Source organism: Apium graveolens, chromosome 5 (assembly GCF_009905375.1).
Source record: "Apium graveolens cultivar Ventura chromosome 5, ASM990537v1, whole genome shotgun sequence".
Classification (NCBI taxonomy): domain Eukaryota; kingdom Viridiplantae; phylum Streptophyta; class Magnoliopsida; order Apiales; family Apiaceae; genus Apium; species Apium graveolens.
Genome location: NC_133651.1, coordinates 111,718,534 through 111,862,712, shown reverse-complemented (window position 1 = coordinate 111,862,712; position 144,179 = coordinate 111,718,534).

The window sequence follows — 144,179 nt, the reverse complement described above, 5'->3', positions numbered from 1 at the left end:
ATATAGTAAAGATCCAAACAATCATGTTTGAAGAAACACAAACCCCAACTAAGCCCACCAAAACTCAAGAAACTCAAGACACTCAAACCCACAGTTGATATGAGACTATTAGGGTTCCCATACTGAGACCTTCTGAGTATCCCATATGGAAAATGAAGATGGCTATGTTTCTGGAAGCTACAGATCCAGAATACCTTGACAGAATTAATGAAGGACCATATAAGCCTACCAAGCTCTCTGTTGCAGTTGCTGATCAACCAGCAAAGTCCATACCAAAGGAGAAAGGTGATTACACAGCTGAAGACATCTCATCTATTGCCAAGGATGCAAGCGAAAGACATTTGTTGCATAGTGCCATTGATAATGTCATGTCAAACAGGGTAATTGGATGCAAGACTGCAAAGGAGATATGTGATGCTTTGGAGACAAGATGCCAAGGAACTGATGCAATCAAAAAGAACAGGAGGACTATACTCACTCAAGAGTATGAACACTTTGACTCAAAAGTTGATGAGTCATTAACTGACTTATATGACAGGTTTGTCAAACTCTTGAATGATCTGTCACTGGTGGACAAGGAATATGATCTTGAAGATTCAAATCTAAAATTCCTTTTAGCTCTTCCTAAAAATTGGGATTTGAAGTCTACTACCATAAGAGACAATTATGACCTTACTGAAATTACTCTTGATGAAATTTATGGTATGTTCAAGACTTATGAACTTGAGATGGATCAAAGGAGCAAGAGGAATGGAAGAAAGTAAAGGACAGTTGCTCTTAAAGCTGAGGAGAAATCTCCTAAAGTGGTTGCATCAAAGAGGGGCAAAGGAAAGGCTCTCATCATAAAGTCTGATTCAGAGTCATAATATTCTGATGATGATGATTCAGAAACTGAAAGTTTACCTGAAATGGATGTTGATGCAGAGATGATGCAACTGTGTGCTCTTATGGTGAAGGGTATCACAAAGATAGCCTATAGGAAATTCAGAAAGGGAAAGAAGTTTTCCAGGAAAGGTGGAAGTTCTGATAAGAAAGGATTTAGAAAGTCTGAAGTCAAAGGAGGAAAGTCTGACTGAGGAGACAACTCAAATGTCAAATGCTAAAATTGTGGTGAAAGAGGCCACATATCCCCTGACTGCAAGAAAGGAAAAAGTGACAAAGGCAAGGCACTTATCACAAAAAAGAAAAGCTGGACATACACTTCAGATTCTGAATATGAGGTGAGCTATGCCTTGATGGCAAATGCTGATAGCAGTACTGAAACTGCTGAATTGAAGGTACCTCAAACAACTTATGCTTTTCATACTGATGATATTACTGAGTTGAGATTATATCTTAAAACCATGTTCATTAGTTTTAGAGATCAGACTTTAACATGTGAAAGATTAACATCTGAAAATATTGCTTTTAAAAACAGAAATGACTATTTAGAAAATGATTTAGTTTTTCTTCATCAAACTATGAAAGAAAGAGATGATGCTTTGTATGTTAGAGATGAAGTACTAAAATTAAATGAATCTCTAAAAACTAATTTAGAAAAGGAAAGAGAGATCATCAAAACTTGAACTAACTCTGGCAAAACAACTCAGGATATACTAAGTAGTAGGAACTGGAAAGAGGGCTTAGGGTATGGAGATGATAAAAGTGAGAAAGGAACTGTGAAAATTGAGCCAACTGTTGTTAAACAGACTGCTAAGACAAAGGTAAATCCTGTTAAGTTTGTAGCAAAAACTGTAAAGTCTGATTCTGAAAAGATGAAAGAGTCTAGGACAGAAGTCAAGGAAAAGTCAACTTCTGACAAATTAAAACATGATAAACCAGCTGAAGTAAACATATGCTTAATGACAAAGAAGCAGCTTAAGCATAAGCTGAAAGAGATTAGAATTGTGAACAAGGTAAAAGAAGCTAGGAAAAATAGGAATGGAAAGGAAGGTGTGAACAAAAGCAATAATTATATGTCTGTTCCTAATGCTCCTAGAAAGAAATGTTATAACTATGGAAACTCTAACCATCTTGCTTCTTTTTGCAGGAAAAATAAAGATATAAACTCTTTACCTCCTAAATCAGGAGTTAAAAGTCAGTCTGTTAGGTTTAAACCACAAAATCCTTGTTTTCATTGTGGTAGTTTATGACATTCCATTTATACTTGTAAGGAATATCATAGTTTGTACTATGATTATTATCAAATAAAACTTTCTTTGAAGAAAGTTAGTATTATTCCTTCTAGTGTAAAGTCTGATGCAAAGTCTGATATAAATTCTGATAAACAACATGTTAGCATAAACTCTAAAATTAAATCCGCTGCAAATGCTAACAAACTTAAAAAGGCCAAAGGATCCAAGCAAGTCTGGATCCTTAAAACTAACCAATAGTGGTCTTTGTGATTGCAGGGCAACATGAAAAACATCCTAGTTCTGGACAGTGGATGTTCAGGACATATGACTGGAAATAAAGCCCTGCTATCAGACTTTATGGAGAAAGCTGGCCTAGGAGTCTCTTATGGAGATGGCAACATGGGAAAAACTCCGGGATATGGTAATATCAATCTTGGGAATGTCATCATTGAAACAGTAGCTCTTGTCTCAGGACTTAAACACAATCTGCTAAGTGCGAGTCAAATTTGTGACATAGGTTATCATGTGGATTTCTTTGAAGAACACTGTGAAGTTGTAAGTAATTTTACAGGCAAAGTGGTTCTGAAAGGTTACATGCATAGTAACATATATGAAGCCAGGCTTTCAACACATCCTGATGGTTCTGTAATCTGTTTGTTGAGTAGAGCATCAATTGAAGAAAGCTGGAATTGGCACAAAAGACTCTCTCATTTAAATTTCAACAACATAAATGAGCTATTAAAGAAAGATCTTGTGAGAGGACTGCCAAAATCAGTATTTGCTTCTGATGGCCTTTGTGATTCATGTCAAAAGGCAAAACAAAGAAAATCTTCATTCAAGAGCAAAACTGAATCCTCAATTCTTGAGCCTTATCACTTACAACATGTTGATCTATTTGGTCCAGTAAATTTCATGTCAATTGCAAAGAAGAAGTATGCTATGGTTATAGTGGATGAGTTCAAAAGATATTCTTGGGTGTATTTCTTGCACAAGAAGAATGAAACTACATCTACTCTAACTGATCATGTCAGACAGCTGGATAAGTTGGTCAAAGATTCTGTTAAAATAATATGATGTGATAATGGCACTGAGTTCAAGAATTCAATCATGGAAGAGTTCTGCAAAGAACATGGAATTATGCAGGAATTTTCTGCACCTGGAACTCCACAGCAAAATGGAGTTGTAGAAAGAAAGAACATGACTCTCATTGAAGCTGCACGAACTATGCTTGATGAAGCAAAGCTTCCAACCTACTTTTGGGCTGAAGCCGTGCAGACTGCTTGTTTCACACAAAATGCTACACTCATAAATAAGCATGGAAAAACACCATATGAGATAGTGAAGAAAAAGAAGCCAAATCTGAAATACTTTCATGTATTTGGATGCAAGTGTTTTGTTCTAAAGACTCATCCTGAACATCTGTCAAAATTTGATCTAAAAGCTGATGAAGGAATTTTTGTCGGATATTCACTTTCCATAAAAGCCTTCAGAGTCTACAATTTAAGAACAAGGGTTGTCATAGAATCTATCAATGTATCTTTTAATGATAAAAAGATTACTGGAATTGAAGATTTCAATGATCATGATCAGCTGAGATTTGAAAATGAAGATTTAAATTCAAATTCTGTAAATTCTGATGGCTTAAATCATGATCCTGTAAGTTCTGACGGGCTAAATTCTGATGTCATTGAAATCGTGGTAACTACTCCAAGGAAAAATGCACCTGTTCAGGGGGAGCAAGCCGAAGATCCTACCACAACTCAAGACTCTCAAGAAGCATCAGAACCTGTCACTGGCTCATCAAGTTCTGATTCATCAAGTTCTGATGAGCCAAATTCTGATAATTCTGTAAACTCTGATTCTTCAAATCCTAAAGGATCCAACTCAAATTCTGAAGTCTTAGAGAGCATATCTACATGGGGAGCATTAGAACATATCAGTTGTTGGTACAAAATGGGTGTTCAGAAACAAAACTGATAGTGATGGCATAATTACAAGAAACAAAGCAAGGCTGGTTGCTAAAGGCTACTCTCAACAGGAGGGTATTGATTATGATGAAACATTTGCACCAGTTGCTAGATTGGAAGCCATAAGAATCTTTTTGGCTTATGCTGCTCACAAAAAGTTTAAAGTTTTTCAAATGGATGTGAAAAGTGCTTTTCTCAATGGAAAATTGGAAGAAGAGGTATATGTTGAACAATCTCCAGGATTTGTAGATCCAAAATTTCCAAATCATGTCTACAGACTTGATAAAGCACTTTATGGCCTTAAGCAAGCTCCAAGAGCATGGTATGAGACTTTAGCTCAATTCCTTCTGGAAAGTGGATTTCACAAAGGTACAATTGATAAAATATTGTTCTACCTCAACCATGGAAAGGACTTACTTTTGATACAGATATATGTTGATGATATCATATTTGGTTCTACAAATGCCAAACTCTGTGAAAGGTTTGCAAAGCTAATGCAGTCAAGATATCAAATGATATGATGGGAGAACTTAGCTATTTTCCGGGACTTCAAGTCAAGCAAAATGAAGAAGGTACTTTCATCTGTCAATTTAAGTACACTGGAAATTTACTCAAGAAATTTAGAATGCAAGATTGTTCAACTGCATCCATTCCCATGGCCACTGTAACCAAGTTAGATAAAGATACTGGTTCATCAATAGATATTACTAACTACAGAGGTATGATTGGCTCTTTACTCTATTTAACTGCAAGCAGACCTGATATCATGTGTGCTACCTGTCTTTGTGCAAGATTTCAGGCTGATCCAAGAGAACCTCATCTAATAGTTGTGAAAAGAATTTTCAAGTACCTCAAGGGTACAGCTGATCTAGGATTGTGGTATCCTAGAGAATCAGATTTTAAGCTAATAGGTTACTCAGATGCAGACTTTGCAGGATACAAAATAGACAGGAAAAGCACTAGTGGAAGCTGCCAATTTCTTGGAGGCAGATTGGTTTCTTGGTTTAGCAAGAAACATAAATCAATTTCCACATCAACTACAGAAGCATAATATATTACGGCAGGAAGCTGTTGTGTACAGATTCTTTGGATGAAGAACAGTTACTGGACTATGGGTTAGAATTTTCTAAAATACCTATTTACTGTGATAATCAAAGTGCTATTTCTATGACAGGTAATCCAGTTCAACACTTAATGACAAAGCACATCAGGATTATGTACCATTTTATAAGGGAACATGTGATGGAAGGTACAGTGGAATTGCATTTTGTTCCAACAGATCAACAACTAGTAGATATCTTCACAAAACCACTATGTGAAGCTACTTTTACAAGACTGGTAAATGAACTTGGAATGGTTTCAGGTTTTTTCTCAAAATCTGCTTAGTTTTTGTTCTCATGCATCAGACTTTATGATCAGTGTTTACAAATTGTCTTATCTTTATGTAATCTGTGCTTAAATTGTAATATATTAAATACTGATTGTTATCTGATGTGATTCTATATACTCTGATAGTGTTTTGAATGTTCAGTGACTATTCAATCCAATGAGGATTAATGTGCTAGATGCTGACCTAGTAGTCTTTAACATACCAGAAATCCCATGTTTGAATTAGTTGTTTATGTGGAAATTCATTAACACAAGCAAATTCTGATTTTGAGCTTAGTCAAATTTACTTTTTGTATCTTATTACTAAGTCACAAACTAGATTCTTGCTTCTTAACTGTGAAATTCTGATGTCAGTAAATCTTAAGGATGAACCACATGCTTGATAAGCCTCACTTATCTAAAGGATCCAAGCAAGTCCGGGTCCTTAAAACTAATCATTAGTGGACTTTGTGATTGCAGGGCAACAGGAAGAACATCCTAGTTCTTGATAGTGGATGTTCTAGACATATGACTGGAAATAAAGCCCTGCTATCAGACTTTGTGGAGAAAGCTGGCCCAGGAGTTTCTTATGGAGATGGAAACATGGGAAAAACTCTGGGATATGGCAATATCAATCTTGGGAATGTCATCATTGAACAAGTAGCTCTAGTCTCAGGACTTCAACACAATCTGCTAAGTGTTAGTCAAATATGTGACAGAGGTTATCATATGGATTTATTTGAAGAACACTGTGAAGTTGTAAGCAAATCTACAGGAAAAGTTGTTCTAAAGGGATACAGGCATGGTAACATTTATGAAGCCAAGCTTTCAACAAGTTCTGATGGTTCTGTAATCTGTCTGTTAAGTAGAGCATCAATTGAAGAAAGCTGGGATTGGCACAAGAAACTCTCTCATTTAAATTTCAGCAATATAAATGAACTGGTCAAGAAAGATCTTGTGAGATGACTGCCAAAATCAATATTTGCTCCTGATGGCCTTTGTGATTCATGTCAAAAGGAAAAACAAAGAAAATCTTCATTCAAGATCAAGACTGAATCTTCAATTCTTGAGCCTTATCACCTACTACATGTTGATCTATTTGGTCCAGTGAATGTCATGTCTATTGCAAAGAAGAAATATGCTATGGTCATAGTAGATGAGTTTACCAGATACACATGGGTGTATTTCTTGCACACAAAAAGTGAAACAACATCTATCTTGATTGATCATGTCAAAAAACTGGATAAGTTGGTCAAAGACTCTGTGAAAATCATAAGAAGTGATAATGACACTGAGTTCAACAATTTGATCATGGAAGAGTTCTGCAAAGACCATGGAATAAAGCAGGAATTCTCTGCTCCTGGAACTCCACAGTAAAATGAAGTTGTTGAAAGAAAGAATAGAACTCTTATTGAAGCTGCACGAACTATGCTTGATGAAGCAAAGTTACCAACCTACTTTTGGGCTGAAGCTGTGCAGACTGCTTGTTTTACTCAGAATGCAACACTTATCAACAAGCATGAAAAGACACCATATGAGATGGTGAAGAAAAAGAAGCCAAATCTGAAGTACTTTCATGTATTTGGATGCAAGTGTTTTATTCTTAAGACTTATCCTGAACAGCTATCTAAATTTGATCTAAAAGCTGATTAAGGAATTTTTGTTGGATATCCACTTTCCACAAAAGCGTTCAGAGTCTACAAGAACAAGGGTTGTCATGGAATCTATCAATGTCTCTTTTGATGATAAGAAGATTACTGGACTTGAAGATTTTCATGATCATGATCGGCTGAGATTTGAGAATGAAGCTTTAAATTCTGATTCTGCAAATTCTGATAGTCTAAATCCTGATACTGCAAACTCTGATGGGTTAAACTCTGACGTTATTGAAACTGTGGTGACTACGCCAAAGGAAAATGCACCTGTGCAGGGGGGGCATATTGAAGATCCAACCACATCTCAAGAAGCATCAGAACCTAGAACAGGCTCTTCAAGTTTTGATTCATCAAGTTCTGATGGGCCAAGTTCTGATAATTCTGGAAACTCAAATTCTGATTCATCAAGTTCTGATGGGCCAAGTTCTGACAATTCTGGAAACTCAAATTCTGAAGGATCCAACTCAGAGAGCATAATTTCAGGGGGAGCATCAGAAAATGTTGATGGAGACAGTATGGATCATGGGGGAGCATCCAGTTCTAGAGAAAACCTTCCATCTGTAAGGAAGTGGACTAAAGTACATACACCTGACTTGATTATTGGAGATCCTGAAGCAGGTATTAGAACTAGAACAGCAACATCAAATGAATCTCTTTATCATTCTTTTCTTTCTCAGTCTGAACCAAAGAAAGTGGAAGAAGCTCTTCAAGATGCTGATTGGGTGCAAGCAATGCAGGAAGAGTTAAATGAATTTGAAAGAAATAAAGTATGGACCCTAGTGCCAAGACCAAAGAACATATCAGTTGTTGGTACAAAATGGGTGTTCAGAAATAAAACTGATAGTGATTGCATAATTACAAGGAATAAAGCAAGACTGGTTACAAAAGGATATTCTCAACATGAGGGAATTGATTATGATGAAACATTTGCATCAGTTGCTAGACTGGAAGCCATAAGGATATTTTTGGCTTATGCTGCTCACAAAAAGTTTACAGTCTTTCAAATGGATGTAAAAAGTGTTTTTCTTACTGGAGAATTGGAAGAAGAAGTATATGTTGAACATCCTCCCGGTTTTGTAGATTAAAAATTTCCTCATCATGTCTACAGACTTGATAAAGCACTTTATGGCCTTAAGCAAGCTCCAAGAGCATGGTATAAGACATTAGCTCAGTTTCTTCTGGAAAGTGGATTTAACAGAGGACCAATTGACAAAACTTTATTCTATCTCAACCATGGAAAGGACTTACTTTTGGTACAGATATATGTTGATGATATCATTTTTGATTATACAAATGACAGACTTTGTAAAAGGTTTGCCAAGCTAATGCAGTCAAGATATCAAATGTGTATGATGGGAGAACTTAGCTATTTTCTGGGCCTTCAAGTCAAGAAGAATGAAGAAGGCACTTTTATTTGTCAATCTAAGTACACCAGAAATTTGTTGAAGAAATTTAGAATGTAAGACTGTTCAAGTGCATCCACTCCTATGGCCACAGCAACAAAATTGGATAAGGATACTGGTACATCAGTAGATATTACTGATTACAAAGGTATGATTGGCTCACTACTCTATCTAACTGCAAGTAGACTTGATATCATGTATGCTACCTGTCTTTGTGCAAGATTTCAAGCAGATCCAAGAGAACCTCACTTAATAGCTGTGAAAAGAATTTTCAAGTACCTTAAGGGTACAGCTGATCAGGGATTGTGGTATCCTAGGGAATCAGACTTTAATCTAATAGGTTACTCAGATGCAGATTTTGCAGGGTGCAAAATTGACTGGAAAAGCACAAGTGGAAGCTGCCAATTTCTTGGAGGAAGATTGGTTTCTTGGTTTAGCAAGAAACAAAAGTCAATTTTCACATCAACTGCAGAAGCAGAGTACATTACTGCAGGAAGCTGTTGTGCACAGATTCTTTGGATGAAGAATCAATTATTGGATTATGGGTTAGAATTTTCTAAAATTCCTATTTACTGTGATAATCAAAATGCTATTGCTATGACAGGTAATCCAGTTCAACACTCAATGACAAAGCACATCAGCATAAGGTATCATTTCATAAGGGAACATGTGATGGAAGGTACAGTGAAATTGCATTTTGTTCCAACAGATCAACAACTAGCAGATATCTTCACAAAACCACTGTGTGAAGCTACTTTTACAAGATTGGTAAATGAACTTGGAATGGTTTCAGGTTCTTTCTCTAAATCTGTTTAGTTTATGTTCTGATATATCAGACTTTATGATCAATATTTACAGATATTACTCTCTTTATGTAATCTGTGCTTAAATTAAAACTTACTTAAATGTTGATTGTTGTCTGATGTGAATTTCTAAACTCTGATAGTGATATGAATGTTTCCGTGACTATTCAATCCAATGAGGATAATTGTGCTAGATGCTAACCTAGTAATCTCTAATATACTAATGATCTTATATTTGAAGTAATTGTTTATGTGGAAATCTTTTAACACAAGCAAATTCTGATATTGAGCTTGGTTAGGTTTACTTTGTGTATCTTATTACTAAGTCAAAAACTAGAATAGTGCTTCTTATCTGTTAATTTCTGATGTTGGTAAATCTTATGGATGTACTAAGTGTTGATAAGCCTCACTTATCAAAAGAAAAAGAAAAGAAAAAGAAATAAAAATCAGGTACTCCTTTGAGATCTAGAGAAAAAAATATGTGGAAAGGAAGACCCAAGTGCATTGCTGGTATTAAGTTATATGCATTAGAAAAGCAAATAAATTTTTCTTGGTGACTTTTCACATTCTCTGATTATTGGAGAAATACTCTGATAATAGCATAAATTCTGATAGCAGTTGTGACTCACTTACACTGAGAAGCCACTGTAAAAAGGAATTTCAAAAGATGCATAAAATGAGCACAAACAGTTGAGGTGGACTCTTGCATAAATATGTTCTATAGTAGACTTCAAAATTAAAGACAGATTTTAAGCACCTTTCTTAGTTATGCCTTATTTCTAAGATGTACTGAAGTTTATCAGACTTTAATATTTATTTGATATTTTGCTAATACATACACTCTCACTCCATGTGAATGATGAAAATAATTGTGGTGATTAAGTTGTTTCAGATAAACAGTTAAGTGTCATTTGCATAAATTCCGAGGACAAGTTCTGATGATTAAACTCTGAAGAAACAAGTCGATTTTTGTATGAAGAATCACATAAACAAACATTTACTTTCTGAAAACAGAAGCCATGTTCTGATGACTGTTAAAATCTGATAATAGTCAAGTTCTGATATTAAATCCTGATGGAAATTCTGATGCTTACGTGACATTATTTATTTACTTGGCTTATTTGTGGTAATACTGAACGGTCATATTTTATCAGAATATATTTAAGTGAGATAAAAACAGTCATAATCATTTGTTTAGTAGGAAACGTGTTTGTCTTGAAAAACTGTATGTGCACAATAATTACTGCTTATTTCTTGTGCCCGCTAATTACTACTTTAACTATTTACTGACTGTTCACAAGTTGCCAGGTGTAAATTGTCTGCCATATTTCACAAATATAGTTTTTGTCACGTGGGCTGTATACATAAGAAAGTTAAAAGATTTTCTAATCTTTTACCTACTTTTCTCATTCTCTCATCTCTCTTATTTTCTCTCACCCACTAATATTCTCTGAAGCTCTAATTTCTCACAGACATTTTATCAAACACTTTGTGTACACACTATTCTCACTTGATTTTTAATAGAAATGGCACCAAAAGACATCATTTTCAATGGAGCTAAGTTTGTTCCTAACAACTACTTAGCTATTCTTAGCAAGGATGAAGCCCCATCAGATCTTCACTTTGTTCAGGACTTCCTTGCTAACAACGAGATTGGGTATGCATTAACCCAACCTCAATCACTCTCAGGAACTCAGATACTGGAGTTTTGGAGGAGTGGGGTTTATGATGATGGTGGCAGAGATGGGTCCCCTAGTATTATTTTCACAACAGGGGAGGATGAACATGTGGTGACCGTGTCTACAGTTCGCCAAGCTCTACATCTACCGGAAGACTGCACTTTTTCAACAGTTGAGGAGCCAGCTCTTTAACAGATGATGGCTAATCTGGGTTATGAAAAATCATTGTCCAAGATGGGACAATTGAAGAGGCCATACATAAGGAAGATATGGAGTTTCTTCTTTGACTGCATCACCAGAACTTTTGCAAACAAATGTTCAAAATTTGATGCAATTTCAATCCTAAGTCAGTGGATTGGGTATGCTCTAATTACTCAATCTCATTTTGATTATGCTAATGCTGTACTAGGTTTCATTGGTGATAGAATGATAGAAGATAGAAATACAGTTTATTTTGCTTGATTCTGTCAGCTTTTATACAGTTTTTGTAGCTCTGATGCACCCCAACTAGTGAGTTGATTCCACCATTTAAACTTGCTAAAATAGCTTTTATTGACTTATTATCCACTGATAATACGAAGGCTGTACTAAGACCCCTTCAAATTCCACAATCAGTAAAACAAGTTTTAGTAAACTCTGACCCAAACACCTATACTACCATATATCCTGATGTCTAACCATCCCAACCTCCATCATCACCTCCAACCACTACACAACCAACCACCTCTCAACCTCAACCAACTCAACCTACCATCAGAATATACTTCCAACTAGCTCAATCCTCACAACAACAATTAGCACCTACCATCAGACCTTCATCCTCTAGGCCCAAAAGAGCAAAATCTGTTCCTCAATCTCCACCAAGGAGAAGAAGGATGATTCCAAGGGATGAATCAGATGATGAAGAAGCACAGGGTCATGCATCAGAACTTGTGCCTGAGGAAGCTGAAAATATGGTTTTTCAGAAAGAAAAAGAAGCTGAAGGGTCAACCCATTAGATAAATACTGAAGCTGAGGGTTCTGGTAATTTGAAGAGAAAAAGAGCTGTAAGTTCTGATGCTGCTCAAGCAACTCCTTCCCTATCAAGGAGATCAAATGAACAGAGGGCAGGGAGGTATATGGCTAAGCCTCCATCAGAAGATACTGAAGAAGCTGAGGAAGGGGATCAGGAATCTCTGATCTCAAAGCCAATCATAATTGAAGCTTTGCCATCCCCAATTCAAGCTCAAGACACTGTTCAGGAAATAGTGATCACACCTCCTGTCTCTCCATTCAAAGCTACAATAGTTGAAGATTCAGGATTAAGTCCTGAAATTGACATCCATAGGCTGCACATTCCAACTGTACTTTATATGGAAGCTCCATCAGCAGCTCAACCATCTACAGTAAATTCTCCAATCTTACAGGCTGAGATGCCATCTACACCAATTCTGGAGATAAATTCTGATGATCAGAATTTAGATGAAGTAGTTCCAGAATCTCCTATAGCCTCACACACTCTTGTGTTGTCAGAGGATAATGAGTCTTCTTCAAGTTCTGGAGACAGTGTTTCAGTAGATACTCCAGCTCCTATTCTTGGAAAGGAGGCACTCATTGAGAAATTTGTTGAACATGATGCCCCTATTCCTTGGGAAGATACTCACAGAGGAGTGGAGTGGACCAAGAAGTGGAATGAAACTGATTTCATTCCAAGCTCTAAAGTTCTGACAGAGCATATTGCTAAGGCTGATGAGCTGATGACAAGTTCTAATTTCAAGACTCAGCTCAAAGTTACAGCTCTATCTACTAAAAATGTTCAAGGTCTACACTCTCAAACTCATGCCAAGGTTGATAAACTTCTGGAGTCAGCTGAAAAGCTAGATATGACTCTCAAGTTAGACAAGTCAAGACTTATCAGACCTATACATGAGAAAGTTGAAGCTATTGAGAAGGTACAGGAAAAGCAACAGGCCCAAATTACCGAGGTCCTGGAAAATCAAGCCTCTCAACAAGCTCAACTTAATGAAATTCAATCTTCAGTAGAACTTCTTCTCTCTCTCCTACTACCCGATGATGCCAAAAAGGGGGAGAAGGTAGTTAAGTCCAAATGCTCTAATACTCAGATACTGAAGAAAGGGATAATAATAAAGATGACCAGGGAAACCCTAGCAAGAGTCAAGGTCAAGGGCAAAGCAGCAAGGTTTCTTTTAGGAAACTAATTTCTGATGCAAGCAAATCTTCTACTCAAAAGAAGACAAGTTCTGAAGCTGCTCAAACTCAAAATCTGATAGCAAGTGCTAATAATCAAAATCTGATATCAAGTTCTGATGACCAAAGTCTGATGACAAAGCCTGATGTTCTGATTCAAGGTGGAAGTCAAGACTCTCAAAAGTTTCTACAAACTCTGAAGCTCAAGGGAAAGCAGACTACTGTCTACTACAAAAATCCCAAGATTCAGACACTTGATGAAGAGATTCCTAGAAGATTATTTCTGAAGCATAATCCTTGAATGGATTTAGAAAATCTCAAGGAGGAAGAAGCTAGATTTAAAGCTGAGAAGACAAATCTAAAGTCAAAAGGTTCTGTTGCAAAGAAACCTCCAAGGCCTAAGGAAAAAGGCATTATGATCAAGGAGAAATCAAATACTGAGGCATCTAAGCCCAATACTAGATCACAAACTGAGATTGATCCCAACGATAAAGGGAAAGGAAAAGTTGATGAACCAATAAAGCCACAGGAGATGAAAATTCCTCAAATCCTGATGAAACCTGTGTGCAAACTGGTTCAAGTTCATGATGATACTCTTGTTGAAGATGAAGATGTTCAAACTCTGAAAAGAAGGAAGATAACTGAAAAATCCAAGATAACCTCTGACATAGCTCAAGTTGTTCGGAGTGAAAAATAGCAAGTTACAAAAGAAACAACAACATCTGATAAAGTCATCAAGAAATCAACCTCTGACAGTGCTCAAGTTGATTTAGACAAGATAAAAGTAGCTGATAAAAAGAAACTTCTACGGAAAAATGTCAAACCATCAGATCCAAAGAAAATCCAATTGCTATCTGATTTCATGACTATTGGGTTAAATGCTAGAGAACCAAGAGACAGAGCAGGGCTAGGTTCTGATGAAGCTAAGATCAAGACAGGAGTTGAAGTAGCTACTAGAGATCCATTTTTATTGATTAACAGACCTCTTGAAGATGTTACACAGAAACACCTTGATAAGATTATCTCTGTTCAAGTGGTACTGGATGCTCATGAAAAGCATAATGTCAAAGAAAATCTGATTCTATTTCTTGAAGATGGAAGGACATATCAGATGTTAGAATCAGATGTACTGAACAAATCTTTGAAAGAACTTCAATTATTTTATTATCTTTTAGAGATAAAGTATGATATTACCAGGATATGGTCAAATTTCATTATGAATACCATAAGAGATAAATCAAGAATTTCTGGTTCAAGGGTTACATAATTCATTCCTAACATAGTTGAAGATGATGGAAGTGAAATTCCAATGAAGAAGGATTCTGCTAAACTTGAAGTTATTTTGAAAGAGAAATGTCTGTGCTACAATGAAGACTCTTCTCATCCAAGGGTGATCAGACTTGTTAATGGTTTAGAAAGAAACCATATCTCTGCACTAAGGACTGCAATCTACAAGATTGGAAGTTAGAATGAAGAAATGAAGCAAGTCAAATCTACACTATCTCAAGTCCTGAGGAATAAAGAAGAAAAGCTGATATCAAACTTTGTCAAGAATCACTTTGGATTCAGATTGACTCAGTGAGATTGGTAAAAGTTATAAGGACTGTAAGTTGTAGTTAGTTGTCTTATTAAACTCTTATTGCATTTGTACTTAAAAATATTTTTGACATCATCAAATCTATTAACTTGTATATTTTGCATAAATTACAAGTTGGGGGAGATTGTTAGATATATTTGTAATGTCATGTCTAATATGATTTATGTTTAGTTTTCAGAACATAATAACATGACATATCAGGACTTATTGAAATCAGAACTTACTGAAGTCAGAACTTAATATCAGAACTTAAAGTGTCAGAAGATACATATCAGGAATTAAGTGCGGGAGGACTTTCAGATAAGGAATGCGGCTAATTTACAGGAGAAGATCGAGACTAAAATAATAGAAGATATGCATCGAAAGAGTTAGAGGACTAGAAGACTTGTAGAAGATATCTGATTGATATATTTTAGGAGACAAAATTATATATCATATCAATTAGAATATATCTTGTAACTGTGTACTATATAAACACAGCTTAGGGTTTACACTATTTGTGTTATCATTATCGAGAAGATTATACATTGAAACCTAGCAACTCTTAGTGATATTTGTTCATCACTGAGAGAGAACAACAACTCATATTGTAACAGAATTTATTGAATATACTAGATCTTTGTTATATACTCCCTCCGTCCCGGCCAATTCTTTACGTTTGGTTTGGGCACGGGGACTAAGAAATATGTATAAAGTAGTGAAAAAGAGAAAGAAAAGTGAGTGAAGTGGTGGAACCTATTGATTTTTAATATATAAAAGGGAGATAATGGAGTAAAAGTAGTGTGAAAAGGGAAAAAATGTGGGAAAATGGTGGGACCCATTAACTATTTTTGGTAAGTTTTGAAATATAAAAAATTGGATGGGACATCCCAAAAAGGAAAGTGTAAAGAAATGGTTGGGACAGAGGGAGTACTTGTGTTGAAATCGATTTGATTGTATAAACATTGTATTCAACCCCCTTCTATAGTGGTGTGTGACCTAACACCTAACTAAATGCGCTAGGAATATAGTGGGCCCACACACAAATAAGCAAAAGAGATTTACAAGCATACTTTGCACACATAACTAATACTACTTGGCAAACAAACATTTAATAAACATTAATTGATACTACTAATTCAGTATTTATATTAATGTCATTTTAATCTACACTAATTAATACTCCTACTAATACCATGTTAATGACAAAAGTTATAGGCCATAAAAGTATTAGTAAATAAATAAGCTAGTAACTACACTCGGGGAAGGAAAGAAGTTGGGCTAAAAAAAATGAAAATGGACCGACAACAACACATTGGGCCGAGTATAAAAACTAGATGTAAATGAAAGTTAAACTCTTATGAGAATAAATGGCTGGCTAATGAAATAAATTAATAGATTATGTTACTAAAAATTAGAATATAAAAATATAATAATTTAGTGTGAGAGCACAGTAGCTAACCGGAGAGGACCATGATAAAATAAGAGAAAGTAAAGTGAGTATCGGAGAAGAACTATAAAATGAAGTACCAGATGCAAGAAAACAAAATTAAAAGTGGATAAATATATGGAGTGAGAGAGGAAAAACAAATCCCAACACAAACTCAAGTTGTGCCGTGTATTGTTTTCGCCGAGAAAGTAAATAAGTGACCGGAAAATTAAAATGACATAAACAAGACCTAAAAATAGATCTAGAAATTTGAACTACTCTTAAGCTAAATTTAGAGGGCTCCTTTCATTTCTCCAAGTATAAAACTTGTAAGATTCTAGAAGATATCATAACCCAAATGAAAGTGACAAGAACTAAGAACATTAAAGTAGAGAATGAGATGCAATAAAAAGACTTCAATAATATTAATTAAAAAAGATGTTTACAAAAATCTTGAGAGCTACTACAATGAAAATGAAAACTAGATCTAGAAAATTGAAAAGAGAGGGTACTACTAAAATTAGGGTAAACTAAGGTAAAACTAGGTTATGAATACAAGGGGGAAGGGGGGTATTTATAGCTAAAAAGTAGGGTTTAGGGTAGAGTTGGGTGAATCTTGGCCATCCAAGTGAAAGTTGTGTTTTGTTGATCTTGACCCTTGATTTCCACCAACTCTTTCTTTTGACTTTTTCTTCAAGTTGCTTGGTGACATTATATTTCTTCCATTTTTGCCATTTTCTCCTTTTTTCTTCACATTTCTCATTTTTCCGAATATCTACAATATGATGAGAATGCAATAAATTAATTTATTAAAAATACGAAAACAAGCAAGAAATAGGTATAAAATTATGAAATAATATGTGATCTTCAAATGCCCCCATACCTATCTTTTGCTCGTCCTCCAGTAAAATCAAAAAAATGCTAACTAAAAAAAATCTTATGCTCCTTTTCGTAGGCGTGACGAGAAATTTTAGGTTTACCGACCCGTTAAACCCATAGACGATCTCCATAGGAGGAGTGTTGTCTCCTAAGCATTTACAGAAGATATACCCATAAAATCTTTGAGACAAAATAACAAGAATCTACCTCAATTTTACTCTAATGTACATTGGTGTCAACAAATAGATTTTATAAGGAAAATATGTGCTTTAAAGACTCTTCTAGTAATAGCCAAGATGTAGGTGACTCAAATCTGCTTATGTCGACTTAAATTTTTTACAAAAGATCCCAAGGTGTGTAGTGAATTTAAGGCCTTTGATGGATTTAAATATCTAAGAACATTTTCTCTTTTTCAACTAATATTGCACTGACCCATTGTCTATCAAAACAAGTATCTAGCCAAACTTCACAAAATAATTCTTTTCTTTTTTCTTTTTTTTCTTCTTTTTTTGTTTCAATTGACTTTATGATATCTGTTTTCTTAGGCTTTCTATGTTACCCATGTAGAGAGCTTTAGGTCAGTGACTCCCAAACCAGATGGTTTTAGGGCACTAGGTTTTAAAATCCCCCGACGAACTTAATAACTCGAGTAACAAAGGCCACAAAACAAGACTAGTAAATTCTACTTGTGCCCATTATCTAAAGATTTTTGTTTATAAGAACAATGGGTATTGAAGTAGTTTATTCATCAATTTTTTTTTCTTTTTGCATTTTTCTATATTTTTTTCTCAAAAATTTGATTCGGCATTGTTTCAACATGTGGGTTCTCTCTCAAGTATCAAATAACATTCCTAGACAATCTCTCCAACAAAGGTCTTGTGGAAAAAGTGCCGTCTTGGAATCTAGAGTGAAAACCGTTCAACACAAGTTTCAAAAAGACACCTTACTTAACTACGTTTAAATAATCTAAAAGGAACTATATATATAAGTTTTTGAAAACATGTTAGCACCAACTACTATTAAAGTTCAAGAGAGAGTAAGACAACTCAACTAAAAATATCTCTATTTTTTTGAATTTTTTGATTTTTTCAAATTTTTTTTTGGATTTTCTGTTTTTTAAGAATTACACTAAAACCCTCCCCCATACCTAAATCATGCACTGTCCTCAATGTATGTAAAGAGAGAAATATGTAACGGAGAACGGTGAGAAAATACCTGATAAGGGATGAAAGAGAAGTGACATGCTGGAAAACTAATAACTAACACAACTAACACACATTTACTTCCCCATACCCGAACGTCACGAGGGGAGGTGACAAACCGAGACTAATTAACCAATACCAGAAGGAAATATGGGATGAAGCTTCGAGAAAGAGTCAAGACATTTTTGAAAATTTTGATTAGAAAAACTTTCTCTAGCAAAGTGCAATCATTCAACCCTATAGGGCAAGTATCACTAATGTTTTTCCTAAACCAACTTATGACTTCTTCATTTTATTTAAGAAAATTAGAGATATTTGATAGTTGATCATGGTTCAAAACACTATGAGTGACATAAGAATTGGGTCCAAACTCTCTTAGTGCACATTGGTCAAAATTGGAGTGAGGCAACATCGAGTCAAGTGTATGTGGTTCACCTACGGGACTCCTTAAAACGTGCCTAGGTTCAACACTAACATCCTCGGGTGGAGTTTCCCATTTGGAACAGATATTGTTTAACTCACCTAACAACTCTTCCGACGTCAAGTCCTTACACCTCGATTAGACTCATAGTTGACCTTGACATCTTCCCTAAGAAGGGATTCCATTTCGCTATCCTCAAGGCTAGACCATGTGACAAACTTGTTGACCACATTAACCCCTATTAGTTGTTCATAAAGTTCATTGGGCTCTTTTCCTACATTAAAAATGTTAAGGTCAATGGTCATATTTCCAAAGGTGAGTTTCATAGAACCATTTTTACAATTGATTAAGGCATCAGATATAGCAAGAAATGGTCTTCCTAAAATAATAGGAATTTGGTTCTTAGAATTTATGATGGGCTGAGTTTCGAGGACCACAAAATCAACGGGAAAAAAAATCACCAACCTTAATCAATGTCTTCAATTATTACCTTAGGAATTTTGATAGAACGGTCGGCTAATTGAAGTGTGACATTGGTCTTTTGAAGTTCACCTAGACCGAGTTCTTGGTAGACAGAATATGGAAGAAGATTCACACTAGCACCTAAGTCAAGTAATGCTTTGTTAACAAAAGTGTTGCCTATGATATAAGAAATAGTAGGACAACCGGGGTCCTTATATTTCACGGGAATTTCATTCGAGAGAATCGAACTAACTTGAGAGGTCAAAAAGGCTTATTTAGGAATATGGGTGGATCTCTTGTGAGTACATAAATCTTTTAGACACTTGGCGTACGAGGGAATTTGTTGAATGGAATCTAAAAGAGGAATGTTTATCTTGACTTGTTTAAAAACTTCTAAAATTTGGTCCAATTGAGCCGATTGTTTGTTTGAAACTAGTCTTTGAGGAGAAGGAGCTTTTGGCTTAAAGACTATTTCACTGGACAAATCAGAGATAGGTTTTGAAGGTGGCTTGCTAGAAGATGAAGGTTCTCTAAGTGAAGGCGTTTTGCTAGATGAAGCAAATGACTCGGAAGTCTCACCTTTCTTATAATGATCAGGAATTGAGGTACAAAGAGAACGATTAGGTTCAGAAATTGAATCTTCTTCGTAAGAGTCCATACCTACTCGAGTATTAACTTTATTTCCCGACCTTAAAGAAATTATGCATTAACATTTTCATGAGGTCTTTGGTTGAGAGGGAATTTAGAATTAACCTCGGGTTGACTAGGAAGTCGATTTTTCTCTCTCTCACAAATGGCGTTGGCTAATTGACTCACTTGAACCTCTAACTTAGATATGGCTTGAGTATTAGAGTTTAATAATTTCCTATCTTGGGTCATGGTTTGCATGAAGGACTGTTGAGATTGAGTCAAATTAGTTTGAGACTTAAGCAAAGCCTCAATACTCTTTTATAAGGAATTAAGTCTCTTATCCGAATCATGAAACCCAGGAGGATTCAAGGGTGCTTGAATTGGGTTTAGATAAGGATTTTGACTAGAACTAGGGTAAGAGTTAGGATTGGGACTTTGAAAAGTAGGTTGCGGAGCTTGACAAGTTTGACCTTGGATCCATGAGAAATTCAGGTGATTCTTCCACCCGGGATTGTAAGTGGGTGCAAAAGGGTCATTCCTAGAGGTTGGTTGAAATATCGCATTGACTTGTTCAACCTCATGATAAGTCGGAACCCTATTATTAGAATAATTATAGTTTGCACACATAGACACTTGTGAGGGGCCACTAGTGGTTTCTAAAGCTTCTAGCCTTCTAGTGAGAGTAGCTAACTTAACTTCGATTGTTATAGAATTACCAACTAAATGTAAGCCTTTATTAGCTAATGAACTGAGTGTTTCATTTTGCTTGTCGGGCTCCCTAGTAAACTCCCACAACATGGTCTTTTCCGCTAACTCCTCGAAAAACTCCCAATCTTGATCCTCATCCTTTTTCATGAATTTACCTTGGCACATAAGCTCTAACAACGCGGTTGTTGAACTATCTAAGGCCTCGTAAACAATCTTACAAAGTCTCAACTTTTCTATTCCGTAGTGGGGATATTGGGACAAAAGATTTTTTAATCTATCAAAATATTTCTAAAAAGTCTCGTTTTCCTTTTGATGAAATTGATTAATCTCATTTGTAAGTCTCGTAGTCTTATGATTTGGAAAATATTTTTTTAGAAAAATGACTACAAATCCCTCCCAAGTTGAAATAGAATTAACCGGTAGGCTATATAACCATTTTTTAGCATTTTCTTTAAGAGCGAAATTGATTAGTCTAAGCCTAATGGAGTACTCGGTCAATTGCTGGAGTTTTTGTAAGGCACAAACCTCCTCGAATTCATGAATAAAAAGATACGGATCCTCACCTTCACTCCCAGGAAATTTAGGTAACATGCTAATATGATGACCTTTAATTTCAAAATTATTACCATTAACCGGTGGAAGAGTAATACAAGAAGGTTGGGCTGAACGCGCGGGGTAACAACGATCCTTAATAAAAACTGCCATGTTTACTACGGGTTCAAGAATTTTTATGGGTTCGGATTCTGATGAACAAGTACGCTCAATTGGTCTCACTATCCTAGAGGAATTATCTCTAATCCACGTAGTTGCATAAACATGATAGGAATCAAGTCGCAAATAAGTGCAAGAATTTAAAACACGCAAAAGAAAGGGTGAAAAATTGAAAGAAATTTTTTAAATCTATAGTTCCCTAAAAAACTCTAGACTTGCTCCTCACAAAAAGATATAACTAAAACCCACAAAACTGAAAGTATTCTTTCTGATTGGCCAGGTAGGTGCAAACATTGCCAAGAGGGTAAACACCAGTCTAGTCACCAATCTAAATGGCCAGGTAAGCTTTCGCTAGCCTAGACACCAAAGAATGAATACTTAAAGATTTGATCGTTTCAGATTTTCTTCCTAGTTGAGCGCGAAGTCCTAGGGGCTAATGTCTACTTAATTTTATTAAAAAGGCTATGGTATGCAAAATGATGGATTTAATGGTTGTGGGCAAAGGAAAGAGTGATAAAATCCCTACCCTTATCTTGTGATGTGGTTTTGCCCTTAAAGGTTATTTAAATGATGCAACACGCAACGAGATATAAAAGCGATAAACAATTATGGATGCTCTAAACTACGTGTCCTAACTAAGGAAAAGAAGAAATTTAACGTACCTTGGGTCCTCCAGCAATCACCACAATTTATAAGGTACAAAAAATTAAAAATAAGAAAATAAAATCTAAGATGTTGTGCTCCTAGGTGAACAAATGCATGATGCAACAATTATGTATTTACCTAACTATTTTTTTAGAATCTATAATTTTTTGTGAATTTTTTTTACTAGTGAAAAAAAGAGAGAGATATGGGTTACCCAAACAAGCTTCCAAAAATTCCTTCGAGCCTTGGCAATTTTCGGAGTTCCAACGAGTTTTCCGAATCTTCAATTTTCTAAAAAAAAAATTAAACAAAGAGAGCAAGTAAAGCTAATTCGAAAAATTAAAAATTAAGGCGCGAAAATTAATTATAGTCCCTGGCAGCGGCGCCAAAAATATATATTTTAAATTGCAAGCGCACAATTTTCATTTTAATATTTTAAGATTCGTTCCACAAGGACTATAAACTTTTCATAACTCCGTAATTTTTAATTTAGACGAAGTAAAACAAGTTTTTTTAGAGGAAGGATACTTAGCTAAATTAATTACTAAGGTAAGAGAAAATTATGAGAATATACGTTTTAATTTAACTAACTTAATTTTAGAAGACATATATTAGCAAGATTCTATAAAATTGGTAACTAATAAGTAATGCAAATTGGATAGGACAAAGACACAGTAAGATAAAAACATGCACAGTTAACAAAACTAAAATGTGACAAAATAAAAATAAATGACAATGGGCCAAATATAAAATAAAATGAAGCTAAGCAAGGAAGTAAGTTGGGCCGGAAGTTTGACATGAATTCCTAACTAAATGGGCTAGGAACATAGTGGGCCCACACGCAAACAAGCAAAAGAGATTTAAAAGCCTACTTTGCACACGTAACTAATACTACTTGGCAAACAAATATTTAATAAACATTAATTGATACTACTAATTCAATATTTATATTAATGTCATTTTAATCTACACTAATTAATACTCCTACTAATACCATGTTAATGACAAAAGTTATAGGCCATAAATGTATTAGTAAATAAATAAGCTAGTAACTACAGTTGGGGAAGGAAAGAAGTTGGGCTAAAAAAAATAGAAATGGACCGACAACACATTGGGCTGAGTATAAAAACTAGATGTAAATGAAATTAAACTCGTATGAGAATAAATGGCTAGCTAATGAAATAATTAATATATTATGTTACTAAAAATAAGAATATAAAAATATAATAAATTAGTGTGAGAGCACACCAGCTAACCGGAGAGGACCATAATAAAATAAGAGAAAGTAAAGTGAGTACCGGAGAATAACTATAAAATGAAGTACCTGATGCAAGAAAACAAAATTAAAAGTTGATAAATATATGAAGTGAGAGAGGAAAAACAAACCCCAACACAAACTCAAGTTGTGCCGTGTATTGTTTTCGCCGAGAAAGTAAAGAAGTGACCGGAAAATAAAATGACATAAACAAGACCTAAAAATAGATCTAGAAATTTGAACTACTTCTAAGCTAAATGAAAGTGACAAGAACTAAGAACATTAAAGTAGAGAATGAGAAGAGAAGGAGGCGGAGTAGGAATAAGAATTTAGAATATACTTTTTGAAAGAACGACGTAACCGGCAGCTATTGAATAAGCCTTCCCTTCTTCCTTGACTGGTTATATGGAATAACCGGTGTGCAGATGAATTAATTACCGAAAAACTTTCAATCTCATAAGAGAATAAAGAAAGTAGCCTAGCAGCCCCGATACGCCGAAACCTCTTATTCCGGCTAACTTACTGCCGGAGATGCAATAAAAAGACTTGAATAATATTAATTAAAAAGGATGTTTACAAAAACCTTGAGAGCTACTACAATGAAAATGAAAACTAGATCTAGAAAATTGAAAAGAGAGGCTACTACTAAAATTAGGGTAAACTAAGGTAAAACTAGGTTATGAATACAAGGGGGAAGAGGGGGTATTTATAGCTAAATAGTAGGGTTTAGGGTAGAGTTGGGTGAATCTTAACCATCCAAGTAAGAGGTGTGTTTTGTTGATCTTGACCCTTGATTTCCACCAACTCTTTCTTTTTGGCTTTTTCTTCAAGTTGCTTGGTGACATTATATTTCTTCCATTTTTGCCATTTTCTCCTTTTTTCTTCACATTTATTATTTTTCCTAATATCTACAAAATAATGAGAATCCAACAAATTAATTTATTAAAAATACGAAAGGAAGCAATAAATAGGTATAAAATTATGCAATAATATGTGATTATCAGTAATAATAAGGATACAAGGCATACCTCATCGTCGGTGGGATCACCCTCCTCGGTTGAAGAATCAGGTGGCTGGTAAATAGTGCTTGCTCCAAATACAGGCCAATCAACCTCGACACCAGTGGCTCTTAAAGCAGTACTCAAAGCCTGTGTCAAATCCTGAGCAAAATGGCTGTGAATATCATGCATGGCATCCATACACCTAGTCAATCTCCAATACTGAGAATCTCCAAGTCCAGTCCTATCCCTTGTCTGCTGTGCACGAGAAGATCTAGCGGCTGCATGAGTGGATCTAGTAGCTTCATGCCGTGCTTGAGAAGAACCCCCTATATAAATCTGGTCAGCTGGCTGGCCACCCATTAGATGATCATATGTATAACCCAATCCCTTCTCATCGGCTTTACAGTCATACCACTCCTGCATCACCGAAATCGTCGAGCTAACAATTAGAGCACTCGACATCTGCTCATTCTCGGGCCACCTAACACCAACCGAAGTACACAACTTCGTAACAATGGAGGCATGAGTAATTGCCCCCGTGGTTCCCCCTCACAGAAAACGCAGCATATTCTGATGAATCACATAGCCGAGATCAACATATTCTTCATTCAAAATCCCCCATAGCAGAATAGCCCGATCCAAAGTAACCTCATGTGAATGCGAAGATGGCATGATATTAGCACACACAAACAGGTTCCAAGCCCTATCATACTTGTTCATACAAGAAGCAGGAAAAGTAAGCGGCACAGTGGTGCCTCCTTTGTACTTCCACACTGTGCCTGGAACACACAACTCTGCCAAAATATAATTTAAGTCCAAATCCTCCCTAGTCTTCTGTGTTAGGACGAAAACACACACTAATATTACACGCAAGTATACGCATTCACAAGTAATATATAATTATTTCTAGTTCATTCCCACATAGACTCTTTTAGGTTAATTTCAAATTATGCACTTTTGCAACAATAATATGGTTATTATTCAATGCTAAGATGATAACAAGTTGAGATTGCTTTTAACTACGAGATTATACTAACTAATATTAACTGAGAGAATTAAGGATGATTTACTTATATAACACAAACATGGAATTCTAACTTCATTAAATACTTTATTTAATAGTCTTTTTTTTCTTAACCTTAGCATGTAATGATGATGACAACTAATCAGATAACACGAAACTAGTAAACGCCAACTTTCGTTGTACGAATATCCTACTACCAAACATCCACAAAAGAGATGGAAGCTGAATAGACACCAATTATATTGAGACCCTATATGTCTATAGAATTTGACAACATAACGTTTTAATGTGCAAGTTATCTATCATGATTACACAGGGCAAGTAAGATGGTTAAAATTACCTACAAATTATGCATATCAAATACATGAACCTATGTTAGCATGGCAAGTTCTAAATCCCTATATTCACTTTCTCTTCAATAGAGATTAACACACTATCTTTTAAGTTCGAGACGCTCATAAGACGAATAAGCACAACCAATACTAGGATATCATACAATCACCACACACTAAGATATCGGAACAATTTAACTATTGAAATTGTAAAGCATAATGTAATGTAACATCTAATTGAGGATTTATAACTCAACATGAAAACAGAAACAGATAAACAATATTAAACTGTGAAGCACAGGAACTCTACAGATGAAGACAGGATAAACACAAAGAACTAAATAATGTGATTGACTCATTAAGTCCTCCAACAGATCATGGGAAGAAGTTCATTGTCATGTTCAAGCAGCCATGAAGAATAAGACATCAAGGGACTTTAAGCATCAGTTGCATTTATTGATTTCAAGTGTTACAGATCAAGGGTTCAGTGAGAGAAGCAATGGATAAACATCAGTCTGTATCAACTCAGAAACACAAGTCAAATTAAATTAGGATCCTCTCAATGCTAGCTGTTTGTGAACCAGACCAGTGCACCAAACATCAGTATTCAAGAAAGTATTTTGATTCAATTACAGAAGAAAAATGATTGATACATTGAAGAATGATTTGACAAAGAGCTAAAATACTCTAAGTCATGACAACTCTCCGTATCTAGTCTCCACAGGAGTACTTGTCGCCATAGAGCTGTTATCATAGAAATGCACAAGACATCTGTCGCCATAGAGCTGTGGCCATAGAGCTGTGGCCACATAGTTATGCACAGGACAACTCTGTCGCCATAGAGCTGTCGCCACAGAGCTATCACCACAGAGTTGTGCACAAGACAACTTTGTCGCCATAGAGCTGTCACTACAGAGCTGTCACCACGAAGATATGCACAAGAAAACTCTGTCGCCATAGAGCTGTCCCCACAGAGAAGGCACAGGGGATGCTGTCGCTACAGAGCTGTCGCCATAGATGTGTTGTTCACTGATTTGAAGTGCAACAAATTTAATGAAATGAGTGGACAAGAATTGGCCACCTGTCCATTGAATTTGAAAAGACTATCGAAGTAAATTGAATGAATCTTTCATTCAGTTAGTTATCTTCTTCAGCAAACACATAAAGCTTACGAGAGCTCCATTAAAGATTCACATTTATTACTCTTGTAAACATACTGTTATGCTGCTGAATTTATTGTAGCTAATCAATACTTTGATTAGATTGTAGCAACCTCAAGGTTTATATTAATAAAACAATATATTCCTCAAATTATTTTGTGTTATTTTGATTCCGTACTTTTAACGAATAACTTGAAATGAATCGAAAAAGATTGTAGGTATCGTATTCAACCCCCCTTCTACGATACTTTGGGACTAATAATTGGTATCAGAGCTTGTTGATTGATATACAAATCAAGATCCGGAGAAAGAAACAAGTTCCTGAAAAATTTCTTGAATTTTTTAATTTTCAAAAATTCTCATTTCTTGAAATTTTTGAACTTTAAATATTTAATTCCGCCAAGATGATGAACAACCAAAGAATTGGAAGTATAAAGGTTCCCCCATTCGATAGAGATAATTATAACCTATGGAAGAAAAAGATGATGCTGTTTATGAAAGCTTCAAATCCACTTTACATTGAGATATTACTGAATGGACCTTATGTTCCGATGGAAGTAGTTGCTGAATCCACAACCACAGCTGGTGTAAGAATTCCTTCCTCATCCACTCCTAGGGATCCGTCTAGATATACAGAAACTGACAAGGAGTTGATAAATCTGGACACAAGCCTTCAACTCATAATTGTGGAATCGACCGATAAAGATATGAGTCATCAATTTCTAGGAATTAACAATGCGAAAGATATGTGGGAAACCATTGAGCTTTTAATGGAAGGTACATAAGAAGTCAAAGAAAACATGATGGATATTCTGACGACTCAGTATGAGGTATTCAAACTTTTACCCGGAGAAGCACTGTCTTCACTCTTTGAGAGATATACAAGACTGTTAAGTGAATTAAAGCTTCAAGGGAAAATTTATCCTATACGTGAGTCCAACAGAAAGTTTTTGCTAACGCTCCCAGTTCACCTGGAACAAAAGAACACATCAATCAGAGAAAGAGCAGATTTTATCACTATATCTCTAGATGTGTTTTATAGAAAGCTGAGAACACATGAGCTTGAGCAAGAGCAGAGAGCTATTATGTATGGACCTAGTTCTCTTGACAGTAAGAGTACAACACTTGCAAAAACCACTGCACTTGTAGTTCGTGAACCTGAAGCTCAAGAAAATAAGGTTGCACCCTCCTCAACAATCAAAGAAATTGTCGTAGCTGAAATTGCTCATGGTGAGCCAGAGGATGAAAGTGAGTTCTATACTCAAGAAGAACTTGAATAGTTGGAGGACAAATCTATGGCCTACATGGTTGCAAAATTTAGTCATGTTAGATTCAGATGAAAGCCCAACTATAAACCAAGGGGTTCATCAGGGAGATTTCAGAAAAGAAGCTACTCATCAGGTTCAAGCTCCAGAGGAGGCTACAAGTCAAGCTGGATAGACATGAGCAAAACAAGATGCTAGAACTGTAATGAGTTAGGGCACTTTGCATCTGATTGCAGAAAACCCAAGGCAGCAAAGTCAAATGATTCTTATGAAAAGAAGGAAACTTATGAAGATCTGAAAAGGAAGAATTAAAAGCTGAAACAGAAGCTGAATGCTTATATGGTAAAGGAAAAGGGAAGAGCATACATTGCTGAAGGAAAAAGCTGGGATGATACTGATTCGGATGAAGAGGAAGAGTATGTAAATCTGGCTCTTATGGCAGACTCTGCAGAGGAATCACCGCAATCATCTCAGGTTCCTGAACTTACCACTATAAATATGTTTGTATCTGAATACAAATCTACTATGCATGAACTTACTTTAGAATTGTATAATGTTCATACTAGCATGCTTGCATATAAAATGGAAAATGATAAGTTAGTTCTTAAATCTGAGAGTTTAACCTCTAGAAATGAAGAACTAGAATTGCTGGTAGTTGGACTAGAAGATCTTAAGCAAAAGAATGAATATCTAGCGAATAAGGTTATTTGCATTGCAGACATAGAAGCCATTCTTAGAACCCAAAATTACTGACCTAGAGAAGAAGTTACAGGCGTTTAAGAATGCAGCTTTGACTCAAAGGAGATATTAGATAGTCAAAGATTTAAATCTAAGACTTCAATAGGACTTGACTATTCTAAGCTGAACAATAAGAAACATAGTGGTACATCTGAGATAAACATGTTTGTCTCTAGAAAAGGTTCCATATGTTATTAAGGATGCTGTATCTCCATTATTCACTGAGTCTGTTTCCGAACCTTTGGATGAAGTAAGTTTGCTAATCAATGAGGAATTGATTGCTGAAGATAGAGAGAAGGTATAGGAATCCCCTAAGACTCTCCAGTTAGTAAAGCCAAACCCATAACTGACCTACGTGCTAAGGTGGATAGAAAGGAACCTGATACACTTAAGAAACCAGAACCAATAGTCAACCCTAAGACTGGTGAGAGTGCTAAGGTTAAGACTAAGAAGAACAGGAATGGCAAGGTAGGTGTTAATAAGAAATCTGATTTTGCATCTTCCTTATCTGCATCTAGGAAGCTTTGTAATAATTGCAATTCTGCTGCACACCTTACACATGCATGCCCTAAAGATAAAGTAGAATCTATTGCAACTTCCAATATGCCTGCCATGCCTAACATGCCTAGTTTTCATGAAACCTGTGGTGTAGTTGGATGTATGACATGTGAATTTGTTACCATGTCTGAATATTTTAAAGCTTATCATGCAACTGCTAGCACTTGCACTGACACTAAGACAAGCATGGGTAATGAGCACACACAGGCTAAGACTGTAGCACCTTCTATCTCTAAGTCTAACATCTCTGATAAGATTAGCACTGAGAAGGAGTCAGTCAAAGTGAAAACTAATCCTGTTAAGGTTTCATTTATTGATACTGTTTCTACTCCAAAACCTTCAGGACCCAAGAAAGCTTGGGTACCAAAGTCTTCTTAATCAATCTGTGTTTGCAGGGTAAGGTGAGAAAGAAAAAGATCATGTGGATTCTGGACAGTGGATGTTCTAGGCACATAACAGGAGAAAAGTCCCTGCTCACAGGTGTGGTTGAGAAAGCTGGCCCTATAGTTACCTTTGGAGATGACAACAAAGGATTTACTAAGGGATATGGCAATTTGAAAATTGTCAATTTCATCATTGAAAACATCTCTCTTGTGGAAGGGTTAAAGCATAATCTTCTGAGCGTAAGTCAGTTTTGTGACAGAGGATACAATGTTGATTTCAGAACAAAAAGATGTTTGATCACTCACAGGAAAGATGAGAAACTTGCTTAATAGGGAGTAAGGAAAGGTAATCTGTACATAGCTGACTTAAAGTCTACCTGTGATGGAGTTAGCAGATGTTTCTACAGCAAAGCTTCATCAGAACTAAGTTGGTTATGGCACAAGAAGCTCTCACACTTGAACTTCAAGAAAATGAACTCTCTGATCAAGAGAGAACTAGTGAGAGGATTACCACAGATGGAATTTTGTCAAGAAGGACTCTGTAAAGCATGTGAAAAAGGGAAATCAAAGAAAGCATCACACATAAGCAAGGAAATGACAAGTATAACTGAACCTCTTCAGTTGATTCACACGGATTTATTTGGTCCAGTGAACGTATTGTCTCTATCAAGGAAAAAATATGCTTTAGTGATGGTCGATGACTTCCCCAAGTACACATGGGTGTTATTTTTACAATCCAAGGATGAAACACCTCAGCTGATAGTGGATCATATAAAGAAGATTGAGTTGGAAGCGAAATTACCTGTTAGAAAGATCAGATTAGATAATGGGACAAAATTCAAGAATGCATTTCTAAATGAATTTTGCACAGAGAAAGGTATTTCGAGACAGTATTCAGCTCCAAGGACTCCACAACAAAATGAGGTAGTAGAAAGGAAGAATCATACCTTGGTTGAAGCAGCAAGGACTATGCTAAGTGAATCAAGACTTCCTACCTACTTCTGGGCTGAAGCTGTCAACACAACATGTTATACTCAAAATCGTACCCTGATTAATAAAGATCATGACAATACTCCTTATGAGACAATGGCTAACAAGAAACCTACACTGAAATACTTTCATGTGTTTGGTGCTAAATGCTATGTGCTGAAGGAAGGAAATGAGCATCTAGGAAAGTTTGATGCTAAAGCAGAAGAAGGCATATTTCTTGGCTATTCTCTGGAATCTAAAGCTTATAGGATTTATATGATTACTAATCAGAAGGTGATTGAAAGCCTTAATGTAACATTCGACGACACCAAGTTGGCAAGCCTGCAAAGAGAAAAGGATTCTGAATCTCTGGAATTTGAAAATTTATCAGATGATCCTTTGGATATAATAGAACCTGAGATTGCTAGATCTGTGCCTATAGTACATGGCAATGCTGATTTAGGAGCAATAGGTGATAATGGTGGAAACAATGATCATGATAATCATTCAGGAACCCCATTAAGAACCACTACAAAAAAATCAGAATTATCCAGTCATGGTGACAACAACTCAGGGGGAGCAGAAAGAGGATCTATAGTTCACACTCAACATCAGACTGAACAAGGGGAAACATCAAGATCATATATGCCTCGTCAAAGAGTTTGGAACAGAGACCATCCCTTTGAGTTGATTATTGGTGATCCTGACACAAGAGTAAGAACTAGACATGCCACTCAGAATGAATGTCACTTTTCAGGGTTTCTGTCAGAAATGGAACCTAAGAAAGTGGATGAGGCACTGGAAGATCTAGATTGGGTTATTTCTATGCAAGAAGAACTCAACCAGTTTGAGAGGCAGAAGGTATGGAAGCTGGTACCCCGACCAAAGGACAAGTCAGTGATAGACACTAAATGGGTATTTAGAAACAAGCTAGATGAATATGGCATTGTAACGAGAAACAAATCCAGACTGGTAGCTAAAGGTTACTCTCAAGACGAGGGTATTGATTATGATGAAACCTATGCACCAGTGGCTAGACTTGAGGCAATCAGGATGTTTCTGGCATTCGCAGCACATTCAAAATTCAAAGTTTATCAAATGGACGTGAAGAGTGCATTCCTGAATGGGGAGCTAGAAGAAGAAGTGTATGTGGAACAACCACCAGGTTTTGAAGATCCAAATCTGGCTGATTTTGTATACTTTCTATTCAAAGCTCTCTATGGTCTTAAAAAAGCTCCAAGGACATGGTATGACACTCTCTCTGAGTTTTTACTTGAAAATGATTTTACTAGAGGTGTCATAGATAAAACTCTGTTTCATAAAATGCATAAATCTGATATGATATTAGTTCAAGTATATGTTGATGATATTATATTTGGTTCTACTAATGATGATCTTTGCAAGAGATTCTCTAAGCTAATGCAGAGTAAGTACGAAATGAGTATGATGAGAGAGTTGAACTACTTTCCTGGTTTACAAGGGAGTCAAAGGAAAGATGGAATATTCATTTGTCAATCCAAGTATATCAGAGAACTTCTCAAGAAGTATAATCTGGAAGATTCAACTCCAGCAAAGACTCACATGCCAACAACCTCCAAGCTTGTTCAGGACAAAACTGGTAAGAAAATTGACATCACAAGCTACATAGGTATGATAGGCTCATTACTATATCTCACAGCAAGTAGACCAGATACTATGTTTGCAACATGCTTATGTGCTAGATTTCAAGCTGAACCAAAAGAATCTCATCTTATAGTTGTTAAAAGAATTTTTAGGTACCTTAAGGGAACTTCAAATCTTGGAATTTGGTACCCTAAATGTAACACCCCCAGATCCGGGGTCGGGGATCCGGGTCGTCACGGTCTTTCTTTCCACAATATCACTTAACTTAATTAATAATAAATAACCTCATTCTATGACCCCACACTGACACACACCACAACACTTTATAGTCTCAGAGATGAAATTGAAATAAGTACAAGTCCTTGACTCCATAATTTAAAAGTTATTACAATCCAAAATGATTACTTGATAAGTTTACAGTTAATTTCCATTATCTGCCATAAGTTATAATTATACATAATTGATTCCCAAAAGTAGAATGCCTGATCTACAAATAGATCTACCTCTGCAGCTATAGCAGCTACAATATCAACGGGAAGACGCGGGACGCTTCCCACACGCTTGCGCTGGATCTACTTGAGTCTGGCCATCTTTCCTAACTATTGTTGTGTGATGAAGAAATGAAGCAAGAGTGAGCATTACAGCTCACAAGATAATATATAGTATAAACAATAATGCAAGTATCTAAATGGATAACTTACTAGAACCCTTTATCAAGTGTAAGGTAATTACTTAATGGATATAAGCTTAAAGGAAGATGAAGTTACCAATTACTTCACTATACTTATACCATTTTAGAAAACTACTTGAACTACCACTGTTCAAAGTATAATAGGTTTCAAAAGTTCATCCCATAGATGAGACCACAAGTTAAGACTTGAATAGATTAAATCTTTGAAATATTATTGAATGAAATGAAGTTATGAGGTACTTCCTTAATTCCCGATATATATATCCACACATATATCTCTTATACATTTCCTGGAGACCTCTGTCATGTAAAGTATGAACAGAGTTTGTAATATCCAATGAATTTTGGAAAGAAAAGAATTTTGGCATAAACCCGATATCTTGCTGATCAGGCAAAGATACCAATAAGTAACCTTTTCTACTAGTAGATGGATGAATCCCCCACCGGTCATCACCCTGGCCTCATTAGGACCTTGTGCTGGACCGCCACCCGGCCTTTTACGCGTTGATGGTGAAAGGAATATGTCCTAAGTCCAATCATGTATTAGGATTTAGGAATAACTTTTTATGTAATCTGTTTTGATTTCATTGATATTAATAAAAGACTTGTTTTGTTTTTATTACGGGCTTTATCTATTTAAGTGTTTAAATAAGATATACCATAGTTTAGAGTAAAGCTTTTTATGGATTATGATGAGATCATAATAGTGAGACCTAAAAAGATGATAACTCTAAACTTAAATAGTTCCTGGTCATAGGATTACTAACTGGTAATTAATAATCCGCAAAGATCGGTACATACTATGCTTGCTTCATTATGAAGGATGTATGTTCTCATAGACATTTGTGTGGTGACACTATAGCTAGTATGTAGGTGCTTATTATGGAATAAGTTCACTGAACATGACTCGCACAGCTGAACAAATGATGGAGTTCACTCACGTGTCAACAGTTGTTCACATAGTGATAGTTGTATAAGTATCCTTAGACTTGAGGTCATCATAGTCATCTTGTGTACACTGAACTATGCTTTGGTTTAGTTCTTAGTCTCCAAGGACAATTATTAGGGCTCTACTGGGTATAGGAATTTATACACGAAGATAGTGTATGATCAATAAAGGATCTACCCCTTCCAGTGAAGGAAGCGAATGTTCAAGGCTGATCCACTTATGCTAGTTCAGGAATCTCTGGCCAGAGTGAATGAAATTAGAAAGGAGTTTCTAATTTGCATAGAACTACGCATAGTAAATGGTAAGCAAGTGATTGAATTAGATAGGCTTGACACGAGATCCATGCCTTGTATTTAATCGGGACATTGTAGGGTAGAAGGAGTTTATTGTACGGTAACTATTCACTGAATAGGTTCTCGGTATTCTAAGCAGTGAATTCATATTATCCGGATAGTCGTGATATGCTGAGAAGTATCCCTCACGATGTAGAATAAATGTGATTAATTAATTAATCATATTTAATAAATTAGAGAATTTATATATATAATGATAAAATAGTTTTATTATTATTTATTTCTACTACCGGCTTAATATTGAACCTACAGGGTCACACCATAAAAAGAGAATGATTTAATGGTGGAGGAATTAATTAATAATGGCTAAATAATTATTTATTTGTGAAATAAATAATTAATTGGCAAATTTAATAATTGATTAAATGAAATTTAATTGATTATAAATTAATTAAGAAAAGTTCTTAATATTATTAATTAAGGATTTAATTTTTTGGAAATTAAATTTAGAGAGAGAATTATTTCTAAAGTGTTTAGAAAAAGAATTAATAATTAAAAGGTGTTTTAATTATTAATATGAATAATAAATGGGATAATAATAATAATATTTATGGGAAAATTTCAGCTGAAAATTTTGCCTATAAATACACTATTATAGACCCTATTTTTATTCGACCCACCCAAAAAGTTTGGAAAACCCAATTCTCTCCACCTCCTTCCTCCTCCTTAACATCGTTTTCTTGGTGGATACCGGTGGAGTGCTTCACACTTGAGGAGCAACTGCTAAGGATCTCTGATCGTTGTCTCCGAATTATTTTAAAGGTTAGATTCGATCCCTCGAATTTTTATTCACGATTTATATGCTTTTATTTGGATTTAGTATGTGAAAAAGTGTTTTGTCATGCCCCCGCTGCGTTTAAAATCCAACAATGGTATCAGAGCATAGGTTGTATGCATATAGATCTGTGGTAAAAATTTCAGAATTTTTGTGCTTGTATGAATAAATTATGATTTTTACAAGTTATATCATGAATTAATTTTGTCTGATGAGAAATCGTTTCTCAGAATAATTTTGAATGTTGATCTGGGTTCTACAAGTGTTGTAGATCGTCTGGGTATTTTTTTCATAATTTTATGATGTATAGATTTTTTATTATGAATTTTTGAAGTTCTTACAATTAAATTCATAATTTAATAAGTATATATATATAAATTGTTAGTATGTATATAAAGTATATATACATCTGCTTGTACTGCTGTTGTTTGAATGCTGCACGGTTAAAGAAGAAGCAGACAAGGACATCTGACATGCACGACGTTCGAGGGAAAAGCAACGGCGGCTGCTGCAAGAAAAGAAAAAAAAAATTATAGGGGTGTCACGCATTTCGGGAATGCGTTACACACCTGTGGCGCATTCACAGAATGCGTTACACCTTTTAATTGGTTAAAAGGGTTGTAACGCATCACCGGAATGCGTTACAGGGCTTGTAACGCGTTCCTGTAATGCGTTACAGCCCGACTGTTTACATTAAAATTGGTTTTCTGGGAGTTTCGTAACTCCGTTTTAGGCGTGCAATATACCGTTGGATTTGTTTTTCCGAGACAGATCTAATGGAGTGATCAATTTTAGTTTATATAAAAGTTTTGAACTGTTTATATTTCCATGAAGTGTTTTAAAGCTGTTTTTTACTGTTTTAATTGCTTTTAAATGCTTTATGTGATACATAGAGATGTATAATGCTTAGACTAATGTGCTAGATGATATAACATGCCTACCTTGATGTTTATTCATGTTTATATATGTGATATATGCTTAGTTTATCATGCGATGATAGATTTAGGTGAACTTAAATGAACATAAGGCGTTTGTTAGACAACCTAGTATAGTGAAATTGTTTCATAACCTTAATAACAATATTATGAATACAATCATGAGATTCTTGTGTTTATGAAACACGTAATTGAATATGAATTTTCGATATGAGAGAAAGGATGATTCTGTCAACAACAGATTTCTATCTGTAAGAAAGAGTTATTAAGTGACGCCTCTTGACAATGCTCCACCCGATCTGGGAATCATCTGATTATTGATTATTGATTTGAAATATTTAATTTAAAAGGAAGAATCTCTTTATAATATGATTATGATTGTAACATAATATAATCCTTCTAAAATTAAATAATATCAAGTAGTAATTGGCCAATGACACAACGGGCTTGTGTCGGTCATAGCCTTCCAACCTGATAGAAAAGTAGTTCTTATTTTTGAATCATTGTCGTTTCGTGCCACAGCCGAGGGCTTTGATTTCGAAATAAGAAATACTTGTCTATTACATAGAGATGTGTACATTGAATAAGAATCTAAAGGTCGTTACGTGCCACAGCCGTGGGCCTTTGGGGACTGATTCAATTGTACGGAATGTTGGGTTAGACTTGACTTAGAATATTGAGTTTGTCGTGCCACAGCCGTGACTCAATTATTCAAGAGGCTAAAGTTTGATTAGGGAATAACATTAAATGTAATTGACAAGAGTTGTCTGCCTATTGAACATTACACTGCGTTTCGTGCCACAACCGGGGTTGTGTAATGGAATGTAGGATCCCTATTCCCACTAGCATTATGAATGCTTAATTTTTCACGTAGGGAGTTGAATAAATTAGATAAACTAGTGTGAGCCACTTATGAATAAAGACCCGATTCATATAGTGTTTTAAAATGAAATCGAATTTTTGCTGAGCGTTGTTATGTGTTTATCATTTACAGATTTACTATATTATGTCTTCTGCACTATCACTCAGGAGCATACTAGATGCTCACAAGTTGACTGATCCTAATTTAGCTGTATCCTTTCACTATAACAAGTTAGGGCACTGGAAGAGAAACTGCAAGGTTTACCTTACAGAATTGAAGAAGAGGAAGGGTAGTAAGACTACCGCTTCTGATTCAGGCATGTTCATGATCGAAGTTAATATGTCACTAGGTCAAATTTCTACTTGGGTATTAGATACCGCCTGTGGTTCTCATATTTGCAATTCGTTGCGAGGACTAAAGGGAAGTAGGAATCTAGAAAAAGATGAGGTGATTCTACGTATGGGCAATGGAGCAAGGGTTGCAGCCATAGCTGTAGGATCATTTAGTTTACATATGCCTACGGGCAAGACTATTATTTTGAATAATTGTTATTACGTTCCCTCTATTGTAAGGAATATTGTTTCTATCCCTATGTTGGGTTTGGATGGTTTTTCATTTATTATTAAGAATAATGAATGTTCTATCCTTAGAGATAATATTCTTTATGGATGTGGAATTTTAAATAATGGTCTGTATGTATGTGACGTAGAGCATGATTTACTTCAGATTGAACAAACTAATAAAAGAAAATGAGATGATGAAAATCTGGCCTATTTATGGCACTGTAGGCTAGGTCATATTAGTGAAAATAGACTCCAGACATTGCATAAGGAAGGGTTACTAGACCCCTTTGATTTTGAATCATATCCTACGTGCGAGTCTTGTCTATTGGGTAAAATGACCAAATCTCCATTTAGTGGACATGGAGAGAGGGCTGCAGATTTTCTAGGATTGGTACACACAGATGTATGTGGACCAATGTCTATGCAAGCCATGGGAGGATTTTCGTACTTCATTACTTTCATAGATGATAGATCTAGATTCGGATATGTGTACTTGATGAAACACAAGTCTGAAGCCTTTGAAAAGTTCAAGGAATATAAACATGAAATGGAGAAATAAACCAAACACAGTATTATAACTCTTCGATCAGATCGAGGTGGTGAACACTTGAATGGAGAGTTTCTAGATTATCTCAAAGAAAATGGTATAGTCTCCCAGTGGACTCCACCATATACTCCACAGTTGAATGAGGTATCTGAAAGGAGAAATCGAACTCTATTAGACATGGTTCGGTCCATGATGAGCTATGCAAATCTTCCAGTATTCCTATGGGGTTATGCATTGGAAACCTCAGCATATTTACTGAATAAGGTGCCTTCCAAATCTGTTCCTCAAACTCCGTATGAGATATGGAAAGAAAGGAAACCGAGTCTTAAACACGTTAAGATTTGGGGATGTCTAGCTTATGTCAAGAAAGTTGACCCAGATAAGCTGGAATCTCGATCCGTAAAATGTAGTTTTGTGGGATATCCTAAAGAGACTTTAGGGTATTACTTTTACACCGATCATCGGGTGTTTGTCTCGAGACATGCTACCTTCTTGGAAAAGCAGTTTATCCTTGAAGGAAACAGTGGGAGCAAAATTGAACTTGATGAAGTTTAAGAAGCACAAACTATTACGGTTCAAGTGGAAACACCTGTTCAGACTGAACAACCTTCTGTGGAACAGCCCATTCGTAGGTCAGAGAGAGTGTCTCGCCAACCTGAGAGGTATTATGGCCTTGTCATTGAGAATGACAATGAGTTATCAATCATTGATAAAGACGACCCTAAGACCTATAATGAGGCTATGAGTAGTGTTGGCTCAGAGAAATGGCATAGTGCCATGAAATCCGAAATGGAATCTATGTATACCAACCAAGTATGGACTCTGGTTGAAGCGCCTGAAGGTGTTAAGCCTATTGGGTGCAAGTGGGTATATAAGAGAAAGATTGGAGCAGATGGCCAGGTGGAGACCTATAAGGCTAGGCTAGTGGCAAAAGGATTTAATCAAAGACAAGGGATTGACTTTGATGAAACCTATTCGCCTGTAGCCCTGTTAAAATCTATTCGGATTTTGCTTGCGATTGCTGCTTACTACGACTATGAAATCTGGAAAATGGACGTGAAAACAGCCTTCCTCAATGGGGAACTTGAGGAGAAAGTGTATATGACACAGCCAGAAGGGTTTCTTTCCAAGGGAAATGAACACCTAGTGTGTAATCTGCTGCGAACCATATATGGTTTAAGGCAAGCTTCTCGTAGATGGAACACCCGTTTTGATGAGACAATCAAAGAGTTTGATTTTATCAAAAACATGGATGAACCATGTGTCTACAAGAAGGTTAGGGGGAGCGCGGTAACATTTCTTGTATTGTATGTGGATGACATACTTCTTATAGGAAATGATATACCGATGCTGCAATCAGTCAAAGTATGGCTATCAAAGAACTTCACCATGAAGGACTTGGGAGAAGCTTCCTACATTCTCGGTATGAAGATCTATAAAGATAGATCTAGAAGAATGATAGGTCTTACCCAGGGTACATACATCCAGAAAGTGCTTAAAAGGTTTAGCATGGAAAACTCCAAAAGAGGTCTCATACCGATGAGTCATGGAGTGTCCCTTTCCAAAAAAATGTCTCATAAGACACCTGAGGAAAGAGAGCGTATGAGTAAGATTCATTATGCTTCAGCAATAGGATCTATCATGTACGCGATGTTGTGTACGAGGCCTGATGTTGCTTATTCAATTAGTGTGACGAGCAAATATCAGTCCAATCCAGGTGAAGACCACTGGAAAGCAGTGAAAAACATCCTTAAGTACTTGCGAAGGACTCAGGACATTTTTCTTGTTTTTGGCGGTGAGTCTGAGTTGAAAATAGAGGGTTATACTAACTCTAGTTTTCAATCAGAGAGTGATAGCAAATCCATGTCAGGGTACGTGTTTACTCTAAACGGTGGTGCGATAAGTTGGAAAAGTTCCAAACAGTCGACAACGGCTGACTCCACAGCGGAAGCGGAATATATAGCTGCAAGTGAGGCTAAAAAAGAAGTTGTTTGGATGAGGAAATTTGTTTCTGAGTTGGGAGTTGTTCCTAGCGTCGAAGAGCCTATTGTGTTGTATTGTGATAACAACGCAGCAATAGCACACGCTAAGGAACCTAGGTCTCTTAAAAATTCCAAACATGTCCTGCGGCGCTTTCATCTGATTAGGGAGATTGTTGAAAGAGGAGATGTCTATGTCGAGAGAGTTGACACACATAACAACGTAGCAGACCCACTCACAAAGCCACTTTCTCAGAGTCACTTTGATCGTCATAAAGACAAGATGGGTATTAGATACCAGAGTGATTGGCTTTAGTATAAGTGGGAGATTGAAAGGAATATGTCCTAAGTCTAATCATGTATTAGGATTTAGGAATAACTTTTTATGTAATCTGTTTTGATTTCATTGATATTAATAAAAGATTTGTTTTGTTTTTATTACGGGCTTTATCTATTTAAGTGTTTAAATAAGATATACCATAGTTTAGAGTAAAGCTTTTTATAGATTATGATGAGATCATAATAGTGAGACCTAAAAAGATGATAACTCTAAACTTAAATAGTTCCTGGTCATAGGATTACTAACTGGTAATTAATAATCCGCAAAGATCGGTACATACTATGCTTGCTTCATTATGAAGGATGTCTGTTCTCATAGACATTTGTGTGGTGACACTATAGCTAGTATGTAGGTGCTTATTATTGAATAAGTTCACTGAACATGACTCGCACAGCTGAACAACTGATGGAGTTCACTCACGTGTCAGCAGTTGTTCACATAGTGATAGTTGTACAAGTATCCTTAGACTTGAGGTCATCATAGTCATCTTGTGTACACTGAACTATGCTTTGGTTTAGTTCTTAGTCTCCAGGGACAATTATTAGGGCTCTACTGGGTATAGGAATTTATACACGAAGATAGTGTATGATCAATAAAGGATCTACCCCTTCCAGTGAAGGAAGCGAATGTTCAAGGCTGATCCACTTATGCTAGTTCAGGAATCTCTGGCCAGAGTGAATGAAATTAGAAAGGAGTTTCTAATTTGCATAGAACTACGCATAGTAAATGGTAAGCAAGTGATTGAATTAGATAGGCTTGACACGAGATCCATGCCTTGTATTTAATCGGGACATTGTAGGGAAGAAGGAGTTTATTGTACGGTAACTATTCACTGAATAGGTTCTTGGTATTCTAAGCAGTGAATTCATATTATCCGCATAGTCGCGATATGCTGAGAAGTATCCCTCACGATGTAGAATAAATGTGATTAATTAATTAATCATATTTAATAAATTAGAGAATTTATATAAATAATGATAAAATAGTTTTATTATTATTTATTTCTACTACCGGCTTAATATTGAACCTACAGGGTCACACCATAAAAAGAGAATGATTTAATGGTGGAGGAATTAATTAATAATGGCTAAATAATTATTTATTTATGAAATAAATAATTAATTGGCAAATTTAATAATTGATTAAATGAGATTTAATTGATTATAAATTAATTAAGAAAAGTTCTTAATATTATTAATTAAGGATTTAATTTTTTGGAAATTAAATCTAGAGAGAGAATTATTTCTAAAGTGTTTAGAAAAAGAATTAATAATTAAAAGGTGTTTTAATTATTAATGAGAATAATAAATGGGATAATAATAAAAATATTTATGGGAAAATTTCAGCTGAAAATTTTGCCTATAAATACACTATTATAGACCCTATTTTTATTCGACCCATAAAAACCCAAAAAGTTTGGAAAACCCAATTCTCTCCACCTCCTTCCTCCTCCTTAACATCGTTTTCTTGGTGGATACCGGTGGAGTGCTTCACACTTGAGGAGCAACTGCTAAGGATCTCTGATCGCTGTCTCCGAATTATTTTAAAGGTTAGATTCGATCCCTCGAATTTTTATTCACGATTTATATGCTTTTATTTGGATTTAGTATGAGAAAAAGTGTTTTGCCATGCCCCCGCTGCGTTTAAAATCCAACAGATGGACTGCCACCCAGCCACTTACACTTTGATAGACCGTACCCCGGCCTGTCGCTTATGCCGACTCAATTAGACGGGCTTACTTCCCGAACGTTGGGTAAGTAATCAATTCATTTGTCAAAACAACAACCTCATTGTGAATATAAAATACACCACAGAGCCGGATCCCTCAGGTTTTGAGCGAGTATTTAAATCCCCTTCGAAAGGAGGATCTTAAATATAAAAATGAGTTTTGGGATCCGCCCTAACTTTTAAAAATCATTTTGAAGACTCGAAAACATTTTTAAGAATGTTTGGAGTAATGCCGATTTAATAAAATAAATCAGTCCCAATATATTTAGAAAATATCTGAATATTATTATTTAAATAATATTCCCATAAAGAATAATCTTTATAAAAATAATTGAAGTAGAAGTTTTAAAACTCATACTTGAAATGAATATTAATAACCAAAGATATACTTATACGAAAGTATGATCTTTATTGAATAATCGAAAATAAGTTTGATTATCGAGACATTATTCTTTAATAAAATAAAGAATATTATTTAGTAAATAAGCGGAGTCATAAGTCCTCGAATGAATATTCAAAATAATATTCATTAAATAGAATAAACAGAGTCATAAGTCCTCGAATGAATATTCAAAGTAATATTCATTAAATAAAATAAACGGAGTCATAAGTCCTCGAATGAATATTCAAAGTAATATTCATTAAATAAAATAAAGTTATCGAATAAACCTTATTCGATTAATAGTTTTTAAAACTATATATATATAAATATATATAATATACTCGGGAACATCGACTCCCGGTTTTAGAAAATATCCACAATTGGGTCCCCTATACTAAGGGTATACACAACTACTGCTTATCTCTAGCATAGGTATTATGCAACTATAAGCATTGGAATCAACAGATAGATATCAAGATTACGAAACAGACATGCATATATCCCATATCAGCATGCTTCAATATATCGCAAGATTTGCTAATTAACCATCATGCATCTATCACAAGATAATGCATATACATATATACATCACAACAACAGTATAACGGGTAGAAAACTTGCCTGAGCGACTGGGGGTGGTAAAAGTCCTGGGATGAGTCTGGTAACCTATAAACATCATATAAGTTGGAATTAAACCAAAGTCGCTTAAGAATCTATACTTTAACCAATTAGACCCTAACGTTCACTTTTGCGCTTAACGATTCACTTAAGTCGCTCGAGTACCCCCGGCTCCACCATTTTTAATAAATTAACCATTAAGAGTTTTAAGGCGATTCTTTCGCGAGTACCCTACCAACTGTCTAAACCACTTTGCATAATTGTTCATAATTCAATTAGTCATTTAAGGGCCTTAACCAATGTTTCAAAGTAAGGCGAGGGGTAATGGTTCGTTCACGAAACGCCGTTAATTAAAACGGTCGTTTCTTCTAAACCGTACATCGGATTCAAGCGAAACACATATCAAAACGAAGCTCGTAACATGAACTATCTAATCATGGTAATGGTCAAAATCTAACAGTGAGTTCACGGGTCCTGATGTTAAGAACAAAAACAGTCTAAGGTAAATCGGGCATTACGACGGCTATATTTACGCGATTACCAAAATTTAAATTACTCTCATCAACCACAAATCAACCACAAATCAACCATACAACCAAACTTCATCCAAATCCTATTAAATCAGTTCATTACTTCATGTGTTATCCATCTTATTCAATCACAACAAGAGCTATTATCTATACTTAAGGTTCATTAACCAATAACCAAGATTTACAACTCAAACTCATTACAAATCCAGCCAAACTCTAAATAAACATGAATTATGCTCTCATGAACTATAACAACAAAACCAAACCTAATACTCAAAGTAAAGTTAGGGTTTGGAGGGGTTATACCTTCCTTGGAGTGATTAGAGTAGCTAGGATGCCTTAAGAAGCCGTGAGATAGGTTAGGAATGCTTGGATCTTAAAGGAAATCAAAGAAAATAAAGTTAGTAATCTTGAAAACACTATTCATCATCTTCTTCCTTGATTTATTGGAAGAGATTCATGAAGAAATAGAAGCTTAAACTCCTAGGATATGTTTATCTAATCATAAGGGACCTTGGGTAATTACCTTGCAAATTAACAAAGCTTGGATCTTGATTTTTGGAATTTTTCTTCTTGAAAACATGAAAAAGCCGAGAGCTAGGTGTTCTTGGGAGAGTGTTTGCTTTGTTGAATGTTTTTGTGGTGGAAAATGAAGTGAATGGGATATTTGGATGATTTGTTGGTTAATTAAAGTGAGTGGAGTATGACTAAGCATGACATCATCTTGGTGACTTCATCATTTTCCACTTGTCATCACTTGGTGGTGGAAGCATCTTCTTATGCTAATCCTTGCTTAATTGCTTGATTATCATCCATAATCCTTGCACTAATCTCTCGTGCATTACTTGTCGTTTAATTGTTTACGACTCGTTTATCGTTCGTTCTTGCTAATCATTTGAGGGATCATATCCGGGATCTTATTATTTGGGTTCCCTTAACCTATCTCAATATATTATATTCCTTTTATGATCCTCTCTTATATCCTTGAATTTAAATCCTTTTAGTGATGTTACCTTATACTCAATTCTTTCGGTATCTGGTGGATTTTCGGGAAAAATCAAAGTGTTCGAATTTGGATTCTGACGATCTTTACATACACTTATAGACCATATAGAGTACTAATAAGATCTCAGAATAACCATAAAAGAACCCCTACAAAGTGTGGCATGAAAAGTTTTCTTATTCAGCATAATTAGCAAAATCACTATTCATAAGGGTTACAAAAAGTCCAAAATTTTGGGGTTATTACAGTCTCCCCTCCTTAAAAGGATTCCGTCCCGAAATCAGATAGAAAACAAATGGGGGTACTTTTCTAGCATTGCGCTCTCTAGTTCCCAAGTTGATTCTTCTACATTATGATTCTGCCATAGAATTCTGACTAGCTTGATCACTTTGTTCCGAAGCACCTGCTCCCTCTTATCCATAATCTTTACTGGTTTCTCCACATAAGTCAGATCTGGTTGCATATCCACCTGCTCGTACTCCACTATGTGTCTGGCATCCCGATAATACTTCCTTAGCATTGACACATGGAACACATTATGAACTTGTTGTAGGTTCGGGGGTAAGGCTAGCTCGTAAGCTAACTTTCCAATCCGTCTTAATATCTCAAAAGGTCCAATGTATCTTGGGCTTAGTTTCCCTTTCTTTCCGAACCTCATTAATCCCTTCCAAGGGGATACTTTTAGCAGTACTAAGTCCCCTACTTCATACTCCTTGTCCTTTCGGGCTAGGTCTGCATATTTCTTCTATCTGTCTTGGGCTGCTACCAGCCGTCCTCTGATGAGATCCACTATGTCTTTGGTCCTTTGGACCACTTTGGGTCCAAGCATCTTCCGCTCTCCTACTTTATCCCAGTATAAGGGAGATCGACACCTTCTTCCATATAGGGCCTCATAAGGCGGCATTCCGATGCTAGCATGAAAGCTATTGTTATAAGAAAACTCGATCAACAGAAAGTGATCATCCCAACTTCCTTTAAAGTCTATTGCACAGACTCTCAACATATCCTCTAGTGTCTGGATGGTCCTTTCACTCTGCCCATCCGTTTGGGGATGGTAAGCGGTACTCATATTTAACTTGGTCCCCGCACATTCTTGAAAGCTCCTCCAAAATCTGGAGTTGAACCTGGGGTCTCGGTCTGAGACAATGGACGCTGGGACTCCATGCCGTGTCACTATTTCCTTAAGGTAAATGTCCACCAGTCTATCGACCGTGTATCTCTCATTGATAGGAATGAAATGAGCTGACTTTGTCAGTCGGTCTATAATTACCCATATGGCATCATGATTGGATTTCGTCCTCGGTAAGCCGACAACAAAATCCATGGCTATTTGTTCCCATTTCCATTCGGGAATCTCCAGGGGTCATAAAAGTCCACTGGTTCTCTGGTGCTCTGCCTTTACTCTTTGGCAAGTCAAACATTTGCTTACCCATTCTACTACGTCCCTCTTCATGTTGGGCCACCAGTAATATTCCTTCAAATCCCTATATATCTTGGTGCTTCCCAGGTGAATGGAATACCTTGAACTATGGCTTTCATCCAAAATCTCATCTTTAAGCTCTTGAACATTCGGAACCCAAATCTAGTAGGAGTACCTCATTATCCCTTTATCATCTCTCTAAGTATGGATCTCTTCTCCGGTCATTGACTCTCTGCCTTCATTCATTACTTTCTCTTGGCACAATCTAATCTTTTCCAATAACTCTGGCTGCATCGAGATCTCAAACAGCTTTTCAGTTCCGGTTCCGACTCCGGTTACCTTTACTTCTATTTCCATTCTCTCAAAATCCCTTATTAATTCTTCTGAAGTCATTATTATTTTGAGCTTTTCCTTTCTGCTAAGGGCGTCAGCCACCACATTGGCTTTCCCTGGATGATAGAGAATCTCACAATCATAGTCCTTGATTAGTTCTAACCATCTCCTATGGCGCATGTTGATCTCTTTCTGCGTAAATATGTACTTGAGGCTCTTATGGTCTATGAAAATCTCGCACTTCTTTCCATACAAGTAGTGCCTCCAAATCTTTAAGGAAAAAACTATTGTCGCGAGCTCAAGGTCATGAGTAGGATATCTAATCTCGTATTCCTTCAGTTGTCTCGACGCATACGCAATCACCTTACCGTGCTGCATATGCACACACCCTAATCCTTTGTGCGACGCGTCACTATATATCACAAAATCTCCTTTTCCGTCTGGCAATGCCAACACCGGGGCCGTTACCAACCTTTTCTTTAATTCTTGAAAACCGTTCTCGCATTTTTCCATCCATTCAAACTTCTTTGTCTTACGAGTAAGTCGTGTCAAAGGGGTTGCGATCTTCGCAAAGTCCTGTACAAATCTACGATAGTAGCCAGCCAATCCTATAAAACTTCTTACCTCTGTGGGTGTGGTTGGCCTTTCCCAATTTGAGACCGCCTCTATCTTGGAGGGGTCGACCAATACTCCTTCTTTATTGATCACATGTCCTAAAAAATATACTTCATTCTGCCAGAATTCACACTTCGAGAATTTGGCAAATAACTGTTCCTCTCTGAGTATTCCTAGAGCTATCCTCAAATGCTCTGCATGTTCTGCCTCGGTCCTTGAGTAGATTAAAATATCATCGATAAAAACTATCACACACTTGTCCAAGTACTTCTTGAATACTCTGTTCATTAAATCCATGAAAGCCGCTGGGGCGTTGGTTAAACCGAACGATATTACCAAGAACTCATAGTGCCCATGCCTGGTACGGAACGCGGTCTTAGGAATATCTTCGGGTTTAATCTTTAGTTGGTGATATCCATTTCTCAGGTCAATCTTGGAAAAATAAACAGCATCCTTTAGCTGGTCGAACAGATCGTCTATTCTAGGTAACGGGTACCTGTTCTTTATGGTTAGCTTGTTCAACTCTCGGTAGTCGATGCACAACCTCATGCTCCCATCTTTCTTCTTAACAAATAACACTGGTGCTCCCCACGGAGACAGACTGGGTCTTATCATACCCTTATCCAAAAGTTCCTGCAATTGGGTAGCTAATTCCTTCATTTCTAATGGGGCTAACCGGTAAGGTGCCTTTGAAACTGGCGCCGTCCCTGGGCCCAACTGAATAGCAAATTCAATCACTCTATCGGGTGGTAGTCCCGGAAGGTCTTGTGGAAATACAACTTCAAATTCGTTGACTAGCGGAATATCTTGCAAGTTGGGCACCTCCTTCCGCATGTCCACCACATAGGCTAGGTAAGCCTCATTTCCTTTTCGTAGTATCTTATTGGCTTGGGCCATGGTCAAAAATTTCTGCGTCTGCCTCTTTCCTCTAAATATGACTTCTTTCTTCCCTGGGATATTCAACTTAACTTTCTTCCCTTTACAGTCTATTTGAGCATCATTGCTAGATAGCCAGTCCATTCCCAAAATTACATCAAACTCCCCTAATTTAAAATGAATCAGATTAACACTAAAAGATTGTTCCCCTATGCTTAACTCACAGGCGGGGTGAATCTGGTTAACATGAATAATTTCATGGTTGGCTATTTCCACTTGTAAGGGTTCTATCAAGGGTTCAACCTTAAGTCTTAATTTATGCGCAAAGTCCTTTGATATAAAAGATTTAGTTGCTCCAGAATCAAATAAAACATTTGCACTGATTGAATTTAGAGAAAGGGTACCTGCTATCACATCTGAGTCTTTCATAGTATCTTGGACTGTCATGTTGAAAGTCCTCGCAGTAGGTGGCTTATTGGTAGCAGCTCTGCTTGCTCCTGAAGCTGCTGGTTTGTTCATTGGGCATTCCCTCTTCTAATGACCCGGGCATCCACACTGATGACAAGTGGTGGTTGGGCGGGTAATGGGGGTTGGCGTAGTGCACTTGTCCGAATAGTGACCTTCTCGACCACACTGGAAGCAGATTACCGGCTTTCCTTTACACTCCCTAGAATGCATTCTTCCACAAGTGTTATAGGCTGACAATGGGGGTCGAGACTGGTTGGAATAGGACATTCTTGACTTCTGGCCGCTCTGGCTCACATTCATACTCATTGGCCGCTTAAACCCAGTGTTCCTTCCCGGTAGGGACACTGCTCCTCAATTAAATCTAGTTGGGAAGCTCCTTCTTGCGGAACCTCCACCCATGCTTATACTTTTTCTCTTTATTCCCTTCTTCTCTCTTTCCTTCTGCATCTGTTCACTTCCGGCTTCTACAATTATTTCCTTTTGCACCAGAGTGGCATAATCAGTAAGCTCAATGATTGTCACCCTATTCTGAATCCACGGTTTCAGTCCCTGCTGAAACCTTCTAGCTTTCTTTTCCTCGGTGCTCACAAACTCCGGCACAAACCTTGATAACTCAGTAAATTTTGCTTCGTACTCTGCTACAGATAAGTTATTCTGCTTTAGCTCCAAGAACTTGAGCTCCATCTGGTTCTCCATAAACCTCGGGAAATACTTTCCCAAAAACAACTGACTGAATCTCTCCCAGGTTATAATAGTATCTGTCTCCATGTTTTTCTTGGCCTCCCACCAGTAGTTAGCCTCTCATTTCAGATGGTAGGTAGCAAATACAGTTTTCTGTGCCTCATCGGTACTCAGAAACTCGAAGGATTTCTCCATTTCCTTTAGCCATGCCCTTGCCTCAACTAGGTCGGCTGATCCATGGAACTCAGGGGGCTTAAGGGACTTGAAAGCCCTGAAAGAGTTTGCCACAACATTGTTATTTCCTTGAGGGGGTGGGTTGGATTGACGTTCCAAGTTCTGCCTTAGTAGTTGCATGAACTGTCCCATGGGATCCATGCCTGGGTTTGGTACTGGTTGCTCAACCTCAGTTTCTCCTTCTTCAACCTCTATCTCAAATCCTTCAACATCATATGTTTCCTCCTCCTCTTCATACAGGGAGTCATCATGTTCAACATAATCCTCATCTTCCTCTTCACTGTGTTCTTGGTTCCTACCATCCTGGTTATGGCTTCCCTGGTCCTCAGATCCAGGATTCTCCCTAGTTCCAATCTTTCTTGGCGGCATGATACTGATAAATTTTTGGAAAATTCAACGTTAGGTCACATTCATACACAAAATTCTGCCTTGCACAGTTCTATAATGGGGAGAATGTATCTCACAATTCTATTATATTATGACAGTTCTAATAAGAAGCGTAGTAATAATAATGATAAAAATAGTGATCTCGTCACTAAGGAACTGAACTGAAAGGAAACAAATATATACATAATGCGGGAAATACATAGTTTGATCTGGTCAAAAGTACAACAGTTCTATAGCCATCTGCCCAAAAGTGATACACAAGAGTCTATCTGTCTAGTCAGAGAAAGGGATGCTATATACAAGTCAACTATCCCGAAAAATTGGCTCTTACTATGGCCTCGACTAACTAGACGACTAGACTACCCCATCACCGGTCCTGAATCACACACTAGAGCGGGTCAGCTCCCACACCCTTTCCATCACACGACGGAAGATGTAGTCAGCCTACCTCCTAGAGATCCTGCCGTGCCTGTCCCCCTAGAGTGATCAGAGTCGAGTTGAGTTCGAGTTTTTTGCAGTCGAGTTCGAGCTTTTTTTTATCGAGTCGAGTCGAGCCTGAAAATAATCGAGCCTGAATTGTGTGTTCGAGCTCGGCTCGGGTAATACACGAGCCGAGTTCGAGCAGTTCGCGAGTTTTCGAACTTAACGAGTTTTTAACGAATTTTCGAGTTTAACGAGTTTTTAACGAGTTTTCGAGTTTATCGAGTTTTTTCACATATTTTTGAATTATCGAGTCCTTATCGAGTTTATCGAGCCTACGAGTTTATAGAGTTTTTAACATATTTTCGAGTTATCGGGTTCTTATCGAGTTATTCGAGTTTTATTTTTACCTTCGTAAAAATATTTCTTTTTTGAAATTTTGACTTATAATTTAAAAACATTAGTTTCACTATTAATAACAATAAATAAATGTTCAAAATAACATACATGTGTTCTGAGGTAAATCTAACAACATATTCAAATACATGTATAAACTAAAAAACAAATAACAACACCTTTGTTAGTATAATTTTTCAAATCATCTATTTTAATAATTTTGTTTAACTCTATCTTCATATTTCTTAAAAATATACTTATTTTTCTATATTGTATATTGTATATCTTATATTTATGATAAATAAAGTAAAGTGATAATTTTATTATTGTCGGGACTCGGGGGAGAAAAGTAATTTTTATCTTTTTTAAAACAAAAGTACGCAATAGACATTAAATCATTAATAAATAACAATTATAAAAATAATAATTTTAATTAATAGCAATACATCATAATAAAACTTTTTTTGGTGTAATTAATATCATAGTTTTATAATATACCTATTAACTTATCACTATATTATAAATTTAGATCTAATTAGTTGACATCTCAATTAGAATTTAGAAAACTATCAAAAGTATGAATTGAATTTATAATAAAATATTAATATAGTAGTAATACATTATTACTATAAAGGACCGTTAGATTTTGAAATAAATGATAACTTTTGAAACAAAAATAAAGGAATACTCTATAGATTCATGATTTAAATAAAAAAATAGAAACCCTATATTGAATAGATTATTTGATGTAAAATTCGTAACTGTCCTTTTTATTTTAAAATAAAATCAAACGAAACTCGATAACAATTTTACTTGCTTCAATTCTAACTTGATTCTTTTTTGTTTTACTCTTTCAAATTAATAAATTCTTATATTTCTATAAAATATTAATAATTGATGCAATACAAATCTAATTCAGTTGAAAACAAAATTAGTTTTGAAACAAAATAAATGTTACATGAAAAATTGATAGACTAAAAATGTGACTAGAAATTTTTACTTCAAAAAATTTAGTATGACAAGAAAATCCGAGTCAACAAGTATTTATAAATGATACGCTAGAATGAAATTAAAATATTTTTTTAATAATCATTCGAGCCCTATTTTGTGTACAATAGCAATAAAGAAGTCTTTATAATGTCGGTAGCTAAAATATTTTATAATTTATATGTATAATAGAATAAAACAATTACATATATATTGAGAAAAAATTAAAAAATCTTTAAATTAAATAATCTTTATTAAGGTTGACCAAAAAACACCCTTGGGTAGAAAAATGGACAATATATAGGAAGACATCTGAACTTTGAAGCAACCGATTGAAAAAAAAACAAATGCAAACATTTTCAAACAAATAAATGTATGGAAGGGGTCCCCTCAATTATACACAAAGTGACAAAGGACCAATATCAAAATATATATACATATCCAGAAAAAATTATCAATCATGTAAAATAACAAATATAGAAAGATATAAGTCATATTAATAATATAAGTAAAATAAAATATCATTAATCATGTAAATAACAAATAAATATAGCATCAAGTTATATTAATGGAAAAAAATAAAAATATAGAAAAATATAAGTAATATTAATAACATAAGAAATAACATATATAAAAAATAAAAATATTAATAAAATATAAAAAAATTAATCGAGTTCGAGTTCGAGTCGAGTCGAGTTCGAGTTCGAGTTTATCGAGTCGAGCTCGAGTCGAGTTCAAAAAAACTCGGTTCGGCTCGAGTTTTTAATCGAGCCTAAAATCTTGTTCGAGCTCGAGCTCGATAACGAGTTCGAGTCGAGTCGAGCCGAGTTAATCGAGTCGAGTTCGAGTCGAGCTCAAAAAAGCTCTGCTCGAATTACAGCCCTAGATCGGAGTCTCGCACGGGCCGTGAGCTCTATCCCTGTCAGCTCCCTCCTCAAGGATCGGGGTATAGTAGCCCTAATCTCATAAGCTCGGGCATGCCTACCCACCCTCTCCGCATCCAACTCCCTCCTGACCTCATCCAGCCGGGCCTCAGCAACAGCCACTCGGGTCCTTAGTACATCCTGAACATAGCCGTGAGCTAACAAAGACTGCCTATGGGCAGGGTCGAGAGGTGGTGAATCCGGAGCCGCTGGGGGTGCCTCCTCGGTCTGCCTAGGCTCGGGAGTATGGGTCTCTGAAATGTCATCATAGGGTCTCCAAGATAGTGGTGGAGGGGTAGAAGCTCTGACCACCGGGAGTGAGGGTAAAGGGGTAGCAGTGTACTCTACCATAGCTCCGACATGCTCCTCAGCTACTAGGACCTCATCCGGGTCCTCCTCATCTGGACTCGCAATAACCTCCGTCTCTGACTCCTCTGATGGGTCCTCCTCCTCCATCTCAGGCTCCTCCTGATCCTCGGCATCTAGCAGTGCCTCATCATGCTCACGCTCGAACATCTCTGGGTCCTCTATCTCATGAGCCTACACATTAAACGAGCTAAGTTACTATCATGATACTTATAAGGGTTCCCGTAAGGGTTTTAACTGTCAGTGCTACTTTAAGTAGTCCGACTATGAACTTGGCAAGAGTTCTTATTATCTTTGTGAGTTTATTATTATATCGTTGCATCATCTCTGAGGTTTATAACGCTTAGCTCTGATACCATTTCTGTAACACCCCCAGATCCGGGATCGGGGATCCGGGCCGTCACGGTCTTTCTTTCCACAATATCACTTAACTTAATTAATAATAAATAACCTCATGCTATGACCCCACACTAACACACACCACAACATGTTATAGTCTCAGAGATGAAATTGAAATAAGTACAAGTCCTTGAATCCACAATTTAAAAGTTATTACAACCCAAAATGATTACTTGATTAGTTTACAGTTAATTGCCATTATCTGCCACAAGTTATAATTATACATAATTGATTCCCAAAAGTAGAATGCCTGATCTACAAATAGATCTACCTCTGCAGCTATAGCAGCTACGATATCAACGGGAAGACGCGGGACGCTTCCCACGCGCTTGCGCTGGATCTGCTTGAGTCTGGCCATCTTTCCTAACTGTTGTTGTGTGATGAAGAAATGAAGCAAGAGTGAGCATTACAGCTCGCAAGATAATATATAGTGTAAACAATAATGCAGGTATCTAAATGGATAACTTACTAGAACCCTTTATCAAGTGTAAGGTAATTACTTACTGGATATAAGCTTAAAGGAAGATGAAGTTACCATTTACTTCACTATACTTATACCATTTTAGAAAACTACTTGAACTACCACTGTTCAAAGTATAATAGGTTTCAAAAGTTCATCCCATAGATGAGACCAAAAGTTAATACTTGAATAGATTAAATCTTTGAAATATTATTGAATGAAATGAAGTTACGAGGTACTTCACTAAGTCCCGATATATATCCACATATATATCTCTTATACATTTCCTGGAAACCTCTGTCATGTAAAGTATGAACAGAGTTTGTAATATCCAATGAATTTTGGAAAGAAAAGATTTTTGGCATAAACCCGATATCTTGCTGATCAGGCAAAGATACCAATAAGTAACATTTTCTACTAGTAGATGGATGAATCCCCCACCGGTCATCACCCTGGCCTCATTAGGACCTTGTGCTGGACCGCCACCCGGCCTCTTACGCGTTGATGGACTGCCACCCAGCCACTTACACTTTGATAGACCGTACCCCGGCTTGTCGCTTATGCCGACTCAATTAGATGGGCTTACTTCCCGAACGTTGGGTAAGTAATCAATTCATTTGTCAAAACAACAACCTCGTTGTGAATATAAAATACACCACAGAGCCGGATCCCTCAGGTTTTGAGCGAGTATTTAAATCCCCTTCGAAAGAAGGATCTTAAATATAAAAATTAGTTTTGGGATCTGCCCTAACTTTTAAAAATCATTTTAAAGACTCGAAAATATTTTTAAGAATGTTTGGAGTAATGCTAATTTAATAAAAAAATCAGTCCCAATATATTTAGAAAATATCTGAATATTATTATTTAAATAATTTTCCCATAAAGAATAATCTTGTTAGGTCACACACACACTGTAGAGGGGGTGAATACAGTGTATAGTACACTCAAATCGAACTTTAAGAACTTAAGTAACAGAAAACAAACTTTATTGAAATAATAAACTCTGTTACAGTATGGAACTGTTACCTCTCAGTGATGAACAAATATCACGAGAGCTGCTAGGGTTACAATGAATAATCTTTTCTAATAATGATAACACTTATAGTGTAAACCCTATGTCTGTGTTTATATACTACACAGTTACAAGATAATCGCTAATTGATATGGAATATAATTCTGCTTCCTAAAATATATCAATCAGATATCTTTTCTTCCAAGTATTCCATTCTTCACGGAATTCCTTCTTCATGCATATCTCTTCTTATGTTTATCTTGATCGTCTTTCCTTTAATCAGCTACTGTCCTTATCTGATTATCCTTCAGCACTTAAGTTCTGATATCTATCTTCTGATGATTATCTCCTCATAACATTCGTACTGATATCCTTAAGTCCTGACTTCCAGTATAAGTACTGATCAACAGTTAAGTACTGATTTATCCTGTTCAGTAAAATCTGAAAGCTAAACATAAAACATATTAGCCATGACATTATCAAATATATCTAACATATCTTTATAAAAATAATTGAAGTAGAAGTTTTAAAACTCATACTTGAAATGAATATTAATAACCCAAGATATACTTATACGAAAGTATGATCTTTATTTGAATAATCGAAAATAAGTTTGATTATCGAGACATTATTCTTTAATAAAATAAAGAATATTATTTAGTAAATAAGCGGAGTCATAAGTCCTCGAATGAATATTCAAAATAATATTCATTAAATAGAATAAACAGAGTCGTAAGTCCTCGAATGAATATTCAAAATAATATTCATTAAATAAAATAAACGGAGTCATAAGTCCTCGAATGAATATTCAAAGTAATATTCATTAAATAAAATAAACGGAGTCATAAGTCCTCGAATGAATATTCAAAGTAATATTCATCAAATAAAATAAAGTTATCGAATAAACCTTATTCGATTAATAGTTTTGAAAACTATATCTATATATATATATATAAATATATATAATATACTCGGGAACATCGACTCCCGGTTTTAGAAAATATCCACCTTTGGGTCCCCTATACTAAGGGTATACGCAACTACTGCTTATCTCTAGCATAGGTATTATGCAACTATAAGCATTGGAATCAATAGATAGATATCAAGATTACAAAACAGACATGCATATATCCCATATCAGTATGCTCCAATATATCGCAAGATTTACTAATTAACCATCATGCATCTATCACAAGATAATGCATATACATATATACATCACAACAACAGTATAACGTGTAGAAAACTTGCCTGAGTGACTGGGGGTGGTAAAAGTCCTGGGATGAGTCTGGTAACCTATAAACATCATATAAGTTGGAATTAAACCAAAGTCGCTTCAGAATCTATACTTTAACCAATTAGACCCTAACATTCGCTTTTGCGTTTAACGATTCACTTAAGTTGCTCGAGTACCCTCGGCTCCACCATTTTTAATAAATTAACCATTAAGAGTTTTAAGGCGATTCTTTCGCAAGTACCCTACCAACTGTCTAACCCACTTTACATAATTGTTTCATAATCCAATTAGTCACTTAAGGGCCTTAACCAATGTTTCAAAGTAAGGCGAGGGGTAATGGTTCGTTCGCGAAACGCCGTTACTTGAAACGGTCGTTTCTAATAAACCGTACATCGGATTCAAGCGAACCACATATCAAAACGAAGCTCGTAACATGCACTATATAATAATGGCAACGGTCAAAACCTAACAGTGAGTTCACGGGTCATGATGTTAAGAACAAAAACAGTCTAAGGTAAATCGGGCATTACGACGGCTATGTTTACGCGATTACCAAAATTTAAACTACTCTAATCAACCACAAATCAACCATACAACCAAACTTCATCCAAATCCTATTAAATCAGTCCATTACTTCATGTTTTATCCATATTATTCAATCACAACAAGAGCTATTATCTATACTTAAGGTTCATTAACCAATAACCAAGATTTACAACTCAAACTCATTACAAATCCAACCAAACTCTAAATAAACATGAATCATGCTCTCATGAACTATAACAACAAAACCAAACCTAATACTCAAAGTAAAGTTAGGGTTTGGAGGGGTTATACCTTCCTTGGAGTGATTAGAGTAGCTAGGAAACCTTAAGAAGCCGTGAGATAGCTTAGGAATGCTTGGATCTTGAAGGAAATCAAAGAAAATAAAGTTAGTAATCTTGAAAACACTATTCATCATCTTCTTCCTTGATTTATTGGAAGAGATTCATGAAGAAATAGAAGCTTAAACTCCTAGGATATGCTTATCTAATCATAAGGGACCTTGGGTAATTACCTTGCAAATTAACAAAGCTTGGATCTTGATTTTTGGAATTTTTCTTCTTGAAAACATGAAAAAGCCGAGAGCTAGGTGTTCCTGGGAGAGTGTTTGCTTTGTTGAATGTTTATGTGGTGGAAAATGAAGTGAATGGGATATTTGGATGATTTGTTGGTTAATTAAAGTGAGTGGAGTATGACTAAGCATGACATCATCTTGGTGACTTCATCATTTGCCACTTGTCATCACTTGGTGGTGGAAGCATCTTCTTATGCTAATCCTTGCTTAATTGCTTGATTATCATCCATAATCCTTGCACTAGTCTCTCTTGCATTACTTGTCATTTAATTGTTTTACGACTCGTTTATCGTTCGTTCTTGCTAATCGTTTGAGGGATCATATCCGGGATCTTATTACTTGGGTTCCCTTAACCTTTCTCAATATATTATATTCCTTTTATGATCCTCTCTTATATCCTTGAATTTAAATCCTTTTAGTCATGTTACCTTATACTCAATTCTTTCGGTATCTGGTGGATTTTCGGGAAAAATCAAAGTGTTTGAATTTGGATTTTGACGATCTTTACATACACTTATATACCATATAGAGTACTAATAAGATCTCAGAATAACCATAAAAGAACTCCTACAAAGTGTGGCATGAAAAGTTTTCTTATTCAGCATAATCAGCAAAATCACTATTCATAAGGGTTACAAAAAGTCCAAAATTTTGGGGTTTTTAAACTAAAGGTACAGGCTTTGACCTAGTTGGCTATACAGATTCAGATTTTGCAGGTTGTAAGATTGACCGGAAAAGTACATCAGGAAGCTATCAGTTTCTTGGAAGAAGATTGGTATCCTAGCATAGCAAGGAGCAGCACTCAGTATCCACATCAACTGCTGAAGCTGAATACAAAGTTGCTGGAAGCTGTTGTGCTAAAATCTTATGGATGAGGAACCAACTCCGGGATTATGGTCTGTTGGTATCAAAGATCCCAATATTCTGTGATAATACAAGTGCAATTGCAATCTCAAACAATCCAGTTCAACACTCGAGGATAAAGCACATTGATATCAGTTATCACTTTATGAGAGAACATGTCACAAATGGCACTGTGGAGTTACACTTTGTACCCATAGAGGATCAAATTGCAGACATCTTCACCAAACGACTTGATGAAAACACTTTCTCTAAGTTGGTTAGTGAACTTGGGATGTTAAATATTTCTAATTAACTTTAGAAGTCAATAACTGCAATTTATCCTGGTTAAATTCACTTGTTGTTTAATTTCAATATCTTAAGGACATCTGAATTTACATGCCATTAATTATTTCTCGTAATTCAATTATTTATGTGCTTGCATACAATTATATATATATATATATGTTTTTGAGCACATTCATATTAATAAAGCTATTTAATTTAATTTAAGTGGACTTTAAGTAATTAATATTTAAAGGGGTTCATTGAAATTAATATTAAATATATTGCAGCATAATTATTTTTCACAAATTATAGTGTTATCAATAAAATGATAATATTTATAAAAATAGTGAAATATAATTATGATTTATTATTTATTTTAAACATTCTTTTTATTGAAAATATTTTTTTAAAAAGGGGGTGTCTAAAATAAATTTCAGGCTGGGTTGTAACACCCCTAGATCCGAGGTCGGGAATCCGGGTCGTCACGGTCTTTCTTTCCGTAAATATTACTTAACTTAATTAAAAATAAATAACCTCATACTGTGACCCCACAATAACACACACCACAACCCGTTATAGTCTCAGAGTTAAAATTGAAATAAGTACAAGTCCTTGAATCCACAATTTAAAAGTTATTACAACCCAAAATAATTACTTGATAAGTTTACAGTTAATTGCCATTATCTGCCACAAGTTATAATTATACATAATTAATTCCTAAAAGTAGAATGCCTGATCTACAGATAGATCTATCTCTGCAGCTATAGCAGCTATGATATCAACGGAAGGCGCGGGACGCTTCCCACGCTCTTGCACCGGGTCTGCTTGAGTCTGGCCATCCTTCCTAACTGTTGTTGTGTGATGAAGAAATGAAGCAAGAGTGAGCATTACAGCTTGCAAGATAATATATAGTTTAATCAATAATGCAAGTATCTAAATAGATAACTTACTGGAAACCTTTATCAAGTGTAAGATAATTACTTACTGGATATAAGCTAAAAGGGAGATGAAGTTACCAAATACTTCACTATACTTATATCATTTTAGAAAACTACTTGAACTATTACTGTTCAAAGTATAATAAGTTTTCAAAGGTTCATCACATAGATGGGACCTCAACTTAAGACCTGAATAGATTCAATCCTTGAATTATTTATTTAAAAAGAAATGAAGTTACGAGATACTTCATTAAGTCCCGATATATATATATATACCTATATACATCGCTCATACATTCCCTGAAAACCTCTGCCATGAAAAGTATAAACAGAGTTGTCATATCCAATGAATTTGGGAAGAAGAGAATTTTGGCATAAACCTGATATCTTGCTGATCAGGCAAAGATACCAATAAGTAACCTTTTCTACTAGTACATGGAAGAATCCCCCACCGGTCATCACCCTGGCCGTATTAGGACCTTGTGCTAGACCGCCACCCGACCTCGTACGCGTTGATGGACTGCCACCCAGCCACTTACACTTTGATAGACCGTACCCCGGCCTGTCGCTTATGCCGACTCAATTAGATGGACTTACTTCCCGAACGTTGGGAAAGTAATCAAATTCTTTTATCAAAACAACAACCTCATTGCGAACATAAAATACACCACAGAGCCGGATCCCTCAGATTTTTAAGCGAGTATTTAAATCCCCTTCGAAAGGAAGATCTTAAATTTGAAAGCGAGTTTTGGGATCCACTCTAACTTTTAATATCATTTTGAAGACTCAAAAATATTTTAAAGAATGTTTAGAGTAATGATGATTTAATAAAATAAATCAGACCCGATATATTAGAAAATATCTGAATATTATTATTTAAATAATATTCCCATAAGGATAATCTTTATAAAAATATTTGAAGTAGAAGTTTTAAAACTCATACTTGAAATGAATAATAAATAACAAAAGATATACTTATACGAAAGTACGATCTTTATTTGAATAATCGAAATAAGTTTGATTATTATTCAAAACTATCGAATATACCTTATTCGATTACTAGTTATAGAAAACTATATATATATATATATACATTATACTCGGGAACATCGACTCCCGGTTTAGAAAAATGTTCACCTTCGGATCCCCTATACTAAGGGTATACGCAACTACTGCTTATCTCTAACATAGGTATTATGCAACTTATAAGCATTCGAATTGATAATAGAATATCAAGATTACAAAACAGGCATGCATATAAATATCATATCACATGCTCCAATATATCACAAGACTTTGCTAATAATAACCATGCACTTATCTCAAGATAATGCATCAATATATTACATCACAACAACAATATAACGGGTAGAAAAACTTGCCTGAGCGACTGGGGGTGGTAAAAGGCCTGGGGCGAGTCTGGTAACCTATAAACAACATATAAGTTGGAATTAAACCAAGGTCGCTTAAGAAACTAGTCTTTAACCAATTAGACCCTAACGTTCGCTATGGTCGCTTAACGATTCACATAAGTCGCTCGAGTACCCTCGGCTCCACCATTTTTAATAAATTAACTGTTACGAATTTTAAGGCGACGCTTTCGCGAATACCCTACCAACTGACCCTTTAACCTGACTTAATTATTTCATACTCCAAATAGTCATTTAAGGACCTTAACCAAGGCTTCAAAGTAAGGCGAGGGGAAATGGTTCGTTCGCGAAACTCCGTTACTTAAAACGGTCGTTTCTCCTAAACCGTACATCGGATTCAAGCGAACCACATATCAAAACGAAGCTTATGACACAATCTAGCTAAGCATGGAAAAGTTATAGATTTAACAGTTAGCTCTCTGTCCCGAATATTAAGAACAAGCAGTTGTATAAAAACGGGCATTACGACGGCTATGTTTACGCGATTACCAAGTTTTAACCACTTCAAATCAATCACAAACCAACTCACAACCAATACAACCAAACTCCATCCAAAACTCACTATATCAGTCCATAACTTCATGATTTTTCCAACTCATTCAATCACAACAAGAGCTACTAACTATACTTAAGGTTTATTAACCAATAGCCAAGATTTACAACTCAAACTCATTACAAATCCAACCAAACTCTAAATATACATGAATCATGCTTCCATGAACTATACCAATCATAACAAGCTCAAAATATTCAAAAGTAAGTCTAGGGTATGAGATTATACCTTCCTTGGTGAGTAGAAGTAACTAAGGAGCTTGAAATAACCCTTGAAAATCCTTACAAAAGCAATATCCAAACAAAAACACAAGATCAAAAATTTAAAATTCTTGAAAACACTATTCACTCTCTTATTCAATGATTTATTGAAAAAGATTTTAAAGGAATTTGTGGCTTAGATTCCTAGAATAGCCATATCTAAGTATAAGGGACCTTGGATAATTACCTTACAAATTAACAAAGTTGGGATCTTGGTTTTTGATTTTTTTCTTCTTGAAATGATGAAGAAGCCGAGAGCTTTTCTCCTTGGAATGAAAAGTCAACTTCCAATTTGTGTTATGATTTTCCTTGGCTTGGTTGCTACCTTTTTGTTTGTTAATTAATTTTTACCATGGTGAAAAATGCATGGCTCACAATCAACCAACCATTCTTTCCACTTGTCATGCTTATGTCACCATGCTTAAGTCATCTTGTTAACACATGTCATCTCTTTGTTGGTGGGATGACATCATCATCCACTAACCTCTTTGATTAACCCTTAATTACTTGACTAATGACCGCTTATCTGTTATACGCTTCGATTAACTTTCGTTCTCGTTTATTGTTTCAGGGATCATATCCGGGATCTTATTACTTGGGTTCCCCTAAACCTTTCTCAATATTTTATATTCCTTTTTATGATCCCCTCTTATAATCCTTGAATTTAAATCCTTTTTATCACGTTACCTTATACTCAATTCTTTCGGTATCTAATGGATTTTCAGGAAAAATCAAAGTGTTCGAATTTGGATTCTGACGATCTTTACATACACTTATATACCATATAGAGTACTAATAAGATCTCAGAATATCAATAAAAGAACTCCTATGTAGTGTGGCATGAAAAGTTTTCTTAATCAGCATAATCAGCAAAATCACTATTCATAAGGGTTATAGAAAGTCCAGAATTTTTGGGGTTATTATAGTCTCCCCTCCTTAAAAGGATTCCGTCCCGGAATCAGATAGAAAACAAATGGGGGTACTTTTCTAGCATTGCTCTCTCTAGTTCCCAAGTCGACTCCTCCATATTATGATTCTGCCATAGCACTCTGACTAGCTTGATCACTTTGTTCCGAAGCACCTGCTCCTTTGTATCCATAATTTTCACTAGTTTCTCCACGTAAGTCAGGTCTGGTTGCATGTCCACCTGCTCTTATTCCACTATGTGCCTGGTATCCCGATGATACTTCCTTAGCATTGACACATGGAACACATTATGGACTTGTTGTAGGTTCGGGGGTAAGGCTAACTCGTAAGCTAACTTTCCAATCCGTCTTAGTATCAGAAAAGGTCCAATGTATCTTGGGCTTAGTTTCCCTTTCTTTCCGAACCTCATTAATCCCTTCCAAGGGGATATTTTTAGCAGTACTAAGTCCCCTACTTCATATTCTTTGTCCTTTCGGGCTAAGTCTGCATACTTCTTCTATCGGTCTTGGGCTGCTAAAAGCCGTCCTCTGATAAGATCCACTATGTCTTTGGTCCTTTGGACCACTTTGGGTCCGAGCATCTTTCGCTCCTCCACTTCATCCCAGTATAAGGGAGATTGACACCTTCTTCCGTACAGGGCCTCATAAGGCGGCATTCCGATGCTGGCATGAAAGCTATTGTTATAAGAAAACTCGATCAACGACAAGTGATCATCCCAACTTCCTTTAAAGTCTATTACACAGACTCTCAACATATCTTCTAGTGTCTGGATGATCCTTTCACTTTGCCCGTCCTTTTGGGGATGGTAAGCGGTACTCATGTTTAATTTGGTTCTCGCACATTCTTGAAAGCTTCTCCAAAATCTGGAGTTGAATCTGGGGTCTCGGTCTGAGACAATGGACGCTGGGACTCCATGTCGCGTTACTATTTCCTTAAGGTAAATGTCCACCAATCTATCGACTGTATATCTCTCATTAATAGGAATGAAATGAGTTGACTTTGTCAGTCGGTCTATAATCACCCATATGGCATCATGATTGGCTTTCGTCCTTGGTAAGCCTACAACAAAATCCATCGCTATCTGTTCCCATTTCTATTTAGGAATCTCCAGGGGTCGTAAAAGTCGACTGGGTCTCTGGTGCTCTGCCTTTACTCTTTGGCAAGTCAGACATTTGCTTACCCATTCTGCTACGTCCCTCTTCATGTTGGGCCACCAGTAATACTCCTTTAAATCCCTATACATCTTGGTGCTCCCCGGGTGAATGGAATACCTTGAACTATGGCTTTCATCCAAAACCTCGTTTTTAAGCTCTTGAACATTCGGAACCCAAATCCTGTAGGAATACCTCATTATCCCCTTATCATCTCTCTCATTATGGATCTCTTCTCCAGTCATTGACTCTCTGCCTTCATTCATTACTTTTTCTTGGCATAATCTAATCTTTTCCAATAACTCTGGCTGCATCAAGATCTCAAACAGCTTTTCAGTTCCGGCTCCGATTACCTTTACTTCTATTTCCATTTTCTCAAAATCTCTTATCAATTCCTCCGAAGTCATTATCATTTTGAGTCTTTCCTTCCTACTAAGGGCGTCATCCACCTCATTGGCTTTCCCTGGATGATAGAGAATCTCACAATCATAGTCCTTGATTAGTTCTAACCATCTTCTCTGACGCATGTTGAGCTCTTTCTGCGTGAATATGTACTTGAGGCTCTTATGGTCTGTGAAAATCTTGCACTTCTCTCCATACAAGTAGTGCCTCCAAATTTTTAAGGCAAAAACTATTGCCGCAAGCTCAAGGTCATGAGTAGGATATCTAATCTCATATTCTTTCAGTTGTCTCGACGCATACGCAATCACCTTACCGTGCTGCATAAGCACACACCCCAATCCTTTGTGCGATGCGTCACTATATATCACAAAATCTCCTTTTCTGTCTGGCAATGCCAACACCGAGGCCGTTACCAACCTTTTCTTCAATTCTTGAAAACTGTTCTCGCATTTTTCTGTCCATTCAAACCTCTCTGTCTTACGAGTAAGTCGTGTTAAAGGGTCTGCGATCTTCGCAAAGTCCTGTACAAATCTACGATAGTAGCCGGCCAATCCTATGAAACTCCTTACCTCAGTGGGTATGGTTGGCCTTTCCCAATTTGAGACCGCCTCTATCTTGGAGGGGTCGACCAATACTCCTTCCTTATTGATTACATGTCCTAAAAACTATACTTCATTCCTCCAGAATTCACACTTCGAGAATTTGGCAAATAGCTGTTCCTCTCTGAGTATTCCTAGAGCTATCCTTCAATGCTCTGCATGTTCTGCCTCGGTCCTTGAGTAGATTAAAATATCATCGATAAAAACTATCACACACTTGTCCAAGTACTTTTTGAATACTCTGTTAATTAAATCCATGAAAGCCGCTAGGGCATTGGTTAATCCAAAGGACATTATCAAGAACTCATAGTGCCCATACCTGGTTCGGAACGCAGTCTTTGGAATATCTTCGAGTTTAATCTTTAGTTGGTGATATCCAGTTCTCGGGTCAATCTTGGAAAAGTAAACAACATCCTTTAGCTGGTCAAACAGATCGTTTATTCTGGGTAACGGGTACCTGTTCTTTATGGTTAGCTTGTTCAACTCTCGGTAGTCGATGCACAACCTCATGCTCCCATCTTTCTTCTTAACAAATAATACTGGTGCTCCCCATGGAGACACACTGGGTCTTATCATACCCTTATCTAAAAGTTCTTGCAATTGGGTGGCCAGTTCCTTCATTTCTAATGGGGCTAACCGGTATGGTACCTTTGAAACTGGCGCCGTCCCTGGGGCCAACTCAATAGCAAATTCAATTACTCTATCGGGTGGTAGTCCTGGAAGGTCTTGTGGGAATACATCTTCAAATTCGTTGACTACCGGAATGTCTTGCAAGTTGGGCACCTCCTTCTGTGTGTCCACCACATAGGCCAGGTAAACCTCATCTCCTTTTCGTAGCATCTTATTTGCCCGGGCCATGGTCAAAAATTTATGCGTCTACCTCTTCCCTCTAAATATGAGTCCTTTCTTCCATGGGATATTCAACTTAACTTTCTTCCCCTTACAGTCTATCTAAGCATCATTGTTAGATAGCCAGTCCATTCCCAAAATTACGTCAAATTCCCCTAATTTAAAAGGAATCAGATCAAAACTAAAATATTGTTCCCCTATGCCTAACTCACAGGCGGGGTGAATCTGGTTAACATGGATAATTTCATGGTTGGCTATTTCCACTTGTAAGGGTTCTAACAAGGGTTCAACCTTAAGTCTTAATTTAAGCGCAAAGTCCTTTCATATAAAAGATTTAGTTCCTCCCGAATCAAATAAAACATTTGCACTGACTGAATTTAGAGAAAGGGTACCTGCTATCACATCCGAGTCTTTCATAGCATCTTGAACTGTCATGTTGAAAGTCCTCGCAGTAGGTGGCCTATTGGAGGCAGCCCTGCTCGCTCCTGAAGCTGTTGGTTTGTTCATTGGGCATTCCATCTTCCAATGACCTGGGCGTCCACACTGATGATAAGTGGTGGTTGGGCGGGTAATGGGGGTTGACGAAGTACACTTGTCCGAATAGTGACCTTCTCGACCACACTTGAAGCAGATTACCGGCTTTCCTTTACACTCCTCATAATGCATCCTTCCACAAGTGTTACCGGCTGGTAATGGGGGTCGAGACTGGTTGGAATAGGACATTCCTGACTTCTGGCCGCTCTGGTTCACATTCATACTCACGGGCCGCTTAAACCCAGTACTCCTTCGTGGTAGGGACACTGCTCTTCGATTAAATCTAGTTGGGAAGCTCCCTCCTGCGGAACCTCCGCCCATGCTCATACTTTTCCTCTTTATTCCCTTCTCTCTTTCCTTCTGCATCTGTTCACTTCCGGCTTCTGTAATTGTTGCCTTTTGCACCAGAGTGGCATAATATGTAAGCTCAAGGATTGCCACCCTATTCTGAATCCACGGTTTCAGTCCCCGTTGAAACCTCCTAGCTTTCTTTTCCTTGGTGCTCATAAATTCCGGCACAAACTTGATAACTCAGTAAATTTTGCTTCGTACTCTGCCACAGATAAGTTATTCTGCTTTAGCTCCAAGAACTTGAGCTCCATCTGGTTCTCCATAAATCTCGGGAAATATTTCCCCAAAAACAACTGACTGAACCTCTCCCAGGTTATGATAACATCTGTTTCCATGTTTTTCTTGGCCTCCCACCAGTAGTTGGCCTCTCCCTTCAGAAGGTAGGTAGCAAATACAGTCTTTTGTGCCTCATCGGTACTCAGAATCTCAAAGGATTTCTCCATTTCCTTTAGCCATGCCCTTGCCTCAACTGGGTCGGCTGATCCGTGGAACTCAGGGGGCTTAAGGGACTTGAAATCCCTGAAAGAGTTTGCCACAACATTGTCATTTCCTTGAGGGGGTGGGTTGGGTTGACGTTCCAAGTTCTGCCTTAGTAGTTGCATGAACTGCCCCATGGGATCCATGCCTGGGTTTGGTACTTGTTGCTCAATCTCAGTTTCTCCTTCTTCAGCCTCTATCAACAGTGTTTACGAAAAAATCGTAAACAACAATAACAAGAAGCAATGATTATGGATTGAATCATAAACTTTATTCAAAACCGAACTCTTGATATTAATACTCATTTTGTTGTCATATCAAATTAGATATCCATACGAACTTTGATGCTCACAACATCCCATACTGAAGTCAGCATCAATCATCTATACTAATACCACCTTTGATATTTAACAACAAAGTAAGTATCAGCATGAATCATAACTGAATCAAAACCGCTTTCCACCTTTTATCCGAAACAGAAACAGTTGATAAACCATTTATTCTATGAATATAAAAACAATTTAGAAACAACAGTTTAGATTGGAAGCAATTATATTTCATGCTGTTCCTGATGATCAGTCACAAAATAACACCGGTATCCCGCAACCATACCGTAAATATAGGTACTACCCGTATCCCGCAGCCATATTGTACCTATAGGGCACCAGAAAAGGCATATACTCGCCTTGAAAGATATTACAGCTGGACTGATATCTCGATCACCTACGCTGTAACCAGTAACCAGTAACCATTCCAATCTTAAAACCTTTTTATTGAAAAAGGAGCCGAATTAATCGACATCCTAAATAATTTTATTACCCCATTCACTTGGGCAAGAATTTTCGCAACAAAATCATCTTTCTCAAAATCCGAAATATTTATAAATCCAGTAATTTGATAAGTAAAAGCATTTAGCTATTCTGAACATATAATAGCAGAGAGTACTTGCATAATAAGAATTTAATTCAGCGATATGTAAAACATTTATCTATTCTGAACTGAGAATAGGGAAACCAATACTTGCATAATCATAAGCAGTTGGATATGAAAATATTGAACTATTCTGGAATTAGAATAGCGTAGAAAACTTGCCTTTGATTTTTAGCAGTTAGTCACACTCGCAACAACGCAAATATCTCAGTCTGGCATCTTAAGACATCACCATCTTTTATTCTAACAATTCACTGATATGCTGTTTCTGCGATTGCTAGAAGCCAGATATCCAATACCATTTCATTTCACTCTTTATCCAACGTCTTGTCTCGATCAACTCGAGAGATCCACATCCCAATCGGATGTTGATGGCAAGAGAGTTTGACCGGAAAATGTATGGATGCAGGGGAGGAAGAAGATAAAATAAAATAAAAATAATTATATATAGGTGGCGGTGGATGGTCATAAGAGGAGGGTGGAGGGTTCTCTTGGTGGTTTTATAGAAGATAGGATAGAGAGTAGGCGGGGGAGGGGGTATACGGGTTGGGTAATAGGTACCAACTACCAAGTATATGATTTCTTTATTTTTTTCTTTTCTTTTTTTTATATGAACAAGTAGAGATACATGTAACACAAATAAAAGAACCACAGAGTACATGTCTGGACGGAGCCATGTGTCCTTCTGCCGGGCTGCAAGCTTATTTCTGTCCCGCATTTTTATTCCTAACGATCCGATTTGTGGGCAAAATTTATTCAAAAAAATTTCAAAAAAATTTTAAAATTTTCCAAATATTCAAAAACTAGTAAGATAATTTTTTTTGTAATTTTTAAAATATTTTTGGATTTAACATTAAATCCGCGGTTCATGATTTAACGAACAAACTTGCGAGTGAAATTAACTCGAAAAATTACCTAAATACTTCTAAAATTTTCGAAATATTTAAAAAATAATAAAATAAAATTTTCATAATTTTTAAAATAATTTTGGATCGCGCATCAGACCCGCATTTTACGATTTAACGAACAAATGTTGGTTAAATATAATCCGAAAAATTTACGAAATAATTTTAAAATTCTCAAAATATTAAAAACTTAAGAAAATATAAGTTTCATGATTTTTGAAACATTTTAGAATTTAATACTGAATTTACACTTATATATCAGATCCGAAAATAGATTACTTAGCCGCTAAGTAACTATAAAAATAATATAATTTAATACCAAATAATTATCAAAACTGGGCTTCTTTTAAAACATTTTATCCGAAGATAATGTAATAATATCCCGTCTTTCGAGAATACGGGTTTTGTTGATTTATCAAAACGATTATCGTATCGAAAATTTTGTGCCAGGACGCGTACGAGTCAAACCGTAATCCGGATTGAAAAAGTCAAAACACGAAAAATGTCCGGAATTACTAGATTAGGTTAGAAAGGAATTTCCGGAAGAGTTTCGGGTTATAAAAACATAAAAACGGTTGAAGTTGGACAATTCCCGATTTTTATAAAATAGTTTTGTAATTATTCAGAAAATTATTAATAAATTCATAAATCATTATAAATCATTTAACATTCCAACAATTACCAGAAAATTATCATAATTATCTATATTTTATTCTTCACATATAATAATTAGAATACTCACAGAATATCCCATATAAACATCCAAAACATCAACTCCAATTACCAAATAATTCACTAAAATTTATATAAAATCACATAAACAACTTCAAATAATAATAATAATAACATCTGCAAATATGGGATATTACACCTACCATCCAAACTACACCTATAGATCTTTCAAACTATGTCACTAAATCCTATCTTGAAGAGCAGCTGGCTTTCAAAGACAGCTATCTCAAAGAACAACTGGCTCTTAAAGATCAACATTTTCAGACATAACTATCTCTCAGGGATCATCAGATCGCCAGCCTTTCCGATCAACTTGAACATCAACAAGCAGCATTCGCTAGTTTACGGGAATTCGTTGAGCGATCTCTCTCTCTCTCTCATACAGGAAAAGGAAAAACAATTGCCAACACTGAGCCAAAGATCTCAGTTAGCAAGCAAGCGCCGCTCCCGGTCTCATCTGAAGCAGCTCTTGCCAGTACTGGGCCAATGACCTCAGTCTGTAAGCAACTGCCTGTTTCTCTTGAGATCCCTGTTTCAACCTTACATGCTCAATCAACACCAGCTCTGAAGGATAACCCAACTGAGGGGGAGAAAAGGGTAGTAGAACAAGAAAAAGCAGATGCTGCTGTTAATGTACTTTAAGATGCCTTTCAAACTGCTGGTACTTATGATGAATTTGGAGATGAGATGGAGGAAGAACTAGAAGATATAATTGATGAAAGGGTGCTCCTCAAGGAAAGATTTTCTAAGGAGAGTGCAACATCTCAGGGGGAGCAGTCAGGACATCTGAGCCAAATCATCATAACTCAGAAACATCTTCTGTCTCAGATATATGCTCCAAAACCCTTATTCTCTGAAGATGAACTAGAAGAAGGTGAAATGGATGAAAGTGATGTTCTGATGGGGTTTGAACCAAGATTCGAGGAAGTGGCTTCGGAAGAAAGGAAGATCATATCTGAGGATGAAGAATTTGAAGATGAAGATGCTTTCTCAGACGACTGTCTGTTCTATGGACTTCCAGAGAAAATAAATCGCTCTTATATAGAGATTAAAGAAGAAATGGAAAGATCAAAAGCAAGAATTCAAAGTGCTATTCAAAGAAGGAGGAACAGAGAAGAGAGAGAAGCATATCTTCGAGCTAACAAAAAAGGAAGTAAATGGAAAGATATAAAGAAGAAGATGGACAAGCCAGAAACATATCACTATTCAGACCCTGGTAACTCTAATCTGCTGAGAACTGTGGAACATTACAAAAAGGAGCATGAAAATATCCATGAGTTCTATGATCAGTTCAGCAAAATAATCACTGGAACTACTGTGAACATTCTGAAGAATGGATGGAAGATCACTATCAATCACAGAGATGGTCTACAGATGAAAGTGTCTACCAGTGTGGTGAAGAAAATGAACATTATTGAACTGTTTGTCCTAGCCTCAAAAATACCATGGTTGAAATTGAATGAGAATGAATATTTCAGAGACAAACTTTGGAGAATGATGATGAATGTATCTCCTCAAGCCTTTTTATATCCATTCGTGATCAAAGTAGTTGCAGATGGCAGGTTGCAAAACATCACTATGTCTGACCAACATCTGAGATCCATTCGATATCTACAACTCACTTTTCTTGAAAGTCAACTGAGGAGTAAAAGAGCAAAACTGGAAGCACCACGAGTCAAAAGATCAGAAGCAGACCTTAAAGCTGCTGAAGTTCTATATGCTTACAGACTCAATGACAAAATGATCAGAGATACAGAGAAGGACATGAGGAAAGTTGGAAGAGCTTATCATGAGATAGTGCTAATTAATGGAGAACCAGAAATGAATCTTCTAAAAGATAGTAAACCTATCATCAACACCAACAATGAAGGGGAATTAGTCTTTCAGATTAATCAAGCAAAGATCAAGATCAATGATTTCAGAACAAGCTCATCAGAAGCAATTTATCAAGCCTTAATGGACGTCAAGCTCTCCACATATAAGGAGGATAAAATTGCATTGATCTCAATCATAAGGATACTTGATGAGGTATTGGAAGAAGAGTCAATCAATGACACCAAGAGAGTACGAGGACATCCTAAAAGGATAATAGTCTTCGTAATGTCCAGAAAATCATCTCTATTGTTTGATCTTGTTCCTAAATACACCAAAGTCAAATACTTTGAGATAATGCTTCATGAACTGAATAATCCACCTCCAGTCAATGCACTTGAGATAAAAGCTCGTGATTGTGTGCAAGCTAGATTGAATGAGTTGAAAGAGTCTCCTCCAAAACTTTCAGTTCTTAAGAAGAAAGCCTCTAAAAGAAAATCCGATCAGCCTCAAGAAGGAGAAGGAAGCAGGAAGCAGAAGAGGACAAAGACAAAGAAGACATAGAGTATATGTTCAGGCTAGAGGAACACTTCTTTGTAATTTGTATCTTAAGAAATTTGGAAATGAATATGTAATCCAGAATGTATTTAATATCTTTATCTGTTTTATAGTTCATACTTTTTTTTATTATCAGTTGAGTTATCCTTAGTGATTTGTTTGTCGAACTCTAACAATCAAATAGGGGGAGATTGTAAAGCATAATGTAATGTAACATGTAATCGAGGATTTATAACTCAACATGAAAACAGAAACAGATAAATAATATTAAACAATAAAGCACAGGAACTGTACAGATGAAGACATGATAAACACAAAGAACCAAATGATGTGATTGACTCATTTAGTCCCCCAACAGATCATGGGAAGAAGTTCATTGTCATGTTCAAGCAGCCATGAAGAATAAGACATCAAGGGACTTTAAGCATCAGTTGCATATATTGATTTCAAGTGTTACAGATCAAGGGTTCAGTGAGAGAAGCAATGGATAAACATCAGTCTGTATCAACTCAGAAACACAAGTCAAATTGAATTAGGATCCTCTCAATGCTAACTGTTTTTGAACCAGACCAGTGCACCAAACATCAGTATTCAAGAAAGTATTTCGATTCAATTACGGAAGAAAAATGATTGATACGTTGAAGAATGGTTTGACAAAGAGCTAAAATACTCTAAGTCATGACAACACAAGAACTTGTCAGAGAAATGCACAAGACATCTGTCGCCATAGAGCTGTCGCCACAGAGCTGTCGCCATAGAGTTATGCACAAGACAACTCTGTCACCATAGAGCTGTCGCCACAGAGCTATCACCACAGAGTTGTGCACAAGACAACTCTGTTGCCATAGAGTTGTCACCACAGAGATATGCACAAGACAACTCTATCTCCACAGAGTTGTCGCCACAGAGAAGGAACAGGGGATGCTGTCGCCACAGAACTATCGCCATAGATATGTTGTTCACTGATTTGAAGTACAACAAATTTAATGAAATGAGTGGACAAGAATTGGCCACCTGTCCATTGAATTTGAAAAGACTACATAAGCAAATTGAATGAATCTTTCATTCAGTTAGTTATCTTCTTCAGCAAACACAGAAAGCTTACGAGAGCTCCATTAAAGCTTCACATTTATTACTCTTGTAAACATACTGTTATGCTGCTGAATTTATTGTAGTTAATCAATACTTTGTTTTGTGTTGTTTTGATTCCGTACTTTTAACGAAGAACTTGAAACGAATCGAAAAAGATTGTAGGTATCGTATTCAACCCCCCTTCTACGATACTTTGGGACTAACAGAAATCCGCAAGTAAATCCGTTAGAACCCCACGATAACGATTAGTTCATAACTGAATTCATCATCACCGTGGGTTCTGATGAAAGAATGGTATAAAAACTAAGTCTTTATAAACTGAATAAATAATCAACTAACGTAACCAAGAGTATTAGGTTCAACAAACAAGAAAACTAGCATCCAAGATTATAACTCAATTAAAGAATCAAAAGTAAAGACAAGCTTTTATTCTCCTTTGTTGTATTTGTGCTCCTAGGTCTTCTCGCCATCTTCTCCTTAGTCTCTCTTATGAAAAACATCTTCAAAGAGTCATTATATAGCAGCCTATTCAGAATAGAAGTCCAGAAAATCCATCTTCTAATCAATTCAGGATTCCAGGAATTTGACCCGGCACGGCCGCACGCTCTCCTAGCGCGGGCGCGCTGTATCTCTGAAAAACCGGTGCGGGCGCGCCGACCTTCTGGAAAATCTTCTGCTTTCTGTTTTATTTGCTGATTTTTGATGGCGATCAATGAGCGAACATCCAAAGTACCTTCCTAACACCACTTTAGCACCAAAACAATGCTAAATCTCCTTATTCCTTTATCCATGCCTGAAATGCAAAACACTACAAAAACGCATAAAAAACACATACAACTTGAGTACGAAACACCAATTCAAGCCTTTATAGGACGTTCTAAGTGGACATAAATGCCACTTAACACAACCCCCAAACTTGAACCGATGCTTATCCTCAAGCATAAACAGACTCAAAGAATGAAAAATAAAAATGCATGACATCAACTAACATGAATGCAGCGATCCCCTCAGAATAACTAAACCAACCAACGAGCAACATCTCAACAAATGCAGTTACTTGCACAAAGATCAATCAAATCTCATAAATCAACTCACAAGCCAGAAATGTGTGTGTGTGCAAATGCTTAACAAATATACTATCACAAAAAGATTAATAATCATGACTCACTACTCATCAAGGCAATCACAAGGTTATAAATAGAATAAAAGCTAAATTCAAAATGACTGACAACAATTTAATTCTTTTATCGGAGTTATTACACGGATTCATGCTTTTATTCATAACACATAACAACACAAATGTGCTTATTTGACCGTGCAATGAGTGAGGTACACACAAGATTTATACAATAATACCCATGTAGCGAGCATTAGGTTAGTGGATCTCAGACTATAAAAGCCTTAGATCACTAGGCATAAACTCCCCTAAGAACTTAATAACTGGAGTATTAAAGAGCCCCCCCGTGACCAATTATACATAACATATATATTTTTTTCTTTTTTTTTCTCATCATTTCTGAACGAGTACGTTTCGCTCCATCTCGCTTAACCCTAGACTACTCATATAAATATGAGCTGGCTACTAGCCATTTGACACCAAGCCACAACAACTAGCAATGAACTAAACTATCATGAATATGCAACTAAATGGACACACAATTTGAGTACAAAACACCAATTCAAGCCTTTATAGGACGTTCTAAGTGGATATAAATGCCACTTAATACAACCCCCAAACTTGAGCCAATGCTTGTCCTCAAGCATAAAAAGACTCAAAGAACGGAAAATAAAAATGCATGAATGCAACTAACATGAATGCAACAATCCCCTCAGAATAACTAAACCAACCAATGAGCAACATCTCAACAAATGTAGTTATTCGCACAAAGATCAATCAAATCTCACAAATCAACTCACAAGCCAGAAACGTGTGTGTGTAGATGTTTAACAGATATACTATCGCAACTAGATCAACAATCATGACTCACTACTCATCAAGTCAATCACAAGGCTATAAATAGAGTAAAAGCTAAACTCAAAATGACTGACAACACTTCAATTCTTTTATCGGAGTTATTACATGAATTCATGCTTTTATTCATAACACATAATAACACAAATATGCTTATTTGACCATGCAATGAGTGAAGTCCATAAAAGACTTATACAATAATACCCATGTAGCGAGTGTTAGGTTAGTGGATCCCAGACTATAAAAGCCTTAGGTCACTCGGCACAAAGTCCCCTAAGAACTTAATATCTTGAGTATTAAAGAGCCCACTCATGATCAATTATACATAACATATATTTTTTATATTTTTTTTCTCATGATTTCTGAACAAGTGCGTTTCGCTCCATTTCACTTAACCTTAGACTACTCATATAAATATGAGCTGGCTACTAGCCATTTGATACCTAGCCACAACAACTAGCAATGAAATCCCATATTTTTCTCCAATTTTTAAATATCCATGTTATTTCACCACTAATAGAATATCATGCATTCTAGATATAAACCAGTTATTAAACCTCAACAAACAAACAAACCATGATCATGATTTAGCACTCAAGCAACCTATAAGACTTAGTGAAATTTTTATTACTTCTAGCATGCAAATCAACTCGATAGGACTTAACATCCCTCTATACGACATCACTACACTAGCATCAATATCACAAATCAATTGGAAAAGTAAATTTAAGGGATCATGATAAAATACAAATGCAACTATATGCAACATACTATATGTAAAATAAAAAAACTACTACATGACAAATATGCAACTATATGAACTAAACTATCATGAATATGCAACTAAATGGACAAACACAAATATATATTCCTTAACTACCACCCCCAAATTTAAAATATTCACTATCCTCAGTGAAGGTAAAAGCAAGGAATCAGGCATACCTATTCGGAATTAGGATCATCACCCTCAACGGGTGGAGTGTCAGGAGTGTCAGGAGGCGAGTACACAGAGTCCTCATCGAATACTGGCCACTGAATGTCAACTCCTGTGGCTCTGAATGTTGTACCCAATGCCAAGAACTTGAAACGAATCAAAAAAGATTGTAGGTATCGTATTTAACGAAGAACTTGAAACGAATCAAAAAAGATTGTAGGTATCGTATTCAACCCCCCCTTCTACGATACTTTGTGACTAACAGAAATCCGTAAGTAAATCCGCTAGAACCCCACGATAACGATTAGTTCATAACCGAATTCATCATCACCGTAGGTTCCGATGAGAGAATGGTATAATAAACTAAGTCTTTATAAACTGAATAAATAATCAACTAACGTAAAAAAAAGTATTAGGTTCAAAAAACGAGAAAATTAGCATCCAAGATTACAACTCAATTAAAGAATCACAAGTAAAGACAAGCTTTTCTTCTCCTTTGTTGTATTTGTGCTCCTTGGTCTTCTCGCCATCTTCTCCTTAGTCTCTCTTATGAAAAACATCTTCAAAGAGTCATTATATAGCAGCCCATTCGGAATAAAAGTCCAGAAAATCCATCTTCTAATCAATTCAGGATTCCAGGAATTTGACCCGGCATCGCCGCACGCTCTCCTAGCGCGGGCGCGCTGTATCTCTGACAAACCGGCGCGGGCGCACGCTATCACGGCGCGGGCGCGCCGACCTTCTGGAAAATCTTCTGCCTTCTGTTTTATTTGCTGATTTTTGATGGCGATCAATGAGCGAACATCCAAAGTACCTTCCTAACACCACTTTAGCACCAAAATAATGCTAAATCTCCTTATTCCTTTATCCATGCCTGAAATGCAAAACACTACAAAAACGCATAAAAAACACATACAACTTGAGTACAAAACACCAATTCAAGCCTTTATAGGACGTTCTAAGTGGACATAAATGCCACTTAACACAACCCCCAAACTTGAACCGATGCTTATCCTCAAGCATAAACAGACTCAAAGAATGAAAAATAAAAATGCATGACTGCAACTAACATGAATGCAGCGATCCCCTCAGAATAACTAAACCAACCAACGAGCAACATCTCAACAAATGCAGTTATTTGCACAAAGATCAATAAAATCTCACAAATCAACTCACAAGCTAGAAATGTGCGTGTGTGCAAATGCTTAACAAATATACTATCACAACTAGATTAATAATCATGACTCACTACTCATCAAGGCAATCACAAGGTTATAAATAGAATAAAAGCCAAACTCAAAATGATTGACAATAATTCAATTCTTTTATCGGAGTTATTAAACGGATTCATGCTTTTATTCATAACACATAACAACACAAATGTGCTTATTTGACCGTGTAATGAGTGAGGTACACAAAAGACTTATACAATAATACCCATGTAGCGAGCATTAGGTTAGTGGATCTCAGACTATAAAAGCCTTAGGTCACTAGGCACAAACTCCCCTAAGAACTTAATAACTGGAGTATTAAAGAGCCCCCATGACCAATTATACATAGCACATATTTTTTTTTTCTCATGATTCCTGAACGAGTGCGTTTCGCTCCATCTTGCTCAACCCTAGACTACTCATATAAATATGAGCTGGCTACTAGCCGTTTGACACCTAGCCACAACAACTAGCAATGAACTAAACTATCATGAATATGCAACTAAATGGACACACAATTTGAGTACAAAATACCAATTCAAGCCTTTATAGGACGTTCTAAGTGGTTATAAATGCCACATAATACAACCCCCAAACTTGAGCCAATTCTTGTCCTCAAGCATAAAAAGACTCAAAGAACGGAAAATAAAAATGCATGAATGCAACTAACATGAATGCAACGATCCCCTCAGAATAACTAAACCAACCAATGAGCAAAATCTCAACAAATGCAGTTATTCACACAAAGATCAATCAAATCTCACAAATCAACTCACAAGCCAGAAACATGTGTGTGTGTGTTGCTTAACAGATATACTATCGTAACTAGATCAATAATCATGACTCACTACTCATCAAGTCAATCACAAGGTTATAAATAGAATAAAAGCTAAACTCAAAATGACTGACAACACTTCAATTCTTTTATCGGAGTTATTACATGAATTCATGCTTTTATTCATACCACATAACAACACAAATATGCTTACTTGACCGTGCAATGAGTGAAGTCCATAAAGGCTTATACAATAATACCCATGTAGCGAGTGTTAGGTTAGTGGATCCCAGACTATAAAAGCCTTAGGTCACTAGGTATAAAGTCCCCTAAGAACTTAATTTCTCGAGTATATAGAGCCCACTCATGATCAATTATACATAACACATATTTTTTATATTTTTTTCTCATGATTTCTGAACAAGTGCGTTTCGCTCCATTTCGCTCAACCCTAGACTACTCATATAAATATGAGCTGGCTATTAGCCATTTGATACCTAGCCACAACAACTAGCAATGAAATCCAATATTTTCTCTAATTTAAATATCCATGTTATTTCGCCACTAATAGAATATTATACATTCTAGATATAAACCAGTGATTAAACCTCGACAAACAAACAAACCATGACCATGATCTAGCACTCAAGCAACCTATAAGACTTAGTGAAATTTTTATTACTTCTAGCATGCAAATCGACTCGATAGGACTTAACATCCCTCTATACGACATCACTACACTAGCATCAATATCACAAATTAATTGGAAAAGTAAACTTAAGGGATCATGATAAAATACAAATGCAACTATATGCAACATACTATATGTAAAATAAAAAAACTACTACATGACAAATATGCAACTATATGAACTAAACTATCATGAATATGCAACTAAATGGACACACACAAACATATATTCCTTAACTACCACCCCAAACTTAAAATATTCACTGTCCTCAGTGAAGGTAAAAGTAAGGAATCAGGCATACCTATTCAGAATCAGGATCATCACCCTCAACGGGTGGAGTGTCAGGAGTGTCAGGAGGCGGGTACACAGAGTCCTCATCGAATACTGGCCACTGAATGTCAACTCATGTGGCTCTGAATGTTGTACCCAATGCCTTGGAAAGGTCTTGTGCAAATCTACTATGGATGTCATGCATCGCATCCATCCTCCTCATCAAGCGCCTATATTGTGCTAAACTCAAACGAGCACTGCCCTCAACATCCTGCTACTACTGCTGCGAAGAACCGGCCTCTCCCATCTGATGTCTCCATGTTGCTCTACTAGTCTGAGTTGAACCGCCAACATATGTCTGATCAGCTGGACATCCACCCGGTAAGTGATCATAGGAGTAATCGATCCCCTTCTCATTAGCCTTTTCACCGTACCACTCATGCATCACTGCTATAGTCGAACTATCAATTGGGGCACTAGGCATCTGCAACTACTCGTTTACGGGCCAATGAACTCCAACTGCCACACACAGCTTCATCACAATCGACGCATACAGAATAGAACCCGTAGTGCTCCCTCGCAGAAACCTCAAAATCCCCTGAAAAATAATGGACCCCAAGTCCACATAATCACCCTGCAGAATACCCCACAACAGCTTTACCCGGTCCACCGTAACATCATGCATATGTGATGAAGGTATAATGTTTGAACAAATAAATGAGTTCCATGCACGGGCATACCTGTTCATGCACGATTCAGGGAAAGTAGCATACTCGTTCGACCCCTTCTTAAACTTCCAGTGAATGTCGGGAACGCAGAGAGTAGTAACAATTAAATTCAAGTTATAATCTTCCCCAGTCTTCATCACCCAATCATCCTGACCCGGCTGTCTCTCAGGCTGATTTATCACCCTCCGAATAGTATCCACAGTATAATCCACCGTCAATCCCCTAACCAATGAATACCCGTTCTTATCCACCTTTGCATTCGCGTAAAACTCGCGAACCACACTCATGGGCACAACAACGGGTGTCTCACAAAAAGCAACCCGACCCATCTCCATAATCATCTTAAGCAGCTTACCATCTCTCCCTGATGGTAGAAAACCTTGCTCATTAGCTATGGGATTCGATAATAGCCTCATATACTCCGCCTCAGCCTCTAGAGTTGTAAATCTGGGCCTCACACCCCCAACACTAGAAAAATCAGTGGTTCTACTGCTAACTTTGGTTCTTTGTCTCTTGGGTGCCATTGAATTCGAATAAGTTTGAGAGATAAGATGTGTGTAAGAGAGATTTAGAGTTTTTAGAATTGAAAAGTGATGGAGATGATTGTGTATAAGTGTGTGTATATATAGGGTTTAAGGATTAGAATTAGTTTTAGAAAAGAAGTGGGAATTGATTATGGGATTAATGGGAGTAATGGAGTGATTAAAACTGATTTGGAGAGGGAAATATAGAAGTAGAGGGAGTAAATTTCGGCTGGTGTAATGTATTTGTTTTGATTTTTCATTTTTTCCTGTTTTTTTTAGGTTCAGGAATCCAGCGCGGCCGCCCTGCCTGGCAGCAAGGGCGCACCGTGCTATTGGAATTCCAGCGTGGCCTCCCCGCATACCAGCGCGGGCGCGCCGTACTACTGTAGTTGACACTAAATTTTTTCATTTTTCTGATTTTTTTGGAGTTTTCTCCTTGTTTTCTTCTTCCTTCTGATCTACTAATGTACAACAAGCTGGGTTGCCTCCCAAGAAGCGCTTGGTTTACGTCGCTAGCTTGACGTAGAATCTTGAGATCAAGTGGACAATGAAACGACACTAATCACCTCACGGTTTGCCGTATTCCCATAGTAATGCTTCAACCTCTGTCCATTCACCTTGAACACTTGGCCTGGATCATTTTTAAAAATCTCCACCGCTCCATGTGGAAACACACTTTTGATAACAAACGACCCTGACCATCTCGACTTCAACTTTCCAGGAAAAAGACGGAGACGAGAGTTGAATAAAAGAACTTGTTGCCCCGACACAAATGATTTGAGCACTAGACCCCTATCGTGCCAGCTCTTGACTTTCTCCTTATACCTCTTGTTGTTCTAATACGCTTAAAGTTAAAACTCATCGAATTCATTCAATTAAAGCATCCTCTTCTTACCAGTTGCATCCAAATCAAGGTTCAACTTCTTCAAAGCCCAATACGTTTTGTGCTCTATCTCCACAGGCAAACGACATCCCTTACCATAAAACCAACTGAAATGAAGACATGCTTAGCGGAGTCTTGTATGTTGTTCTATACGCCCACACAGCTTCATCCAGCTTCAATGACCAATCCTTCCTTGATGGACATATAACCTTCTCTAGAATATGCTTGATCTCTCTGTTAGACACCTCAACTTGACCATTAGTCTGAGGATGGTAGGCTGTAGCAATGCGATGATTCACATTATATCGGTGCATCATAGCAGTGAACTTGAAATTGCAGAAATGTGATCACTCGTCACTGATTATGACGTTTGGAGTCCCAAATCTTGTGATTATCTACTTATGAAGAAAATTAAGCACTACTTTTGCATCATTCATTGGAAAAGCCTTGATTTTTACCCATTTCGACACATAATCAACCGCCAATAAGATATACTGATTATTGCAAGATGATACAAATGGCCCCATGAAGTCAATTCCCCAAACATCGAAGACCTCAACCTCGAGAAGCATATTAAGAGGCATCTCATCCCTCTTAGACATATTACCCAAACGTTGGCAGCGATCACACTTCAAAATGAACCGATGCGCATCCTTAAACAATGTAGGCAAAAAGAATCCTGCTTGAAGGATATGAGATGCTGTATTCTTTCCACCATAGTGGCCGCCATAAATAGTCGAATGCTAGTCTCACAAGATACCCTCCGTCTCGCTGTACGAAATACATCTCCTTATGATTGGGTCAGCTCCTTGCCTAAACAAAAATGGCTCATCCCACATGTACCACTTCACCTCATGAAGAAACTTCTTCCTTTGAGAAGAAGACAAGTCTGGAGGCATAATATTGCTCATAAGGTAGTTCATAATGTCTGCGAACAACGGTTCTTCCTCTTGCACCCCAAACAATTGCTCATCGGGAAAAGACTCATTAATCAATGTCTTATCCTGTGAAGCTGTACTAGGATCTTCTGACCGAGATAGATGATCAGCGACTTGATTCTCAGTACCTTTCCTATCCTTGATCTCCAATTCAAACTCCTGAAGTAAAAGAAGCCATCGAATCAGTCTAGGCTTCGAGTCTTTCTTCGAGACGAGATAGCGAATAGCAGCGTGATCAGTGAAAACTGTCACCTTCGTCCCAAACAAATATGATCGAAACATCTCAAAACCGTATAAAATGGCTAAGAGTTCTTTCTCAGTAGTAGTATAGTTCAGTTGAGCACCATTGAGGGTCTTACTAGCATAGTAGACCGCATGGAATATGTTATTTTTCCTTTTCCCAAGAACTGCTCCAACTGCATAGTCACTTGCATTGCACATCATTTCAAAAGGCTCATTCCAATCAGGTACAGTTATGATAGGTGCTGTGATTAAACTCTTCTTTATGATCTCAAAAGCAGATCAACACTCATCAGCCAACTTGAAAGGGAAATCTTTCTCTAAAAGATTGCACAACGGTTTAGAGATTTTAGAGAAGTCCTTGATGAACCGCCTATGGAAGCCTGCATGACCAAGAAAGCTGCGGACTCCCTTAACATAAATTGGTGGAGGTAGGTTTTCAATGACCCCCACCTTGGCTTTATCCACCTCAAGACCTTTACTAGAGATCTTGTGCCCAAGAATGATGCCCTGTTGCACCATAAAGTGACATTTCTCCAAGTTGAGAACCAGATTGGTCTCTGTTAGTCCCTTAACAATATAGCAAGAATTACAGAAGGGGGGTTGAATGGAATTCTTGAACCTTTTTCTTGAAATAAAAATGTTCAACTCGAATATAGATATAATGTTTTGATTAGCACAATGCGGAATAGAAACTTAATTGAATCAAAACATAAGTAATTAAAAACAAGAGTCTTTAAAAACTTTCTGGTGGATTTAAACAATTCCACCAGAGATATATATTATATATCGAGAGGAATCTGTGTACAAGAATGCTCACAGTTGCTTACAAATTGAACTGTTGAGAATACAGGGAAATGCTAAGGATTTTGCTTACAAAGATTTCTCTATTTTTGTGTTTCTCAACATGTTTCTATTTGCTACGTTCTTGGTTTATATATTACCAAAATTACAAAGTCAAAAAGACTGAATAAATATAAAAACTATCAGTCTTAAGTTTTGCTGCTTTTCGTCCTCTATTACCCAGTTAATGGGCTTCCACAGTAGATTTGTATACATCTCGACGGCTGTGCTCATCTTTCACTGTTCAACTGCTGTTTGAATCCTTTATATGATCATCCGTTGGATATAAACATCTGTTGGATATATGATCATCCGTCGACTTTCTGAACATCCGTTGATGGCTTCATTGATCATCCGTCGACTGCTATGCTAAACAGCCGTTGATAGTCATTTGATCATCCGTCGATGGCTTTGTTAATCATGCGTTGGTAGCTATTTTGGCACTTGACTTCATTTCACTTATGCAGAATTACAAGACATCATTTATATACAATTAATCAACCTATTCTGCATATCTAGTTAAAGTCAACATGACTTATAGGCTACTACAGAATCTATACAAAGATGTATACAAAACTGTGCTACAAACTTATTATTACATAAGCTACTCACTCGATGAATAATAAGTTAACATCCGTCGGGACTATAATGAGTTATCCGTCGGGACTATAATTCTTATCCGTCGAGTGCTACATTATTTCACTAAGTAGAATTCACTTAGATGTTTTATTTAGGAAATCATCAAGTACACAACATATGCACAACAATCTCCCCCAATTTATGTCTACTGGAATTGTAGCCATAAATTAAGAGATACTTGATGATAACAAAACATCCTAAACATACAGCTTTAAAGATAAGTAGTTAATACTGAAAGTGCTTCAAATAATCAAAATGTACAAGGTTTGGCTCACAGTTATTTTCAAGATGCTCCTCTAGCCTGAGCAGATTTTCTAGTTTCTTGAAGGTCTGGTTCTTCTTCCTAGCTTTCTGTTGTTTTCATTAATCTGATTTTGGAGCTGCCCGTGGAATTCCAGTTCATCAGATTTTGAGAGATCTAGCTTTTCTTGCATTTCCAAGAGAGTCTCATTGCTAGAGATACTCAATTGGTCTTCTAATCTGAAGAATCTTCTTACACCTTTGTCATCTATGAACTCCATCATCCATTAAGGCCTTAGATGCACTCTTCTCCCTGTATATGGGATGATTAGAGTCTTTGGGAGTGCATCTTTAGCTCTAATACTTCTTAATTCTTCAATCTTCTTCAATACTAGTCTTCTTCAGTTATATTGAACCCAAAGTTCTTCTTGAACGATGAATAAACTTTAATCAGAACAGCTTGGCTCTCTTGAAGAATCCTGTGAAGAGGCCACACAATCTCCTTTCCTCCTTTGTACTTGAACACTAGCCTTTCAGGTAGGTTCCTGTATGCATCAATTCCCCTCACTTCATCCAGTTCATCCAGATAGAGGTTTAGATCTGAAAATTCTTTGATGTCACATAAGTACAAGTAGTCTCCCTTGTTGACTTTGGGTTGAGCTTTAACTACTGACTTGGATTTGAGAGGTGACAACTTCACTTTCTTGACTGCCCTTGACTTTGTCCTTTTTGGCTTGCTCAGGATTGGTAAGCTGAAGTCAGGAATTGGTATGTTATCCCACTCTATTGGCTCATCCTTTGTCATAATAGGTTCACCATGAATATTCCTGTAGGGATCCACCACCCTTATGTCTTCAAATACCACAGAGGGTTTTGATGCTTGAGTTGTAGCTGGTGTGGGTTCCTTAGGAAATTGATCTTCCTATTCCTTGTCAACAATATCCAGTTTCCTTTTTGTTCTTCTAGCCAATTCTTTCTTCCTTGGTGATTTCTTCTGTTTTTCAATTTTCTTCTTTAATTCAGTAGCTTCAGATGGTTGAGAGGGAATTTGTTGAGATGAATTCACAGCCTGTAGCTTGGCTAAGATAACAATCTGCTCTTTCTTTTGTTTAATCTTCTTTGCATCTAGAGCAACTTGCTTCTTTTCCTGCTTCAATCTGGCTTTTTCTTCTCTCTTTGCTTGAGCAAATTGTGGATGTCCAGCTACCACACAAATTTCCTTTCCATTCTGAATATCTTAGCAATTCTCCTTTTTGAAGCTGAATCAGCTGGATCTTTATAGAAGACAATTGATCTTGACAGAAGCTTCTTCTCATCAGGCTTGGGTGTCTCATACACAGTGTCCAAGGGGTTCTTCAAAGATGATTTTGGATAATTTGCCCTTGGTTTAAGAATTGTTTCAGCCTTTGGAGACTTGATGCAGGAAGATTATCCTCTTTCCAGATAATTAATGCTCATCTCATTCATACTGATTTGCTTGACTTGAGAGTGATGGATGGCTGACTTAATTGGCTCCTTGACAAGTTCAAACTTTTTCTGTATCTCATCATCAATCTTCTCCCAGTTGATCAAACTCAACTTTTCTTTCTCAACAACTTTCAAATTTGCTGCTGCTGCTTGAATCAGATCTATACCATCTGCAACTGGTGGCTTGGAGACAGTAATTGAAGGTACAATTACTTTGCTGATTTGTACTTGAAGTTTCTCCCCCTCACTTGGTCCTTTCTCCCCCTTACTTGATTCTCTCTCCCCCTTTTTATTATCATCAAGTTGAGGAGTTAGGCCTTGTGCTTTAGCCAGTTGCATGAGAAAATTTGTCTGAGTCTGTTGATTTTGAAGAAGGATAGCCACTGAATTCTCAATAACTTGAACTCTGTCTTCCAGCTTGGCCAGCTTCTTTTCAGAATCTGATTCTCTCCTCAATATTAGCAATAGATTTTGCATGGTACCATATGGCATGACTGAATCCAGCTTCTCAGAATTATAGGTCTTCAAGTCAGCTATATCCTTTTTGAGTTCATCCACACTCAGATTCTGTCTTAACTGCTGGATCTTCATGAGATGTAGAGAGTCTAGGTGAGCTTGAAGAATAACTTTGGTACCAGCATCTGAAGTTTCCTGAAGGGCCTTTTGAATAGCCATAACTTGCTTAACCAAGGATACACCAAATTGTCCTGGTGTAGATTCCTTTGTCCATGCCCATTCAGGTAAATCTGAAACAGAACTTGGGCCTTCATCTCCCTCTAAGTTCATGCTTCCATCCAAAGAAACAGAGTCATCATCATTAGAATTTACTTCAAATTCTTCAGATGGCTCACCATCTTGGGAAGGCATCCTATTGACAACAACTTTATCTCTTTGAAAAGATTTTGAGGTGTGTACTAAGTTCAAAGTCTGTTCTGCCTCCACATTGCCGTGAGCAGCCAACAATTGATAGGCTGACACAGGATGAGTAAAAGTGTCAGCATCCAAGGAAGTGTTATTAATTACAGCTTTGTAATGTTGCTGGAATTGTCTTTCCTTTTCAGCATCATCCACAATCATTGACTCACTAGCAATGGCTGGAACCACCCTTATTTCTCCCGTACCTGTTTTTCTCTCAAAATCTCTCTTTTGTTGCATCAGGGTCTCACCCTGGCTCCCCACCCTCACACCCTCACCTTCACCTACTAAGGTGGGACTCCTCTCACTCACTTTTGCCAATCCTGAATAAATGGATTGCTGATTTTCACTCTTTTCCTCTCCTTTTTCCTGCGAGCAACCCAACCTCTCACTCAATACACTCTCCTCTCTCAGTCCTAAGAGTGACTGTACAACCACTAAATCTTCTACACTTGAAATAATTGAAGTTTGAAGTTGTGCAGAGATACTCGACGGATAAGTGATATCCGTCGAGTGAGTGGTAATGCTATCCGACGGATAACTGCTGTTAAGCTTATCCGTCAGGATACAATCACTACTCGACAGATGAACAATATCCATCAAGAGAGTAGAAATGAATGAGGTGGGAAGAGAAACTATTGTTGACTTTGTGTTGATTGAAGATATTTGGGGCACAGATGTCACAATAGAATCTGAAAGAATTGGTAAGTGAGCCAACAAATCATCTAAAAGATGATGCTCACTTGCATTGGATTTTGGCTTCCCTAACAGAGTTAAAGAAGGGGAATCAGGAATTAAAGTGTTTATCATATCCACTTTCAGAGAGTTTGTTGGTGAGTAGGGTGTTTCAGATGCTTCTATTATTAGAGATTTTGGCTGTGACTCCACATTTATTGGAGCCACATCAAACTGCATTTGAGAGAGTGCAGGAACTGTGTCTTTAGCACCAGTTTGCACTGTGTGTGTGCCATGTGCATCCCCAGAGGTTTTGGATTTCTTCTTTCTTGTGTAAGTTTGGGGTGAGCTTGTGTCCCTAACCCTTTTGGCCTGTGCTCTTGGCTGAGAGCTTTGTTCAATAACTGCATCCTTTTGGGATGATGCAGCTAGAAGTGAGCTTTTATCCTTTTTAAGCACTGCAGGTTGTTGGGAAACTGCAGTGTGGCTAGGCTGGGATTCACTCAACTCTCCAACCTTATTCTTGGGGTTTCTTTGATGTTCACCCCTTCCCTCACCTAACTTACCCTCCTTCACAATCCCCTATTTGGTTTTTGTGAATTTTTCAACTGGTACCTTTTGAGAGATACCAGAGGAGGTTTTATTTGATTTGGATTTAGAAATAGCAGTAGTTTTGGCAGCTTTGGTAGGCAACTGTTTGGTCATTGTCACAGTTTCCATAGCTACTCCTGAACTCAAAGAAATTGAGGAGGTTGGAATAGTTGTAGGGATGGATGAACTTACCACACTTACCTGAGGTGCCTGCATTAAAGGAAAATAGAACATTGGTACATCCCTGTGATGGTTGGCTCTATTCAAATCTGCAATGAGTCTTCTCTCTTGAACCCAACAAGCCAGTTTGTTGTTTGGGTTCTCAAACACAATTTCTTGACATAGATGGTTATCCAATAACATGAAAAATCTAGCATAATACACATTCTTTCCTCTTTTAGCTAACTCACCTAGTTTAAAACCTAACTCAATCAAGACAAGGTCACTGAAATTGTAAAATTTATCTGTGACTAGCATGTATAGCATGTTAAACATGGAAATGTTTACAGAATCAAAATTACTGACTTTTCCAGAGAAAACCTTAGTAACTACATCACACATGAAACTTCACTCCTTCCTAAGACCCATTCTTCTAATATCACTCAGTTTAGAAGTAGGAAGTGCATAATGCATGGAATTAAGCATATTGATAATATCAGTGTCAGTGTGGTGAAGTCACATTATTATCAGGAATTTTGAAACATGCTTTTATCACATCACTATTGATACAGAACTCATTACCTTTGATGGTTAGATTGATGGTCTTGTCAGTAGAGTTGTAGATTGCAGTGGTCCACATCTCTTCAACAACTTCACAGAAGATTGTGGGTGATTCCAGCATGGCGTAATTTAGCTTGCAGTTCTTCACAAAGTCCATTATCTTGTGATAGTCCTCTGATTGCTGAATACCCTTATTGACCAATGCAGTGAAGTTGTTCTTCTCATAAATGAACCCAGTTTGAGACATAATTTTTACTACAGGTGCCATTGTTAGAGAAATAAAGCTTAAAGAGAAAAAGAATATTTGCTTGAGAGAGAATGAAATAAGAGCAGTTGAATTTGAGAATGATAAAAGAAAATAATTGGAATGAAATAAGCTTTTATACTATCTCAAAAATAACTGACAAAAATAATAAAGAAAAGTAAATTAACCAATAGAAATTGCCTAAAATAGCCGTTTAAAAATAAACTGTAAAAATTCCACCCATTATCCGTCGTGTAATGCTTACAACCTGTAAGTATACTCAATGGATAATGTTCAGGGAATTAACGGCTGAGATTTAGACAATTCGACGGATGAGGATAAACTGATATCCGTCGAGTCATAAAGTATTCCAGAAAAGTAATTGACTTTTATTAGCAAGAAGGGAATCGACGGATGACTAAACTCGATGGATAAGGGTCATCCCTCGAGATGCAAATTTTGACTTAGCCAAAATCTCATCCAAGACTTAAAATTCAACCAAATTTCTGGCTACATTACAACTTGCAAAATAACTCAGATAAATTTAAGCGTAATTAAGCATACCTAACTCACTTACCAACCTTGAGAAGGTGGATTCATCTAGTGGCTTGGTAAAGATATCTGCAAGTTGCTTCTCTTTTGGAACAAAATGTAATTCCACAGTACCATTCATCACATGTTCCCTTATGAAATGGTACTTGATGTCTATGTGCTTTGTCCTTGAATGTTGCACGGGATTTTCAGTGATGGCAATTGCACTTGTGTTATCACTAGAAATAGGAATCCTCTCAACTTGCAAACCATAGTCTAGCAATTGATTTTTCATCCATAAAATCTGTGTATAACAACTGCCAGCAGCAATATATTCAGCTTCAGCTGTAGAAGTAGAAACTGAATTTTGCTTTTTAATGAACCAGGACACAAGCTTGTTTCCTAGAAATTGACAGGTTCCTGTTGTGCTCTTTCGGTCAATTCTACAACCTGCATTGTAACGACCGAGGAATTACGCTGGTATTATATTATAATAATGATAAATTAAGAGTATTATGATGTGATTAAATGTGTAAGTTGTTAAACCCTAACTGCTATGTGTTATGTGTTGGTTGTTTTGATCCAAACGTGTTTTGGATATTTATTGAACGTTTTATCGTCAGTTATATATATTATATCAAAACCTGTACAGCTCAAAACTATGTTTTAAAAGCCCGTATTTCAAACAAAATCATTGGCCCTATTTTGCCAAAAATGCCCTATACCATATCGCTATTTTGAACCCCTAGACGTTTTACCAATTGACCTTTTTCGCGAAAAACGACTTTTCCGGATCCCTTCGGGTACCAAAAACCCCACAAAAATTATATTTTTATTTTTATATGATCATGAAATTATCATATATCATTTTTCTTTGTATTTTTGTATTTTTCACAATTTTTGGGAATTTTTAGTATTTATTTTGTATTTATTGGACATTTAAAAATTCGATAATAATACCCAAAAATTATAAAAAATTGGGGCCAAATATTTTTAATAGGAGTGTAATTAGACCCTTAATTTTACTTAGGGGTATTATTTTCATAAATATAAATACCTAAATTATTATTAATTAAATCAGTTAATTACAATTAAAAATCAGGAAAAAATAAAAAGAAAAAGAAAAGGAATTAGGGTTAGGGTTTGGTGAAGAACAGGGCAGGAGAATCAAAGCTGATTTTCATCGTGATTCCGGAGTCCAAATCGTTAGTGTAAGTACTCGTTTTGAAGCTTATGATCTGTAGCTTTCGATTATGTAAGTGTTTTTGATGTTTGATTGATCGAACTGAAAGTTTATATTTTCGGGCTTTTAATCGCGAACTCGGGTTTGATTTTCTGGTTGTTGTTTGATGTTTTGATGATTACGAGCGTGTAGATCGTCGTTTTGTGAGTAGATTGGAACCGGTTTCGTCGAGGTTGGTGTACGTTTTGAGCTCGCCGGAGTTCCGCCGCCGCCGCCGCGTTTCTCAGGTTTCCGGCTATTGTAGTCGACGAGGACGAAGGAGGAACAGAAGGGGAGCGTCGTTGTGTTGCTGAGCGTTGAGAACGAAGAAGAACGAGCCTGGAATCGGACGTTTTCGTCTCGCCGGAAAATCTCCGCCGGCGTCGGATTCTGGGCAGTGGCCGGTGTTCTTCGTGACCCGATCGGGTCGAAGACGACCCGGTTGCAACCCGGTTTCGACACGGTTTCGATCAAAAAAACCCCCAATCTGTTTTTCTGATTTCTGTTTCTGAATTTTTATTATTTAATTCTATTTTATAAAAACAGAAATTAGATTTATTAATTCTAAAAATCAATTAAAAATTAATTTTGAATTCTGAAAATAGTATTATTAATTTCTAAATTATTTTATTAAATTATAAATTCGAATTTATTTATTTATTTATTTATTTAATTATTTAATTATTTATCTAATTATTTATTAATTATTTATTAATTAATAATTGGATAATTAATTAGTAATTAGGTAATTAATTAATAAATAAGGATTAGAAATAATTAAAAAATATGATTAATAATCTAATAATTAGTTAATAGTGCAAATAATGATTCGATAATTAGAATTATTATTCGAGCGCTAGTTATTCGATTAATATTGTAATAATTATTCGTATCGTATAATTAGATATTAGTAACTAATTGATTAGCGAATCGTATAAGTTTCGATAGTAATTTAATATTCGATAATTATGTGGGAATTGCGAGTAATTCGTAGTTATACAAGTAATTAATCGTTAAGTGATCTATAATTTGAATAATAAATTGAATCATCAGTGTTTAATTCATAACAATTCAACCGTTAGTCCGATTTAAGTGAAACGAAGACCCCTAGACTCAGAAAAATGAGACGAATCCAATAAAAATAGTTGTAAGTAATAATTTCTTCCGAAAAAGAGTGGTTTGGTGATAATTGATAGTTCGTAAGTCCTAATAGGGGTATAATTGAGCCGAATAAATCCCGAAAAATTATAATAAAATCAGATAAGACTAGTAATGCAGGTATAAGCCTAGAATTGATTCTAAAAATAATTATAAATCTAGAAATTAATTATGTGCTTTACGTGCTACGTGCTTTATGTGATTATGTGAATAGATGTGCTGTATAAATGTATGTATATATATATATGCGAGTCAGATAGAAACGCATGGGTAGACTGATAAGGTTGCGTGATATCAATTCAAGATACACGTATATAGTAAGTTATCTAAACACCTATCTTTCCATGATTTGTTCAGTGTTAGCAAGGCAGAGCAAGCTAGGGTCAGAAGGAAGTGAGTTAAACCAGGTTAAGTACGCGCAATGCAAGTTTTTTCCCCTATTCTAAATTCAGAATAGTGATTTATATTTCTTTTCTATCGTATCAATTCTCTTTGATAATCATTATTTATATACACTGTTACCCATTTATTATTGCTTGTTCCAGTTTCATTTCAATTCTTGATTTACCCAATTTATTGAATTCCCTGTTCATATTTCAATTCCTTTACCCTACATATACTCTGGTATATCATGGTGTTGGGATATATCAATAGCATACCGATTGTTCCGGATGCTCAGCCTTAGACTGGATAGTTACTATAAAGGCTGGGTTTTTCCCAGACCATTAATTAATAGGCCATAGTTGCCTGAGTACTCCTTATGTTGGTTGGGTCTATGCAGTTGGGTATAGATCCGCACTATATTCTGACTGATCAGCAGATTATAGTGCATATGTTGGTTCTTGTTTCCAGTTTTGTTCATTTGGCACTCGCCATCATTGGCAAATTACTATTCGATACAGATACAGATGGTTGTTACAACCAGCAGCTTATTGTTTCTCTCATTTCTCTTTCTCTATACTATATATATATTTTTGCAGGCTTGTTGAGCAATTTTGGCTCATCCCTTTTTATTGTTACTCCTATTGTTTTACAGTTAAGGTAGAGAATGAAACCCATCAGGACCCGCATAGTCAAGAAGCGAGTCAAGCAGCGGGACCCTCTTATACTAAGAGTGTTCCTTCCTATTCCCGAAGAGAGCTTTGAATTGCCAGATCAGGTGTAGCAGGATAAGTAGTAATGTTGGGTTGAATAAAAGTCTTGTGTAGTTTGAATAAAAGTTGTGTAGTGAAACTATAGATAGAATAAAGTTTTGTATCAAAGATAGTTCTTGAGACAGGTTTTATTTAGTTGGGTTTGTAATAAAGTGTAGTGCATGATTCTTGTTTTCAAACTCAGACCTTAAAAGATCCTGAGTAGTGATAGTTCGGGGTAATTATTATATTTATATTCCACTTGTGCAGGTATAGTTGGTAATTTTTGTTAATAATGCCCCAAATCTATACCCCGGATTTGGAGGGTGTTATAGTTGGCATCAGATCTTAGGTTTGACCTTTGAAAACAAGAACGTTAGGGTTAAGATAAGATAGAAAAATGAGATAGGATGAGAGTAAGAGTGTTAGGATTGTTTGTCTATGTGATTAGAAGTTATGAGTTGTAGGATTGTGATTTGATTGTTTTTGTGTTATTATTTTTATGTATATTAGATGGCTTCTTTATCATCATCTACGGAGAGGACCGAGACAGATCTAGTGGATGCACCGGTAGTAGCCCCAGTGTCAGAGCATATCTTACCTCCATTGCCACCTGAGCCAGCACCAGAGATACCACTTCCCCCAGAGGTACTAGGTTTTGCAGATTATTTTCCATACTTTGAGCCAGAGATACCAGATATTCCACCATTAGAGTTTCTGATGTTTGATATTCCTGATATGGTTGATCTTCCGCAGTGGGAGGATTTAGAGCCTCAGATTCCGATGGCACCAGTCGAGATTCCAGAGATGCCACAGATGGAGCCAGAGGCAGAGCCGCCAGTGTATGCGCCTATGGAGCAGCCTGTCTTATTTCCTGCCCCATTAGCCATTTATGCACCTGTTCCGGGAGTTTATCAGTTTCCTCAGCCGGAGTTTATGGATGAGATCATGGTAGATGGACCATTACCTTCTCGAGGTTCCAGCACTGATCTTCGTGAGCATCATACCGAGACTTATCAGCATTTTCAGGAAGAAAGGGAGGAGAGGATTAGATGGCAGAACCAGTGTAGAGAGATCCTTGGATTGTATGAGACGTAGATAGATGGTCATGTCAGAGCATTACGACCAGATTATATACTGAGAGAGAGGTTACATCAGATTCACCGGATTAGCTCGCAACAGCTTATTGATTTGAGACAGCAGGATCTTAGCGCGGAGATAGCATATCGCAGAGCATTGGGACTTACCGAGGCAGTGCTAGAGGCATTGCAGGAGGAGTTGAGCTACGTACCACCAGGATTTTGAGATTAGCAGATCGATGAGTGTTGTATTATGTATATTTTGTAGATAGAGGCAGTATAGTATTGTATGACTAGTTTGTATGAGTGTAGTTACTGACTTTGACCGATAGTAGTAGTAGCAGTATGACTGTTATATCATAGGTTTTTGTATCAAGCACTGACACATGTAGCTGGTGTTCTACCTATATATATACGAGATGATCTTTTGCACGTTTTGTTTATTTTATTTCCAGTTATTTAAGCATTTATATTTATTTCAGTACCATTGCATATTTACAAATGTTGTTTTATTTACGATCATGTTGTACCCTTATGTTTTAAAAAAAAAAAATTAAAAAAAAAAGCACATCATACTGTTTTATCTATTCAGTTATTTAATAAGCTGTTTTATTTTCTCAAATCGACTGTTTTAATACATGTTTAATATACTGTTATTAAAGAAGACTCGTTGTTTATTTACCAGAAAGATGGCACCTAAAAGAAAAGCACAACCCGACTCATCGAATGGAAACATCGAGGGCCAAAACAATAATAAACAGATGGATCAGATGTTTAATCTCATGCACCAGCAGATGTTGATGTTGCAACAATAAATGCAGTAGCAACAACAGCAGTTCCAGCAACAGATGTTACAGCAAGCCGCTCATCCAGGACATCAAATACCACCAGCAGCACCTACGACTACTTTCAAGCAATTTCAGTCGGTGAAGCCACCGGAATTTATGGGTTCCACGGATCCTACAAAAGAGAGAGCTTGGCTGAAAGAGATGGAAAAGGCTTTTTCGTTGGTAAAGGTTGAGGAAGAGCAGAAGACGGATTTCGCTAGCTATTTCCTAAAAGGCGAAGCTAATTACTGGTGGGAATCGAAGAAAGCTTTGGAAGAAGGTGTGTTGACCTGGGATAGATTCACTGATCTTTTCTTGGAGAAATATTTTCCTCATTTTATGAAGAACCAGATGGAGATCAAGTTCCTGGAGCTGAAACAAGACAACTTATCGGTTGCGGATTATGAGACCAAGTTTACTGAATTGGCAAGGTTTGTTCCAGAGCAGGTGGATACGGACGAGAAGCGGGCCAAGAGATTTCAGCAAGGACTGAAACCATGGATTCGTAGCAGGGTAGCTGTGTTTGAATTGACAACTTATACGGCAGTTGTGCAGAAGGCTATGATTATTGAAGGAGAAAGCGAAGCAGCTCAGAAAGAGAAAGGACCAGGGAATTTTCAGAATTGTTTCAACAAAAGGCCGGGATTTCAAGCTCGAGGAAAAGTAAACTTTAGGAGGCCAGAACAAAACAACCAGAGGATGGGTAATCGACTACCTGCCCCAACTCAGCAAAGGCTTATTCGACCGCCTGTACCTGATTGTAGAACGTGTGGTAGAAAGCATACGGGAATTTGCAATAAGCCAAATGTCACGTGTTTCAAGTGCAAGGAAAGGGGACACTATTCTGGAGAATGTCCGATGGGAAAAGCAGAAATTACTTATTTTCAATGTGGGAGAAAAGGACATATCGCCAGAGACTGCAGAGGAATTGCAATGGCTGCTAGTATTCCAAGAGTTTTAGCATTACCTCCACCTCCACTACCACAGCAAAATCAGCCCAGATCAAGGACTTTCAACATGTCAATGAAGGAAGCGATACAGAGTCCGAATGTGGTTGCAGGTACACTCCCTGTAAATTCCGTAAATGCTTTGGTATTGATTGATTCAGGAGCTACTAGATCTTTTATTTCTGAAGCTTTTATCTCTAAGATAGATTGTGAGGTTCAGTGGTTGGATGAAGTGTTAGTCATAAAATTAGCGAATAATGATCAGGTTGCAGTAGATCGAGTATGCCCGAGTTGTGATATTGAGATAGGGAGATGTCATTTTTCAGTTGATTTGATACCTTTTAGGTTAGGGGAGTTTGATGTTATTTTAGGAATGGATTGGCTATCTAGTAATAATGCTCAAATTGACTGTGCGAATAAGAGAGTGAAATTGCAAACTGAAGAAAATGAAACGGTAATATTTAAAGGTGAGAAGCAAAAGCAGAAATTCCTATCAATAATGCAGATGAGAAGATTGCTACGTCAAGGATGTCAAGCTTATTTAGCCTATGTACGGGATGCTGATAAGGGAAATCTGAAAATTGAAGATATTCCTGTAGTTTGTGAATTTCTTGATGTTTTTCCAGACGAATTACCAGGACTTCCACCAGATCGAGAAATCGAGTTCACTATTGACTTGACGCCAGGGACCGAACCAATTTCAAAAGCTCCATATCGAATGGCACCTGTTGAAATGAGGGAATTAGCAAAGCAGTTACAAGAACTTCTTGACAAAGGAATTATAAGGCCAAGTATATCCCCATGGGGTGTGCCAGTATTGTTCGTGAAAAAGAAGGATGGTAGTATGCGACTGTGTATTGATTATCGTGAGCTGAACAAGTTAACTATCAAGAATAAATATCCTTTACCTCGCATCGATGATTTATTTGATCAACTAAAAGGAGCAGCATGGTTTTCGAAAATCGACTTACGATCAGGCTATCATCAGTTAAAGATCAAGGCCGAAGATACTCCAAAGACAGCGTTTAGAACGAGGTACGGACACTATGAATTTCTTGTGATGGCTTTTGGATTGACGAATGCACCTGCAGCGTTTATGGATTTGATGAATCGAATATTCAAGAAGTATTTGGATAAGTTTATCATTATATTTATTGATGACATCTTGATCTACTCAAAGACGGAAGAAGAGCATGCAGCGCAATTAAGAACGACATTGGAGATATTACGAAAGGAGCAGCTTTATGCAAAATTTTCAAAATATGAATTTTGGTTGAAAGAAGTGCAGTTTCTAGGGCATATCATCAGTAGAGAAGGCATTCAAGTTGATCCAGCAAAGGTTGAAGCTGTGTTGAATTGGGAAAGACCAAAGACGCCGACAGAGGTTCGAAGTTTCTTAGGATTGGCAGGATATTATCGAAGATTTGTCAAAGATTTTGCGAAGATAGCGACACCGCTGACCAAGTTAACTCGACAAAGTGAAAAGTTTGAATGGAATAGTAAGTGTGAAGAAAGTTTTCAAGAATTGAAGAATCGGTTGGTGACTGCACCAGTATTAGTACTGCCAGACGAGCGAGGAAATTTTGTTATTTACAGTGACGCTTCATATCACGGTTTAGGATGTGTGTTGATGCAACATGGTAACGTCATTGCATATGCGTCGAGACAACCTAAACCTCATGAGCAGAAATATCCTACGCATGATCTGGAATTGGCAGCAATTGTATTTGCATTGAAGCTTTGGAGACACTATCTGTACGGTGAAAAATGCGAAATCTACACGGATCATAAAAGTCTGAAGTATATCTTCACACAAAAGGAACTAAACAGGCGACAACGTCGATGGCTGGAATTAATTAAAGATTATGATGTGACAATCAGTTATCATCCAGGAAAAGCAAATGTTGTAGCAGATGCACAAAGCAGAAAAGAAAGATTGAATCGGTTAACTTCATGTGAAGAATTGGTTAAAGAATTCGACAAATTGGAAATTGAGATTCGTATTCCTCATGAATCTGCAGGAACTATTTACGCTATGACTTTTCAACCAGGGTTGCTAGAAAAGATTCGCCATTGTCAAGATAAAGTGATGAGTCAAGACGACAACTTAACAGGAGAAGAGATTACAACTCAGAAAGATAATGAAGGAATTTTACATTTTGTGTCAAGAATCTGGATCCCTAACGTGGCAGAATTAAAAGAAAAAATTATGCGAGATGCGCATAATTCGAAGTATTCCATTCATCCAGGAAGCACAAAAATGTATCGCGATTTGAAGGAAAACTTTTGGTGGCCGAATATGAAGAAGGAGATAGCAGAATGGGTGAGTAAATGCTACACATGCCAGCGAGTTAAAGCAGAGCATCAACGTCCGAGTGGGTTATTGCAACCATTAGACATTCCAGAATGGAAATGGGAACATCTAGCGATGGATTTCGTAGTAGGACTTCCAAGGACGAAAGCCAATCACGATGCAATTTGGGTTATTATTGATCGATTGACGAAATCAGCACATTTTCTTCCAATTAATGAGAGATTTTCATTGGACAAGCTAGTGCACTTATATCTTAAAGAAATTGTGATGCGTCATGGAGTACCAGTATCAATTGTATCGGATCGAGATCCTCGTTTCAATTCAAGATTTTGGAGACAATTCCAAGAATGTCTAGGAACGAAGTTGAATATGAGTACAACCTATCATCCGCAAACTGACGGTCAAAGTGAAAGGACAATTCAAACGATTGAAGACATGCTACGAGTTTGTGCGATCGATTTTGAAGGTAGTTGGGATGAACATTTACCCCTAGTGGAATTATCTTATAAAAACAGCTATCACGCCAGTATTGGAATGCCACCGTATGAAGCATTATATGGAAGAAAATGCAGATCACCAGTGCATTGGGATGAAGTTGGAGAACGCAAGATTTTGGGTCTAGAATTAATTCAGAAGACAAAAGAAAAGATTAAACTTATTCGAAAATGAATCGAGGCAGCATAAAACAGACAAAGCAGATATGCAGACCAAGCAAGGAAGGATATGGAGTATCAGGAAGGAGAACACGTATTGCTCAAAATATCGCCATGGAAAGGATTGACCAGATTTGGCAATAAAGGGAAATTGAAGCCACGATACGTTGGATCATTTGAGATTTTGAAGAAAATTGGGAAGGTTGCGTACGAGTTAGCTCTACCACCCCATATGCAGCACATTCACAACGTATTTCATGTATCTATGCTTAAGAAGTATAATCCTGATACAAGGCATGTAATAGAATATGAACCAGTAGAACTTCAGGCAGATTTGTCGTATGTAGAACAGTCAATAAGAATTCTAAATAGGCAAGAGAGGGTATTAAGAAATAAGTCTGTGTCATTAGTGAGAGTTTTATGGAGAAACCCAGTGGTTGAAGAATCAACCTGGGAGCTTGAGAGTGAAATGTTAGAAAGGTATCCTCAGTTATTTGCATAATGTGATTCTGAGGACAGAATCTTGTTAAAGGGGGGGAGAATGTAACGACCGAGGAATTACGCTGGTATTATATTATAATAATGATAAATTATGTGTATTATGATGTGATTAAATGTGTAAGTTGTTAAACCCTAACTGCTATGTGTTATGTGTTGGCTGTTTTGATCCAAACGTGTTTTGGATATTTATTGAACGTTTTATCGTCAGTTATATATATTATATCAAAACCTGTACAGCTCAAAACTATATTTTAAAAGCCCGTATTTCAAACAAAATCATTGGCCCTATTTTTCCAAAAATGCCCTATACCATATCGCTATTCTGAACCCCTAGACGTTTTACCAATTGACCTTTTTCGCGAAAAACGACTTTTCCGGATCCCTTCGGGTACCAAAAACCCCACAAAAATTATATTTTTATTTTTATATGATCATGAAATTATCATTTATCATTTTTCTTTGTATTTTTGTATTTTTCACAATTTTTGGGAATTTTTTAATATTTATTTTGTATTTATTGGACATTTAAAAATTTAATAATAATACCCAAAAATTATAAAAATTGGGGCCAAATATTTTTAATAGGAGTGTAATTAGACCCTTAATTTTACTTAGGGGTATTATTTTCATAAATATAAATACCTGAATTATTATTAATGAAATCAGTTAATTACAATTAAAAATCAGGAAAAAATAAAAAGAAAAAGAAAAGGAATTAGGGTTAGGGTTTGGTGAAGAACAGGGCAGCAGAATCAAAGCTGATTTTCATCGTGATTCCGGAGTCCAAATCGTTAGTGTAAGTACTCGTTTTGAAGCTTATGATCTGTAGTTTTCGATTATGTAAGTGTTTTTGATGTTTGATTGATCGAACTGAAAGTTTATATTTTCGGGTTTTTAATCGCGAACTCGGGTTTGATTTTCTGGTTGTTGTTTGATGTTTTGATGATTACGAGTGTGTAGATCGTCGTTTTGTGAGTAGATTGGCACTGGTTTCGTCGAGGTTGGTGTACGTTTTGAGCTCGCCGGAGTTCCGCCGCCGCCGCCGCGTTTCTCAGGTTTCCGGCTGTTGTAGTCGACGAGGACGAAGGAGGAACAGAAGGGGAGCGTCGTTGTGTTGCTGTGCGTTGAAAACGAAGAAGAACGAGCCTGGAATCGGACGTTTTCGTCTCGCCGGAAAATCTCCGCCGGCGTCGAATTCTGGGCAGTGGTCGGTGTTCTTTGTGACCCGATCGGGTCGAAGACGACCCGGTTGCAAGCCGGTTTCGACCCGGTTTCGATCCAAAAACCCCCAATCTGTTTTTCTGATTTCTGTTTCTGAATTTTTATTATTTAATTCTATTTTATAAAAATAGAAATTAGATTTATTAATTCTAAAAATCAATTAAAAATTAATTTTGAATTCTGAAAATAGTATTATTAATTTCTAAATTATTTTATTAAATTATAAATTCGAATTTATTTATTTATTTATTTATTTAATTATTTATCTAATTATTTATTAATTATTTAATTAATTAATAATTGGATAATTAATTAGTAATTAGGTAATTAATTAATAAATAAGGATTAGAAATAATTAAGAAATGTGATTAATAATCTAATAATTAGTTAATAGTGCAAATAATGATTCGATAATTAGAATTATTATTCGAGCGCTAGTTATTCGATTAATATTGTAATAATTATTCGTATCGTATAATTAGATATTAGTAACTAATTGATTAACGAATCGTATAAGTTTCGATAGTAATTTAATATTCGATAATTATGCGGGAATTGCGAGTAATTCGTAGTTATACAAGTAATTAATCGTTAAGTGATCTATAATTTGAATAATAAATTGAATCATCAGTGTTTAATTCATAACAATTCAACCGTTAGTCCGATTTAAGTGAAACGAAGACCCCTAGACTCAGAAAAATGAGACGAATCCAATAAAAATAGTTGTAAGTTATAATTTCTTCCAAAAAAGAGTGGTTTGGTGATAATTGATAGTTCGTAAGTCCTAATAGGGGTATAATTGAGCCGAATAAATCCCGAAAAATTATAATAAAATCAGATAAGACTAGTAATGCAGGTATAAACCTAGAATTGATTCTAAAAATAATTATAAATCTAGAAATTAATTATGTGCTTTACGTGCTACGTGCTTTATGTGATTATGTGAATAGATGTGTTGTATAAATGTATGTATATATATGCGAGTCAGATAGAAACGCATGGGTAGACTGATAAGGTTGCGTGATATCAATTCAAGATACACGTATATAGTAAGTTATCTAAACACCTATCTTTCCATGATTTGTTCAGTGTTAGCAAGGCAGAGCAAGCTAGGGTCAGAAGGCAGTGAGTTAAACCAGGTTAAGTAAGCGCAAGGCAAGTTTTTCCCCTATTCTAAATTCAGAATAGTGATTTATATTTCTTTTCTATCGTATCAATTCTCTTTGATAATCATTATTTATATACACTGTTACCCATTTATTATTGCTTGTTCCAGTTTCATTTCAATTCTTGATTTACCCAATTTATTGAATTCCCTGTTCATATTTCAATTCCTTTACCCTACATATACTCTGGTATATCCTGGTGTTGGGATATATCAATAGCATACCGATTGTTCCGGATGCTCAGCCTTGGACTGGATAGTTACTATAAAGGCTGGGTTTTTCCCAGACCATTAATTAATAGGCCATAGTTGCCTGAGTACTCCTTATGTTGGTTGGGTCTATGCAGTTGGGTATAGATCCACACTATATTCTGACTGATCAGCAGATTATAGTGCATATGTTGGTTCTTGTTTCCAGTCTTGTTCATTTGGCACTCGCCATCATTGGCAAATTACTATTCGATACAGATACAGATGGTTGTTACAACCAGCAGCTTATTATTTCTCTCATTTCTCTTTCTCTATACTATATATATATTTTTGCAGGCTTGTTGAGCAATTTTGGCTTATCCCTTTTTATTGTTACTCCTATTGTTTTACAGTTAAGGTAGAGAATGAAACTCATCAGGACCCACATAGTCAAGAAGCGAGTCAAGCAGCGGGACCCTCTTATACTAAGAGTGTTCCTTCCTATTCCCGAAGAGAGCTTTGAATTGCCAGATCAGGTGTAGCAGGATAAGTAGTAATGTTGGGTTGAATAAAAGTCTTGTGTAGTTTGAATAAAAGTTGTGTAGTGAAACTGTAGATAGAATAAAGTTTTGTATCAAAGATAGTTCTTGAGACAGGTTTTATTTAGTTGGGTTTGTAATAAAGTGTAGTGCATGATTCTTGTTTTCAAACTCAGACCTTAAAAGATCCTGAGTAGTGATAGTTCGGGGTAATTATTATATTTATATTCCACTTGTGCAGGTATAGTTGGTAATTGTTGTTAATAATGCCCCAAATCTATACCCCGAATTTGGAGGGTGTTATATGCATAATCTGTATCTGAATAACCAGTTAGATCAAAACCAGAATCTCTAGGGTACCATATGCCAAGTTTTGGTGTTCCCGTGAGATATCTCAAAATTCTCTTAATAGCTATCAAGTGAGATTCTCTAGGATCAGCCTGAAATCTAGCACACAAACATGTAGTAGACATTATATCCGGCCTACTAGCTGTTAAGTACAGAAGAGAGCCAACCATGCCTCTATAACTTAAAATGTCCACAGACTTTTCAGTAGTGTTTAATTCAAGATTAGTTGCAGTGGCCATGGGAGTTTTTGCAGATGTGCAATCCATTAGATCAAACTTCTTTAAAATATCAAAAATATATTTAGTTTGACTAATGAATATTCCATCACTAACTTGCTTAACTTGTAAACCAAGAAAGTAAGTAAGTTCTCCCATCATACTCATTTCATACTTGCTTTGCATCAATTTAGCAAACTTTTTGCAAAGTTTCTCATCTGTAGAGCCAAAAATAATATCATCTACATAAATTTAAACAAGTATGCTAGAGCCATTAACATTTCTAAAAAATAAAGTTTTATCTGCAGTACCTCTTGTGAAGTAATTTTCCAAAAGGAACTTTGATAAAGTGTCATACCAGGCTCTAGGTGCTTGCTTCAGTCCATAAAGTGCTTTCAGAAGATAATAGACATATTCTAGAAACTTTGGATCTTCAAAACCAGGAGATTGACTGACATATACTTCTTCTTCCAAATCTCCATTCAGAAAGGCACTTTTGACATCCATTTGATAGACCTTGAAATTGGCATGTGCTTTATAGGCTAGGAAGATTCAGATGGCTTCAAGTCTTGCAACAAGAGAAAATGATTCATCAAAATCTATTCCCTCTTTCTGATAATAGCCCTTAGCAACCAATCTAGCTTTGTTCCTGATTACTATGCCATTTTCATCCATCTTGTTTCTGAATACCCACTTGGTGTCTATTGGATTCTTTCCTTTAGGCTTGGGTACTAGCTTCCATACTTTATTCCTTTCAAATTGGTTTAGCTCCCCCTGCATAGCTTAAATCCAATCAGGATCTAACAAAGCTTCTTCTACCTTCTTTGGTTCTTCCTTTGATAGAAAGCTGCTGTATAGACATTCTTCCTGAGTTGCTCTTCTTGTTTGAACTCTAGAAGACACATCACCAATGATAAGCTCAAAGGGGTGATCTTTTGTCCATTTCCTTTGTTGAGGTAGATTAGCTCTAGATGAAGAGGCCTCATAATTGTCTTGATGTGTGATTGAGTTTTGATTGCTAGAAACTCCCCCTGAGTTTATGGATCTTTGATTTGAGAAGGGAGAATTTTCTGTAGGTGATCTGTCTTGACCTCCTGCTCCTTTTGATAACCCGACGGATGGTGAATTTTGATTATCGACGGATGAGGCAGGTTGTCTTCCAACGGATAACACAGATTGCCTTCCGAGGGATGAAGCATTATGCAACTCGACGGATATTGAGTTTTGTTCTTCATTGGTGATAGATCTGTCTGCATTATCCTTAGACACTGTTTCTTGATCACTCTCATCATCACTTTCATCACTAACCATCTCAACATTGTCGAATTTGAGGCTCTCATGGTGATCTCCATCTTCCAGTCCTTCAATCTTTTTATCATCAAACACAACATGTATAGATTCCACAACAATGTTGGTTCTTAGATTGTAGACCCTATATGCTTTACCAATAACATATCCAACAAAAATTCCTTCATCTGCTTTAGCATCAAACTTCCCATTTTGATCAGTTTGATTTCTCAGAATATAGCATTTACAGCCAAAGACATGAAGAAAGTTTAGAGTTGGCTTCTTGTTCTTGAACAATTGATAGGGAGTCATGCATCTTGCTTGATTAATCAGAGAAATGTTCTGAGTGTAACATGCAGTATTTACAGCTTCAGCCCAGAAATATGTTGGAAGTTTAGATTCTTCAAGCATTGTCCTTGCAGCTTCAATAGGTGATCTGTTCTTCCTTTCCACTACTCCATTCTGTTGTGGAGTCCTTGCTGTTGAAAACTCATGCAAGATCCCATTTTCTTCACAAAATGCTCTCATGACATAGTTCTTGAACTCAGTTCTATTGTCACTCCTGATTCTTCTAACTTTGAAATCAGGATGATTGTTAACTTGCCTTATGTGATTGATGATGATTTCATTAGCCTCATCTTTAGACTTTAGGAAATATGTCCAAGAGAAGTTTGAGAAATCATCTACAATTACTAGGCAAAATCTTTTCCTTGATATTGACAATACATTGACTGGTCCAAACAAATCCATGTGAAGCAGTTGCAAAGGCTCTTCAATTGCTGAATCAAGTTTCTTCCTGAATGATGCTTTAATCTGCTTCCCTTTTTGGCAGGCATCACACAGTCCATCCTTTTTAAACTCCACTAGAGGAATGCCTCTTACTAGTTCCTTCTTTACCAGCTCATTCATGGTCTTGAAGTTTAAATGGGATAGCTTCTTGTGCCATAGCCAACTTTCATCTTTACTTGCTTTACTGAGAAGACAAGTTACAGATTCATCTTTAGTTGAGTTAAAATCAGCTAGGTACACATTTCCTCTTCTCACACCAGTGAGAACCACTTTGTTGCTTTCATTATTAGTCACAACACAGGCTTCTTTGTTGAAGGTTACTGAATTGCCTTTGTCACAAAGCTGGCTGATACTCAACAGATTGTGTTTAAGACCATCCACTAAGGCAACCTCCTCTATGATGACATTGTCCTTTGAAATCAAGCCATATCCCACAGTATAACCCTTGCTGTCATCTCCAAAAGTAATACTTGGGCCAGCTCTCTCCTTAAACTCTGTGAGCAGGGTAGAATCACCAGTCATGTGTCTAGAACAACCACTATCCAAGTACCAAAGATTCCTTCTGTTTCCCTGCACACATCAAAATCAAATCAAGTTGATTTTGGTACCCAAGTTTCCTTGGGTCCTGCCTTGTTAGCTTTCTTCTTCTGTTTCTTAGGTCTTAACTCATTTGACTTAGGAATTTCAGATTCTTCCTTAGTCATTTGGGTTGGGCCTTTGAAACCATTTAATGCAACAGAATTATCATGCATATTATGGCTAATAGGAAATGGCATGCTTGGTGTAAACATGTTATTCCAGTAAGGCATGCTAAATGGCATTTGAGGCATACTGTATGCAGCATAATATGGATTAGGTGCAAATGGCATATTAGCAAACTGTGCATTCATATTCTGTGTAGGCATAACATTAACAGGCATGAGGGGCATGACATTTATGTTAGGAAATTGAGACTGAACAGACATGGGAGTAGGCATGTCAGATTTGCAATTAATAGACAGATGATTTACACTACCACACTTGACACAGATTGTTCTAGGAGCATATTTATCAGGTGTGTAGTTATTGTGTTTTTTAATCCCTACTTTACCATTCCTATTGTTTTTCCTTTTAGTCTCTGTTTTTACCTCAATTTTCTCAAGTCTGTCACTCAACTGTTTGACAGTCATGTGACCAACATTAGCCTTTCTTCCTTTCTTAACTTGGCTTGACTCTCCTGAAACAAAGTTATTGGAAACAGACCCATACTTCTCATTTAGCTTGATTAGTTTGGCTTTGCTAATGGGCTTGCTCACAGCCGACGGATGAGGATTTTCATCTTTCGATGGATAACACTTTTTGTTATCCGACGGATAATCCTCATCATCCGTCGAGTCTACATCTGTCAGCAAACCATCTACCAAATTAGGTTCTAGTTTCTTTTTATTCTTTTTCCAGGCTTCATCACAAAAAGACTCAATTCCTTGAACTTTGGTGATTTGAGCATGGACATCCCTGGATGTTTTCCATGCTTTAATCACCTCTTGTTCACGCTCGAGCTGCTTCTTTAAAATCTCTTCCTTTTTCAAGGACTCGGTTAATTCCTCCTTAGCAATCTTACACTCAATTCTTAATTTCTCAAAATCAATAAACTGAGACTCAGGCACATTATTCCTCTCACTTAAAAACAAGTTGTTTTCTTTGATTTTAGCATTTTCTTTAGTAAGAGACTTAAGTGTAACACACAAATGATATAATTCTGTAGACATGTCATTTATGGCATCATTACACTCAGCTTTAGATAAATGTGCAAGGTTTGTAGTAATTACCTGATTGCTTGAGGAACTTGTCTCTATTTCATCAGACTTGGCCATTAGGGCTAGATTGACATAGCTGACATCCTCGTCTTCATCCAAACCATCTGCTGCCCAGTCATTCTCTTGTGTAATAAAAGCCCTTTCCTTTTGTTTGAGTAGATCAAAGTATTTTTGCTTATAATCCACATACTCTAACCTTTTCTTACTGGAATCTGACTTTCTACACTCATTTGCAAAATGCCCTGCCAAGCCACATTTGAAACATTTAAATTTTGACTTATCCACCATGTTTCTATTTGGCTTGGCTGCTCCAAAGTTCTTTTTGAACTTGAGCTTGGCAAATCTCCTGGAAAGAAATGTTAGGTGCTTATCAATGTCCTCCATGTCATCTTGGCTCAATGAATCTTCACTTTCTGCTGCAAGCCCCTTGCCCTTATTCTCACAGACCTTTGAAGCTGATTCTACAGCTTCCATCTTCACTTCCTTCTCCTTTTCCAAATCAGCAACTAGTGCAATGGATCCTCCTTTCTTCTTTCCTCTCTCTATCCTTTCATCCTGCTCTATCTCAAGATCATAGGTCTTCAGGATGCCATACAGTCTCTCCAAAGTAAACTCCTTATAATCTTGTGAGTTTCTCAATGAGACTGTCATTGGTTTCCATTCCTTTGGAAGAGATCTGAGAAATTTCAGATTAGAGTCTTTAGTCTGATAAACTCTTCCATGCAACTTAAGAGCATTTAGTAATTTTTGAAATCTACTAAAAATGTCAGTGAGTGACTCACTTTCCTCATTGTGAAAATGCTCATATTACTGAATCAAGAGCTGCATTTTATTTTCTCTAACTTGCTCAATGCCATCACAGATTATCTGTATAGTATCCCAGACTTCCTTGGAAGTTTTGCAGTTTATATTATTGTCAAACATGTCTGCATCAACTCCATTGAACAGAATGTTCATGGCCTTTTTATCTTTCCTGACTTGTTCAATGTCAGGATCAGACCATTCATGCCTTGGTTTGGGAACAGATGGCTCGTTTCCTGTTGCAGCTCTCATTGGAACATGAGGACCTCTTTCTATGCAGTCCACATAGGCCTCATCTTGAGAAAGCATATGAAGATGCATCTTTACCTTCCAATGATGGTAATTATCTTTATCTAGAAAAGGAATCTTGACTCCAACGTCTTTCTTGTTCATCTTGCTGAATTATTTTGATCTTTAAACTCTTTGTAGATTAAGAGCTTGCTCTGATACCAATTGTTAGTCCTTTAACAATATAGCAAGAATTACAGAAGGGGGATTGAATGGAATTCTTGAACCTTTTTCTTGAAATAAAAATGTTCAACTCGAATATAGATATAATGTCTTGATTAGCACAATGGGGAATAGAAACTTAATTGAATCAAAACATAAGTAATTAAAAACAAGAGTCTTTAAAAACTTTCTGGTGGATTTAAACAATTCCACCAGAGATATATATTATAAATCGAGAGGACTCTATGTGCAAGAATGCTCACAGCTGCTTACAAATTGAACTGCTGAGAATACAGGGAAATGCTAAGGATTTTGCTTACAAAGATTTCTCTATTTTTGTGTTTCTCAACATGTTTCTATTTGCTATGTTCTTGGTTTATATATTACCAAAATTACAAAGTCAAAAAGACTGAATAAATATAAAAACTATCAGTCTTAAGCTTTGCTGCTTTTCATCCTCTATTACCCAATTAATGGGCTTCCACAGTAGATTTGTATACATCTCGACAGCTGTGCTCAGCTTTCACTGTTCAACTGCTATTTGAATCCTTTATATGATCATCCGTTGGATTTTATGAACATCTGTTGGATATATGATCATCCATCGACTTTCTGAACATCCGTTGATGGCTTCATTGATCATCCGTCGACTGCTATGCTAAACATCCGTTGATAGTCATTTGATCATCCGTCGATGGCTTTGTTAATCATCCGTCGGTAGTTATTTTGGCACTTGACTTCATTTCACTTATGCAGAATTACAAGACATCATTTATATACAATTAATCAACCTACTCTGCATATCTAGTTAAAGTCAACATGACTTATAGGCTACTACAGAATCTATACAAAGATGTATACAGAACTGTGCTACAGACTTATTATTACATAAGCTACTCACCTGATGGATAATAAGTTAACATCCGTCGGGACTATAATGAGTTATCCGTCGGGACTATAATTCTTATCCGTCGAGTGCTACATTATTTCATTAAGTAAAATTCACTTAGATGTTTTGTTTATGAAATCATCAAGTACACAACATATGCACAACAGTCTCAACACACGTTTTAATAACTGCGCCAAGATTCTACAAGTACTCGTCAAAAGAATCCCCGAACACAGAAAAATCATCCATAAACACCTCCATATTCTGTCCAATCATGTCAGAGAAGATAGCCATCATGCATCTCTGAAATGTGGTAGGTGCACCACACAACCCAAAAGAAATTCTTCTGAAGGCAAAAGTACCGAACGGACAAGTGAAGGTCATCTTTTCCGGATCTTCTGGAGCGATGCAAATTTGATTATAACCCGAATAACCATCCAGAAGACAATTATATTCATGCCTATCCAACCTGTCAAACATCTGATCAATAAAAGGAAGAGGGAAGTAATCCTTCCTTGTGGCTTTGTTCAGCTTCCTATAATCCATGTAAACTCTCCACCCCGTGACTGCTCGAGTAGAAATGAGCTCATTCTTCTCATTAGCAACCACTGTGATGCCTCCTTTCTTCGGCACACACTGAACTGGACTCACCCAAGAACTGTTAGAAATAGGATAGATGATCCCTGCATCTAGTCACTTGAGAATTTCCTTCTTCACAACCTCTTTCATTATCAGATTTAGCCTTCTTTGTTTCTCAACAGTTGGCTTGCTTCCTTCCTCTAGCCGAATTTTATGCATGCAATAAGAAGGGCTGATTCCCTTGATATCTGCTATAGTCCATCCAATTGCCGATTTGAACTCTCTCAGATTTCTTAAGAGTTTTTCCTCATCACTACCTGAAAGGTCAAATGCAATAATAACAGGTAAAGTAGATGCATCACCTAAAAAACATACCTTAAGTGTTCAGGCAATAGTTTAAGCTCAAGTGTAGGAGCTTCCTCAATAGATGGCTTGAGACGCCCCTCAGCATTTTCAGTTCTGACATTCCAAGAAATTCAAAAGACATATCCAGCCTTTGCTTCCAAGGAGAAACATTCAAATATTGCAACTGCGTGTCACCTTCATCATCTTCACTATCTAAATTCCCCAACAAGTCCTTCTCTAAGGCATCAGACCTTAGCATTTGATCAAGTTCCGAAGTAACCACAGAATCAACTAATTCCACTTTTTAAGCACTCCTCATTATCAGTAGGGAATTTCATGGCATTGAATACGTTAAAAGTCACATCCTGATCCAGTACTCGCAAAGTGAGCTCACCCTTCTACACATCAATCAAGGTTCGGCCTGTAGCCAGGAATGGTCTTCCCAAGATTATGGGAATCTTTTTATCCTACTCGAAATCAAGAATTACAAAGTCAGCAGGAAAGATGAGTTTGTCCACCTTGACCAAGACATCCTCCACAATGCCTTATGGATATAATATAGAATGATCAGCCCACTGCAAGGACAAATAAGTAGGCTCTGGATCAGGTAAATCTAACTTCTTGAAGACAAACTAGGGCATTAGATTAATGCTAGCTCCCAAATAACATAAACACTTATCGAACGATAAGTTTCCAATGGTGCAAGGAATAGTAAAGCTTCCAGGATCTTTAAGCTTCGGAGGCAACTTCTGTTATAGCACAGCTCTGTATTCCTCCATAAGAGCAACGATATATAACTCATTGAGCTTTACTTTCCTAAAGAGAAACCCTTTCATAAACTTCGTATAGCTAGGCATATGTTCAAGAGCTTCAGCAAAAGGTATGTTGATATGCAGTTTCTTGAACACCTCCAGAAGCTTAGCAAACTGGTTATCCAACTTGAAGGATAGATCTGTTTCTTCCCTGTATTATCCTGAGGAGGAGTGTGGTCCATATATTTTTTCCTTGGTTCCACTTCTGCTTCCTTCTGCACATCTTCTACAGCCACAACTTCAGATTCTGAAATTTGAGCTTTTTCTTGGCTTGCAACCTTCCCATACCTCAATATAATTGCCTTAACCTGCTCTTTTGCTTCTTTCTTGCCTAGAAAATCTGTGTCACTAAGGAGTGTACCAGGTTGTCGATTCAGCAAGGCATTGGCAATCTGCCCAATTTGATTCTCCCGGGTCTTGATAGAAACCGCCTGGCTCTTGCACATGAGTCCCAACTCCTCCAATTCAGATTTTTCTTTAAATTGTTGGAGTTGTTGCCTTGGTGCATATTGCGGTTGCTGAAAACCAGGAGGGTTGTATTGTTTTTATGCATATTGCTGATAAGGTTGTTGTATCGCATTCTGAGTGTTGCTCCAGCTGAAGTTAGGATGATTGCGGTTGTTGGGATGATAGGTGGTTGGAACTTGTTGCTGCGACCTCTGAAAATTGCTCAAGAACTGAGCTGATTTACTAGAAATAGCACACTGCTCCGTCTCATGCGCACCGACACAAAGCTCACAAACACTAGTGATATGATTAACTCCATAATTAGCCAAAGAATCCACCTTCAATGTCAAAGCCTTAAGCTGACCAGCTATAACAGTAGCTGCATCTACCTCCAGAATTCCTGCTAGCTTGCATTAAGGTAATCGCTGAGAAGGGTTCTGGTATTCATTAGCAGCCATCAGTTCAATCAACTCATAAGCTTCATCGTAGCTCTTAGTCCATAAGGCTCCACCTGATGCTGCATCAAGCATGGGTCTGGAGTGTGCTCCCAAGCCATTATAAAATCAGTTGATAATCATCCAGTCAGGCATCTCATGATGAGGACACTTCCTAAGCATCTCCTTGTAAGCAGTTGATAATCATCCAGTCAGGCATCCCATGATGAGGACACTCTTCTGATTGCTGCGCAAATTGAGTAAGAACATTTCTGATTGCAACTGTCTTTGCCATAGGGAAGAACTTAGTGATAGAGCCTGGTGGTAGAGAATACAACCAACACTTAGCTTTATCCTTCAGAGAGAATGTGAAAAGCCTTAGCTTTATAGCATCTTCAGACACATTATTGAATTTAAAAGTGTCGCAGATCTCGATAAAATCTCTAATATGCATGTTGGGATCTTCCGTTGGAGAACCCCCAAACTGGATTGAGTTCTGCACCATCAGAATCGTGCTAGCCTTGATTTCAAAAGTGTTAGTCGCGATGGCTGGTCTGACAATGCTACACTGAATATCATTGATCTTCAGTTGAGAGTAATCCATTAAAGCCTTCAAATTCGCTTCTGGTTCTCCCATTGAAATAAGAGCTTTTTCTTCAACTTTCTCAACTAAGACTTCTTCTATTTTCTCCTCAACAAAAACTTCTTCTACTACTTCCTCCGCTTTATCCAGTGTTCTCTTGCGAGATCGAGAACGCGTTAGCATACACGCACTCTAGAGTACCTGAAAAAGAAACAAGCAAAAAAGTAAGTAAAATATCCAAGCCAGTGAACTTTAACGACCACTAATATTAAGCACATAAACTAAAAATTAACACTGAGTCCCCGACAGCGGTGCCAAAAACTTGTTAGGATGAAAACATGCACTAATATTACACGCAAGTATACGCATTCGTAAGTAATATAGAATTATTTCTAGTTCGTTCCCACAGAGACTCATTTAGGTTAATTTCAAATTATGCACTTAAGCAACAATGGTATGGTTATTATTCAATGCTAAGATGATAACAAGTTGAGATTGCTTTTAACTACGAGATTATACTAACTAATATTAACTAAGAGAATTAAGGTTGATTTACTTATATAACACAAACATGAGATTCTAACTTCATTAAATACTTCATTCAATAGCCTTTTTGTTCTTACCTTAGCATGTAATGGTGATGCCAACTAATCAAATAACACGAAACTAGTAAATGCCAACTTTCGTTGTATGAATACCCTACTACCAGACATCCATAAAAGAGATAGAAGTCGAATAGACATCAATTATATTGAGACCCTATATGTCTATAGAATTTGACAACATAACTGTTTAATGTGCAAGTTATCTATCATGATTACACATGGCAAGTAATGTAATAACCCCAATTTTTGGAAATTTTTGAAACCCTTATGAATAGTGTTTTTGCTGAATGAGAAAACTTTTCATGCCCCACTATGTAGGGATTCTGTTATGGATATTCTGAGATTTTATTAGTACTCTATATGACATATAAGTGTATGTAAAGATCGTCAGAATCCAATTCCGAACACTTTGATTTTTCCCGGAAATCCACTAGATACGGAAAGAATTGAGTATAAGGTAACAGGATAAAAAGGATTTAAATTAAAGGATTATAAGAGAGGATCATAAAAGGAATATAATATATTAAGAAAGGTTAAGGGAACCTAAGTAATAAGATCCCGGGTATGATCCCTCAAACGATAAACGAAAACGAAAGTTAAGCGAACCGTATAACAGATCAGCGGTCATTAGGCAAACAATTAGGAAGTTAATCAAAGGGATTAGAGAGAATGATGTCACCCAACCAATGAGAAGAGGACAAGGAGGGGAAGATGACATCATAGCATGACATAAGCATGACATGGGAAGGAAGGAGATGTGGTTGAAGTAGAACCACACAAAGACAAGGTTAATAAGGTAATTAACCAAAACAAATCAAAAGAAAAATCAACCAACCAAAACAAAACAAAGTAAACACAAAAATCATTTTATTTCTCTCCACCAAGAACATTTGCTCTCGGCTTTTTCCCTTTTCAAGAAGCAAGATTTTCAAAATCCAAGATCCAAGCTTCCTAAATTGGTAAGATAATTCCCTAGTGTTCCTTATGCATAGATATGGCTATATTATGAGTTTAAGCATCCCATTCATTCTCTATCTTCTCCAATAAATCAATGAAGAAGATAATGAATAGTGATTTCAAGGTTTTTAACTTGATTTTTCTTGCTTTTCCTTTAAGATCCAAGCTTTCCTAAGACTCCTCAAGGCTTTCTAAGGCTTCCTAGCTACTCACACCACTTCAAGGAAGGTATATCATCTCCAAACCCTAGATTCCTTTGTATAATAAGATGATTTTGATTGTTATGATGATATAGTAGCTTAATGCTTGTGGTTTAGAGTTTGGGTTGGAGTGGTAGTGAAATGGAATGGTGAATCTTGTTGTTTTGGTTAAAAGAACTTAAGTATAGTTTAAATTCAAGTTTTAGGAGTAAGTAAATGGATTATAATGAGTTGGTTTGGGGCTGTTGTGATGTATTTTGGATGGAGGTTTGATTGGGTTGTGAATTGGGGTTGAATTGTGATGGTTTTGGAATGGTTTAAATTTGGGAAATTGCGTAAATATAGCCGTCATAATGTCCGATTTACTTTAGACTGCTTTTGTTCATAACATTTGGACCCGAGAACTCCCTGCTAGATTATGACCATTGCCATGTTTAGATAGTTCATGTTACGAGATTCGTTTTTATATGTAGTTCGTTCGATTCCGATGCACGGTTTAGAAGAAACGACCGTTTCAAGTAACGGCGTTTCGCGAACGAAACTTTTCCCCTCGCCTTACTTTGAAACATAGGTTAAAGACCTTAAAGGACTAATTGAAGTATGAAACATTTATGTAAGGTGTAATAGGAAGTTGGTAAGACACTCGCGAAGGAATCGCCTTAAAACTCGTAATGGTTAAATTATTAAAAATGGTGGAGCCGAGGGTACTCGAGTGACTTAAGAGAATCAGTAAGGGCAAAGCGAGCGTTAGAGTCTAAGTTGGTTAATGTATAGATTTACAAGTGACTTTGGTTTAATTCTAACTTACTTGTTGTTTATAAGTTACCAGACTCGTCCCGAGCCATTCGTAACCCCCAGTCGCTCAGGCAAGTTTTCTACCCGTTATACTGTTGTTGTGATGTATATTTGTATATGCATTATCTTGCGATAGATGCATGTTGGTTAATTAGCAAATGTTGTGATATATTGAAGCATGCTGATATGGTATATATATGCATGCCTGTTTCGTATTCTTGCCATATATATCTGTTGGTTCAGTTGATAATACCTATGCTAGAGGATAGCGGTAATTTGCATATACCCTTAGTATAGGGACCCAAAGGTGAAAACGTTTTCTAAAACCGGGAGTCGACGATCCCGAGTAGATTTTATATATTTATATATTTATATATATATGGTTATAGTTTTCACAACTATTAATCGAATAAAATTTATTCGATAACTTTATATTATTTAATGAATATTACTTGAATATTCATCTGAGGACTTATGACTCCTTTTATTTTATTAATTGAAGATTATTTCGAATATTCATTCGAGGGCTTATGACTCAGTTATATTATTTAATGAATGTTATTTGAATATTCGTTTGAGGATGTATGACTCCTTTGTTTTATTTTATGAATATTATTTATAATATTCATTCGAGGACTTATGACTCCGTTTATTATTTAATAATATTCTTTATTTTATTAAAGAATAATATTTCGATAATCAAACTTATTTTTGATTATTCAAATAAGATATTACTTTCGTATAAGTATATCTTTGATTATTTGCTATTCATTCAAGTATAAGTTTTCCAACTTCTACCTCAATTATTCTTATGGGAATATTATTTAAATAATAATATTCAGATATTTCTTTCATATCGGGACTGATTTATTTTAATAAATCAGTATTACTCCAAACATTCTTAAAAATGTTTTCGAGTCTTTAAAATGAATTTAAAAGGTAGAGCGGATCCCAAAACTTGTTTTCTAATTCAAGATCTTCCATTTTAAGGGGACTTGAATACTCGCTCAAAAATCTAAGGAATCCGGCTCTGTGGTGTATTTTATATTCGCAACAAGGTTGCAGTTTTGGTAAATGAATTGATTACTTACCCAACGTTCGGGAAGTAAGTCCATCTATTGAGTCGGCATAAGCGACAGGCCGGGGTACGGTCTATCAAAGTGTAAGTGGCTGGGTGGCAGTCCATCAACACGTAAGAGGCCGGGTGGCGGTCCAGCACAAGGTCCTTATGTGGCCAGGGTGATAACCGGTGGTGGATTCATCCATCTACTAGTAGAAAAGGTTACTTATTGGTATCTTTGCCTGATCAGCAAGATATCAGGTTTATGCCAAAATTTCTTTTCTTTCCAAATTCATTGGATATTGCAACCCTGTTCATACTTTACATGACAGAGGTTTTCAGGAAATGTATGAGAGATATATATAGGTGTATATATATATCGGAACTTAATGAAGTATCTCGTAACTTCATTTCATTCAATAATATTTCAAAGATTTAATCTATTCAAGTATTATCTTGTAGTCTCATCTATGTGATGAACTTTTGAACTAATTATAACTTGAACGGTGGTAGTTCAAGTAGTATTTGGAAAAGATATAAGTATATTGGAGTATCTTGTAACTTCATCTTTTAAACTTATATCTAGTAAATGATTATCTTATGCATGACAAAGATTTTCAGAAAAACGTTGAGACAAGGTTAGATATATGAGATCACCTTGCAACGATATTTTTATACAGTTATACACTGGAACTCTGTGTGTATTATGCATGGAAGAGGACTTCCAATATTTTGAAAAGTATATATATGTATATATATATATACTGAATATTTTGTGACTTCATCGCATTAAGATATCAAACTTGGTTCATTTCTTTTGACCAAGATTTTCATGAGTACTATGAGAAGGCTCATATATTGTTAATCATTATACATATTATTTTGGTGGGCTTGCTTCTCACCCTTGCTTTCTTCTTTCATCACACAACATCAGATAGACAAGATGAACATGACCAAGCTCCCGATTCGCAAGCGGTTAGAAAACGTTCTGCCGTCTTCTGGAAGCGCTGATGCCGCTGTAGCTGAGGTAGGAACTACCAATAGGCTAGGCTTTCAGCTTTTGATGTACCAGACTTATGTATAATATGAATTGTAATAATTGCAAAGAAAATGTAAATTTATTCAGAAAACCTTTTAAGGTGTATTGACAGTTAATTGTGGAATAAAATGACTTGTGATTATTTTTGGATGTTCATCTCTGAGACTATAACGTGTGGTGTGTGTGTTTATTGTGGGGTCATAGTACAGAGTAGTTGATTAATTATTAAGATTGGGTGTTATTAAGGGAAATGGAACTCGTGACAACCCGGATCCCCGACCCCGGATTTGGGGGTGTTACAGAAGTGGTATCAGAGCTAAGCATTATAAACCTCAGAGATGATGTGACGTAAAGATAATAAGTTCACTAAGATAATAAGAACTCTTGCCAAGTTCATAGTCGGGCTACCTAACATGGTACTGACAGTTAAAACCCTTATGGGAACTCTTATAAATATCGTGATAGAAGCGTAGTTCGTTATCGTAGATGGTAGCGGGACTCCGAACCCTGAGGTTGAGGAGTAACAGCGCGATGATGTTTTATTACTAATTGGAGATCGGATTGTGGATCTGATAGAGCGTCCTAACGCAGGACCGGATGATGTTGATATTGAGGATGTAACGGTTGAGGATGTTGTCCTAGAAGGGATTGTTGCTGAGGAGGATCCCGTGAAGGATCCTGACAAGAATGAATAAAAGACCACTGAGGAATTGATAACCATGGTTAGGGCAACTCCCAGAGGTAGGATTGGCCGGTAACTACCAGAGGTTCGTTCAAGTTTGTAAAGATAGTAGCCCCTTTAACGCGGCTTACTCGTAAGACTAAGAAGTTTGAATGGACAGAGAAATGCGAGAACAGCTTTCAAGAACTGAAGTAAAGATTGGTGATGGCCCCTATGTTGGCGTTGCCGAATGGAAAAAGGAGATTTTGTGATTTGTAGTGACGCTTCGCATAAGGAATTTGGGTGCTTCTTATATAGCACAGCAAGATGATCGCGTCCGTGTCAAGACAATTAAGGGAATATAAAATTCGATATCCCCGCCCATGAGCTTAGGCTCGTGGCAATAGTTTTACCCTAAAGATTGGAGGCACTATTTGTATGGAGAGAAGTGCGGGATTTACACAAACCATAGGAGCTCTAGTACATTTTTACATAGAAAGAGCTCAACATACGCCAGAGGAGGCGGTTAGAGCTAATCAAGAATTATGATTGGGAGATTCTTTATCATTCGGGGAAAGCCAATATGGTGGCTGATGCCCTTAGTAAAAAGGAGAGACTCAAGATGATAATGTCTTTTGGAGAGTTTATAAGAGATTTTGAGAAAATGGAAATAGAAGTGAAGGTAACCGGAGCCGGTACCGAAAAGCTGTTTGAGATTGCAATACAGTTCAAATTATTGGAAAAGAACAGATTGTGCCAGAAAAAGTGATGAACGAAGGCAGAGAGCCAACAATTAGATAAAAAATTAATATCGAGAAAGATGATAAGGGAATAATGAGGTATTCCTACAGAATTTGGGTTCCAAAGGTTCAAGAGCTTAAAGATGAGATCTTAGATGAAAGCTAGTTTGAGGAATAAGATTTAGAGCTAACCCTGAACGTGATAGTCAGGGAGGTCGCCATCAAGATAGAAAGAACCTATAACATAATGAAGTGGAAAATGAGGATTTAAAACATGAAGGATGACCCCGATTACGGGGAGGAGGAGGAAACGTTCAGACTAGGGAAATAGAAGTCGAGTAAGGAAAGGAGAACCGAGACGGTACTCCTATATGATAATTTATGGACCTGTCTAGACAGAACTTAGACTATTATCCCCAACCACCACCTTGAGGAAACAATGCGATAGGAAATTCTTTCAGGACCTTTAAGTCTCTAAGCTCTCAGAGTTCCAAGGAACAGGTTGACCTAGTCGAGGAAAGAGCCTGGCTAAAGGAAATAGAGGAATCATTTGAGATATTGAATGATTGACGAACCACAAAAGACTGTTTTTGTCACTTACCCTCCTAAGAGAGAGACCACCCGCTGGTGAAAGGCCAAGGAAGGCACGAAGCAAGAGATTATAATAAACTGATTTAAGTTCAGTCAATTGTTTTCGGGAAAGTAATTCCCAAAGATAAGGAGATAGTGTAAAAGCTTTAGAGCCAGAACAAAGGCAGACGAGTATGATGAATTATGAATCTAAGTTGTAAAAGTTATCAAGATTCGTTCTGAGGACACGAATCCAGAATGACGGGATGTTTGAAATCAATGCTTAGGTTGTGTTGGTTCATGAAATAATGATAAGAGAAAGGAGTTGGGTATGAGGAAACCATAAAGACTCGTAGAAATAGAAATAGAAAAGTATGTAATCGTCAGGATGCGGGTGATTCACCATGAGTTAAATTGATGGTTGAAGGAATAAGAGATACATATATTTTATCCCCTGTAGGTTGGGAGGATTTGAGGAAACCTTGAGATAGTTCGAAGGATAAATATTGAGACACGAATAGACTGAGGAGACAAGAAAGTAAGAAATTAGGAAAATTGGATGAAGGAGGTGAGCCTCAAGAATGTGAAGTGTAAGACCGGTGGCTTGATACCCAGAAAGGGAGACGCCGGGTATGAAAGATATCCCAACATTGAGATGAATGTTGAGATAAACAACAAAAGTAAATAAGGAATTATTAAGAAGAAGTTCGCGTTGAACACGACCAATATCTTCCAGAACATCCTTGTTATCATTACCAGATTAGGCAAGAAAAGCGGATAACCGTTGTTATCTTTTGGAGGCCATATTGATTGACCTCATTCTGAATACAGATGTTATTGTGAAATTAGGCATATACTATCGAGGTGGAAATGATTGAATAAGACACCCTTATCAGGGTTATATGACTTGATTTATCCATGGAAGGATGCATGTACCTTTTAAAGGTGGAATTAAGGATAGAATATCGGTAACTTAAAACGAATCCTAGGGGAATGCATAAAGGCTGGCATTTCACCCTTAATAGGGATAGTATGAGTTTTGACAGTATGAATTGGAAAGGATTAAGGTAATAACAACCTTTAAGAATCAGTGGAGAAATTTTTTCAGAAGTATATAGACAATGATTCTGGTATTAATAAATGGTATCTTGATATGCCCTGTATCTAGGGAATACATGAGGAACGATTCAAGGATAACCTTAGAGGTTTTACAAGGAGAAAGGTAATATTCAAAATTCTCAAGAATAGAAATGCTGATAAAGGAAATATGATGTAATTATAATGATGCCAAGTGGGGCACGTGTTAAAACACGAGAAGGTATGGATCGAACCAGTAATGGTCGAAGTTGTTCAGGGCAATTAGGACTTAAGATAAAAGATGTTCTAAGTATGATTGAGAGTCAGTCGTGACAGTGATTAACCTCTAAAGACTGAGGCAATAACTTATGGAAAAATGGTGATATTTTTTTTTACTCATAAGATTTTAAGGAAAACATCTTCACATAAGCTGTGATTGAAATGAGGTAGAAAATTTATTTGAAGGTGGTTAAAATGACATTGACTATAAGGAAATTTTACTATCAGGAAAGGCCAAAGAGGTGGACGACACTTTAAAGGTAAGAGGATAATTATAGGCGCTTGTGCCAAAGGAATACAGTGATGATGGTTAAAGCTATGAAGGTTGTATTATGGTTTGGAAGATTGACATTCCTTCTGATGACTGTGCAATACCCAACCGTAATAGTAGTTGGTAAAGGTTTAATTCGTGTAATCGCCATGAGCGGGCTATCTATCTCAGGAGATACTATCTTGAGATAAGCCAGGACCATATTTCAAAAAGGACTAGACGAACCCTTGAGTTAAGTCTTCTATTTAAGGCATACGAGTAAGAATGGTATTAACCTGCTATCGTTGCTTTGACTGAAACTCTTCTGCAATTTTATCTACTTCATGTCATGAAAGTACGCCAAGTTCAGGAGTGTTCTTCATGAATCATGAACGGTGATCATGTTACCTCCTTAGAAGAATTAGATACGAGATGTATGGACTCCGTATGGTTAGATATTAAGATTTCATGGAAAGTGAATGACGACAGTAGGTCAGTGGTGGACCATAGTAATGCAGCAATGATTCTGCGAGTAATGAGCTGATTACAACCGTGAGAGTTGTATTGGAATGGATGTTGAGGTTGAGTACCACTAATCGGGTCGTGGTAGTGTATAAGTTATCATTGATAGACTAATTAAGTAGAGTTTCTACCTATTGAATATTTATTCCTTCTTATCAATAGAGAGTCATATTACTATACGAGGAAGGTTGCGGTGCAAGCATAGAATTCTAGTAACGATGACGTCTAGAATGAAATCCCAGATTCGATTTTAGATGTCGAGGGAGTTTCAAAGGTGATTGTGTATAAGCTCGAGGAAGAGCATAGGTCCATAGAATGATGGACGGGATAGCGAAAATATTTAGGCATGTAAAATACGATGCTATAATACTGGATATTGATATAGATACATATGTTTTGTTCTCCTATGACAAACCTCTATAGTTCAGAGGTAGATACCAAGCCAGATATTTTGTGGCAGTATATTTTTATATATATTTACAATTCTCTTCAATTCGTTCTTTTCTCTTCTTTTCATTTCATATAAACTGAGAAGAACAACCCTTCCAGAAGGGGAGGTATTGCCGAATGACTATCTATCTGTGTGATAGAAGCCGAGTAGGATACCAACTATTGTTTAATTGCTTGTCAAGTACTAAAGGCTGGCCACCTTCTGTACTAACTACGCAATGTAACAAGTGTTCATGATCATAGTGATCTCTCAATGAATTCTTTTACTTCTATATGATGGATCAAGCTTTCAAAAATAGAAACAGCTGAAAAAGGAGTAGTAAAGTTGTGGTAGTATTCGGAATGGAAACACATTCGTGATACTAAGGTTGACGTGGTTATTAAAAGGTTATAGAACGCTAACGAGCAAAAGTATAACTAGTATAATATTAGGAACGGAAGGTTGTAGCAATTACGAACTGGAAAAGAATGGGTATTGAGAAGCAAAAGCTCTAATGCTAAACGCTATAATGAGAGTCTGTGCAATAGACTTGAAATAATTTGGAATGATCAGTTATCACGGATTGAGTTTTCTTACGATAATAGATCATATGTCAGTATTGAGATATCGCCTTATGAGATCCTTGAGGGCAGACAATGTCGATCTCCCTTATGTTAGGATGAAGTTGTAGAGCGTAAGATGCTCGGACCCGCAGTAGTCCAAAGGATTAAGGATATAATAGATCTAATCAGAGGACGGCTGGTAGTAACCCAAGATGGACATAAGAAGTATGTTGATTTGACACGAAAGGACAAAGAATAGGAAGTAGGGGACCTAGTGTTGTTAAAGGTATCCCCTTGGAAACCCTTGGAAAGGATTGATGAGATTCGGAAAGAAAGGAAAGCTAAGTCCACAATTTGTCGGACCCTTGGATATATTAAGACGTACTGGGAAGTTAGCATATGAGCTAGCCCTACCCCCGAACATGTAGCAAGCTCATAATGTGTTCCACGTATCAATGTTAAGAAAGTGTAATTCGGATGCCAGATAAATAAGGGCATATGAGCGCATAGACATGCAACCCGACGTAACCTATATGGAGCAACCAGGAAGGGTTATAGATTGAAAAAGGAACAATTGCTTAGGAAAAGGGTTATCAAACTAGTCAGAGTTTGATGGTAGAACCACAATGTGGGAAAATTTACTTGAGAGTTAGAAAGTGCAATGCTAAGAGAGTATCCCTATTTATTTTCTATTTTGATTCCAGGACGAAATCCTTTTAAGGAGGGGAGACTGTAATAACCCCAATTTTTGGAAATTTTTGAAACCCTTATGAATAGTATTTTTGCTGAATGAGAAAACTTTTCATGCCCCACTATGTAGGGATTCTGTTATGGATATTCTGAGATTTTATTAGTACTCTATATGACATATAAGTGTATGTAAAGATCGTCAGAATCCAATTCCGAACACTTTGATTTTTCCCGGAAATCCACTAGATACGGAAAGAATTGAGTATAAGGTAACAGGATAAAAAGGATTTAAATTAAAGGATTATAAGAGAGGATCATAAAAGGAATATAATATATTGAGAAAGGTTAAGGGAACCTAAGTAATAAGATCCCGGGTATGATCCCTCAAACGATAAACGAAAATGAAAGTTAAGCGAACCGTATAACAGATCAGCGGTCATTAGGCAAACAATTAGGAAGTTAATCAAAGGGATTAGAGAGGATGATGTCACCCAACCAATGAGAAGAGGACAAGGAGGGGAAGATGACATCATAGCATGACATAAGCATGACATGGGAAGGAAGGAGATGTGGTTGAAGTAGAACCACACAAAGACAAGGTTAATAAGGTAATTAACCAAAACAAATCAAAAGAAAAATCAACCAACCAAAACAAAACAAAGCAAACACAAAAATCATTTTATTTCTCTCCACTAAGAACATTTGCTCTCGGCCTTTTCCCTTTTCAAGAAGCAAGATTTTCAAAATCCAAGATCCAAGCTTCCTAAATTGGTAAGATAATTCCCTAGTGTTCCTTATGCATAGATATGGCTATATTATGAGTTTAAGCATCCCATTCATTCTCTATCTTCTCCAATAAATCAATGAAAAAGACAATGAATAGTGATTTCAAGGTTTTTAACTTGATTTTTCTTGCCTTTCCTTTAAGATCCAAGCTTTCCTAAGACTCTTCAAGGCTTTCTAAGGCTTCCTAGCTACTCACACCACTTCAAGGAAGGTATATCATCTCCAAACCCTAGATTCCTTTGTATAATAAGATGATTTTGATTGTTATAATGATATAGTAGCTTAATGCTTGTGGTTTAGAGTTTGGGTTGGAGTGGTAGTGAAATGGAATGGTGAATCTTGTTGTTTTGGTTAAAAGAACTTAAGTATAGTTTAAATTCAAGTTTTAGGAGTAAGTAAATGGATTATAATGAGTTGGTTTGGGGCTTTTGTGATGTATTTTGGATGGAGGTTTGATTGGGTTGTGAATTGGGGTTGAATTGTGATGGTTTTGGAATGGTTTAAATTTGGGAAATCGCGTAAACATAGTCGTCGTATTGTCCGATTTACTTTAGACTGCTTTTGTTCATAACATTTGGACCCGAGAACTCCTTGCTAGATTATGACCATTACCATGTTTAGATAGTTCATGTTACGAGCTTTGTTTTGATATGTAGTTCGTTCGATTCCGATGCACGGTTTAGGAGAAACGACCGTTTCAAGTAACGGTGTTTCGCGAATGAAACTTTTCCCCTCGCCTTACTTTGAAACATAGGTTAAAGACCTTAAATGACTAATTGAAGTATGAAACATTTATGTAAGGTGTAATAGGAAGTTAGTAAGACACTCGCGAAGGAATTGCCTTAAAACTCATAATGGTTAAATTATTAAAAATGGTGGAGCCGAGGGTACTCGAGTGACTTAAGAGAATCAGTAAGGGCAAAGCGAGCGTTAGAGTCTAAGTTGGTTAATGTATAGATTTACAAGTGACTTTGGTTTAATTCCAACTTACTTGTTGTTTATAGGTTACCAGACTCGTCCCGAGCCATTCGTAACCCCCAGTCGCTCAGGCAAGTTTTCTACCCGTTATACAGTTGTTGTGATGTATATATGTATATGCATTATCTTGCGATAGATGCATGTTGGTTAATTAGCAAATGTTGCGATATATTGAAGCATGCTGATATGATATATATATGCATGCCTGTTTCGTATTCTTGCCATATATATCTGTTGGTTCAGTTGATAATACCTATGCTAGAGGATAGCGGTAATTTGCATATACCCTTAGTATAGGGACCCAAAGGTGAAAACATTTTCTAAAACCGGGAGTCGAGGATCCCGAGTAGATTTTATATATTTATATATTTATATATATATGGTTATAGTTTTTAAAACTATTAATCAAATACAGTTTATTCGATAACTTTATATTATTTAATGAATATTACTTGAATATTCATCCGAGAACTTATGACTCCTTTTATTTTATTAATTGAAGATTATTTCGAATATTCATTCGAGGGCTTATGACTCAGTTATATTATTTAATGAATATTATTTGAATATTCGTTTGAGGATGTATGACTCCTTTGTTTTATTTTATGAATATTATTTATAATATTCATTCTAGGACTTATGACTCCGTTTATTATTTAATAATATTCTTTATTTTATTAAAGAATAATATTTCGATAATCAAACTTATTTTTGATTATTTAAATAAGATATTACTTTCGTATAAGTATATCTTTGATTATTTGCTATTCATTCAAGTATAAGTTTTCCAACTTCTACCTCAATTATTCTTATGGGAATAATATTTAAATAATAATATTCAAATATTTCTTTCATATCGGGACTGATTTATTTTAATAAATCAGTATTACTCCAAACATTCTTAAAAATGTTTTCGAGTCTTCAAAATGAATTTAAAAGGTAGAGCGGATCCCAAAACTTGTTTTCTAATTCAAGATCTTCCATTTTAAGGGGACTTGAATACTCGCTCAAAAATCTAAGGGATCCGGCTCTGTGGTGTATTTTATATTCGCAACAAGGTTGCAGTTTTAGTAAATGAATTGATTACTTACCCAACGTTCGGGAAGTAAGTCCATCTATTGAGTCGGCATAAGCGACAGGCCGGGGTACGGTCTATCAAAGTGTAAGTGGCTGGGTGGCAGTCCATCAACACGTAAGAGGCCGGGTGGCGGTCCAGCACAAGGTCCTTATGTGGCCAGGGTGATGACCGGTGGGGGATTCATCCATCTACTAGTAGAAAAGGTTACTTATTGGTATCTTTGCCTGATCAGCAAGATAACAGGTTTATGCTAAAATTTCTTTTCTTTCCAAATTCATTGGATATTGCAACCCTGTTCATACTTTACATGACAGAGGTTTTCAGGAAATGTATGAGAGATATATATAGGTGTATATATATATCGGGACTTAATGAAGTATCTCGTAACTTCATTTCATTCAATAATATTTCAAAGATTGAATCTATTCAGGTATTATCTTGTAGTCTCATCTATGTGATGAACTTTTGAACTAATTATAACTTGAACGGTGGTAGTTCAAGTAGTATTTGGAAAAGATATAAGTATATTGGAGTATCTTGTAACTTCATCTTTTAAACTTATATCTAGTAAATGATTATCTTATGCATGACGAAGATTTTCAGAAAAACGTTGAGACAAGGTTAGATATATGAGATCACCTTGTAACGATATTTTTATACAGTTATACACTGGAACTCTGTGTGTATTATGCATGGAAGAGGACTTCCAATATTTTGAAAAGTATATATGTATATATATATACTGAATATTTTGCGACTTCATCGCATTAAGATATCAAACTTGGTTCATTTCTTTTGACCAAGATTTTCATGAGTACTATGAGAAGGCTCATATATTGTTAATCATTATACATATTATTTTGGTGGGCTTGCTTCTCACCCTTGCTTTCTTCTTTCATCACACAACATCAGATTGACAAGATGAACAGGACCAAGCTCCCGATTCGCAAGCGGTTAGAAAACGTTATGCCGTCTTCTGGAAGCGTTGATGCCGCTGTAGCTGAGGTAGGAACTACCAATAGGCTAGGCTTTCAGCTTTTGATGTACCAGACTTATGTATAATATGAATTGTAATAATGGCAAAGAAAATGTAAATTTATTTAGAAAACCTTTTAAGGTGTATTGGCAGTTAATTGTGGAATAAAATGACTTGTGATTATTTTTGGATGTTCATCTCTGAGACTATAACGTGTGGTGTGTGTGTTTATTGTGGGGTCACAGTACAGAGTAGTTGATTAATTATTAAGATTGGGTGTTATTAAGGGAAATGGAACTCGTGACAACCCGGATCCCCGACCCCGGATTTGGGGGTGTTACAAGTAAGATGGTTAAAATTACCTATGAATCATGTATATCAAATACATGAACCTATGCTAGCACGGCAAGTTCTAAATCCCTATATTCACTTTCTCTACAATAGAGATTAACACGCTATCTTATAAGTTCGTGACGCTCATAAGACGAATAAGCACAACCAATACTAGGATATCATACAATCACCACACAGTAAGATATCAAAATAATTTAACTATTAGAATCCATAAGTAAATCCGTTAGAACCCCACGATAACGATTAGTTCATAACTGAACTCATCATCACCGTGGGTTCCGATGAAAGCATGGTATAATAAACTAAGTCTTTATAAACTGAATAAATAATCAACGTACGTAAACAAGAGTATTAGGTTCAACAAACAAGAAAACTAGCATCCAAGATTACAACTCAATTAAAGAATCACAAGTAAAAATAAGCTTTTCTTCTCCTTTGTTGTATTTGTGCTCCTAGGTCTTCTCGTCGTCTTCTTCTTAGTCTCTCTTATGAAAAACGTCTTCAAAGAGTCATTATATAGTAGCCCATTTAGAATAGAAGTCCAGAAAATCCATCTTCTAATCAATTCAGGATTCCAAGAATTCAACCTAGAGCGGCCGCGCGCTCTCCCAATGCGCGCGATGTATCTCTGATAAACCGGCGTGGCCGCGCTGACCTTCTGGAAAATCTTCTGCAATCTGTTTTATTTGCTGATTTTTGATGGCGATCAACGAGCGAACATCAAAAGTACCTTCCTAACACCATTTTAGCACCAAAATAATGCTAAATCTCCTGATTCCTTTATCTTTTCCTGAAATACAAATAACTACAAAAATGCATCAAAAATACACACAACTTGAGTACAAAACACCAATTTAAGCCTTTATAGGACGTTCTAAGTGGACATAAATGCCAGTTAACATTCTGCACCCAATCATCAGCAGTCCTAGGCCTCGTGGGTTGATTTATAACCCGACGAATAACAGCATTCCGGTAATCCATAGTTAAACCCCACACCACAGAAAATTTATTCTTCTCATCCTTAACATTGGCATAAAACTCCTGCACAATGCTCATTGGAACCGCATCGGGTGTCTTACAGAAACTCTCCCAACCCTTTTCTGCAATCGTCTCCAAAAGCTTCCCATCCTGAGCCGTAGGCAAAAATCCCCTCTCCTTAGCAATCAGCTTAGACATCAACCTAGTGAACTCCGCCTGAGCCTCCGGTAAAGTAAATTTGTTCTCCATGCCACCCACACTAGAATCCTCGGTAGACGAGGGATGGGTGATACTACTCCCTGTGGTTCGTGCTCTTTTGGGTGCCATAATCACAAGTGATAGTGATTTGGGTGTAAGTATTGTATGTAGGAGAGGCTAGGGTTTGTGGGAATAGAAGATGGGTTTGTTTGTATATAGATGTATATATATATAGGATAGAGATAAGAGGGGTAGGGAATTGTTTAGGGTGTAGAAATAGGGTTAGAATTAGGGTAGAATTCAGATTTGGGCTTGGGTAATCTGATTTTCTGTTTTTTTTTCATTTTTTTCTTTTCTAGGGGCTCGCGCGGGCGCACTTGGTTAGGGTGCGGGCGTGCCGCACTTCTGGATTTTTTTTTTAGTTTTTGATTTTTTTATCAAAAATACTACAAATGCATAGGTTTGCTCCCACGAAGCGCTTGTTTTACGTCTTTAGCTTGACGTGAAACTTCGAAATCAAGTTGTCGCAAGAATGGCGCTCACTACCTCACAGTTCGCCGTATCCCCATAATAATGCTTCAACCTCTGACCATTACTTTGAACGCTTGGTCCATATGCTTATCAAAAATTTCCACAGCTCCATGTGAAAACACAGTTTTGACAATGAACTGACCTGACCACCGCGACTTAAGCTTTCCTGGAAAAAGTCGGAGCCGAGAGTTAAATAATAGAACTTGTTAACAGGCACAAATGTCTTGTGCACTAACCTCCTATCATGCCATCTCTTGACCTTCTCCTTATATAACTTGTTGTCTTCATAAGCCTGTAGACGAAATTTGTCGAGTTTATTAAGTTGGAGCATGCTCTTTTCTCCAGCAGCTTCCATGTCAAGATTCAACTTCTTCAAAGCCCAATATGATTTATGTTCTAGCTCTGTAGGAAAATAACATGCCTTACCATATACCAACTGGAAAAGAGACATGCCTAGAGGAGTCTTGAATAATGTTCTGAAGGCCCAAACAGCTTCATCTAGCTTCAAAGACCAATCTTTCCTTGACGGACTAACAACCTTCTCCAAAATTCGCTTGATCTCTCGATTAGAGGCTTCAGCTTGCCCATTAGTTTGAGGATGATAAGCTGTGGCCACATGATGATTCACATGATATCTTTCCATTAATGCAGTAAATTTGCGATTATAGAAATGTGACCCCTCATCACTGATTATGACCCATAAAGTAATTAAACGTGTGAATATCTGCTTATGAAGAGAATTGATCACCACCTTAGCATCGTTGGTTGGCAAAGCTTTAACCTCAACCCATTTAGATACATAATCCACCGCTAAAAGAATATATTGATTATTGCATGACGAGACGAATGGCCCCATGAAGTCGATTCCCCAAACATCGAAAATCTCAACTTCGAGAAGCACATTGAGAGGCATCTCGTCTCTCTTGGACATAATTCCAACTCGTTGGCAGCGATCACATCTCAACATGAACTAATGAGCATCTTTAAACAAAGTAGGCCAGAAAAATCCCGCTTGAAGGATACGGGAAGCTTTTTTCTCTCCACCATAATGGCCACCATACACAGTAGAATGACTGTCTCGCAAGATACCCTCTGTCTCACTATACGAAATGCACCTCTTGATAATCTGATATGCCCCCTGTCTAAACAAGAACAGCTCATCCCATCAATACCACTTCACCTCATGTAGAAACTTCTTTCTTTGAGCATAAGAGAGTTCTGGGGGAATAACATTACTCACAACATAGTTCACAATATCTACAAACCATGGTTCTTCTTCTTGCACCCCAAAAAGTTTCTCATCTGGAAAAGATTCATTGATCAATATCTTATCCTGTGAAGCTTTGCCTTGGTCTTCCAAACTTGAGAAATGATCTGCTACCTGAATTTCTGTACCTTTCCTGTCTTTGATTTCCAGCTCAAATTCCTGTAACAAGATAATCTATCAAATTAATCGAGGTTTTAAATCTTTCTTCAAGACCAGATATCAAATAGCAGCATGATCAGTGTAAACCGTCTCTTTTTTCCCAAGCAAATAAGATCGAAATTTCTCAAAACCATAGACAATTGCTAAAAGCTCCTTCTCCATAGTAGTGTAATTCAGCTGAGCACCATTAAGGGTTTTACTAGCATAGTAAATCACATGAAAAATGTTCTTCTTTCTTTGGCCAAGATCAGCTTCAACTGCAAAATCACTAGCATCACACATCATCTCGAAGGGCACATTCCAATCAGGTGCAGTTATAACAGGTGCTGTAGTCAAACTCTTTTTCAAACTATCGAACGCAACCAAACATTCTTCATCAAATTTGAAGGGAACATCCTTCTCCAACAGATTGCATAAGGGTTTAGAGATTTTGGAGAAGTCTTTGATGAATCGCCGATAAAAACCTGCATGACCAAGAAAACTGCGGATTCCTTTAACAGAGATTGGTGGATGAAGATTTTAAATAACCCCCACCTTGGCCTTATCCACTTCAAGACCTTTGCTAGATACCGTGTGCCCAAGAATGATACCCTGTTGCACCATGAAGTGACATTTTTCCCAGTTAAGCACCAGATTGGTCTCAACGTATCTTTTCAACACCAAGACAAGATTATGCAAACACTCATCATAAGAAGTCATGAACACAGAAAAGTCATCCATGAACACCTTTACATTAGTACCAATCATGTCTGAGAATATGGCCATCATGCATCTCTGAAAAGTAGCAGGTGCACCACAAAGTCTGAAAGAAACTCGACGTAAAGCGAAAGTGCCAAAAGGACAAGTAAAAGAGGTCTTCTCTTGATCTACTGATTATAGCCCGAATACCCATCCAGAAGACAATAATACTCATGATCAGCCAACCTGTAAAGCATTTGATCAATGAATGGAAGAGGGAAGTGATCCTTTCTGGTGGCTTTATTCAGCTTCCGATAATCCATGCATACTCTTCATCCCGTGACTGTCCGAGAAGGAATGAGCTCATTCTTTTCATTAGCAACAACTGTAATGCCTCCTTTCTTAGGCACACACTACACTGGGCTCACCCATGAACTATCAGAAATAGGATAGATGATCCCTACATCCAGCCATTTAAGAATTTCTTTCTTCACTACCTCCTTAATGATAGGATTGAGTCTCCTCTGTTTTTCAACGGTTGGTTTACTTCCTTCCTCAAGAAGAATTTTATGCATGCAATATGAAGGGCTGATTCCCTTGATATCTGCTTATTAGGAACATGTTGTGTACTTGATGATAACTTGAACAAAACACTAAGTAGATTTTATTTAAGTGAAACTGTAGGTTTCAACGGATGATCATTTCAATATCCGTTGAAAGAGTAGCTTATGTAATAATAAGATTAGTAGCACATTCCTGCATATTATAATGCCCTAGTGAACTGGATGTTGCAGAATGTTTAAGTCATGTTGACTACTAGCTTGATACGCAAGATAAGTTGGTTAATTGTAAATATTAGATGCCTTGTAATCTTGTATAAATTAAATGGAGTTATCTGCCTTGAAGACAATGTCAACGGATGTTTCACTAAGCTTCAACAGATGATCAACTTAAGTCTCGAGGGATGATCTACCAGAGTTTCAACGAATGATCAATCTGAGTTTCAACGGATGTTCAAATTCAAAAGAGTAGTTGCTAGTGACTTGACAGTCATATGCGTTGATTGTATGCACATGGAATATGGCAGCCTATTTGCTAGTTTAGAGAACAAAGAAGCATTTCCATTTCTATGCTAAACTAAAGATATTCAAAGATGCTAGAAAGAGAAGTGAAGGAGCATGAAATTAGACTAGAAATGTTTTGTTTTTTTTACTTGTCTTTTTATCATGTAACTTGGTAATATATAAACCAAGTGCAGCAAGTAGAATTTTTAAGAATTTTATTCAAGTTAGTAAGCAATTACCAGAGAAAGAGATAAGGCAAAATCTGTAAAGAATTTCTCTGTTCTTGTAGTTCAACTTGTAAGTAGCTGTGTACAATTTTGTAACACAGAGTTCTCTACTCAATATATATCTCTGGTGGAAAAGATGAATCCACCAGAAAGTTTTTAAATACTTGTATTTGACTACTTTGTGTTTTGATTTTAATACTACTATCATTCCGCACCATTGCTAAATCAACCACAGTTATATATTTATAGAAGAACTATTCTCAAAAATTGAAAAGAAGCCAAAATTACAGTCAACCCCCCTTCTATAATTCTTGTTTAGATTGTTTGGGAATAACAATTGGTATCAGAGCAAGCTCTTGAAGAACAAAGAGTTTAAAGATCACAACAACTAACTAGATGAGCAGAAAAGATGTTGAAGTAAAGATTCCATTTTTGGACAAAGACAAGTATCACCATTGGAAGCTGAAGATGCACCTGCATCTCCTATCTCAAGATGAAGAATATGTGGACAGCATTGAAAAGGGTCAACATGTCCCTATGAGAGCTGCTACTGAAAATGAACCATCCATCCCAAAGCCTAGAGCAGAATGGTCTGCTCCAGATATTGAACAAGTTCATAAGGATAAGAAGGCCATGAACATTTTGTTCAATGGTGTTGATGGTGACATGTTTGATAACATCATTAACTGCAAAACTTCCAAAGAGGCCTGAGATACAAACAAGTTATTTGTGATGGAACTAAGCAGGTAAGGGAAAATAAAATGCAACTCTTGATTCAGCAATATGACCATTTCCATAGTGAAGAAATTGAGTCACTCACTGATATTTTCAGTAGATTTCAAAAACTACTGAATGTTCTAAAGTTGCATGGAAGGGTCTACCAAACAAAGGACTCAAACCTCAAATTCCTTAGATCCCTGCCAAAGGAATGGAAGCCTATGACAGTCTCATCAAGAAACTCTCAAGATTACAAGGACTTCACCTTGGATAGACTGTATGGGATTATAATGACCTATGAGCTTGAAATAGAGCAAGATGAGAAGCTGGAGAGAGGAAGAAAGAAGGGAGGATCCATTGCATTGGTTGCTGAGCAAGGAAAGGAGAAGGAGATAAAGGTTGAAGCTGTTGAATCTGTACCAAACCCTAGAGTTTGTGATGGCAAGGGAAAAGGGCTAGTAGCTGAACATGAAGACCATCTTAGTCAACATGACATGGATGACATAGATGAGCATCTTGCTTTTCTATCCAGAAGATTTTCCAAGCTCAAATTCAAGAAGAATTTTGGAGCAACTAAGTCAAACAAAAACATGGTTGATAAATCAAAATTCAAAATTTTCAAGTGTGGCTTGGCTGGTCATTTTGCTAGTGAATGCATAAAGTCTGATTCTAGTAAAAAAAAGTTTGAGCCAGTTGATTATAAACAGAAATATTTTGAGTTGCTCAAACAAAAGGAAAGGGCTTTCATCACACAAGAAAATGACTGGGTTGCAGATGGATTAGAAGAGGATGACAATACAACCTATGTCAATCTAGCACTCATGGCCAAATCAGATGAAACGGAAATCAGTTCATCCAGCAATCAGGTAATCACCACTAATCTAGCACATTTATCTAAAGCTGAGTGTAATGATGCTATAAATGACATGTCACTGAATTATATCATCTTTGTGTTACACTCAAGTCTCTCACTAAAGAAAACACTAAACTTAAAGAGAACAATATATTTTTAGTGAAAGAAACAATGTGTTAGAAACTCAGTTTGTTGAGTTTGAAATTGAAAATAGAGTGCAAGATTGCTAAAAATGAACTAACTGAATCCTTAAAGAAAGAGGAGATTTTAAGAAAGCAGCATGAATGAGAACATGAAGTAATTAAGGCATGGAAATCATCTAGAGATGTCCATACTCAAATTACCAAAGTTCAAGGTATAGAATCCTTTTGTGATGAAGCCTAGAAAAAGAACAAGGAGAAACTAGATTCTAATTTGGAAAAAGGACTTTCAACAGATGTGGATTCGACAGATGATGAATGTTAAGACTTATCAATATACACCTAAAAAAATATAACCATACACCTGATAAATATGCACCTAGAAAAACATGTGTGAACTGTGGTAGTGTTAATCCATTGTTTGTTAATTACGAACTTGCCATGCTTGCTCTCATGTTTGAACCTCATTCATTTCCCAGTATGCCTACAATGCCTGTGAATGTTATGCCTGCACATAATTTGAATGCACAGTTTGCTAATATGCCATTTGCACAAAATCCTTACTATGCTGCATTTAGTATGCCACAAATGCCATTTAGCATGCCATACTGGAATAACATGTTTGCACACAATATGTCTTTCCATGTTAACCAACATGTGCATGATAATTCTGTAATGATGAATGGTTTCAAAGATTCTACTCAATTGACTAAGGAAGAATTTCAAATGCCTAAGTAAAATGAGGACAAGCCCAAGAAACCTAAGAAAAAGGCTAACAAAATAGGACCCAAGTAAACTTGGGTACCAAAATCAACTTGATTTGATTTTGTTGTGTGCAGGGAAACAAAAAGAATCTTTGGTATTTGGATAGTGTGTGCTCAAGGCACATGACTGGAGATTCTACCCTGCTCACTGAGTTTAAGGAAAGAGCTGGCCCAAGTATTACTTTTGGAGATGACAGCAAGAGTTACACTGTGGGATATGGCTTGATTTCAAAAGATAATGTCATTATTGAGGAAGTTTCCCTAGTGGATGGACTCAAGCACAATTTGTTGAGTATTAGCCAACTTTGTGATAAGGGCAACTCAATAACATTCAATTCTGAAGCCTGTGTTGTGACCAACAAGAAAAACAACAAAGTGGTTCTTACTAGAGTAAGAAAAGGGAATGTGTATTTAGCTGATTTCAACTCATCAAATACAGAATTTGTCACGTTTTGATTTAGCAAGGCAAGTCAAGATGAAAGTTGGCTATGACACAAGAAGCTATCCCACCTTAACTTCAAGACTATGAATGAACTGGTTAGAAAAGATTTGGTAAGAGGTATTCCTTAAGTGGAATTCTTAAGGGATGGACTGTGTGATGCATGTCAAAAAGGAAAGTAGATTAAGGCATCATTTAGAATGAAGCTTAATTCAATAATTGAAGAACCTTCGCAACTACTGCACATGGACTTATTTGGACCAGTCAATGTATCGTCCATCTCAAGGAAAAAATATTGTCTAGTAATTGTGGATGATTTCTCAAAGTTCTCTTAGACATACTTTCTGAAATCCAAAGATGAAGCTAGTAAAATCATCATCAATCACATTAGACAACTCAACAATCATCCTGATTTCAAAGTAAGAAGGATCATGAGTGATAATGGAACTGAGTTCAAGAATTCTGTGATGAGATTATTTTATGAATAAAATGGGATCATGCATGAGTTTTCAGCAGCAAAAATTCCATAACAAAATGGAGTGGTGGAAAGGAAGAACAGATCCCTTATTGAAGCTACAAGAACAATGCTGGAAGAATTAAAGTTACCAACATATTTTTGGGCAGAAGCTGTAAATACTGCATGCTACACTCGAAATATTTCTTTGATTAATCAAGCAAAATGCATGACATTCTACAAATTGTTCAAGAACAAAGCCAATATTAAACTTTCTTCATGTCATTGGCTGTAAATGCTATATCTTAAGGAATCAAACTGATCAGCATGGGAAGTGTGATGCCAAAGCTGATGAAGGCATTTTTGTTGGATATGCAGTTGGAAAAGCAAATAGAGTCTACAATCTCAAAACCAACATTGTTATGGAATCTGTACATGTTGTATTTGATGATAAATAGATTGAAGGCCTGCAAGATGGAGATTTCCATGAAAGCCTCAAATTTGACAATGTTGAGATGATTTGAGAAGATAGTAATGATGAAAGTGATCAAGAACCAATAACTAAGGACAATGCAGAAAAGTCTACAACTAGTGAAGCACATAATTCAACATCCATCGAAAGACCAAGTGCATCATCCGTTGAAAGAAAATCTGCATCATCCTTCAAAAGGCAAAGGACAACATCCGTTGATCCATCAATATGAGCTGAAAGTCAAGTTAGATCACAATCAGAAAGAACCCTAATTTCAAGTCAAAGATCCACAAACTCGGGGGGAGTTTCTTCTAATCAAAACTCTTTTACACATCAAGACAACAATGAGGCCTCTTCATCTAGAGCTTATCTACCACAACAGAGAAAATGGACTAGAGATCACCCATTTGAACTAATCATTGGTGATGCATCTTCAAGAGTGCAAATAAGAAAAGCAACTCAAGAGGAATGTCTATATAGCAACTTTCTGTCTCATGAAGAGCCTAAAAAGGTAGAGTAAGCTATGTTGGATCCTGATTGGGTTCTAGGTATATAGGAGGAGCTAAACCGATTTAAAAGGAATAAAGGTTAGAAGCTTGTACCTAAGCCTAAAGGAAAGAATCCTATTGACATCAAGTGGGTATTCAGAAACAAGATGGATGAAAATGGCATAGTAGTCAGGAACAAAGCTAGATTGGTTGCTAAGGGCTATTGTCAATAAGAAGGAATATATTTTGATGAAACTTTTGCTCCTGTTGCAAGACTTGAAGCCATCAGAATCTTCTTAGCCTATACAACCCATGCTAATTTCAAGGTCTATCAAATGGATGTCAAAAGTGCTTTTGTGAATGGAGACTTGGAGGTCGAAGTTTATGTCTGTCAGCCTCCTGGTTTTGAAGATCCAAATTTTCCAGAATATGTCTACTATCTTTTGAAAGCACTTTATGGACTGAAGCAAGCACCTAGAGCCTGGTAGCCACTTTGTCAAAGTTTTTATTAGAAAATCATTTCACCAGAGGTACTGTTGATAAAAATTTGTTATTTAAAAATGTTAATGGCTCTAGTATACTTGTTCAAATTTATGTAGATGATATTATATTTGGCTCTACAGATGAAAAACTTTGTAAAAAGTTTGCCAAACTAATGCAAAGTAAATATGAAATGAGCATGATGGGAGAACTAACTTACTTTCTTGGTTTACAAGTTAAGAAAGTTAATGATTGAATATTAATTAGTCAAACCAAATATATTTATGATCTTTTGAAGAAGTTTGACTTAATGGATTGCACATCTGCAAAAACTCCCATGGCTACTGCAACTAAATTTGAACTAAACACTACTAAAAGTCTGTGGATATTTCAAGTTATAGAGGCATGGTTGGCTCACTTTTATATTTAACAGCCAGTAGGCCAGATATAATATTTGCTATTTGTCCTTTTGCTAGATTTTAGGCTGATCCTAGAGAATCTCATTTAATAGCTATTAAGAGAATTTTCAGATATCTCAAAAGAATACCAAAACTTGGCATTTGGTATCCTAGAGATTCTGATTTTGATCTAACTGGTTATTCAGATGCAGATTATACAGGTTGTAAAATTGATAAAAAAATTACAACAGGAACCTGTCAATTTCTAGGAAATAAGCTAGTATCCTGGTTTAGTAAAAAGCAAATTTCGGTTTCTACTTCCACAGCTGCAGCTGAATATATTGCTGCTGGTAGTTGTTGTGCATAAATCTTATGGATGAAAAATCAACTGTTGGACTATGGTCTACAGGTGGATAAGATTCCTATTTTCTGTGATAACACAAGTACCATTGCAATCACTGAAAATCCAGTACAGCATTCAAGGACCAAACATATTGACTTCAAGTACCATTTTATTACAGAGCATGTAATGAATGGTACTGTGGAACTTCATTTTGTTCCAAGTGAGAAACAACTTGCAGACATCTTTTCCAAGCCACTTGATGAATCCACCTTTACTATGTTGGTAAATGAGTTAGGTATGCTTAATTATTCTGAATTCATTTTGATGTCTAAGCAAATTGTAATGCAGCCAGAGTAAACGTTGATATTTCCTTTCAAAGATAAATTATGGCTAAGTCAGAATTTATATCTCGATGGATGTTCATTATCCGTTGAAAATGAACAGCCATTGAATCTTATCATCCGTCGAAGTATCAATTATTACTCTGGGTACTTTTATCATTATCCGTCGAATAGCACTCAATCTTAGCCGTTAATTTTAAGCTTTATCTGTCGAATTTACTTACATCCTGTATGTATATCTCAACTGATAATCTTAGAATTTTGACAGTTTTCTTTATTTTTAAACGGCTATTTTGGGCTAATTTGATTGGTCACTTTATATTACTTTTTACTTTTTGATAGTTTATTTCTGAGAAAGTATATAAGCTAATTTCAATCCTATTCTTTACTTTTATCTTTCTCAAAGCAATTTCTCTAACTCTCTTCTTCTCCAAAAGTAAAAACTCCCTTTCTGCAACTAAGTTCAATCACAGCTATGGCACCAGTAGTCAAAATCATGTCCTCAACTGGGTACGTTTATGACAAGAACAACTTTGTGGCTCTGGTAAACAAGCAAATTCCGACATCTGAAGATTATCACAAAATGATGGACTTCATTCAAAACTGCAAACTGAGTTATGCCATGCTCGAGTCTCCAACCATTTGGACTCCAGCAGTGTTCAATTCAAAGGAGAAAACCATTACCTTCACTCTCACAGGTAATGAACACTGTATTAACTGTGATACAATTGAAAAACATTTTAAATTGCCTGAAAATAACACACTTGCTCCATACACATACACTGATGTGAGTAACATGCTAGTTTCTATGGGCTATGCTCTTAATGCCACTAAGTTAGGTGATGTTAAGAGAATTGGTCTTAGGAAAGAATGAAGATTTCTGTGTGATTCCTATATTAAGATATTTTCTGGTAAAATTAGTAACTTTGATGTTGTATCTTATTCACTTTTTCACATGCTTTATATGCTTCTAAGTGATAAGTATTATAACTTCAGCACTTCAGTTATATATGAACTAGGGAGTAAATTGGGGGATATTAAGAAGAGGTCTAAGAATATTTATTATGCTAGATTCTTCATGATGATAGCTAATTTTGTTTCCGAGAATCTCTCGATTGAGACCCAACAAACCAGTTGGATTTTTGGGTCCAAGAGAGAAGAGTTATTGTTGATCTTAACAAGACAAATCACCACATAGATGTTCCCCTTGTTTACATGCCAATCATGGAACAACCTCATGTAAGTGAGGTAAATGATTCTGTCCCTACTTCCTCTCAACATCTTACTTCTTTGCAATCAACTGTGGTAATGACATCTGTGATAGTGACCAAACAGATGCCTACCCAAGCCACAAAACTAAAAACTTCCAAATCCAAGTCAAAGAAAGCCCCCTCTAGCTTCTCTCAAAAGAAGCTAGAAAGAAGCTAGTTATAAAATCCACTAAAAACCAGAGGGGAGTGTGAAGGGAAGTGAGTCTGGTGAGGGATAGGGTGAACATCAAAGAATCCCTAGGAATAAGGATGGAGAGGTGAGTTCATTCCAGCCTAGCCACACCGTAGTTTTCTAACAAACTATAGTGCTTAATAAGGATATAAGCTTATTACTAGTTTCATCCTCCCAAAAGGATGTGACTATTAAACAAAGCTGTTAGCCAAGAGCACATGCCAAAAGGGTTAGAGACACAAGCTTACCCCAAACTTATATTAGAAAGAAGAAATCAAAAACCCTTGGGGATACACAGGGTGCACACACTGTGCAAATTGCAGTGAAAGACTCAGTTACAACACCTTCTCAAATTCAGATTGATGTGGCTCCTATAAATGTGAAGTCACATCCAAAATCTTTAGTTATAGAAGCACCTCACACTCCAAACTCACCCACAAATTCTCTGGATGTGGACATGATTCACACATCAATTCCTGATTCTCCATCTTTTAGATGAAGCCAAAATCTACAGCAAGTGAACATCATCTTTTAGATGATTTATTGGCTCACTTGCCATTTCTTTCTGATTCTACTGAGAATGTTGTGCAAAATCTCAAATCAATCACCACACATTCAACAACAGTCTCTACTCCAAACTCTGTCATTTCTACTATCTCGACGGATATTGTTCATCGGTCGACTAGTGATTGTATCTCGACGGATGTGCTTAACAGCAGTCATCCGTTGAAACTCTCAACAACTACCTCGACGGATGTCTCTCATCCGTTGACAATCACAACACAACTTGAAATCTCAACTGTTGTCACAAGTGCAGATGATTTAGTAGTTGTACAATCACTCTTAGGATTGAGGGAAGGGAGTGAACAGAGTGAGAGGCTGAGTTGCTCTCAGGCAAAAGGAGAGGAAAAGGGTGAAAATCTGTAAGCTATTTCTTCCAGCTTGGCAAAATTGAGTGAATGGAGTCCCACCTTAGTAGGTGAAGGTGAAGGTGTGAGGGTGGGAAGCCCAGGGGATCCCTTGATGCAAAAACGGAGATAAAATAAGAGAGAAGCAAGTATAGGAGAAATAGGGATGGAAAACATTACTAGTGAGTCAATGAATGTCGGTGATGCAGAAAAAGAGAGACTGTTTCAGCAAGAATATCAAGCTGTCATAGATTCTATCTCTTTGGATGCTGAGACATTTACTCATGTTGTTCCGGCATATCAAATTCTGGCTGGACATGACAATGACTAGGCTGAAAAGACATTGAACTTGGTGCACACAACTGCCTCTATACAAAGAGCAAAAGATGCTATAACTGTCATGCCCTCCATAGCTGGTAATGACTTTGAATATGCTGAAGATTCATTTGGGGATGATGGTGAGGATGATGATGAATTAGAAAGCATGAGCATAGGGGGAGATGCAGACACTCCATCATGGATGCTGCACAAGGAATGCTCTTATCCCCATCTCCAATCCATACTATTCAAGCTAATTCATGACACCCAAACATCAATTCAAGCATCCACTAGTGTCAGCACCAAAAGACTACTTACAGCTCACCTGGAATCTCTCCAATTGCATAAAATTCAAGCCCTCCAACAAAGTCAAAATATGGATGCCATCAAACAGGAAATGGTGAAAATAAATAAGACTTTGTAGCAAGGTTGGATGCTAGGCTTCCTAGCACCACCATGACAAAAATAGCTCAAAAGCTCAGAAAGGAAGCTAATCTGAACAGGAAAGTTGAGGCCTTGGATTCAAGACTAATAAATATGGAGAAATTAGTGGCCAAGATACTTGCACATTAGGATAATCAGACTAGTCTACTACAACAGTTGGTAGCTCCACACACCTCAACCTCTACTCAACTTTATGCTAACAAAAAGGGGGAGAAAGACTTTGTCATTCCAGTTATCCAGGGGGAGTCAACAAGTGAGGGGGAGAAAGTGCTCAACATTCAAGTTAGCAAAGTGATTGTGCCAGCAATTGCTTTCACCAAGCCACCAACTCTTGACAGCATTGATCTAATTAATCTAGCAACAGCTAAGTTGGAGTCAAATGACAAATTGAAAAAGCATGATGTAGCAGCAGTAGAGCAAGAGCTTAATAAAAAGTGGAAGAAGCTTGATAAAAACATCAAGAAGAAGTTTTGTCCAATTGGGAAGCAAGATAAGGTCTTTTCTCACTTCTCTCAATTGAGACAAATTTCAGTTAATGAATTGAGCTTAGGGAACATGGAAAGTGTTATTCCCAAACAATCTAAACAAGAATTACAGAAGGGGGGTTGAATGTAATTCTAACTTCTTTTTGGATTTTAAGAATGATTCTTCTACAAATAAATAACAGTGTTTGACTTGCAATATTGCGGAATAAGAATATAACAGAAATCAAATCACAAAGAAATTAAATACAAGTGTTTAAAAACTTTCTGGTGGATTGAACTTTTCCACCAGAGATATATATTAAGTAGAGAACTCTGTTATACAAATAGTACACAGCTTCTTACAAGTTGAACAACAAGAACTACAGAGAAATTCTTTACAGATTTTGCTTTATCTCTAGTTTTTGCTTACTAACTTGGATACTATTTAACTTTCTACCCTTGGTTTATATATCACCAAGTTACATGATAAAAAGACAAACCGTATCTAGTCTAACTTCATGCTGCTACATTTTTCTTTCCATCATTTTTGAATATCATCCGTTTAGCATGGAAATGGAAATACCTCTTTGTTCTCTAAATCCTTCAAACAGGTTGCCACATTCCATTTGCACAACCAACGCATGTGACTGCCAATTCACTATCAACTGCTCTTTTGAATTTGAACATCCGTTGGAACTTTGGTTGATCATCCATTGAGACTTATGTTGATCATCCAAGAGGCTTTATGAATCATCCGTTGAGACTGTCTTCTTGATAGTTAACTCTACTTCATTTATACAAGATTACAAGGCATCTAATATTTACAATTAACCATCCTATCTTGCATATCAATCTAGTAGTTAACATGACTTGAACAATCTACAACATCTAGTTCACTTAACCAAGATTATGGTTACATAAGCTACTCTTTCAACGAATGTTGAAATCATCATCCGTTGAAAGCTACAAATTCACTTAACTAAAATCTACTAAGTGTTTTGTTCAAGTTATCATCAAGTACAAAACATATTCCTAACAATCTCCCCCAATTTATGTCTAATAGAACTGGAGCCAAAAATTAAGAGAAACTTGATGATAACAAAACACTCTATGAATACATAATGAAGTACAGTAGATTAAAATTTCAAGTGCTGTAGTTTATTGAAAATTCTCATAAGAAAGATTTGTAGAGTGTCTTATAGATCATTTTCAAGGTGCTCCTCTAGACTGAGCAAATTAAAATCATTTCCTTGATTGCCTTGGCTTCTTTCCCAACTTCACATCATTTTCTTCAATCTGGTTTTGGAGTTGTCTGTAAAATTCTGATTCTTCATTATTAGTTAGATCCATCTTTTCTTGTATTTCTTTTAGAGTTTCATTGCTTGCAATCTTTAGCTGATCTTCCAGTTTGAAGAATCTTCTAATGTTCTTTTCATCCTTGAACTCCATGATCCAGTATGGCCTCAAATGCACCCTATCCCCAGTGAAGGGAAAAGTCAATACTCTTAGGAGTGAATTTGGTCCTCTCCAGCTATTTCCTATCTCCTCAATCTTGTTTAGTACCATTTTCTTGGCTGCTATGTTGAATCCAAAGTTTTTCTTGATTGAGGAGAAGACAGTCACTAAAGTTGAATAGCCTTCATTGAGAATTATGTGAAGTGGCCATGTAATTTCTTTACCACCCTTGTACCTGAAGACTAGTCTCTCTGGAAGGTGCTTGTAGGCATCAATAGACCTGACTTCTTCAAGCTCATCCATATAGAGATTTATGTCTGAAAATTCTTTGATGTCACATATGAAGAGTTGATCTCCTTTGTTGACAGTAGGTTTGGGTTTGGCCACTTGCTTGGATTTGTGCTTGGTAGGCTTGACTGTTTTGACTACTCTTTCCTTTCTCTTCCTTTGTTTGGCAAAGATTGGAAGATTTAGATCAGGAAGAGGCAAGATGTCCCAATCTATAGGCTCATCCTTTGGAATAACACGATCACCATGAAAGGTGATTGTTATGATCAACCTTGAATTCAGCTTCCTTCACATTAGGTATGGCTGATTGGCTTGAGGTTGTAGATTGGGCTGGCATGTAGTCTTTCCTGTCTTTATCAAAATTTATCTTCCTCTTTGCATGCATCTTGTATCTAAACTTCCGTTTTATCTGCTTTGGTTCTTCTTTCTTTCCTTCACCTAGATTCTCAGTTAGCAAAATAGTTTCTATGACTGCAGGCTTCTTAGCTTGGTTCTTGGCTTCTAAAGCAGCTTGCTTTTGTTGTTGTTTAAGCCTCACCTTTTCTTCTTTCTTAGCCTCTGCAAATTATGGATATTCAGCCATTATACAGACCAGTTTACCATTTCTGTATATTTTAGCAATGCTATTCTTTAGCACTGAGTCTCTAGGATCTTTGAAAAAAGCTATGGACCTTCCAAGCAGCTTCTTTTCATCTAGCCTAGGGGTTTCATATGATAGGTCTAGTGGATTTTTGTCTGAGGTGTTTGGAGAATTTCTTTTTGGCTTAAAAATCCCACTGGCCTTTGGAGACTTGATTGTTGAGGGTTGACCCCTTTCTAAGTTCCCTAGGCTCATTTTATTGATTAAAATTTGTCTCAACTGAGAGAAATGAGAAAAGACCTTGTCTTTCTTCTCAATTGGACCAAACTTCTTTTGAATTTCTTCATCAATCTTCTTCCATTTGTCATCCAGTTTTTTCTCAACTGCTGCAACATCAAGCTGTTTAGATTTCTCATTTGATTTCAACTTAGCAGCTACTATCTTAATTAGATCAATGTTGTCCAAGACTGGTGGCTTTGGGAAAGTAACTGTTGGAACAATTACTTTTCTTACTTGAATTTTGAGCACTTGCTCCCCCTTACTTGTTGAGTCCCCTTGGCTAACTGGAATAATTTCTTTCTCCCCCTTTTTGTTAGCATCAAGTTGAGTGGAGGTTGAGGTTTGTGCAGCCACCAGTTTATGAAGTAGCAGAGTTCGTTGGGCTTGATGGAGATGAATTTCAGTGATTAAAGTTTCCACGGTTTTGAGCCTTTTGTCTAAGGAATCCACCTTGCTGGTTAGATCTGAATTTCTCCTTAGTTGTCTGTTGATGTCTAACATAGTTGTGCTAGGAAACTTGGCATCCAATCTCTCAGTAACATCCTTTTTAATTTGATTAATTTCAGTTTTCAGTTCAGTGACATCCTGATTTTGTTTAAGAGATTATATTTGATGCAGTTGAAGAGAGTGCAGATGTGCTTGTAGAAGGCTCATGGTGTTGGCATTTGTAGTAGCCTGAAGGGCTGTCTGAGTTTGCTGAATGATATAAGAAAGGGTGGACTTGAAATGATGTTCATCACATGCTTTGGAAAATAACCAAGATGGCATGCTTGATCTTGAGCTAGGGCCTGCTCCTCCCCCTATGTCCATGAACTCTTCTTTATCATCATCTTCATCCCCAAATAGATCCTTAGAACCACCAGTTCCATAATCAATGCCATCACTAGCTGTGGGTGGCATGGCTGTGATGGCATCTTTAGCTCTTTTCAAGGAGGCAGTAGTATGCACCAAATTGAGCATTCTTTCAGCAGCCATATTGTCCTGTTCAACCAAAACTTGATAAGCTGAAATAAGGTGAGTAAATGCCTCAGCTTCATAAAAAACAAAATCTAAGACAACTTGATATTCTTGCTGATTTAGTTGTTTCTTTTCAGCCTCATTGACATCTATTAACTCACTTACAATGGGCTCTTCCCATTCTTTTATACCCGCTTTTCTCTCATTTTCTCTCTTTTCTTGCATCAAGGGATCCCCTTGGCTTCCCACCCTCACACCCTCACCTTCACCTACTCAGGTGGGACTTCACTCACTCACTTTTTCCAAGCTGGAAGAAATAGCTTGCAG